The sequence below is a fragment of the Brienomyrus brachyistius genome, chromosome 17, assembly GCF_023856365.1.
Source record: "Brienomyrus brachyistius isolate T26 chromosome 17, BBRACH_0.4, whole genome shotgun sequence".
Taxonomy (NCBI): domain Eukaryota; kingdom Metazoa; phylum Chordata; class Actinopteri; order Osteoglossiformes; family Mormyridae; genus Brienomyrus; species Brienomyrus brachyistius.
Genome location: NC_064549.1, coordinates 13,868,807 through 13,990,702, shown reverse-complemented (window position 1 = coordinate 13,990,702; position 121,896 = coordinate 13,868,807). Strand labels below are relative to the sequence as shown.

Below are 121,896 nucleotides of genomic sequence, written 5' to 3'. Positions count from 1 at the left end.
GGTGTCCCCTGGGAGGGGAAGGGGGAATTATAATTTATGGGTTGTTTATGGTTTGTTTTTTTTATTCTCTTTTTTGTTTTTCTTTTCCTTTCAGCAGTGCCACGAAAGCTTGGGGAGGTTGCGCCGTCCCTCATTGGTAATTGAGGGGCGGGACTTGTTAGATTGGTTGGCGGAGGCGTGGACTTGATCGGGTTTTAAAGATGGCTACATCAGAGTGGACGGGAGCGCGGTCCGGGGACGGAAGGTAATCGCGGCGGTTGTTTTAAGGAGGCGTCGGTGGGGCGATGGGGGCTTTCCCAAGCGGACCGCGGACGTGAGTGAGCTGAGGTACCAGGCTACAAGTCACGGGTCCGCGGTATCGATAGAGGGATAGCGAGCGCGCAGCCATAGCGTCTGGGGAGGTAAGAGCAGTGGGAAGGCGACGCAGATGACGGTGGGGGGAGTGGCCTGGGATACCGTGCTTAGAACCCGGAAGTAAGGGAAGGTTCCTAACCGGTGGGGTGTAGGACGTATCCGTTCGGGTTATAGCCGGGACGGTGTGGTTCCGGGGTTGTTTTGGGCTTTGTTTCCCCCACAGGTCTAAGCTCGCCGCCGTGGGTCGGCTGGCTTGGGAGGCACCGGGTTGGTGCATATCGCAGCCAACGGATTGAGGCGGTGAGCGGCGTACGAGCTACCAGGCTAAGAGAAGGACAGTGGGAAGAGTTTCGGTTATCTCCCACGGGACCGAGAGAGCTCCAGGAGGAGGTGGACGCGGCCGGAGGGTAGCGGCATTGCTGAAAAGGGATAGTTAAGTTTTGTTTTGTTTTTTTTATTTTTTATTTTTTTTGTTGTTTTTGTGGGCCGGACGAGGGAAGTGCGCCGGCCCAGGACTGAGTCTTTAGTTTCTCTTTTTTTTTTTTTCGTTTCTTATTATTATTATTATTTATTATTATTATTATTACATTTTTGTTTGGGGGTTAGGTTTATGTAGGGGGGACCTTTGCAGGTCACCCTTCGGTTTTGTCCTCTCCTATGTTGATTGACCTCCTCTCCCCGCTGCATAAGTGTGCTGTATATAAGGGTGCTGTGTCACTGTGTGATTAGTTGTAGTGGATATTGGGGGGAGGTGTGAGTGCTGTGGGGTTGTTGTGGAGTGGTATTGGGGAAGGAGAAATAACACTTGTAGTGGTAGTGTGATTTACCTGTTGGTGGGAGGGAGGTGGTTGTTGCCTGGGAGTTTGGAGTATCTGTAACCGAGCCCCAAATAAATCTGTGCCAGCTCACCCAGTTGTTTGCCCCATTGTGTCATTGCCCCAGGAGATCCTAAAGGGTGTGTGGGTAGCATTGTGCTGTGTGAAAGGGTTAAGGGGAAGAATTAAAGACTCAGTACAAAAATAGTCATTAGGCAGTGGGGGTCCTACACCCTGGGCCACCACACCAGTCTTTAGAGTCCTTGTGGTTTCTCCTTTTTAAGCTTGGTTTCAGTAAAGGTCCAGTGGTGAAATTAATTAAATGAATAAAATATTATCTTTCCATTTTCCAAACTGCTTATCCTACTGGGTCGCAGGGGGTCCGGAGCCTATCCCGGAAGCAATGGGCACGAGGCAGGGAACAACCCAGGATGGGGGGCCAGCCCATCACAGGGCACACTCACACACCATTCACTCACACATGCACACCTATGGGCAATTTAGTAATTCTAATTAGCCTCAGTATGTCTTTGGACTGTGGGGGGAAACCAGAGTACCCGGAGGAAACCCCATAACGACAGTGTTCTCATTTATATGCTGTCATTTGTATACTGGTGCTCTAGCATCCAATACAGTAGATTAAGTTAATTACCAAAATACAGCTGAATGCATTTTTCCAGTCTTACTATTAATTTATCATATATGTATTGTTGTAGGTTTACCTCAGTCACAGATCTTTCACAAGCAGTTCTTTAACAAATGACAAATGAAATGGAAGTAAACATTGTTTATGATTAGATTCAAACACTAAATTAGTTTGCCTGTGTATTCTCCCATGTTCTCATCACGACCCGTTCTGTCCATCCCCTGGAATGATCAGCAGGGGGTCGTTGCTGGTCCACCAGAACCCTCATGTTTCTTCACAGCTGTGTCTTGTTTGTAACCCCAGATCCTAAAGTGATAAATGTCAGCACCTGAATCATATTAGTGATTGTATATGTGCTTCCCAGTCCTGTGTTCCTCAGTCCCATCAATTCTCCTGTTGCATGTGTCCTTCGCAGTCCTAGCCTTCCCATTTTGACCCCACATGGTCCTGTTTTGTTTAATAAAACTCATTTTGTTCTCCTGAGACCTGCCCTCAGGTGCTTAGGTTCTCACGACCTGACAGAGTTGTTCCAGCTTTTGGAACAGAAAGGCTTCTGCAGCTTCTGGAAGGGATTCTACTCTGAAAGTTTTACAGTGAGTGTGAGAGTTCTGACACGCACAATATATGCCTTCATTTATGCTGACTTCCATTTAACTCACATTTTAAGATAAATATCTTAAAACTCATGTCATCTGGGTCAGGTTTGGATGGCACAGCTGCCAGGGGGCCATGCACAGGTAATGTGGCCTCTCTTGGACCAAGTCAAGCCAAGTTGTTGGACATTTATAGCAGGCAGGTCCTTAGGAAACCCCTGGAACTGGAATCCTTTGCACATGATCCCCACAAACTCCATAACATCTTTTTGCTAGTACTTAACCCATCAACTCCTCCCGCTCCATCCTCCCTGACCACCAACTACTTCGCAAACTTCTTTGATGAGAAGATTGATCAAATTTTCAGTCAAAGAATGTCATTAAGGAACATGAAGGATGTCCCTTCCCCTTCACTAGCTTAATTCTCCAATCTAGCAGCAGAAGAGATTCTGCAAGTCATCTCGTCATGCAATCCTACCACCTGCCCTCTGGATTCAATCCTTTCCATATTGCTCTAGAAAATCTCTCAAGACTGTCTCCCCTTCATCACCATTATTATTAATAGCTCCAGAACATCTGGTCATGTACCAATGGCATTCAGGATTATTCCCATCCTGAAGAAACCCACACCGAATCCCTCAGACATCAGCAACTACCACCTGGTTTCGCTTCTGTCTTTTCTTTAAAAAATCCTTGAACACACAGTTTACAATCAGCTGTATCTCTATCTCTCTCAGAACAACCTCCATGATCCTAACCAATCCGGCTTCAAAGCGGCATATTCCACAGAATGGCTGTCACTGAGAAGCTACATGCTGCAGGAGCAGCCTAATTGTAAACTGTCCTCATCCTCTGTGACCTTTCAGCAGCATTGGTCCCGGTCAACCACAAGACTCTCTTGTTCACCCTTATGAGTCTTTGAATCTGTGGCTTAGCATGGCAATGATTTGTTTCCTACCTAGAAGGCCGGCCATATCAAATGACAGGGATCCACATTTACTCTATGCAGACTCTCCACTGGCATCCCGCAGGGCTCAGTTCTTGGTCCTCTTCTGTTCTCCCTCTACCTGTATATCAGGTGAGGTCATATCCTCACATGGGTTCTCTTATCACTGCTATACAGACGACACCCAACTTATCCTTTCTTGTCCTCCATCAGACACTCAAATCTCCCCTCGTGTCTCTGCATGTCTGGCAGACATCTCATCATGGATGGCTGCTCATCAGCTGAAACTCAACCCCAGCAAAACTGAACTGCTATTCATCCCAGCTGATCCATCCCCATAACCTTATGGACAACCATGGACAATTACCTGTCCTTTTTCTCTCACATTGCTAATCTCTCCCAATCATGTTGATTTCTCCTCTTCAACATCAGAAGGGTTTATGTATTTCTTTCCACCGGGCACTTGGGTACTTTTTCAATCTCTTGTCATCTTGAAGACTAGACTACTGTCACTCACTCCTAGCTGGTCTGCCTCATAGTGCCATTCATCCTCTGCAGTTGATCCAGAATGCAGTTGCCAGACTCGTTTTCAACCTTCCCAAATTCTCCAACAACACACCATTGTTATGTTCCCTCCACTGGCTTCCTGGTGCTGCCCCCATCACATTCAAAACAGTGATGTTTGCCTACAAAGCCAAAAATGGAACTAAAGAACTTATCTCACCCCGCACCGCATCACGCTCTTTCAGATCCTCCAGCACCGCTCGACTGATCCCCACCATCTCTCAAGGCGCAAGGAAGACATGCATCATGTCTCTTCTCTGTTTTGGCACTCATGCGGTTAAGTTCATTTCCCCTAGATGCTCAAACAGCTGAGTCATTGTGTGCCTTCAACAACTAAAAAGCTACTTATTTCGGACGTACTTGGATTAGGACTTCCAGGATTATACACTTTTAAAAAATTACTTGCCAACTGGGTTTTTAGAGTGATAGTATTCTTAGCTGGGTTCTGTTGAACCAGTATTAGAATGTATTTACAAAAAATATTTAAGTGCTTATGTAAGTCGCTCTGGGTAAGGGCGTCTGCCAAATGTTGCAAATGTAAAAGTAGGAGGGCTCTAGCTATATTGAATTGTTGTGATCATCCACTAAATACGGAGTTTGCATTGTCGCCCTCAGGTTGGTATTCCAGCGCCCCATGTCTGTAGGACTAAGAGACTATGGGTCTCCCTAATTCCCAGTACTATTTCTATGCACCATAGCAGATATCATTCTGGCTGGTATGGTTGTGGACACACCACCATGTATTCACATTCAGAATATTGTACGTAGGATGACGTTTTCTTTTCATACACTACTGTACTTTGTAATGGTAAATTTGCCCATTGTCTTTTAAAATATTTATTATATCTATCATACTTTTCTGTCTGTTGCATCTATTACACTGTGTTGTGCTGATGTTGAAAGCTGTCGTCCTTCTGCTCTGTTGGATGTGAAAAATGGCCACAAAATATTTTTCCTTTGGGCATGAAGCTAAACTTGAACCTTGAGATTTAAATTTTAAAAGCACATCAAGTTGTAAAAAGGGGAATTTTCGAAGATTGATATATAGGTCTGTTCATGTATTACATACACACACACACACACACACACACACATACACACACATCTGTTCTTATTGCAATGTGGGTAATATAATGACTTCTATTTCATTTCCTTTTTCACTTCTATAGTAAGATGGTTCATCTGGTGTTTTTTGATTGCAAACTCAAATTACAAATTTACAAATTACAGCTTAGTAGTACAGCATTAAGAGGAGGCTACAGACAAAACAGGAATGAGGAAACAGAGAGACGCGGTTAATGTGTAATGTGATCTGAGAGCCCGTTTGTATTGAAGTTCCTCTAGGGGCCTTTCTCAGTCTTTCACTACACTCTGCTTTCTGTGACTTTCATGCACTGAGAATAAGTACCAGGAAAGATACAAACTTTACAAACTTTAATGGAAAAAAGTAAACTGAAAACAAATTTAGTGAACCGATGTATATGCCCATGCAAGTGTTTCTGGGAGTCTAGAGAAAGGAGCTAAATAAATTCAATAAAGTTAAATAATGACTGTATGACTGTAGGTGTGTAACTGCAGTATGAAATGTAATACAGGCAGAGCCCAGGTTATGCACAAGGTACGTTCCCTTCAATAAGTCAGTCTTTAAGTCGAATTAATAGCTTAATCAATAAAATAATAATACAGTAACTAATAAAACAGTAATTATAGAAGTTTTACATACAGTACTGTACTGTATCTGGAGTTGATGAACTGTTGAAGCTGTACAATGTTTTCACGGGCTTCACAAAGTAGTGTGTTCATTTGTTACTATGAAGTGAATTTTGAATATGATAGGCTTTATGGCAGTCTGTTCGTTAGCACGAGTCAGATGTTCTTAAGCCTGTATATGATCCTTCAAAAAGAAGCTACACAAAGCCCCTTCTTCACAGAGTTTTAGATTTTGAGAGCAGATTTTGAATTCAGCAAAGCTACAATTTTACTCTAAGCCAGAGCTTCTGCTTTCTGCTCTGTCGTCTTCTGTCCAGTGGGCGTCGGCTTGATGAACGTGACCTGCCGCTCTCGCAAATGACGGAGCCCATCGAGTCGCACGGCGGGCTCGGGCATGGGGCCAGTCAGGCGGCTTCCAGGGGGCATAGATGCCCCGGTTATTACATTCTCTGCTGCCCTACCGCCAGAGGACAAGAAACTATTTCTAAAAGAGTGGGAGGTATATTTTTTGAGTTCGTGCGGGTGTGTCGGTCCTAAACAGGGCGTCGTCAGTGACCTGAGAGGCACAGCCCCAGGTGTGACGCTCTCCGTTTTGCCGTCCGTAAAGTGACACGTTAAAACTCTCTTTACACAGAAAAAGAACCCAATGTCCACAGTAAGAACAAAGCATTCATTGTCACGGGTGATAAATTTCACAAAGGCGAGAGAAGGAGAGACAAGAACACGTCCCTAGAAAATGGCTGCTTGTGTTGATCATCTCTGAAGAACCGACTGACTAATATTCACGTTCGGTTCAGAAAACAATTCTAAAAACATCTTCTACTGCCTTGTAACATTAGGATACAAAATATACTTTCTTAATAATCATGATATTGATTATTGCTCGATACGCTGCAATTTGCAATCTGTTGATTATTTCTAGAACAGAATTAATTGAAGGAAGTTCGTCTCTGTGCTGCTTTAATTTCACTCATCTCATATACTGCTGATACTTATCCTTCTGAATGTCCCTCACAGTCCACTGCATTTAAGTGATCCTCCCGGCCCTGGATCTTGCGGTGGTGGGCCTGGGGCTGTAGGTATCCCATCTGATCCTGCCGGACTGGCTGGTGGAGAGATCTGCCCCCACCTGAGAGGAACGTGACGCCGCTGTCGGACTCCGATCTCCACCGGACTCAGTGTCAGGCCAGTGCCGATTATGTCAGAGGTAAGCCATGGCACTGTGCACGCTGGAGGGGTGCCTGGACAGCTGGATGGCAGGATGTATGGGAGGCTGCATGGCCGGGTGGAACGAGGGCTGCAGGGAAGGCTGGCGGGAGAGATAGCTGTAGCTCATGGGGTGCGGCTGCAGGACCTGCGGCGGGTACATCAGGAGGGCGCCGCTGTGGGGGTACGTCCGCCCCTCGGGGGCTTCTTTGTCCCGGGAGATGCTGCAGCAGGTGAAGATACAGCCTCCGGCGAAGAGCAGGGCAGAGGAGACCCAGCCAATGTACAAGGCGTCCCCCAGCTCACGGCGCTGAGCGTTGATCAGCAGTGGGTTGTAGAAGTCCTGGATGATGACGTGGGCCGTCCAGGAGACAGGGATGAGGACGCACAGGCAGGCGGCCAGCATCATGCTGCCGGCGACTATTAGCACCACCCGCTTGGCGCTGGAGTTGCCCCTGATGCAGGAGGTGCAGCGCATGCCGGTGATGGCCAGCAAGATGCCGAGGCCTGCCAGCGCCACGGAGCAGCACATGAGTCCGCGGGCTGCCTGCAGATCGGGCGGCAGGTAGAGCAGCGAGTCGTACACCTTGCACTGCATCCGGATATTGGCCTGCCGGTAGCAGTTCATCCACAGGCCCTCCCAGCGCGTCTCCATGACGATGATGTTCTCCCCGATGAAGGCCGTCACCTTCCACATGGGCATCCCTGTGCTCGCTGACGCCCCGATCAGGCCCAGCAAGCTCAGCCCCATAGCCACCATCTCCAGCACCAGGTTGGCCATCTTCCCATGAGCTCAGCCCTGCTCTGAGCTATAACCTTCCCCTCATTTGCTTTTGCATCCCTGTGGAATAGGAACTGACGAGAGTCCTGAACAAGCCTCCGCCCCCCTGGCTGGCGAAGGCGGGGCCACCTACCTGTTGCTATGAAATAAAATCCCCCACAATCAGTTGTTTTTTTTTTTCTCTCTCGTCCTTCTGTTTGGGACCCAGGAGTGGCAGGAGGCTTTGGGATTTGTTTATTCATAGGTGTCCTGTTTCATCTTGTTAAATTGAGCTTTATGGAACAAAGGCAGACACAGAAGAGGGCTTCAGGCATGGAGAATATACCCACATTTAGTGATATATTATTTTTTCAGTAAGTAGATGCTCTAACCAGGGTGTGGAGTTTTTACACAGTATTTATGTTACATGTTTATTCAGGATAAGTGATGGCTTTTGTTTACAGTGGTTCATTCTACTCTATTTTCAGCCCAATGTCTTCGCTCCCCCCGCACACATTATGTTTGTGATCTTTTTGACATCTCACCAAATGTAACACTTGCTTGTTCAGAAGGTTCCAGCCCCTTCCAAAGTCACTCTGTTTTGCTGGCCCGGCTGACTGGACTTTCCCACTGTGATTTTTTTTAGAGAAACAGCATCATCTGCCTTCTGTGATTTTTAAATCCACAACCTGTTTGTCCCGAATGTGACCAGTCAACCCCAAAACCACGTGCCACTCGCGCTGGGTCATCGTGTCCTTGCTGTTTGCAAAATTTTCTTGAAGCGTGTCGGTGAATGAGCACACGGCAGGTGTCACGCGGGGAGGCCATGAGAGCAGGAGTGAAAAATGTATAAATTGCAATGGACGGGATTTCGGGCATCTGTAAAAAAAATATTACTATTTTGTTTTCCTTTGTTGTTTCAAAGACAGATGTAACAATGGAAGCTTCTGGGTTTGGCATGCAAAACTGGGGTCACCTACCTTAATTAGCATAAATATCTGAGGTAATTGTTAGGCTTCAAGGTATTTAACTAGTTACTTGCTACTAGTTACAGGTTTGTACATTTTAACCTCTATACCGCAAATGAAGTACGAATTAGCAGATAAAGGTTAAAATGCTCGATAATTTTTTGTCGTATCGGCACAAATGCATATAAAATACGTATGCATTTGTGCTGTTACAACAATCGATTGTCGCAAGTGTCGCTTTTAAAGGTGAATACATACTTGCGTACCAGTTACGTCAATCCCTGATGGGAAATACAGACGGAAGAAGGGATCCAACTCTGGAGCAATGTTGAACCATTTAGTTAGACATTTAACTGCAAACATGTTTCTCATAATACGCTGGATAAGATCAGTGCTTAGCCAATCCAGATGCTGCCAGGTCACTGCTGTTGGACCACAGCCTTCTCTGACAGCATTCCGTAAACATAAAGAGAAGCCCTTGGTCAAATTTCAGTAGGTTTATACAATTATATTATTGGATGACCAGACTTTTGTCACAGAAACCATGCTATTGGTTTCTGTTACCTAAAGCAGTGTACCTCTGTTTTTTTCAATTAATCAGCCCTGGGGGAAATTTGCATTGTGGCTGCGGTCTGGCCCGTTTTTCAGGTTCTTTAGCATATTTTCACTGACAGCGCCGGGAAAAAGAAAGCCTGTTTTCAAAGTAAAGAGCAGCCAGCAAAAAGTCCCACAACTCCTAGCTAAAAAAATTGCGTGATGGTATGTGGTGACAGAATACAGCCGGTACAACAACCAAGAAACCCGCGGAGTGCTGGAATTGTGATATACTAAACTGAAAAATGAAGAATTTAAATGGCCGGACTGAAACGTAGCATGAACAAGAGCAATGTGACTTGAAAAAATATACCAAAAACTTTTATTATCACAATTTTACAGCTGCTGTGAAGACGTCACAAACCATACAGCACAAAGAAAGACTCAACAACAACGCAGGCAAACCTGTATATATTTATCATCTACCTCACCCAGGCAAAAATGTTCAAACATACAGTATAGTTTGGCATTTATACTCTGATAAACTGCTTGTAAAAACAATGCAAGCATGCAAATTCTACTCTAAAGAGCAGTCAAGTAGACCAGGAGTATCATTTGATGTCTCTTGGGTATTACAGGCTTTAGTATTACATTTATTCTTTCTAATGAAGCCACAGGTCTATGGTTATAATATACATGAAATCATACTGGGCTCATTTATAAACAGGCTATTTGCCCAACTTCCCCTCATCTATGCAACTTTCGTGATTAATTAAGCAATTAACATATACAAAATAGTCACCATGTAACGCAGGTGTGCGTATTGCGATCGTTCTGACCTCGATACCAACACAGAGTCAATGAAGAGTTAAGCAAAAATTTAAAGCAGTTTTTCGTGGTCCGTTGCATTCCAGATTCTTTCTCCATCCTTCCCAGACCCGTGTATCTCCAGCACATGGATCCATGGATCCCCTTTGAAGGATCCCCAGCTTCAGATGTACTGATGAGCAGGGGCATAAATGACTGAACCAGGAGGGGGTATCGGGGAGTGGACAGCCTGGTAGGAATAAGCTGGCTGGTAGTTGTACGCAGGTTTGTAGGTGTACGCAGGCTGGTAGGTGTAGTCCGGCCTGTAGGTGTAGGCGTACGGTACCGAGCCGGCCTGGTACATTTTCTTCTGGTAGTCGTCTTGAGTGCGAGGAGCATGACGACACACCAGGATCATGCCGGCGGCGAAGAGTATACCGGAGGTGACCCAGCCGATGTAGAGTGCCTCCCCGAGCTCGCGGCGCTGAGCGTTGATCAGCAGAGGGTTGTAGAAGTCCTGGATGATGACATGACCAGTCCAAGAGACGGGGATGAGGGTGGAGATGCAAGCAGCCAGGAAGAGGCAGCCGCCCACTACAAGGATCAGATGCTTAAGTCGGGGGCTGTGCTCTACCAGCTTGGTGCCCTTCATGCCCACTGCTGAAATTATCACAGCGAAGCAGGTAAGAGCCACTGAGGTACACATGAGTCCGCGGGCCGCCTGCAGATCGGGCGGCAGGTAGAGCAGCGAGTCGTACACCTTGCACTGCATCCGGATGTTGGCCTGCCGGTAGCAGTTCATCCACAGGCCCTCCCAGCGCGTCTCCATGACGATGATGTTCTCCCCGATGAAGGCCGTCACCTTCCACATGGGAAGCCCTGTCACAGCTGACACGCCGATCAGACCGATGAAGCCGACGACTAGGGCCACTACTTCCAGGCAGATACTCTCCTTCTTCTCCGCCTTTTCCATCTTCTGCTTCTCAGCATACACTGTATCCATGTACACAGACGGCTCCATGTCTGTGCTTTCGGGCTGGGTGCTTGCTGGCTGGGACAGCAATGCCTACCTTCTCTTCAAGGGAGAATGTTGCAGAGTGAGGTCTGAAGGCTGAGAGGAATACTTTTCACACTGCAGGAAGTATGTGAAAAATTCATTCCCAACCGAACTGGTTCAGCTACTTTTTCTATCACCCAAAAGATCAACACAAGAAACCTAGCAATACTTAGTTTTCTCTGAGCAAATCAGCAAACTTGTTTAATCACCCATACACAGGAGTGTACCTAGGAATTGTGGGCCCTCTGACAAAATGTCACCTTGGTCCCCCCACCCAATTTTACATATAATAATATATATGCCAGGGTCCCTGTGAAGTGTTGGACCCCCTAAATCTGCCAGAGAATCCGTGACCCTCCAATGCCCCTGCCCATTCAACCGCTGGAGAACACATCTACTGTCTTCACACTTCTATAAGGTACTTGAAGTAACCCTTCAATGTAATTCTTCAAGGTGGCCGATCCCTCTTGTGTTTCAGATCTCGATTTGATCTCATGACGCGGAAACTACAGCATGAGCCCAACTGAGTCAAGGGACAAAACCGAAGGAATAGATCAATGAATAATACCTTCCTGTTTTGCTCTAGCTAACAAGAGCTATGCAGCACGTCTTCACTTTCAAGTATGTGTCACCGAACAGAAGCCTCCCGTTTGAGCCTTGAAAATGTGCATTGTTGTATGTCATATAGCTGTTCCATTTGGTCTGCATTAGCCTCGGTCCTACTGACCAAAACTTGTCCATGCGTAGTGATGCATTGGAGTGAAAGTTTTGGAATTCCTGTATATGTGATTGTGAACACCCATGAAAGTGGGTGTGTCAGCTGATTCATATATCCGTGTGGTAACAAAACCATGGACAGGGCAATGTCCTGTACTTTCATTTCACTTTCTCCATAGCTGAGAACAATAAAAAAAACTGCAGTGGTTAGCACTGTTGCCTCACACCTCTGGGTCCCAGGTTCGAGTCTCCGCCTGAGTCACATGTGTGTGGAGTTTGCATGTTCTTCCCATGTCGTCGTGGGGTTTTCTCCAGTTACTCCGGTTTCCCCCCACAATCCAAAAACATGCTGAGGCTAATTGGAGTTGCTAAATTGCCCGTAGGAATGCATGTGTGAGTGAATGGTGTGTGAGTGTGCCCTGCGATGGGCTGGCCCCCCATCCTGGGTTGTTCCCTGCCTCGTGTCCGTGGATGATCAATGCGACAAACACATAAACTTGTGTCATGTGCTTCACTCTTCACCAGATACGTACAACAGACATCGTCATTTTATTTAAAGCACTTATATAAAAAGCAGTTCACAATACAAAACGAGGGAAATTTAACAGATCTTATATCATAAAAAGTGTATAATTTCTTCTGAATTAGAAACAGAACGCAAATCATGCGAAGAACTAATAATACAATGTCAGCGTTGCTATACTTTTTTAAATGAACAATATACATTTAAATGAATACATCATCAGCCTATTTGCATCCAAGAGAGTCATGGCATTCTCAGGGTTCCGAATATATGAGACAAGTTAGTCCTCTCTCTCTATCCGGTCTTCTTCTGGGTTTGAGTCACAGGTCTTTCATACGTATTCGCTCCTACTGTGAACTCGGGATAACTTCTCGCTGGACTTGACTGCTGTGTAATCAGGCCTGGGTTTCTCCTCATCCTCCTCGGAGTGCTGGCAAGAGCACCAGATGAGAATGATTCCAGCCACCGCTAGCAGGCCGGCGGTTCCCCATCCAGTGTAGAGTGCCTCCCCCAGCTCGTGCTTCTGTGCTTCGACCAGCAGCGGGTTGTAGAAGTTCTGGATGATGGTGTTAGCCGTCCAGCAGATGGGGATTAACGTGGTAATGCCGGACAGAAGGAAGATGCAGCCGCCAACCAGGACGATGTGGTTCTTTCTCCGGGGATCTTCCTGGCAGCAGTTGGAACTCTGCATGCCACATCCTGACATGAGGACGGCGAAGAGAGCCAGGAAGATAGAGCAGCACATGAGTCCGCGGGCCGCCTGCATGTCCGGGGGCAGGATGAGCACCGAGTCGTACACCTTGCACTGCAAACGAAAGGTCGACTGCTTTTGGCAGTTCATCCACAGCCCTTCCCAGAGTGTCTCCATGACGATGATGTTGGCCCCGATGTAGGCCGTCACCTTCCAGTTGGGCAGCGCCGTGACGATAATAACTCCTACGAGTCCGAGTATGCCGGCGGCCAAACCCACGATCTCCAACTTGGTCCTCATGTCTGAACACTCGTCTGTCTGACAACCAGTAGCTTCAGAATTGAAACTGCACCGTCTTTTGAAGTGCCAGGTTTCTTGCAGTAGTATTATCTGATTCGCACAGGCGAGGAGGGGCTTGTGTCACTGCAGAAATGCAAGCAATGCAGCCACACTGGTTCACATGTGCTGCTTGACCTTGGACCCATTCACACAAGATCCCATCTCATGTATCCCTCCACTTTCCACCTTTTTTGATCATGCATTCCATGAAGCATTCAGATAAAATCTGATAAATAAATATAAATATACACTACAAAACATTTAAATGTAAATCTTTTCCCATTAACGGCTTTAACACACCTCTGACATCAATTGTCACAAAAACATTTCCTTGTTTTGAATCATCTGCAGTGGTCTGACAGCACAAGCTGGTAGACCCGCTAGTAGAGATGCGATAGACCTGTAGTGAGGTAGACTAGAAGCTATGTACGTAAATATCATGTGCAACATTTATTTAACCTGGCAGTGTGAGGATACAGTAAGTTTCACATGTATGTTAATGTGGATCTCTTCATGGAAGCTAAATTTGCAATAGTTCTGGTGTGAACCCAACTCATTGTCAACTTTATATGACAGAATTGTTAACTGCATGGAAATAGAGCTTCAGATAAATTTCATTTTAGTAGCAGTATTTCAGTGGTGAGCATGACAGCCGGGGGCGGCATGGTGGTGCAGTGATTAGCACTGTTGCCTCACACCTCTGGGACCCGCGTTCGAATCTCCGCCTGGGTCACACGTGTGTGGAGTTTGCATGTTCTCCCCGTGTCGTCGTGGGGTTTCCTCCGGGTACTCCGGTTTCCCCCCACAGTCCAAAAACATGCTGAGGCTAATTGGACTTGCTAAATTGCCCGTAGGAGTGCATGTGAGAGTGTGTGGTGTGTGAGTGTGCCCTGTGATGGGTTGGCCCCCCATCCTGGGTTGTTCCCAGCCTCGTGCCCATTGCTTCTGGGATAGGCTCCGGACCCCCCGCAACCCAGTAGGATAAGTGGTTTGGAAAATGGATGGATGGATGGATGGCATGACAGCCTTGCATCTCCAGGGCCGTGGGCTCGACTCCTGGTACAGGATAAGTGATGGAGAGTAGATGGACAGATGATGAGAATTCTGGGCTAAATGTTACAAGAAGAGTGATCATAACATTCATAGTATTAGCGGGAGGAGATGTCGTGCATTTTCTGATGTTATTGACGTGATAACAGAGTTGCCAGTTTCAGGCGAAAGGTCTCGTTTCTGCCTCACGTAACAGGCAAACGATGCAGGCGCACAACCTCAGGGGTGAGAAAAAGGCACCTGAAACTGGAGAACAAGTAGAACTGGCTGGGTCACCGTGGGCGACACCGTTTCACAGGTAAACAGACGTGTCCTGCTTCCGGCCTCTGCAGTATCAGCCCCAAGAAGGTGAAAAGCTTTAGGATCGGAGAGGGGTTGCCTTGGATTCAGAATGTTCCTATTTCTCTCTTTGAAATTCCACAAATATTAAAAGATGGAATGGTAGAAGGTTTATGCTTCTAATGTGTGTCATATATTCTAAATATTCTAAATAAGTAATCTGTGTGCATGTTTTATTCTATCCTTCAATGCAATTAATATGCGCAACCTGTACGTCTATATTAAAATCCCAGAAAAATAGAATGAATATATATATATATGTATGTATATGTGTGTGTGTGTGTGTGGCAAGGATACTGTTGGCTCTTGTATAAACTGAAGTTTTTATGAACACCAACTTGATTTTTTTGTGCCGTACGATTTAATTCTTCAGCCTTTTTTTCGTTACATATTGCATATCTACAGATTCTCACATTATTTATACACAGATGTCAGTTAACGTGATTATAAATTTGTCATTGATGATTATTGTATTTATCCAATTGAATAATTAATGGACAGACTCATTATTGCCTCTCATCCTTTCCTCATTACCCTCTGCTGTGAATCCAACGTTTAGTATCACACCCTTTGTTGATGTCATGCCATAATTGTTAGTTGTATATTGGCATAGTGTCTCCAACAGTAACAGAATGTGACAACTAAAGACAATCCTTGGTTACATGTCAATAAAGATTCTGACTGATCTATTATTGACCTGTTGAACCAAAAATTTTGCTCATATCCGTTTCAGGAGGTTTGTGTACCTGAGGGAACGGTGGCCTCCTTGTTACACAATTTCCGTCCTGTATTTCCTATTTTGTCGCTATTACTGTACAAGTCAAAACCCCCATTTAGTTTTAAGACATTATCTGATTCCAAGCCAGACTGTCACTGATGATGCCTGAAGCAACGTCAGCCGATGAAGAATGCGACCCGGCAACATCATGGGCTGTCAGGCCAGAAAGCACCTGATAGATAAACACAAGCTTAGCTATGTCTCCTTGGCCTGTATCTCAGTCAGAAGTCAACAAGAAAATCGCTGTTGACTTAATGCGCCTGAATGAGATTGAAAAAAAAAATACTTTGGAAAGCAAACACTGTGGTATCCATGAAGAGAACCACATGTTATCGTACTTTCTCAGTCTGGTTCCCAAGCAAGTCTACTGTGCTTTGTTTCTACTGGAGCTGAGCTCACCTTCGCATGGCCTCCGTTTTGTTTGCCACTATTTGATGATGGCAGTCACACCTGCTGGGTTAGCTTAGCGTTGCTGCTAACTGAGCCAAATCTTCTGCAGTGTGGTGTTCTGGCTGAAAAGTGTCAATGCACACCCTGGGGATACATGCATCGGTACAAACTGCTATGGGGTTTATTTTCAGGATAGTAGTATGCATTGGGCAAATATGGAAGTATTCCTGGACATGGCAGTCTCACACTAACCTTGTTTCTTCATTTGCTTTATACTACCTGTAACCAATAACAATTGTCCACTGCTTGTTCAAAAACACCTAACAGCTAAACGGTTAAAAAAAAACAGCTAAAGATGAAGCAAAATTATAAAGCAGTGCCACCTGGTGTTCGTTACAGGCTACTGCATATTACTGGTGAAGGTGTCTCTCCTTGATTGTTGCGTTTGATGTAAAATGTGAAATTTCTGAAAATACACTGAGATATGACGAGGAATCTTTTTGCATCTGAGGAAAACCTGATGTTTACATACAACAAATACAATAGGTTTCTGTTTTTGAGTCAATTATGGCATATTCAATGTTCCGAGAATGCAGTCTGCATCATAATTAGGAACAATGTAGTTTGTTTTTTCATATATAAAAAGCTTTATCAGAGATGTTTGCTTATGTTTACAGCAACATTCAAAAAAAGCTTATTTTACAATAAAAAGCACCCTAATTCATTTACAAGAATGGTATTTGCCTGATCATTTTGAATGCGGTGCATGTATAGTACAATAAATAATGCAGCAGCACAGATGGGCGGGACAAATCGAAATAAATATGAGTTTATAAAAAATTCCAAAATCCATATGTAGAAAACATGAGGAGGTTTAGAGTTGATTACCAAATTGTTTTATTAACAGTTACGGCAGGTATAATGTGACAGGTATAATGATACATGACACAGCAACAGACCTTGATATCCATCCATCCATCCATTTTCCAAACCGCTTATCCTACTGGGTCGCGGGGGGTCCGGAGCCTATCCCAGAAGCAATGGGCACGAGGCAGGGAACAACCCAGGATGGGGGGCCAGTCCATCACAGGGCACACTCACACACCATTCACTCACACATGCACACCGACGGGCAATTTAGCAACTCCAGTTAGCCTCAGCATGTCTTTGGACTGTGGGGGGAAACTGGAGTACCTGGAGGAAACCCCACGACGACATGGGGAGAACATGCAAACTCCGCACACATGTGACCCAGGCGGAGACTCGACCCCGGGTCCCAGAGGTGTGAGGCAACAGTGCTAACCACTGCACCACCATGTCGCCCCAATACCTTGAAATAATTTGTTTAAAAATAGTGCATTATAATCATGAATGATGCAAGAAAAATTGTGTTTCTGCTGTACCACCATACTCATGATGTTCGAATTGATGGCGATATTGATGTTTATAACCACGATACGATATTTTACTAATATATCGCCCAGGCCTAGTGGGAGTGGTCTTCCAAAATGCTAGATGCTTTGCAGGCATAGTGTTCATGAAAGATGTCCGTGACGCAGGGGAGAGAAGTCCTGATGATTATCTGCTGTAGGCCCTGTACCAGCTTCAGGGACTTGTGGTCTTGGACTTTGCGATTCCCAAACCAGAGGGTGATGCAGCTGATCTACCTATGGTGCCCCTCTAGAGTGTACTGAGGATGGGGGGATGGAAGTGGAGGTGATGATGTCCTTGTGCCATTGTGACTGGCTAGGGGAGTTGAAAATCCAGGTGAGGTTTTTTCTGCCAGGTGTACTCCAAGAAATCCGCTGCTCCAGATTCCTTGCACCTCAGATCCCTCAGTGGCCAATAGGGAGTGGACAGCCTGAAGTTAACAATCATCTCTTTAGTTTTGTGCACACTGAGAGACAGATTGTTGCCCTTGCACCAGTCTCAAGCTGCTCCATCACTAGACAGTATGCTGGTTTATCGTTGTTGCTAATAACATGAATCTGTCCAAAAAATTACCAGCTTTTCACACTGAAACCCCCCCCAGCAAAGCAACTGTTCCTCTTCGGGGTGATGTTGATTCCGGTAACTTGTTTAGGTCTTTCCAGCAACCTTTGGAGGTTCCCCACCTATACCATTTTTCTTCTGCTGGAAACTTCTAAAATGACCCAACTCTTGAGATCCTGTGTCCACTTCCTCCTGGTGAGACGGTCTTCATACCACAGGGTACCTACTGAAGCACCCATTCATAGCTTTTCTCTTCTCTACTTGTGGTTGTGCTCCAAAACAATACCCAAGGGCATTATGGTGGCTCAGCATGTTATTCAGTAGCATCACACCGCTAGGGTTGTGGGTTCAATGCCTACTCTTGGCAGTTGTGTGCTTCTTCACACTGTCCTGAAGTATGTGGTTAGATTCACTGGATTTGCCCAATGAGTGCTTGAACACTGATACAAGAATAATGCTTATATACACAAAAGTCTTTCAGTACACGATTTCTTAAACCTCCAAATGATTATTTTCCTACATAACTGGCAGAATGAAGCATGCCTTAGCAACCGCGCTCAGCTAAAGAACCCTGGATAGTTGCTTCTGCTATACCATGAGCCATTTTGACTAATTCCGTAGAATGAATTGTGAACTGTCGCAAATGAGAATTTCGGTTAATCAGCTGAAACACCTTTTTCTCACTGGGATGCTCTCAGTTGTGTAACTTGATGTCCTTCTGCCATCGTTTTGTCATACAATGGTGCATCACACTCTGCCTGCTCCCTCTCTCACCGTTCTGCTCCCACACCCCCGCGGTTGGTCGCCCAGGTTTTCTGCCCTCAGCAATGCCCTGATGTCAATATGAGTCACCGGTAAAAAGCTTAGCATTGGAAAAGAAAGTAAACACACAGTAGGAAACCAGTTTATTGGATATAATATCAAGACACAGTCATATGTACATAACAGAGTTTTAAAAAGTCTTGGTAACATGAGCTTTATTTTATTAACAAACTAACCTTCAGCTCCACTAATTCAGACACTTTTCATATCTTGATTGCACTTCACAATCTGAAGAATTTACCAAAATATACCGTGCATTTTTCTGAGCCAATACTACTGTTTAATTCATAAAATAATTAAAAAACAACATTGCTTTGCCTGTTAATATAGGCACCAGATACATATGATATTTATCAACTACAGTACAAGGATACTAAAGGATTCATTTGACTTGGGTGTAATATTACAGTAAGTGCATTTATTTTTTTTTATTATCGAAGAGCTCTTGAAGGCTAGCATCTATACTTCAGATTAACCTTTACACAAAGCGTGCACGTGGCCTGATGAACTGAAGAGCACTGCAAACCATACCTGGCATCAAATGAAAACTTTTAAAAGCAAATGAAGTCAAATGAAAGGCAGCGTGACAAAGAAATGGCAAAAACAATAAAACCTGCTTCTTATACTGCCAAAAAATTCAAGTAAAACAGGACAAGTAAAATTAACGATAAAAAAATAAAAGCCTTACCTTCCGAGAAGACAGAAATACTGTGATGTTTGTGCACAACTACAGAACATAAATGGAAATGTTCAACACCTTTTCCAGAAAGCAATACATATATAAATCGGTGCTTTTTGATTGAATTAATACAATAATAATAAAACAATATGACACAAAATTTCAGTTTATCCCGCTTTTCATTCAGGCTTCTCAAAGGTCGCCTCTTTGACCTCTTCCTGCCCCCCCCATGCAGTGGCCCAATTCTTTCAGCCCTTAAGTATGACGTGAACCGTCTGAGCCACGAGATCTTAAGGGAAATGCACTCCAGTTTCCCAGGCTTAAAATATAAAACTGGAAATGATTGGAAAGTAAGTTAGCTGCCTCAGGCTCATGTGCAAACCACGCCGGTGGTTAATACTTATCGCGTTCAAATCCTTTAGTTATTATTGCCATCAACGTCTCTCATCAGCATGGAGGCATGCGAACAAAGTTAAATTATGTGATTTATGTTGCTGTTATTGAAACAGGATTGGGTGGGGGTTTAAATTGTGCAAAGTTCTTTTATGGGTGTTTACTTATAGAATAAATACTTTTGGGAAGCAACATTAGCTGTGAATAGCGTTTTACGGTACAGGTCTCTGAAACGGCATGCCGACAATGTTGTTTTCCCACCAGTTTAGATATTTGTGAGTGACGCAATGGGATCCAGGTCTGTCTTGCATGTTTTCAGGTATTCACTCGTCCCTCTGAGTCATCTCGCCGCAGCCATATGACTTCCTCACTGGCTCTTCTATGCTGTGCTCCAGGGTCTTGCGTGCACTCGGGGGTCTTTTCTGGTTGGTCTGTCATGGGGTCTTTGAGTAGGCCCGGATCCCCAGCCTCATCCTCGTCCTCTCCCTCCTGCCAGGCAGCCTCCCCCAGGGACAGGGCTCTCAGAGGGGCCTCCAGGTCTGTCTCGGAGGAGGCTCCCCTCGCCAAAGTGTAGTACTCGTCCTCATCGCTCAGGATGTCCGTCTCCTTGACCTCCTCCTGCTCATAGCGGTCCAAGTCGAACTGCTCCTCCACCCAGCGGTCCGTGTCCCCGTGCACCAGCTCAGCAGGCCCATCGGGGGTCTCGGGTGTCCCCGGAGTGACCGGCTCCGTGGACGGATCGCTGTCGGGGCCCCCGTCGTACACCACATCCGTGTCGATGGTGAAGCGGTTACGCACCAGCTTTCGCCGGCCAAGTGTTCGAGTGGGAGCAGAGACTGCACAGGAGATGGACACAAAGCAAAACAAGCAGAATGCTACCAATCTCTTAAAACGACCAAAATTGCGCATAATTTCACTTCATTCCATTATCCGAACCTGTGACTCAGCTAATTGGACTACATTTTCCGACTTAAATCATATCCAAAATTCAATGTACTCCTACAATTAAATATTTTATGCACATTTTCAAGCCATATATAATAGAAATGTGCACAAGGATTAGTGCATATACAGATGTGCACACTATATAAACGCAATATGGGACAAGAACAAATAAGAAAAAGAAATGACTATGAAATGATTCATGGTAAGGGAGAGCGGACCCCATACCTGCCCGGTTCATGGCGGGTCGCGCCCCCTTCAGGGCACACAGACGCTTCCCCCCGAAAGGCACGTACTGCTGGCTGAGGGGGAGGCTCTCTGTCTTCAGCAGCTGCCTGCGCTGTTTGTCCCGCAGCACCGAGTGCACCATCTTCAGCAGATCCTTCTTGCTCTCCGGGGACCTGGGAAGGCACCATGTCACTCAGGACTGGTTTTTATTGGACACACAATAACAAATTACTGGGATTTCTCTGAATCACATCTATCAGCTTTAGCCATCTAACTATCAGTAGCATACCTGATGCTGGAGGCTCAATGTGAAATCTGATTCATTCATTTTGTATTCAAAGGGAATATGGTACTTTAATAATGCACCAGTAATTTCTCTATAACAGGGGTGCATACAGAGGTGGGGCCACAGGTACACTGGCCCCAGCTGAAAGCTAATTGGCCCTCTCCTATGTCACTCACTGACTCAAAACATATTATTGGTTGGCTCCTCTATATGAATTATGGCCCCTCTTATGCCCCCACCTTAACAAATCCTATAATCACCCCTGTCTTTAAACACACATAGCATGTAAGAACTGCAGGGAACTTTTGGGGACAGGTGATTCCCAACCGGCAGCAGAGCTGGAAAGTTCTCTCCGGTCTCCCTTCGGACTCGGACTTCACATGGACGATCTCACACACTGCCGTGCCCTCGCCGTCTGCGAGGAGACAATACCATAAGCATTACCTCAACTTAATGTGCAGAACTGGAATTCTATCAGTTCCGTTTGGGAAATGTTAAACTAACTAAATGTACCTTTACACTAAAAGTGAGGGAGACCTGTGGTCAAAACGCTGGCGTGCTATTTATTTCTGGATGATCACTGAGGGATATTATCTTCTATTTTATGATAACTGATGAGAAAATAGCATGCAACCCCATGACTACAAGCACAGGAACAGTGGGTGTCATACTTGCTAGGGACCGGATCTGAAGGACATCTGTGGGGATCATGTGACGATAACGGAAGTGGTCCTTCTCGTCTGGGGTGGAGCCTCGATGCGCCCCACCCTATTGAGGGAGGAGGAGACAGCCAATGCCGACATGTCAAAGCCACGCCTTCCCATAGTGCATTTGAAACCCCTTTCAGGTGTTATGGTACAGTATATATCACTGTGTAAGAGAATTGGCCAGATGATGACACATGGTAGAAAGAGGGCGGTGCTTTAATGGACCACCCGTTACCTACTGCCCCAGTTGTGGAACAAAACCAGCACTTTCATGATGGTTCCTGTTTGCTGAGGCCAGTGCCCTACTTTTGAGGAGCTGTGCTGTACTGCTGCACTACATGGATCTCTTTATGGGCTTAGTGCACATACAGTACGACACAAGAGGGCTAAACTTACGATTTTTTTCTTCGGCTTAGAGCAGTCCTTGTGTACAAACACAATGGCGGTTCTGAAGACTGAAAAGGGAGAGACAGAAAAAGAGACAAAGCTGTAGAGAACGGACCGAGGCCAAAGCGCGGGGTGACACCCCAGGCTGTTCAAAGTGATTTCTGAAGCTCTATGCCTCTTTAGTTTTCTGAGGTTGTGTTTTAAAGAAACATTCGCTTACAGATTAACTGACACGAGGGAGGTTGAGAAGCGTCTCCGGCTAAAACCAGCAGCGCCACCTCCACATTAAACACAGACACCCTTTAACAACACCATGCCAAGGCTGCGCAAACCCTAAGTAGCTAATTTAACATTAATGCTTGTCTTAGTGACAAAGCCTTGTGCATTAGCGGTACAGGAGCTGAGGTTTTACCAAGAGACCACGACATAAAAGGATAATAGAAGCAATTATATGCAGTGACCTCAAAGCAATGCAGCCTGTGAGTGATTTTTTATGCAAACACACCAAACGTGGCCAATTCTGGGTCTTTCTTCCACTTTCCAAGGGAAGCTGGAGGGTTAATCCAGGCCACGGTGGTATGGAGAAGCAAGTCACCCATGGACAGATCAGCCACCTGCAGAGGCACAAGGTGGCTTTAAGGGGCAGCAAGCACATGGAGGTCAGCATATTTGGGTACAGTTGCTATAGGGTCAGGCTTAGGGCCCAAAGAGTATATCGCCACCTGGAGGCAGAAGGGGGAACTGCACAGCTAGTGTGGTGTGTGTTCTCAATATTCAATGAGAGGCTCAACCACCCCAGAACACGAATAACTTCATGATAAAGTTGGAGTTGAGATGAAATATATGCAATAAAGATGCAGTCTTAGTGTCTGTACATGGGTGGAAGACGCAAGGAAAATGTAAGGAAAAGCCAATAAGCTTCTGTCAGCTGACACAACATGGTGGCCTCACCTCCTTCTTGTCAGCAGCCTGGTCAGTGATGAGCTGGTCGAACACGGCCCCGTACTCTTCATGGATCTTCTGCATCTCGTTTATGTGGCTGGCCACCTTGTTCATGGCTTTCATGGCCACTGCGAAAAAAGCAAATATCCACAAATTCATTCTCATTCACCACACCCCCTCCCCAACACCAATGTTACAAATCTAACATGGCAGGTGCAGGTGCCGTGGAGATGTATCCATAGCAACACACACATCTGCCATGTAGAGAGAATGTCGATTTTTTTTTCTCTCCATCAAATGGAAGAACAGCCAAGAACACATTCATATTCATCAGTACAAACAAACGTAAACAAACGTAAAGTGCGGGGCACAGCAGAGCACGGTGTTAAGAGAAGTCCAAACAAACAGAGAGGTTCTGCCCGCGCACACGTCCCCAAACATGCAGAGGTCCCACTACCCCACCATCCAGGTGGTAGTGCTCCTCGCTGTCCGGGTCAGTCAGGGAGTAGAGTTCCTTCAGAAGAAGTGGGTATTTGAGTACTCGCTGGATGGGTTTGATGAGATACGATTCCAGGGTGGATGAGTGCTGCTGCCTGGGGTTCCGGGCATCCAGAAAGGCCTTGAAGTTGGGGTCTGTCTTTGCTGGAGGGACACAGACAGCAAGATGGTCGTCTGGCATCTATCTATTACAAAACCGATTTCAACAGCACTGTGCTGAGCAATAGCTTGTGGGAGTTTTACTTGCACAAAAATGTGCAGAACAAAAAATGATTGATTCAGACAGTTAACAAATTAGATTGTAGAAGGTGGGTACAAGCAACTAGAGGAGGCGAACCAATTCATCTGATTGGTTCAGAGAGATAACCAGTCAGATTGTAGCAGAGGTGGGCCCAACCAATCATTTTTAATTCTGCCCTCAGACCATTTTGTGTAAGTAAAGCTCCTATTAACTGAGCAATCCCTCTGCTTAATACTGCCTAAACTACTCAAACTTTCAGATCAATTAATTTCTATTAACTTCCTGAACTGCAATATTCAGGGCAGATACTCTGTAGCAGGGAAACGATACACAAGTTACCTTTGACGAGGACCTTGGGGACCTTTGTGTGGCTGGCGCAGAAGGCGCTGTAGATCTTGAAGCGGTCCGCGTAGTACAGGAACGAGCCGCCAAGCGAGAAAAGCACTTTCTGTAAACAGAAGGGAAGATGCTCACCTGCAGCCAAGGGAATCCTAAACGGCGTCCTGTTAGCCAAACAATTAGGAGGAGCGTTTCAAAATCACCTCCCTTTCCAAAAAAGGACTTGCAAGTGTAGCCAACGCTCCAGATGTCCTTTCCATGTTAACACAGTCCAACTGTCCAAGGGGACTCATTAGGAAAGCCGATGTACCTTAAACTGGTCTACCCTCTCAAGCTTCTCCAGATCTGGGACCAGTCGTGTCCCATCTTCCAGGGTTTTGAGAAATTCTACTTGAAATTCCACCATCTCCACCAAGTTACCAAATAGCACGTCCAGCTGAAACGACATCAAGGGACTCGAAGTTCACCAGCCATTTTCTGCTTTACCTACTTCACTCCAAAATGACAGAAGACTCTCAAAGAGGCTGTTTCAGTGAACACTTTTTAACCCAGTGCTACATCAGGAACATGTCTCTTTGTATTGAATGGTGTTTATATCTTTTTTAAGCATTACATCATGTCATATCTTGCCCGCCATGCCCACCTGACCTTCCTATCTCCTCCCTAGCATGACCCTAACACGTCATGCCTGTTACTCGTCTGTCTTGTCTCTCGTCCCTACCCCTCAGGTTAATCACTCCCAGCTGCCTCTCATTAGCTCCCTTGTTAGTCCAGTATATACATGCTTCCCAGTCCTGTGCTCTCCAGTCCAGTCACTGATGTACCTTCCTGTTGCTTGTGTCCTTCCCAATTTCTAGTCCTCCCATTTCAGATCACTTACAATCCTGTTTGTTTACCACCCCTGTTCATTTAGTATAATAAAACCCTTTTCTGTTTTGCCAACGTGCCTGTCCTTGAGTCCTTTGTCCCTTAAGGCAGGACACACCATAGCTACAGTGCCACAAACCCTACACACTTGTTTACTCCCACCCAGCCAGTGCAATATGACACATCCAGCTGAAATAATACGCAAACTGATCGATACGTATACTCCTGACTGCTGCAGTCCATCCCAAAGGTTCAATAAAGGTGCCCTTTCCCAAATCTGGTCCACAATGTGAACTACTTCTCAGTCCTGCTCAGCTCTTAATAAGGTTTTAATAACTAAATGCAGCAGAAAAATTCAAACAACATGACAGGATGTACTACTTAAGGGCTTCCATCCGTCTTCCATGAGGATGTATCCAGGACAGGGTGACAGTGTGCCTGGGGTCCATCTCAGGAGGCCCAGTCAGGGACGCCCCAGAACAGGAAGCCCAGTCAGGGACGCCCCAGAACAGGAAGCCCAGTCAGGGATATCCTGAACAGCAAAACCAGCCTGGGATGCCGCGAACAGGAAGCCCAGCCAGGGACGCCACAAATAGGAAGCTAGCCCGAAAGGATGCAAACTCACAAACTACACCATACTTGTTCTAAAATATTTGTTATATTTCTATAAAAATGTCTCATCATGATAAAAAGTTCCCTTTGTTCATTCATTCGTAAACCTTAAATGAAGCAGTATTTACAAACTCATCAGACCTTTAATTTGTTAAACAAGCAATCATTGATGGAATAGAAAATCATTAATAACACACTACAGGAGATATTTAAAAGCACCTAGTCATTAATTCTGCTTTGTGATGGCCTGGGGTCCCATCCATGTCCTCTGTCTTGCATCCTGTACTCCCTGAGATGGAGTGCAGGCTCAGGGCTGCCCTGTCCTGGATAAGTGTTTATGGAAGATGGATGGACGAACAATAATTAATTCACTATTACAATTCCTGCTAACAGCCATCTGGCCCTGATGACTTAATAGCTCAGCTGGGCACCATGTTCTCCATGCTGTGGGGGAGGAAGATGCTGTCTTAAGTCTTGGGAGGGAGGGATGATGGTGATGTACCTCGTCTTGCGTCAGGAACTTCTCCTGCTGCAGTGGTGTCAGATACTTCTCAATAAGGCAGTTGAGGTCCTGGAAAAATAATCACGAATCATTATTATGGCAGACACTGCAACCTGCGCACCGGCTGTGGAACTGAACAGTTTTTTTTAAGCGGCTTCATACCTTCACCAACACTTCTTGTCAGTTTTCCCACTTATACAGCTGGACATTTCATTCATGCATTCGGCTGCCTCATTCAGCCGGTGACCTTCAGCCTGTGAGCCTGTGTCCTCCTACACTGTGCTACCTGTTCGGGTGGCAGCAGGCTGAAGCCGGCCGCCTCTATCTTTTGTATCTTTTCCTTACAATAGAATGCTGCTAATAATATCATCTGTGGAGCTGTAACAGAATCCTTGTGATGTTTCACTTATCGCTAAGCCTGGGAGACGGTGCGACAGATTTAGCACTCAACATAAGAAACACTGTTTAGATGATAAATAAAGTGTGCCATGTCCTTTAAGAGTGCTGTGTTTCTAGGTGTGATTTATTGCTGGGACACGCAAACGCGTCCGGATTGTAGAACTCAGAGGACGGAGGTTAGATATGACATTCCTGATAATTAGTCAAATAATGCAAACCAACACTTCGTAGAGAACCTTCATGTTCCACCAGGAACTCTGGAGGCCAGCTGACCTCCGTCACGTTCCGAAACCGGACAGCGACGAGCGATGTGGAGAGGTGGCAGCATCTCACGGGGACGCCCAGTACTCACTTTGACGTAGGTGCGCTCCGTCTCCACCAGCTCAGAGACGACCTTGCGAAGTTTATCGGCGTCGGACAGCTGGCGCGGGGTGGCCGTCGGCGGGAGGGGGGAATCCGGGCTGGGCGAGGACGAACCCTCCGAGGGATTCATGTCATGGAGGCTGCGGCAGAACGCCGCGACCTGCTCTGTGCTCTGCAGGGGAAGGGCAGAGGTGTGGAGAGAGGGAGTGAGAGAGAGAACAACAGGGTGAGAAAGAAAAGAGAGAGAGAGCGAGACCCCCAAAGCGAAGGTGAGCCCTGTCGCTCCTCGCTGCCTGCAGAGCTGGGACTGAAATCCAAAGTCGCCGGCTAAATGGGCACGAAAAGACGCGCTTACATAAGCCCGCTCCCCCGTCCGTCATGCTAGCAGGAGCCCTCGTCACTTTCGTCCGCTGCTCCTCACTGGAAGCTGGTGCCGGCTCCATCCTAACAGCCTGCTGCTGGGGATATCTATGCGATGGGATCCCTAACAGTCAGCTTCGCTTCAGCGTTCTATTTTCACCGCTTGTAATAACCACTTCCATCTGTTTCTCCTCCTCCCCCACTCTGCTTTATTTCTGTCCCTGCTCCTGGCTGGCTGGCTCGCCAGCCCCTGGGCCGCCCATCGATCCGTCTCCCGCACTCAAAAAATAAAGGATATTCTACTTGCAGGCGTGGATGTTAGAAGGATGAGAGACCAGCTCCACCGTTTAGTGGGGACCTGAACAGGTTCTGGTGTCTTGAGCTCTTTGAAGTAAAGCAAAGTGGCGTGTTTTCAAAAGGGGGGGGGGGGGGGGGGGGGGTAAAACACTTCCACACGAAGCCAGACAGCATGTAGCTAGACAGAATGTACTGGAGTTTCATTGCAGTTATTATGCAACTTTCTTCTTCTATTTGATTAAAACTTTCAGTTCACACTTATTGCTTTGCTATTCCTCATTTGGTGCTTAGACCCCAATTTTATATTATCAGTAATATGAACCAGTGAATGGCCTCATCATCTAAATTTGCCCCGCCCACCATGCCCATGAACCCACCCACCACACCCATGCCCCCATGACCAAACACAAATATTAGCAGTGGACCCACAATGCACAGGGTACATCGGGCCTAATTAGTGTGAGAGATACAAACTTGGGAACATCGAGGTACGTTTACTATGGCCACTTAGAGGTGATACATGGCACCCTTAAAGACTATAACATTCACCTACCAAAAAAGGTTAAAATCATTGTGCCAGGAGCGGACGCACACAGATCAGAAAGCTAGTTCCTACTAGTTTCTCCTGAGTGTGTCAGGCGTCATCTGGGATATAAATCATGATTTCCTCACCTGCAGAATGGACATGCAACCTCGCTATTACTCTTAAGATCATTGTTAAGAAGGCAGGCTGAAATCTCTCGGTGTGGTGAGTGACCCACCTGCCTCAGAATTTACTGAATTGACTGGAAACTCTACATTTATTTTGAGTTACCAAAAGAGTTCAGTTTTCTCCTGAAAATCAAGCTTCAAAATGAGTACCACTAAATATAATCGAAGACAAATAAAACAAAAAGACTGATGGAGTCATTTTTGCTCTTGCTTAAGATGTAAGGACAATAGTGTGACTGAGTATCTGAACACATATTTTGTTCCTTTTAAACACTGAACATGACACCCAAGACATACATTACAGCCTGAGGGTGATGCAAAGAAATGGGATCTACATGAAGAACACACTACAGGAAATTACAACATCTGCTATATGATTGGTCACTCCCTTTTCCTGTAGCACTCTTTATTTTTAATCTGTAGTTTACAGTCAAAACAACCCTGCTCTTTCAATTTTTTTATTCTGTACAGTGACGTGCATTTAATGTCCCCATAAACCAGGAAATATCACTTTGTTCCAGCTTGCGCCACTTCAAAGGTCAGAATAGCTGGTAAAGCTTTTTCTCCTTGAAACAAAACTCAGGCAGGCAGGACAGAAAAGAGGAGAATGAAACGTAGAAACTGCCTGGCAGATGTTTTCTCCAGGTGTCATTCAAAAAGAACTGAATACTGAATAATTAGCATTTTCTCACTCATTTTCCTATGAAATACTGTATGTGGAATATAGTCAATAGCATTTCTAGTGATTTCTGTGCAGAATTCACGAAGTATTAGACAAAGCATGAGTAAAACATAACTGGCAGTAAATTCAGAAATAAAATAAAAAATTCTGAAATTCAAAACTGCACTACAAATGCCAACCCACCAGCGTGACACGTGCAGGCAAAACCATGGTAATGAAGGGAAAACTCTACTTTCCCTCCAAAGACTGGAATATCAGTGGTGGATCGGTGGACTGGGTCCCACCCTCAGCACATGAGATTCGTGACCAAATTTCCATGTTGGGTTTGACTCTGCTGTCGCACTTACGGCCCGAAGAGCCATCAGGTATCAGTTAGCGCCAGATTACCTCCCACTGAGCTCCGTCTAACATGCATCTCGAGACTAACTTGGAACTCGGCCAGTTGAGACTGCCCGTATTTGCATGTCGGGACAAAGCTCCGTTCTCACGCCATAAATTACACTGTGAAACATGGTGCCTCCTCTGGGTGCAGCGGGAAAAAACAGTGCACGGTTCTGAAGGTGAGACAGCCTCCATGCCGGGAGCTGCCAAAGTGGGTCGACACGTGCAGAGATAATGTCCTTTCTCACTGGGCGGGGGGTTCCTACGACTACAGAGGGCAGAAGGGGGAAAGCTGGCAGGCCCCGCTGCACCATTTGATATGGAGCCGCATTAGATGCACAAATTCATCCGATACACATGGGCAAGCATATTAATTCCACGGGAGCAGCGTGTCAAATGCAGAAAGAAGCAGATGAAGTGCATGAGGATGATCACACTGAATAGCCCCGGCATAATCATATGAGGAACACAGAGAGGAGTGCATGAACATGAGGGTAATCACGTCAAAGGCACAGAGACCGGCATACAAAACATCAGAGAACATCTTTTTTTCCTCAGGGTTAATTACAACATAGAAAAACTGGGTTGAACATGTCACACATGCAAGGACCAGCAAGTCACATATATGGAGAAGAGTGCGTGGAATATGCAGTGATGATCACATCAAACACACATAAACATGTAGAAACATGAGGATGAGCACGTCAAACACGCAGAGATAAACATGTCAGAAACACGAACACACGAGTACAGTGTGCCAACGAATATGGACGGACAAGGAAATTAAAACATCTAGTGTAAGATGGAGGACAGATCAAGCACATGAGAAGGAGCACTAAAGATGACTAGAAATCCGTGTTCAAGGGGCTCAAAGATACGAATGAGGTGAGAGCAGAGGGTCAGATGTGTTTATATAAACCCAGAATAAGCACCAGAGACAGGTGCCTGTGGTACTGGGAAAGGCGTGAGCCCAGCATTGATCCAGTGTGCAGTTTTGTGTTAGAGGAGTGACCAACACACCTGCAGAGTCTCCCAAAGCTAATCAGCAGCCAAGCAAAGATGCGGGGAGGATACAGGAAACAGCAGTGGAGCTCATCAGCCCCAGCAGAGTCTTCAGCAGGCGTCCGAGAAGAAAATCATCAAGCAGGTTACATGTGATGAGAGTGAAGCAGCTGACAGCCAAAGTATGAAGGTGAGCTAAACCTTGGGAGAGGAATCCCAGGCAAACCTCCCACGGTCAACTGGCAAGGGGGGTCCAGGAATGTGAGGGAATCAATTCAGTGGCCCTCAGTTTAGACCGATTGGCAAAGTTACATGACACCCCATCCAGCTTCACTATTCCAATGTAGAATGTGACACGCGACACCTGGAGAAACACAGCAGAGTACATAACCCCTAACCCCCCCCCCTCCCCAACACACTGCTTTCTGCAGTACAGTAAGAAGACCTCAGAAATGCTTTACATTAACTGCCTTCATAATGCATTCCTTATGCAATCATAGAACATTCAGTGCACCGTCATATTGCATTCATGATAACAAACATTAAATTTGTATAATCATACAAGATTTCTTATTATTATTATATTAAGGTATGTGTTAGGATGTTAGTGTACTTATATGCTGCTTATGAACGTTATGGATGCATTATAAAGGTGCACTGAATGTTCCATGAATGCATAATTAAGGCAATAAGAAGGTGCCGTTAATGTAAAGTGGTACCGAAATCACTTTTAAAGACCTTTTAAAACATGGACAGGCAGGATAACGAAAGATCTGTTCCGCTTCTCCATAATGTGCCCCTATTCCCGATACACACACACACACACATACCAAGAGGCAGTGTTAGGTGCGTGAGGAGTTATGCAATCCTGCTCTGATCTCTGATGGAGAGCTTCCTGGCGGTTTTTCTACATGTGAGACACCTGCTGTTCTCCTCTCTGTGCGCAGATTCATTTTCTAAAAAAATGCTCCCGACAGACAGCAGAAGAGAGTCCAAACAATTGTGCACTGGAACCTGTGCAATGGTTCCATCACCAAGAGGTAAAAGTGATCAAATACATTCATTTATAATGTACTTACCACATCTAATGTTATTTGATCATTTAATCAATATAACAACTGTTTAATAAAGTAATAAAATACAAGAACATGAAAATCCTGGGTGAGGTTAAAAATTAATAGCTTGACAGTTTCAAAGGCTGCTATGCTACTAGCTTTTAGTTTCATTTAAAGTAATATCTATGCAGAACGGATCAAAAGTACAACACCCCCCAATTTCAAGTCTAATGTTCTCCATCCCAATTCCAGCCACACAAACAGAAAGAAATGTTTTGACGACACTTACAAGCGCCACAGTTCCTGAATCTCCTGTCACTGGGGGTCTCGATTCCAGCCCCACCCACCACCCCACAGCCCTCAAAACCTCGCACCCGACCTCCTGTATGTACAGGTCCCCTGTCCCCCCCCCTCCCCCCTCCCCCCCGACTGTACATCCTCTAGAGAGTCCAGGAGAGCGACAGCTTCCCCTAAGAAGCGGAGCTCAGGGTGCGAGACCAAAAGGGGGAGGGCCAGGTGGCCCCCAGAGGTCCCTGCCCCCACCTTGGGGATGCACGGCCGGGTGTCGGCGCCCTCACCAGGTGCAGCATGTCATAGATGGACTCTGATGAACGCTTGGCGTGGCGGCTCCTCCTCAGTGCCGCCATGACCGCGATCAGCCACGCACCCACTTCCTCTCACCCGCTACACCGCCACCGCGTCCCGCCACATCATTCCACTCAGGTCCTGCCTGAACAGCGGCTCCTGGTCCACGTTCTCCTTTACTCCGTTTCTCCCCAGAAGACCCTGTCTAAGGTTGTCTGCATCCGGCGGCACCGCAAACAGGGAGCGACGGATGGTCCCGCCACGAGGAGACGAGTGGAGGGCGAACGTGAGAGGGGAGGAGGCTGCCTCCTCTCCCCGACTGCCGGCGAGCAGGACTGGCTGGCGAGGCGCTCCGCAGTGCAATTTAAATGCAGCAGGTTGGCGGGGGGGGGGGTGGGGAGGGAGGGGGGGGCGGGCTGCAGAAGAGAGGAACATTAGGAGAATGGGATAGATGCTCTTGTGCAGGAGGAAATCAGGGTAAAGAGGCAGAAACAGGAGTAGGTGTTACATACGGGGGCAGCTGTGACATTTAAGCGGGTGGCTGTCCATCAGCACACACGCAGTTACCCCCCCCCGCACAGCCTCAGAAATGCCCTGCTACCCCACTGAAAATGCGTTACGAAGAAGCTGTGTCAGGATATTAGAATTACCCGAGCCATGGCTGAGAGATGAAGAATAACCCGCAGGCCCCCATAGAGCCTAGGGAGGGGGGACATGTCTTACCACAAACATTTAATTTGCTGGCCCCTAATGCCCTGCTCTACCAGACCAGAAAAAACACCCTCTAGTTATAAGCACCAAATTGCTCAAACAAATGAAATGTAGGTGTGATACAATGGGATAGTTATTATAACTACTTTGCTATAATTATTTCGTTTTCGTTACACAACAGATAATTAGGAATGATTTTCAGATAATTAGTCCTCTCTTCATTCTCTTAAAATCTTGTTCCTATTCATCAGGATGATTCAATATCAAAGGCTTAATTAGCAATTTTTTCTATCTACACTATAAACAAGGAGATGAAAGAAGACAGGCTGATTAGAGGGCACCTGTAAAGTATATTCACTAGACTGAGGACCTCCCGCACTCCTAGGAAGTTAACAGCATATAAAACACTTGGGAAAGGTTGTAAAAATGACGGCTCAACATTTTAGCGACTGGCTCTGAACGTCAAGCGGATGTGGTGGCGGGAGAAGTCTGGCTGGAGTGGCTTTACAGCACAAACAGAATGACTCACTGAAAAGAAACGGAAATACAAACATACAGTAACGGCGAGGGAAACGCACAAAAGAAGTCAGTGCTACTGACAATCACTGGCCAAAAATGCCAAGATAAACCTAAAGATCAAATCAATGGATCACAAACTGTGAAAAAACACAGGCTTACTGAGAGCAGATAGAGGGGAAAGAACTATCCATCCATGCATTTTCCAAACCGCTTATCACAGTGGGTCAACTCCAATTAGCCTCAGCATGTTTTTGGACTGTGGGGGGAAACCAGAGTAACCGGAGCAAACCCCACGCCGACATGGGGAGAACATGCAAACTCCACACACATGTAACCCAGGCGGAGACTCGAACCCGGGTCCCAGAGGTGTGAGGCAACAGTATTTGAATGGAAAAGGGGAACGGGCATAATGTGTGTCTGCAGCCATGCCGTCATTTTCACGAGCCGTCAAACCGAAGCTGCCACATGTACAAACCTCACATATTCACTCCTTAAACTCTTTAAGCTCATTCCTACCTTCTGCCATAACTCTACAACAGTATTTCCCAGCCTGGTCCTCGCGGGCCTCCGACTGTCCAGTTTTTTGCTTAACTGTGAACTATTTGGCAAGCAAATGGGAGGAAGTAAAAACATGGACCTTCTGGGGGGACCGGGTTGAGAATCACCACTCTACAAAAAGTCACCCTATGCGGGGTGGGGGGGGGGGGCAGGACCAAAATGGACCAGAACTAAAAATTGTTTAAATCAATCTAAATCACATTCAGCGTTCGATGTAAAATTAACCATCATGGGCATCCAAAGACAGGCCTCAAGCCAGTTTAAAATTCTGGGTTCTTGGTTCGGATTTTGTTGGCCTGCCTTCACAAGATGGATGCCAGGAACATAAGCTCCTTAAGACTGTATGTAACTATTTGGTTTGCTATTCAGCATTAATTAGAGTCATGGGATATTTTACAACACCCACACACAAACGTGCGCACATGTAGGGTATACCTATCCTTATGGGGACCGCTCATTCACTTCTATGGAAAAAATGCTAATGCTAACTATGACAACCTTAACCCCTAACCATAACCATAAGTAACCAAGCAAAATACAAGAGTTTTTGCATTTTTAGTTTTTTCATAGCAGTCACTGAGTTTTATAAAATAGAGTTTTCCTTGATGAGACCAGGAAACCGGTCCCCATAAGGGAAAAACAGATATTCATCACGTTATGGGGACATTGTGTCCCCATAAGGATAGGTATACCTGCTCTCTCTCACACACACAAACAAACATGCACACACACGCACCAGCCTTAGCTGCCAACATGGCAGACCATCCCAGCGATGACTGAGATAGGCAGGGACGGTATCGACCTGCCACAGCCTGGCTCCTGGCTCCGATCTCACTGAGTGTGTGAAACACCGAACTCACTCTGTTGATGAAGTCTGCTGGTTTATTCCTTAGGGTTCCTGACTTTGGCAACCTGGGATGGAAATTCATTATCAAAAGAGGAGCTGTGAGCATTTTCATAGCGGGTTTTTTTTTCCTGTGGAAATCTCTCAGACTCTTCCGGCTCTCAGGCTGATCAAACGTTGCGCAGAAGGTTCTGGCTCAGTGTCGGCCTCCTGGCGGTGTGACTCGAGTTAGAGGGACTGGACTCGAGGTCGGGATCGCGGGGGGCATGGCAGCTCTGTCCCTGCCAGGGACGACTCGACTCTAGAAAGCCCAACACACAGGGCACTGCGGGGGTCCCTCCCTCTGTCTCTCTCACCACTTCAGTCCTAAACACTGAGGAATCTGTCATCGGCCCGCTTGTGCTGACATTTGCTGTAGTGCAAAGTGTTCCTGCATTATTTATCACTTCAAAACTTTAAGAAAAAGATTCAAGGTGCCATATACTGGCCAAGCCGGCATTTCAGACTTGAAACTTCTTCGGTTGTAGCACAGTTAACACGCTTCACGCTAATAATAGAACTGGCCCTTCGAACGTTTCTAATCGTCTCAAGCAGCCCTGCAATTTAAAAGCGAGAATATTTAAATGAGCCGTCCGTCATCTCTCCATCTCCGGTCCATTTATCTTCAGCAGACTCACGAGCATCTAAATAAACATCCTTCCTTTGCCATCACTTCCATTAACATCAAACGCGCGCCACACTGACGTTCACAGCTGTCTGTCCACGAGATTCCTGCAGCCAGGACATCCCAGAATATATGACAAATAAAACTACCACACATTCCTCACAAAAAATAAGCCCATTTCCGAGTGCCTGGAACCGTGCTGCTTTCCCCCCTGACGGTCATTGAGAAATAGGTCACGGTCAAACTGGGGGGACTACAGACTCCTACAAGCATAAGCAGAACAGTGGGATAAATGATGCAAACTCAAGGATCCATGTTGGTGAGCTGGAAGAATGACCCAGAGGCAAAGTGGATGGAAGGTTATAGGTCCTTTAAAAAATAAAAAGCTGAAAGCGCAGGAAGCAAGGAGACAACACAGAGCTCCTTAACGAAGCTGCTCAATGCCGAAGCATCTTAACCAGGGAGATGCTCACAACTCAGCCTCCCTGGTCTCTGTGGGTAATAACTTTCTTGATAGTTTTGCTATGAACTGGCCAAACTGTTTTTTTTCCCCCAGCCTAATTAATCACTTTTAAATGTAGCTGTTAGATCGCGCTGCTGTATATGTGATAGTTATGAGCAAATGTCATGAGTTCATGTGTGTCCCTCAAGCAAAACAAATTAGTGCAAATTAGTTCAAAATTTAATTAAGGTAAATCAAGTATTGAACCCACTGCTATGGTTCTGGGAACTATAAAGCTAGAATTTGTATAATTAATGTGTTGAACATAATGAAGCTTAGAATGAAAGCCTTTATGAAGGATGGGAATAATTATTGAGTCAAAGGCAGTGAGGGTAAATCTAATGAGGATTCAAATATAGGAAAACCCCTCTGTAACGTGCAAAAGGACATCAGGAATGTCAAGATATGTCAAACCACGGCAAACATATTTAGCTTAACCAGTATAAGATGCTGAGATAAATGTCATTTTATTATTACCGGTCTTATTAATGGTTGGTTCCAATTATTTTGTTCAAGAAACACTCTGCTGCTTAAAAGCGGCTGACATTTTTTAAGTACTTCCTCTTTGTTATTTGCAGAATAGTTGAGAATTGGATTAGGTTTGATCGGCTCAGTGCTCTTCTCTTGACTTCAACCCCTTAACTACGGAGATGCAGCGAACCACAAACTCATCATTAGCATTTACCTTCAGACCTTCCACCAGATCGCTGAAGCTCTCAGAATCGCCATGGATACAATCACAAGGGCTCTCCAAATCCAAGGATACGCCATTGTCCAGGATGTCCTCTGCGAAAGGGGGTAGGGAGACAGACGGTACACAATACTCATGACTCATCAATACCTAAATATTTATTTCATGAAGTATAACAGGCAGTGACTTAGAAAAATGAAACGTGCAGGAACGCTAAACATGAAACTATGCTGCTTGACAAATTTCCAACAACCAATTTTTGTGGCAACGCAATTTTACTAAGAACCAAAAATAGTTAATATAGACCAGCTACAAAATATCCAGTCCTTACAACACTTCCAACATAATACATTACTACAGGTCCTCATTCAAAACATGCCTTTCCTTTCCAAGTTTATTGTATTTTCAACTGTAAAATTAAATGAACAAAATAAATAAAAATAAAATAATAAAGCAAGAGTCATAAAACCTTCCAAACTACTTCCTATTTCTCATCAAGTCCGCCTTGTAGTCTAGCTTCAGATGCCATTTATGTGAAAAACTATCCATTCATATTCTGTAGCTGCTTCTATTCAAAGTCACAGGGGGTCCAGAGCCTATCCTGGAGGCTACGGGCGCAATGCAGGGAACAACCCAGGATCTGGTTCTAACCCATCACAGGGTACACTCACACACCAATCACTCACACATGCAATTTGGTAATGCCAATTAACCTCAGCATGTTTTTAGAGTGTGGAGGGAAAGCACGAGTACCCAGAAATAAATCCTCACGACAACATGGGGAGGACATGCAAACCCCACACCCACGGAGGTATGGAGCAGACTCGAACCCTGTTCTCTATACTAACCACAGTGCCTCCCCCGAGACAGACTCTAAATCTTACTACTACGATTGTACTAACAGCCAGAGAGTTCCCGAAATGGTTCCAACCAAAGTCTATATTGAGGTTCCCAGATTCCACCCACCACTGAAAAATCACCTTGATCCTGGGAGAAGATGTCTGTGTGGAGGTCTTTCACTCCATCAGAATGCCGAGGGGGAAGGTAGCAGAGCTGGTTGCGATGCACCATGGGCAGCGTGCTGACGGTCAGAATGAGGGATGACTGGGAGAACACCGTCTTCATCTCTGAGAACGTCATACAGTTTGGCTCCTTGCCATTAATCTGCAGCACCTCATCACCAACTCTCAGTCCTGAAGAAGACAATGGATTTGAGGTGTGAATTTGAAACCATGCGAGCCCTCAAAGATTCTATTCTGGAACGATTTTTTGGCTGCTTCCACATGCAGTGTTATAGGTGCCCAGAGCTGTAGATTTGCACACATTTATTACGAGAGAAGTACTTTCACACTTCCTGTGCTAGTATCACTCCATATGCCAAATTGAGCTAAACGCTACTATTCTAAAAAACACAAAAATAAAACAAATGTATAGCTTGCCTTAAGGCCTTTTCTCACCTTTATTCTACAAAAAGTCTCCCAGGTTGCCACAGGAATTTATAATTACAGTGTTACTGGAGATTCAACAATCCAGCATAACTTGATCTTAAAGAGCCCATCTCACTAGCCCTGGCTTTGCTAAAGACCAGATGATTTTAATCCTAGAAACAACATGATTGGTCAGTTAAAACAGTAGAAACCTTTGGCAAAGGCTGAGCTTCCTGCCTTTATACTGGTGACGAAGAGCTTCTGCATGTCGTTCTCGTCTACCACGGAGACGGAAAATCCTGTTGGAACAGGAGAGTCATGGCGTGCATTAACAGTCAGTTGTCTGTTAGCGAGACTGCAAGAGAAACTCGGATAAACCCATTATCCCATCACCTTTTAACTGAAGATGCTGGCACATGCAGGACAATGACATTAACATTATGATACAAGTACACTGTTGTGCAATTTTGATTGTGTAGAATTTCAGTTTGTAGATGCAAAATTGCTCCTAAAATGTAAAACTTTTTGTGCAAACAAAAATACAAAATGGATACACGTAAATCTTACCGTAACCAATCATGTATGAGTTGCGGCGAAAAAATGATATCACTTTTGTGAGCCTCAAGCAGATCTGAACCTCCTTGTATAGCTACAAAAAAATGACATTGTTGAATATCATTAGCTAGTACAAGTGAGTATGCATTACCGGGGGGTGAATATTTTTAAGCATACGAATCATGTGCAATACAATTAAGCACAAATTAAGACTGCATTTTCTGACAGGAATATTTCACCCTACATGAAGAAACATTTTTTTTCTCCATGAATGTGGCTGATTCCAAACACCATATGACTCTGTCTACCTCTAGAAGATGTTCTTCAACTGCTTTGCAAAGTATAGAGACTCAAAAGAGCCAAGAATGGATGGGCATTCTCACTCACTAGGTCTTTCAGTTCCTCTTCAGGCTCGGGGACGTAGAATTGCACTTGCTCATTAATTAAAAACTTCAGTCTCAGGTAATGCTTGCTAGGGTCCAGTTGGTGAGCCTGTGGGAAATAAAGGTGGGAAATTAATTTGAAAATTAACTTTTTTTTCCATGTCAAACACTATTGAAAAAACAGTTTGATCTAACAAGATCAACAACCATTTGGTGCAGTATATTATACATGCAGGGAATGAAATGGTGTCCTGGTAACACAAAGGATTCTGAAATCCTGAAATCTGTAAATGCTACCTACAATTTCTTTCCAGTTTATTCCTGTTTTGAATCAATCTACTTTGCCATAATCAAAATATTACAGAACTGAAAGCCACATTACCAACACTTGTGCTGTAATATACAGGGTTTCCCAGGCTGATGCCCAGGGGCCTCTGCTAATAAAGGGCCTCAACTGACTTTGTTTAATGAAATCACAAGTGTTGGTATTTGCCACTGATTGAGTCAATTGTAATGCTTTTGGTTGTGGATTAGTTAACTGATCAGATTTATGCAATGGTTTCCGAATGTCAATTAATTGACTACACCCACATAAATGTGTCAATCAGAGTGTCTCTTTTATTTAATGAAAGTGCAAGTATGTCTAGTTCAAGAAGGTTCGAAAGTGGAACAGCCAAAAGAAAAGCACAGGAGCGAAAAGTAATTCAAGAATGCCAGTTGCACTGCATTTACTTCTGCGCCATTTGTTACACCACCGTAGAAAATAGCAGGGAGGTTCTGGCAACTCAAATGGTCCCTGGGGCCTGTAGCTGTGCTAATGAGCTTCTGATTACAGAAAGTCCATATTTATAACCAGATGAAAATTAATCTATGTTGTGCCTTGTTCACTATGTGACTAATGTAAATTTATGCAAGACACCACATTAGCAATCAATAAAGTAAAATATTTTAGAATATCACTATTCAAATTTAAATGCACAATAAAAATGAGAGTTATACTGTAAGGATAAAAAGTGATGAGTAGTTAAGAGCAAAAATAAAGGAAATATTGTTTTGCAATGACAGGCCTGGATTTTGCTTTGCAATGATATGCCTGGATTTTGTTTGACAATGACGAACCTGGATTTTGCTTTGCAATTATGTGCCTGGATTTTTCTTTGCAATGACGTGCCTCAATTTTGCTTTGCAATGACGTGCCTCGATTTTGCTCCATAATGCTGTGCCTGGATTTAGCTTTGCAATGACATGCCTCGATTTCACTCCATAATGTGGTGCCTGGATTTTGCTTTGCAATCATGTGCCTCAGTTTCACTTTGCGATGACACGCCTCAATTTTGCTTTATAATGATGTGCTGCGATGACAGTAATGACGAGGGTGCAGGGAAAAAGCACAATGAGTGAAGGGTAAGGAGAGAGACACAGATCCCAGGGGCAGGTATAGGGAGGCAATTACACATCAGTGCTAATGTGTCACTTTCTCCAGATAAATGCCTCATCTCCAATTAAAGCTTTCTGGAGCAGACCAATCAAAAGGCAGCTCCAGCTCCAACTGAGCTGCTGTATCGGAGACAATTAAGTAGCTAAAGTGACAGCTACCTAAGACTGATAATATCCCACAGATTCACGATTAATCACCATAAAAAAAGAAGAAGAAAACTGATCAGGCATTCGATCGCCATTACAGCAAGTTTCTTATTCTACCTTATGATTTTAAAAGTTAACGTAATTCATGCCACAGCAATCAATGACACTTGAGCATGATGAGAGAACCGCCACTGATTCGAACCCTGCCCGGGCAATCTCCGGAAAATCTCCGGCTGTGAAATCCATTATCCGGTGGCCCTTATCTGAAGCTTGCGACAATCGCCGCGTGATTGGGTGTCGCTGTCATTCATTCCGGCCCAGCAGGACACGGCCTCTGTTCAGCGAGACACTGCAGCTCTAAAACAAGATCTTTAACAAATCCCCATGATCCCCTTCTATAGTCAGAAATTCTGAATAGTGGGGAATAGAGCATTTTGATATGAAACCAGAGAGCACGCCCTTCATCACATTCATTCACAACCCCTTTCCATTCTCTTGAAGCCTTATGGGGTAAGCGGAGGGTTCTTGAAAATGGTATTTGATGACAGTGTTATTTATTTTAGTACTGGCTAAAATACAGAGATTATGCAGCTATACAATGACTTTTGTGTAGCTTAATATAAGGTACAGTCACTGATTTTTTTTAAATGCTACTAATAATATTGTTTGCATTTCGTTTACAGCTATATGTGAACGTATTGAATATAGCCACCAATCTGGATGAGTTAGGTCAGGTAGGAAGAAAAAATGAAGAAATGAGAGGGTCCCTGGTACAGAAGGAAGGAGGAGGACAGCCCTGTGTCACTGACAGCATAAAGCTCACTACATATGAGCTGAATGTTAGATGTAATCAGAATGTTACACGTACCGGAGAAAGAGGAAGGAACAACGAGGCGGGATATGTTCATTTTGTGAAGTAGTATTAGGCTATAGACAGAAAGTGATTTCATTGCTAGTTATGGGAAATTAGCCTATTTATGCTTGTAGTTGATGGCAGCATGAACCGAGAGATGAGCTCCTATATCATCGGATAGGTCAGTGAGAGATGCAGTTAAGTGGAAAGGAGGGGCGAACATTCACATCTGGACTAGAGGTACAAGTTTATTTTTCCCCTTTAGCTTATTAAGATGAAGAGTTTTACATTTATTTTTCTTTATTTTCCTACCACGTCCCCGATCGGGGAATAGGCCTATGACATCGATGTTCATTACTTTAAACCACTCACAGGTCAGCTGAATTCCCTGCCATTGCTGCCACAGTTGTACTTCTGTTGGTTTGTAGCAGACGGGAGAGCCTTTGCTTGCATCTCACATTGATGAGTCTTAGCCGACTAGCACCCTGTCCTGGTTTTCCCCTCCTCAGTCCTCTCTCAGTAGGTACTCATCACGGTGGACCTTGAGCACCCAAAAGCCTTGCAGTTTTGGAGATTTTGTTCCAGCCATCTAACCATAATGATTAGGCCCTTACCAAAGTTATTCAGATCTTTACCCCTGTCCGTTTCTTCTGCGTTCAACATGTCAACTACAAGTACTAAATGTCACCTTACTCTCTAATATATCCCAAACCTTGAGACGCACCATTTTTATGACATAGTCAACATTATGCACTTGTCGTAGGGGTTGTCATAATATTTCAGCTCTTCTGTGTGTGTGTGTGTGTGTGTGTGCGTGTGTGTGTGTGTGTGTGTGTCCACAATGTGATAAAAAAACCTGTTACGTTTTACCTTGCAGATGATCTCCAGGACGTCGAGCGTGGACTCCCCTGGCCGGATGACGGCGAGCACTGGCCGATCGTTGGGCAGACACACCCACGAAGGTATGAGGCTGCTGGAGACCCAAACATCTCCATCTGTGAGGCGCTTGGGAATGTCCTTCGGTGGTCCTTTGCTCTCCATCTTCTTTGAAAAAATAACTCTGTGAAAGTCTTTCGCCCACAGACTTCAAACACTTCACAACAGGGAACAGAAAGCACAGAGTGATGTGAGGAAATGTTCAGGCCACGTCTGGCGTCACACTCCCCTATCGTCTGGATCTCCTGTAATTCCAGTGATCACAGGACTTGCCAGTAAGGAGGGTTTTTAGCCTCAAATTACTAAAGGTTATGGTTTTCTTACATGCCTATTTGTTGCCAGGGTAGGAAGTGCACCTCTGGGTGCTTTGATGAATGACAAATGAGCTTCAGTGGCATCAAACATCAACCCAAATACCTTGCACTGGGGAGCTGGTGCTTCAGAGCACTGCAATCCCGGATCTTCGGCTTGCTAATTGACGGAGCAACAGTACAAGATGATGCTGACACATCCCACTCCACTAACCCACGGAGGTGTGTGAGCTTTCCCTGCTGTGTTCATTAGCACAATGGACTCTGAAAAAATTCAATCGCCAAATGGGAGAACCTCTAATTTCTCTGTGCAAGTTCAGCAATGTCACCTTACCTTCCCTACTGATTAATACTCTGCTGCCCATCAAACTTCGGTTGCACATGCTCTCTCCTGTTGTCTCCGACATCCACCCTTCCTCCCACACACATGCAGGCACGTACACACACACTCAAACCTCTCCTCTACCAGAAACAAAAGACACACATCCTTCTGCTGAAGATAATTGCGGTGCTAGAAGCCTCACTCAGCCTGCAGCACCTGTCTGTGCGTTCCTCACACTTCGCCGCAGCAGACGATAGGATCAGCATGCTGCTCCCACCTCCGCCACCTCCTCCCTCCCCCAGCTTCCCCCCCCCCTACCATCTGCCTCCCCGGGCCTGTATCTCAGACATACAGTGCCAAGACATCCATCATTTTGCATTGTGGCATGCATGGGTGTCTGGTTCCTTGCTGACCTGAAACTCATTATTTTGGTGACCAATGCGCTCCCCCCACCCAGTCACCCAATAAGTGGTGGACAGGGTGGCAAAATCGAATCCCTGCCCAAATACACGTGCTCATCCAGTCAGAAAATGCTAAACAGTCATACACCACAAGGTAGCAGCTTTCGCGACAGTTTGCCTTCCCAGACGCGATGCCTACATGGTAGCCACGTACCGCGCGTTCCTTGGCGGTGACTACTAGCGTGCCATCCGGGCACTCCTTTGCCAGCTCCCTGCCATCAGCAAACACCTGTAATTCAACAAGATCATACGTGAGAGGCGGTGTCAGTCAAACTGGTAAGAAATTACCATATAATTATTATATAATCTTTAGCTCAGTTCTGTCTAGGTTTTCATCCATCCGTTCATCTCCCAACTAGTTATCCAGTATAACATGATGAGAATCGTGCATCCTATCGAGGAAGCAAAAGGTACAAGGATGGTAGTCTACACAAACAAAATTTTTATTTTTAAATAATTTAGACAGCAGTGGCTCATTGTACACTTTCTTGATGAAGGTTGCAACACCTGGGATCCTCCAGATATTTGAACCTGGAACATTCTGGCTACCAAGGTGAAAAAGGTTATGAGGGTAACAGAATATCTATAATGGCCTGTGGGTCTGCCATTCCTGTCCATGTGTAACCACAGGAAGTAGGCTACTTGGCTGATACTCGGCCGGTCCCACATAAAGTAGGCTACTTGGCTTATACTCGGCCGGTCCCACATGAAGTAGGCTACCTGGCTGATACTCGGCTAGTCCCACATGAAGTAAGCTACCTGGCTGATACTCGGCCGGTCCCACATGAAGTAAGCTACCTGGCTGATACTCGGCCGGTCCTTTGTCTTCTTTTTTGACATGGTGTCCAGCCCCCAGAGCGAGGAGAACCTGCTCTTGTGCTTGCTTGAGGTCCTGGACATGATCTTTGTCTGTCGGCGCACCCCAGTCTCTGTGCGTGCTGCCACCTAGGGGACAGGAAGTGCATGGCATTGTCCCTTTACCATCTACTTATGCATGCAAAAGCTTGGGGTGAGTTTTCAAGCATTCAGGGTCACAAGATCGGAATGCAGATCTAGGAAGGCAGCCTATTAAAATGCAGCGTCATAGTTTAGACCAGGGCTGCTTGTTTCTGTTCCTGGCGATCTATCACCCTGCAGAGCGTAAGTGCAGCTCCAATTTAATACACCAGATACAGATAATCAGGCCCTTCAGTAGCATCTCAGTATTAGAGCCAGTTATGTTAATTAGGGTTGCACCTAAGCTTTGCAGGGTGGGAGATCTCCAAGAGCAGGAATGGGCTGCCCTGGTTTAGACTACAAAACATCCAGCCCCACTATATCCATCCATCTTCCACTTATCCAGTACGAGATTGCAGGGGTCCTGGAGCCAATCCCAAGAGGCACAGGGCACAGGCAAGGGAACATCCTTGATTGTATGCCAGTCCATTTCAGGGCGCACCCATTCAATCACCACGGGCTACTTAAAAACAACAGTCCACCTGACAGTATGTTTTCAAACTGTGGATACTGAAATAGCCTGGAAACCCACACAACACAGAAAGAATGTATCCAAACACACAGAACAGGGGCAAAATTCAACCCCCTCCCCTGCAGCTGTGAAGTATAAGTGCGACCTTCTAAGATATTGTGCCAATTCTCAGGGTATATTGGTTAAATTATCGAATATGTTCGACATGACTGTCGCTTTTTATATTTTTACATAAGGCTTTCAAAGGAACAGTCACTAATGTACAAATAACATCCATCATTCCGGAACAGGAGGTGTGTGTCGATATTAGGAAAATGTAAAGATGTCATGTTTGTTGCTCTTACAAAAATACATTTAATATTTGAGATTAAAAGACCAGAGCAAAGAGAGGAATATATTTAGTTTAAGGACCGCCTTCAAAGGGCGCTTCTTCCGAAGCCTTGAGATCTTGTTAGTCGTGGCACTGTGATAGCGGCCTATTCTGACGCCCACCTGTGCAATGGATTATGTGGGCGGCCGGGATCGAGAACCGGACCAGTTAGCCAGTTCTGCAATCTGCGTTAAAACAGCATCAGCTGTTTCCAGAGAGTTCTGTGTTCAATGTCAAATTCAGTGACCCCCCCCCCCACCCAGTGCTATGGACAATAAAACAACAAGCCCTTTGTTTTATTTTCAAGTGCCGTTGCTACCAAATTATGTCAGCTTTTAGCTAGATGCATGTGAGGAAAAGAAAATGGGTTCTCTAAAGTTAAAACATTTTGGGACCTAATTTTATTATCAGTGTTTCTTTCTATTGCATTATCACTCTGAGTTTTATAAATACAGAGCTGGTTGTGTGACTGTGTGTTGCTAAGGGCTATTAATAGCCAGTGGTGTTTTCAGCATTGCTTCTAGCTTCGCAGTTCCCACCGCATGCCAAACCTGTGTTAGCGCAAACCCTGAAACCATAATAACGGGATGCCAAATTAACAAAGTCCACAGGATAAAATTAGCTTGCTGCTATTGCTGAAGAACAGGATCTCTGTGATCCTGGCCCTGCTGATGCTGGTGTGGAATTTGCCAGTTCTCCTTGTATTCCTGTGGTTTTCTTATAGGTCCTCCTCTTTCCTCTCACAGGGTCCCTGGCATCTTCTGATCACCTGTTGTGTGTGTGTGTGTGGATTAAGTTTATATAGCATTGTGGGGACCAAATGCCCCCCATAATGTAATAAAACCTGTTTATTTATATTGTGGGGAGCACTTTTCAGGTCCCCACAAGGGTCTGTGAATGCAATCAAAAAAGGAAAAATGCCAAAAGTCTCATATTTTGTTTGGATACTTATGGTTATGGTCAGGGCTGGGTAGGGGTTAACGGTGTCGTGATTGGATTAGGGTTTTTCCCATAGAAATAAATGGACGGTCCCCATTTAGACAGGTACATGGGTATGAGTGTGTGTGTGCGTGTGTGTGTGTGTGTGTGTGTTCCATTCAGGCATCTGATCTAAGGTGTTTTGAGCTCTGTGCTCCCAGGAATAGGCTCCCTGCAACCCTTTACTGGGTAAGTGTCCATACAGTAGGTGAGTCATGTGACTCATGGCAGAGGATGCATTTCTTACAGAGAAACTCACCAGTGCATGGAAGGAGGAGACTGAAAAGACCCCCAGACGTCCCATGGCTATTTTAGTGGAGCGGGAGGCCGCCGCCAGGAGCCGCTTCGGATTGGGTGGCTCGCCGCCCTGCAGGCTGGCCAGGTAGCAGCGAAACCTGAATAGGTCCATGTGAAACTTCTCCAGATTCTGCTCCCACAGAAATATCTGGCCAGATACCAAAAAAAGATGAAAAAGGGAGCAGCGATGCAGAGGGAAACACTGGTGCTATTCGCTAGCAGAGATTTTTTCTGTTTTGAGTATACATCAAAGACGCTTAAGGGAGATGAGGCCAAGCAGGATATCATGGGGCTCATTAGCAAGGAAAAAAATGCTGTTTTTGTTATTGCGGTTTTAGGCCCCCGTGGTATTCAGTTTGACTCCTTCTCCACGTTAGCAGCACTGCCAGGCATTGAGCTTATGTGCCCCCCCACCACCACATCATCGGGTTCATAGCCTCTCCCACTCTTCCTGGCCATCTAGAGAGGAGAGGAACAATCCCTCCCATTCAACCGTCTTCTGTAAGGACTTTTTCAGCTCGGACGTGTTCCAGCCAATCACAGCAGCCCAACAAAGACACTACGTAACTCCTTGCCTAAAAGTCAGCTTTAGCAGGCAGCATTTCCATAAACCCACAATTATCTGTATACCCAGCCCCCACACCAAGCATAGGTGTTTCATGTTGCAAATCTTCATTACCAGGGTTTAGGAACCGGGGGTGATGAGTTACACCCTCCCCCCCCCCCCAGTATTTAATTTGGATTTATTCATGCTCCCAATAATCTGACTTTTGAATGTAAATTAAGTTGTGCCCCCTCCCCCAATCTCGAACCCTCTCCTACGCTCTTGCATTTCTGTCAAAGGATCTCCATTCATTCGTTGTGATGGGTGATTTTACCAAATAATCCCGCCCCTTTTTGTTCTGTGTTAAGCAGGACGACTTTACCTGCTCCAGGATGGTCTTTCTCTTCTTGTTGTCAGGGACGGTGGAGAGCTGCATGTCTGCCATCTTCTTCATCTTCTCGTCCATGTCGATCTTCTGCTCCAGCTTGCGGATCTCAAAGCGCAGCAGGCGCACGGTGTCATCCCAACGCTGCTGTCGGGCCAGCGCCGCCGCACAGGAAGAGTGGATGGCCGTGATCCAGTTCTCCAGCTCTGTCTGGCTCGACGTCTGTGAAGGACGGCAAAGTCTGTCTGGCTTCACCGGTACTGGCCGTTGGCCGCCATCAAGTAACAATGTTGACTTTAAATGCAGACATGTAACAACTGCTTAAGGAAAGACCCTACTATTTTACCCTTGACACAGTGCTTAAAATGAACTGCAAACATCAAGCTGTGACTGAAATTGCTGGTTTAGCAGCAAGAGCGCTGTTGAAATCAGAACCATTAATTTAAGCATAATAACGATAATAATTGATATTTTATCAATCCCTATGTGGAAATTCTCTTTATGCCTCCCCCCAGCTTGCTCTCTGTAGGTGAAAGGCAGCCACCTGTTGTGAGGTTAAAGGCTTTGCTCAAGAACCCATAGACATGACAAGGCTGGTTTGGAACCAGCAACCTTCCTATTAGCCCACTGAGCCCCACAATGCACAGCAGCAATGACAGGACTTCTTGCTTAGCTGGATAATTTGTTGCTTGTAAGGTACTCCAGTTCAAATAGACTTTATCAGGCTAAGGAAAAAAATCCTGTATCGATCATTCATTGTATCGATCAGTGGGTTAGGACCCTATGCTTATGAGTGTAAGGATGCTGGTTCATACAGTCCCAGTGTTTGTAGAGTTATTTTGTTGTTAAGGCCTGTAACTGCCAGTTGCGTCTGAGCCAACTTTTGCAAAAACATACATCTGCTAAATGCAATGTAATGCTCCACCTGCCACAAGGAGGTGCTCCCACATACTGTAATAGCAGTGACTCTGACTGTTGATATTGTGAATGCAACCTCACCTGGAAAAGGAAAGCGTCCCCCTGCGAGTTGCTCAGGCAAAACACGAAGTCCTTTTTGGGATGCTCTGGCACGGCCTGAACAATGCTGTTTTCCACAAACGCCGCGTGCTTCGGGATGCTGTCGTGGTCGATCACTGAGCGTCCATCCGTTTCATAGAAGAACAGGGTGCACCCTAAGGGGATTTATGAAGGGATGGGAGACTTCACATGTGGAACCTGTTTAAATCACATGAAATCTAATGTGCTTTGACGAACCCACAGAGAATCTCATGCTGTCATGTGACAGTTTGCCTGCATGTTCTGAATTCACCAATTTAACTCTAGTGGTCAGCTCCAAGAAGTGCAGGTCTCGATTATAGAGGAGCAAGCAGATTTACACTTACTCGTAACATTTACTTAGTACAGGGTGACCCTGTAACTCATCCAAGGAAGCACGGGAACAGCCTCACACACACACACACACACACACACACACACACACACACACACACACACACACACACCCCTACAATTTAGAGAAACCAATCCACTTTAACCTAATTCCCTTGGACGGTGTTTCAACACAATATACAGTTAAAGAAATAATCTCTCCCATGTGTTCTGGGTCTGCCCTGGGGTCTCCTCCCGGTTGGTCATGCCCAAAACACCTCTCCAGGGAGCCGTCCAGAAGGCATCTTAGATAGATGTTCGACCAACCTCAACTGGCTCCTTTCGAGGTGGAGGAACAGTGGCTCGACTTTGAGCCCCTCTCGAATGTCTGAGCTCCTCACCCTATCTCTAAGGCTGAGCCCAGCCACCCTGCTGAGGAAGCTCATTTTGACCGCTTGTATCTGCAATCTCATTCTTTTAGTCACTACCCAGAGCTCATGGCCAGAGGTGAGGGTAGGAATGTACAGTAGATCGACCAGTAAATTGAGAGCTTTGCCTTTTGGCTAGGCTTCCCCTTCACCAAAACAGAATGCTACAGTGCCTGCATTATTGCCAACACTGTGCTGATCCATCGCTGATCTCCCGCTCCTTTTCCCCCTCACTCGTGAACAAGACCCCAAGATACTTAAACTCCTCCGCTTGAGGCAGCAACTAATCCTCCACCAAGAAATGGCGATCCACCCTTTTTCGGTTGAGAACAATGGCCTCAGACTTGGAGATGCTGATCCTCATCCTGGCTGCCTCACACACAGCTACAAACCACCCTAGTGCATGCTGCAGGTCACAGCCCAATGACACCAACAAGACTACATCTTCTGCAAAAACAAAGGCCTTTGAACCGGACCCCCTCCGCCTCCTGGCCACGTCTAGAAATTCTGTCCATAAAAATTGTGAACAGAATCGGTGACAGTGGGCAGCCCTGGTGGAGTCCAACACCCACCGGGAATGAGTCTGACTTACTGCTGGAAATGCAAACCAAACTCTTGATCCGTTTTTGTAAAGGGACCTGATGGCCCTCAACAATAGACCCCATACTTCTGGATCACTCCCCACAGGACCCCCGCACCCCACCTTGAGGGACACGGTCTTATGCCTTTTCCAAGTTCACAAAACACACATAGACTGGTTGGGCAAACTCCCTTGAAACCTCCAGTATCCTTCTGAGGGGTTCGTCCTGGATTTGAGGTTCAACCAACGGATGGACCCTGTACCGCAGCATAGACCTTCCCAGGGAGACTGAGAAGTGTGATACCCCTAAAGTTGGAACACATCCTGAAGTCCCCTTTCTTAAAGATTGGTACCACCAGCGCAGTCTGTCAATCCAAAGGCACTGTCCCCAATGTCCACGCAATGTTGAAGAGGCATGTCAGCCAAGACAGCCCCACAACATTAAGAGCTTCCAAGAACTCAGGGTGAATCCCATCCACCCCCAGAGCCCTATTGCCTAGCAAGTCCTCCTCTCAGACTTCCAGCTCTACTTCCTCCATGGAAAGCACATCAGTGGGATTCAGAAGATCCTTGAAATATTCCTTCCACCGCTCAACTATATCCCCAGTTGAAGTGAACAGTTCTCCATCCCTGCTGTAAATAGCAGTGGTGAAGCCCAACTTTCCCCTCCTGAGTCACCTGACGCTTTGCAGAACCGACTGAAAGTCCTTCTCCATGGCCTCACCAAACTCCTCCCACACCTGAGTTTTTGCCTCAGCAGCTACCTGAGCCGCTTCCCGCTTGGCCTGCCAGTTCCTGTCCGCTGCTTCCGGAGTCCCACAAGCTAACCAAGCCCTGAAGGCCTCCTTCTTCAGCCTGACAGCTCCCTTTATGCCTGGTGTCTACCGCTGAGTTCAAGGATTGCTGCCGTGACTGACACCAACATCCTTATGGCGACAGCTCCATGCCACTGCCTCAGCAATGGAGTTCCATAGCTGGCCCATTCAGGCTCCATGTCCCCTGCCTCCATAAGGAGAGAAGGGAAGTTCTGCCAGAGATGCGAGTTGAAGATCTCCTGGAATGGGGCCTCCACCAGACTTTCCCAGCACACCCTCACTATGCATTTGGGTCTACCAGGTCTATCTACCATCTTCCCTCGCCATCGGATCCAACTCACCACCAGGTGGTGATCAGTAGACAGCTCAGCTCCTCTCTTCACCTGAGTGTGCAAAACATATTGACGCAGATCCTACAATTCGATTACAAAATCGATCATCAAACTGCTCTGGTGCCAGGTGCCCTTATAAACACCCTTATGTTGAAACATGGTGTCTGTTATGGACAAACTGTGATTAGCACAGAAATCCAATAACAGACCACCGCTCAGATTACCATCAAGCAGGCCGTTCCTCCCAATCACACCTTAAAGGTTTCGTTATCATTACCCACATGAACATTTAAGTCCCCCAGCAGAATATTGAGTAACATGGTCCTTTATCGTAATCAACATGGAAGTGTGTTTGAACTGCACTTAGTCTGGCCGCTCACCTAGGACCAGTTTGCCTAGGGAGACCCTCCCAGGTGCAATAGCCCCCGACAACATAGCTCCTAGGATCATGGAGGCACACAAGCCCCTCCACCATGATAAGGTGGAGATTCATGGAGAGGGGGTATTTTTTTCATGAACAATATTTCCAATGCAGATATCAACATGAAATTTAGGCCAGAACCCGATGATCAAGTCTTCTCCACTAACTATTAAACAACTTTCTGTTAGGGTGTTCAATGAATTTTTCCTGTATCATTTCATTTTATTGAAAATAAATATTGTTATGTAGTAGAATGTTATGATTTCTTTAGCTGTGGCATTTTACTGTGTTAATACCAATATCTGGTTTCGTATGAATACCTATACTGGAAATATGTTTAATGAAAAAAAAATGTGGACGTGTTGAATACTTATTTCCCTCACTGAGTACATCATAGTCAGAGCTGGGAATAAATCCATTACCCAATGGGTGCTGCAGGGTCCTCAGTCGACAGAACATTATTACTTGTTGTGGATTAAAGTGCAGAACATGGAACATGGATATATGCACACTTATCAGTTAGCAAGCATGTGCAGCAAATGCAGTGTGGACCAGAAGCCGTGTTAGACTTTTTCTCTGTCTGCATAGGCATAAATTATGGGGGGAAACCAGCTAATACTACCCCCCCCCCCCAATAATCATGTGTCCCCCTAAATGGGTGGAGACCTGAAACCCCTGATGTTAAAATCAAAGTTACGCCCTTGGCTGCCTGTCATTTTGATGGACAGGATCGTAAAAATTCTATATATATAGATTATGTATTTACACAGATGGGGTCATTTTTCAGCGGAGGCCATTAAAAACTTCTTAGAAAAAACTTCTGACATTTAGCTGCCTTGGACATTAGACATTTAGCTGCATTTCGCTACATGGCCATGGCAAAACCACGAGGTCATGCATGTGAGATCAAAGACAAGACTAGACTAGCTAATTAACGTGCTCAATCACCACCGACTGCACAGGGCTGTGAATTACTTAAAGCTACGGTACATCGCACTCAGTGTTCTAATCTGTCAAAATGACGGATGGCCTTCAGATTTTTCCATCATTGTTAAAAATATTCAGACAATGACGAAGGTATTCAGCTAAGCTAACCTTTCAGGGATACCCAATAGCGCCTCCATCTGCGTCGTCCGGCTGGTTCCACTTTCTTGTTCTTTTTGTGCACCAAAAAGTTCTTAACAGAGAGGGCTCCGGCCTTGCGCACCATGCTATGGGTGGAGCCAGGCGTTGGGTCTGACGGGCAGGCACAGGGGCCCCTGATGCCATCGCTCCTCTCATCGCTGGGACTCGATCCCACCTCCACTGGGCACTCCACTGCGTGGAAGGTGCTCCTCTCCAGCTGCAAATTCTCATACACTCCCTGGGTGGCAAACTTGCCTCCCCTGCTGAACAGGCTGCGTGCCGTAGCTGAGCACACGGATAAAGAAGCCGACATGGTTTTGTAGCGGCGCGACCGCCGCTCCGTGTCGGGCGGGACCCCGTCGATGCCGCTGTCGCCATACTCACTGCTGTCCCCCGCTGTTACATCCTGCATGTGAACGTGAAGGCAGGGGTTATAAGGAGGCCCAGGCAGGACCTGCTTAACTTTAGTCCTGCTTGGCTCTATAACTCGTACAGCCTTCCACAGTCTTCACACCCAAGTCATTTTGCCAAGTATTAATTCAGATACTAGCTAGTTTGAAGACATTCAAAATTGGTAATTGTATGAAATATGAAGTCCTGATTTTGAAGACACGTAAATCACATTAGCATTATAAGAAGCCAACAGCTATCTCAGAAAGCCTTATTTAACTCCCTTTGCTACTCTGCCGTTAAGCAGTTTGGGTTGGGGGGCGGGGGGTATTACACTGCAAATATGAAACAACTCCATATAACTGGGGTCTTATGACACAACCAGTTTGTATCCTAAGCACTGCTGAATTTTCCAATGCAAAGGCCCCCTTCCAATACATTTCTGAAAAAACTTGAACCTTGGGCGCAGTAACATACCTGGCATTTTCTGGAAGTTTCTCTGCATGTATTATTGGGTGATGCGGCTAAATATTATGGGAGAACAGTCATAAAAATGTATTGCCCACCTACCATGGGCACTTATCCAGTGCAGGGTCACAGTGAGGCTACATTGCAGTGGACACCAGCCCATCACAGAGTAAAAGCTCGCAATGGGCAATTTCGATTGTATGAGTAACTCATGCAAAATGTGGAGAGAACATGAAAATCCCACACACACATAGCCATACATAGCCAAGGGCAGGATCTGACCCCCCAGTGCTGTAGGTGGGAGGCTCTCACTCCCTCCACTAAGCCACCATACCACCCTTGTGCAAACATTTGAAAAACTAAAAATAAATTCCAATTTTTTTATACATCATTTAGTGGGTTTTGTGCACTGAGCTGTGCTGAATAGGTACAGGTGGCTTACCTGAGTGGTCAGCACTCTCCGACCCTGCAACCTCTCACATAGTGCCCCCTGGTGGCTCGGTAGTCCCTCTGACAGGCAGTGGGAATGCCGGCAAGGCAAGGTATAGGCGCCAAAAGTACTCCTGTCCTCCTCAAATGGTGATGAGGCCTCACTGCTTCCACCCTCTAAGGTGGTTTTTTCAGACCTTGGCCAGTGCTTGACGAAGTACCGAAGGAGTGTGCGAGACGGATTGCCCTGGGCATAGAACTCTTCCATGGAACTGGACCTGTTATTGATATCCAGCAGGTTGCCATAGTTCCCGTGACAGTCACCCTCCGCAATCTCCTCCGTACTGCTGAGATCGGAGATGGAGAAATCCAGGCTGTCATCCCGATGCATTTCTGCAGACCTGGACCGCTTCTTCCTGTGTCTGGCGCGTTTCCATGGCCCAACCCTTACCTTCTCGAGGAGGATAGAGCCCCTAGCATATGCCTTGCTGCCCCGTTTCCCTGGGAGTACCACCTGAGTCTTTTGTGGGTCCATGAGGTTCAAAGCCACGTGGTTATGGAACGACCTGGGCCTCAGGCTCATGGCCACGCGGTCTACCCAAATGGGGCTGCCAAAATCAGGCAGGGTGCCGGCCTCATTGAAGGGCTTCAGCCCATTGTCAGTCAGAGACTGGGGGATACTGGGCGTGCTACTGGATCGTGTGCTGGCTTCTGAGCTTCGGTGCTCCACCTTCCCTGAGGACACGTACTGCGAGCACCTTGTCAGCTTGCCAGTGACATGGAGGGACTGGGACATGTGCTTCCGGGACGAGTGGCACAAATATCCAGCACCATCTCTGTAAAATAGGCGGTCCCACCTCTGGCTCTCCATGTTCCCCATGGTGTTGCAGTCTGGAGGAGGAAGATGAATGCTGTGATAAGTGTAAAAGCATCCTCAGGCAGTTCGGTCCCCCAACCTGGTGGTGGCGCCATGCTTCATACCACAGCACCACAAATACCTCCAGAGACTCACACACAAACATCTTACTGGATTATGTAAGATTCCCAGCAGCCCTAGTTACACTCTCCATATTTTTTCAGAAGGCAGTTACCACATTCAGACTTCAGCAAATGAGGGATTTATGAGGCTACGTAATACATCAGGCCGCACTTTGAGTATCGCCGTGGAAACTGTGCTGAAAAAAAAAATGAAAGTGGGAGGAGCCCTGGTTTAACCTTCAAAGGTCATGGCTGCAGAATGCAATAAAATTAAAGAAAAACACAAAGCTTTCAAGAGCAGTAATAGGGCAGCAAAACTAACATGGATGACTCATTAAATAAGCGAGCCAGCTTGGGTTTTATACTGTCAGCAATTAACAATTATTTTTCAGTAGGAAAGAAAAATTATGTGTATTACATAGAGAAGCTGCTGAGAGAGGGCTTTTGTTGTTGTTTTTTTTTTTTTTTTAAAAGGATTTGTGATGATTTTCTATATTAAAGAGTCGCAGAGTGGTGGAAAGGCCACGTGTGGATACAGGACGTGAAATATTTATAAAATGAGTTGAACTCAAGCAGGTATACAGCAATGCTTAGGATTCAGGCAGATATGAAGCTGCAGGACAAACAGGGTGGCTGTTCGAAACATGGGGTTACAACAGTTTTGACTGACCCCCCCCCCCCACACACACACACACACACACACACATACACTCTTGCAAGATATTAAAGATAGCAAAATGATTTAAATATGACTTAAACATCAGTGAGAAGGTTTCCATCACATCTAACCTTTCTCTGCGCCTGTTTAGTGGGCAATCAGGCACCTGACTTCCTGCTGCTCATGCAGTACAAGGTCAGAGGTGGGGCAGACAGCATAGGGGCACAAAGCATGACCAACAAGCATGGTGGGGTGAACTAAATATACTTTTAACCACCATTAATCCCCATGACCTTGATGAGGATGAAGCAGTTGGATAGATGGACTACCATTAATATGCGTCTAATCAAGGTTTGCGGATGAAACCACACCTGAACTGGGGCACCTTACAGTCTCATGTTTGTAATAAGAGATCTGACTGTAACTCGCATAACATTTGCTACCTTATCTGAAGATGCAAGGGTCCTTCCAGAAATGGAATTTTTTTTTTTTGTCAAAGACTTCTCCACCATGTCATTTTTCCGCGACCACTCGATTATAAACATTCTATTTATAAGAAAAATAAAATCACGAGTTCCCAAACACAGTCCTTCCTCTATCTTGACAGGGTGTAGCGCTGGGACCACAGAACATAAACAGGGCTGGCAGTAAGCCGGATGTGCGCCATTTGTGACACTCGTAACTCCTTCCTGGTCGCATGTCTGGTCAAATTGAGAGCTGTGGGTTTTTCCCACTCTCCTGTTTTAACCACCTACTCCGGTTTCTGGGTCCTGCGGTCAGCGAGAGTGGGGGGGTCTCTTTTCGGCTCCTGTCGGAAGGCATGTGCCACCCGTCGCAATAGGGAAGAGGCGAGCAGGAACACGCCTGTATTCCGCTTCGTCTGGCAATTTGAAAATCGGTACCAGTCTCATCTGTATACAAGCGGTGGGAGTTCGTTAATGTTGTTTTTGTGTCTCGTGCTCTTTTGAGCCTTAGGAAAAGAAGGGTGGGGGGGGGGGAGAGGGGAGTGGAGAAGCTTGAGGTGGGAGGGGGCATAGCGGTCACAGCTGAGAGCTTAGAGGGTCTGGAGACCCACATCTCTCTTCTAGGGTTGTTGTTTCAACAGCGCTTCCCTGAAGCAGGCCCCCAGAGAGCAAGAGAGAGAACAGAAGTGTTTCTTTTGTTTGAATTATTCCTGAGCCCCAATCTCCCTGGGCTTTTATCTTTGGCTGCAGTACACAGCTGAGTGAGAAACAACCTTTCCGCTTTCGGGATACGTACCCATGTTCGCCGGGGCTTATGGCATGGAAGTTTATCTAATTTCTGTGCCTGTCGGCCTGCCCTTACCTTCCCTTCCCTCTCCTCCCCCTGTCCCGCTCAACCTGCTGAAACTGCCTCGGTTTCTGCAACTATTCAGTTTAAAACCTGGTCGCAGTTGTTGAATCCACGCTTTAAAATCAGACCATAGAATGTTACTGTGACTTTTGCTCTTCGTGTTTTTTCCCCTGTATTCATCTGGTGTTCCACACTAAATTCCATTTCTTCAGAATATAGATCAGCAATGGAGGGCTTGTAAGCTTTGACCGCTGGCTGCCCAGATTGCCCAGACATACGACCCACAATGCCAGAGAGCTCACTATGACGTCCTGGATGAGACTTGCACCCGAGCGGATGGTTGACAAGGCCCTGCGCATTAAGGAATGTAGGGCGTGGACTAGGCACAATTAAACTTTATCAGAATGTATCCCACAATGCACATGGATAAAGTGCTAAAGGATGTTGTGACCATCAGAGCAAACAAATGGCTCAAAGAGTCACTCTGTCACCTTGGCTTGGCAGCACTTTTTTAAAAGAGTAGGCTGAACAAACGATTAGTGGGCAAGCACTGCTACGCTGCATGCCAGAAAACATATATCATTTAATACCTTATCCTTTTAGTGAGCAGGCTTTTTATAGAGGACTTTTTCCCAGGACATGTCCTTCTTCAAGTTTATAAGAGCAGGGCCAGTCCTAAGAGTCAAACCTAAAACATTTTAGATACGAGTTCAGCCCCTTTGGACCCTCCTCTTGGCACAGTGCCAGCACCGGCCCCAAGATGTCAGACGTCTAAAGCCAAGCTACCGTCAGTTTGAACGTAGTGCAACTGCCGTTACCCACAATGCCCTGCGTGTGGCAAAATGCTGCAGTGAATGATTAAAACATGCTCCAAGAAAACATCTTCCTTGTCTCATGTGGATAGCCCATCCTGGAGCATTTCTCCCAGAGCCATACTGAGCACATCAGGTGGGGGGGGGGGGGGGGACACCACTAGCCCCCCCAACAAAAAGAAGCAGCTGTCTTACTCAGAGCTTTGAGATGGCTATGGCCAGTCCTTTCCCTCTGCTTCCTGCATGGTCATTAAAATATCAGAGCCTGGAGGAGAGGCGGTTTCTGCTTCAGGAGCCATAATCTTTTGAACATCCCTAGACAAAGGAAACGTTTGAGAGACAAAACGCAAAACAGCAATGGGTCAGAAGACGACATGACGAGACTTTAGCTCAGGGCCCCAAAAAGTGTGTCTGGGTGTTTTCACTACTGCTATGATTTTGGTTGTGTTGCTGAAGCAATTCACGTTAACTTCTTAAAGGTTACACAAATGCGCCGGTCATCTTACGTATCACATGACCTGCCAACACAGCAGTGACATGATGCACTTCATGATAAAGTGAAAGGTTCCATTTCAGTCTGCATTTTTTATCCCTTAACTCATATCCCAGTACATTGCATCAAATGTGCTGTACAAGTAGCCAGGTATTAGATCCACTACTCATGTAAATGACCTGCAAAACAGACGTACTGCATTATTTGTATCATACATTTTGCTTAGACTTCAAACAGATGGATACAGGTTCACATCCCTGGAAGGCAGTAGGTTTTGTAGCTTTGATTTATCAGAAAGTGCTTCATTAATTATCTAGCTGTATGAGAAAAGCAAAAAAACAAGAATAAAGGTAAATTTGACTCAAAAAATTTAGAAATAGTGTAACACAACGTTGGGAGCAGATTCCATCTTCACATAGTTCCCTAAGTGTCCTCAATAACGAAGAACCCGGGGGCTGATGTGTTTTCTTCCAAACGCACCAAGGCTCATCAGAAAGATCGCAGCGCAGCAGAGTCACGAGTCTGCACGTGCCTGGAACTCACACTCAGACACTCAGAAATGGGGCGGTGGGGGCCAGGACGAGATTTACAGACTTTTGATAGAAAGCAGTAACCGCCTGGAAATACATTCCAAGCTTGATACTGAGGTTTTTCAAGTCTGGGGGTGTGGGAGGGTATTGTTTCATGTTTTTTTCCCATACCAGTTGCCTAACAGGGGTGGGGGGTAGTGGCTCGATTGCCCAGGGCCCACTCTGATCCAGTCACGCTGCTTCCTTCACCAGATCTGTGCTGTGATTGGTCAGAGGGAAGACGAAAACCAGCAGCGCCAAAAATTCAAAAAGGAGGCCCTTAGAATACAGCGACAACTGCAATGAGGTGAGTGGGGACAGCGATGTGCCTCATGTCAGAGTATCTTCAAAAATGGAACTTGACTTCTTACCTCTTTCCTGCCATCTCACTGTCAAACATGTAAACATGTCACAAGATCTCATATTTTAGCAAGGATAAGAAGCGTGGGCTTTCAGAGAAGAATGTCGACGGTCGTATCTCTTTACTCACCGCAGAGAAAACAGAAAACAATGACAAGCACCATATTGGGCATCTCCGCTGATGTCAGAGAGCATAGTGCCAGCCCCTTACAGGACCGGGGAGATTAGATTCCTTGAGGTGTTGATGGAAGAACAGGGTGTCTCCCACTTGTCAGTACTTGTATAAATTGTAAATTAATTAGGGCCCTTTCTCCGCAGATCGCACAGGCATTCTGGTGGGCAAACCCTGCTTTCAGCCCAGCCGTTTTGTATGAGTTTAAATTCAAAATGTTCCGCTTCAAAATATCTGGAGCTCCATTCTCCATTTTTATGCTTTCTGTCTCGTTTATCGCGTGATCAACAACCGTGGAATTTCTTCCGCGGAACAGACTTGGCATTCCGGTAATAAAATAACAGATAGTGCTTACTTAGCCACATAGTTTTAGCACTTGTGATAATGATAATGACTTGTGAAAATGATAATGATCCAATGCTGGAATTATGTAAGGAAGGCTTTGCACAATAGCTGTACCTCTTTGGATCTGTGTTTATCGATTCTCGAGAGGTGTTTCTTTCGAGAGGAGAGGTTATCTTGCCAACTAAAACCTTACTCAATAACCCCGGAGTGGGGGGTGGGGGTTTGCAATGGAAACATTATCAGCTGCTGACCACGGTGCCCACGTGTGGAACACGATTGGCCGCATGGTGGTGGTGGGGGGAAATGCACCCAATTGCGTTCCTGACCTCTCTCTGACAGAAGGAGCGTGGTGGTCTGCTTACACCAAGCCCGCGGATGTAACCCTAACTACGCAGATAGCGTCCCCAGGGATGTGTAGCACAAATAGCGGGCTGGAACCGTCGGCTGGAGTAGTCATTAAGGATGAGGCAGCACATTTAAGACCCTGAAAGCTTAACCCCGCTAGGTAAGTGCTTCTAGTAAATATGTCCATTCAGCTGTTAATATGACTAATAATAGATTAATAGGCCTGGTTGTGATTGTAGCATGAGAGCTGCACTCGCAAGGGCGGGGGTCGCCATGGCACTGGGCCCACTTGACCTAAAGGATCCGCAAAGTCCGACAGGCACATGGTTACACCCTCTGTTCTGGCTGTAGAAGGAACCTCAGCATTGTAAGGTCAGAAATCATCCCACTCACCGCCTGACCAGGAGCAGCCATTTTTTTGCCAACAGCTCCTGCAGGAAAAATCTCCCGGTGTCACCCTTGTGTGAAATACTGAGCAGAGGCAGCAGTCCAGACGAAGCAGCTGGCCAGGGGGAGCCACACGGCAAAAAGGGCAGGACCTTCGGCCAGCTGCTGCATCTGAACTCTTTAAAACAATGAATAATAGGAAGGACGCCCCCCCCCCCCCACAGCACACCCTTGGACACAGTGGAGGCATGAAAATGTGGGGAACAGGGATTTAATGTGAGTGTTAGAGTACTTAATGGACGGGGGGGGGGGTTAACTGGCTGGACATGCAAGGCTTCTTTCTGAAAGACAAGGCACAGCAAGAATGTGAAGATTTCGCAAGGCAGGTTGTCAGGTCCATGAGTCCAAATCACCACGTGGCACCAACAGCCGTACCAGCACCCTCATTCCCCCGGACAGTGCAGATGGCCAGCAGTCATGGCCAGCTTTGGAAACAACCAGAACCTGCACTCATCATTAATAAGTCAGTCAAGCTGCACCAGCTCTCACCACCTGAGGCCTGACATCCACAAGCCTGATTAGAAGGTTCCTCTGCCTGTCTCACCGTTCTGTCCAAACTTAATTACAGACTGTATTACTGCTATGTTTATTACAGCCAAACATCCACACGTCCCCCCCCCACTCTCCCCCAGCCAAAAATTTGAACCTGAAGGTCCAAATCTTTCACTACCGAATGCCAAAGCTAATCTTCTTGGTAAGGCTGAAAATTTGCCCTTAATACGATGTTCTTTTAGTGTTTGTTTGTTGTGTGTCTGGGAAGGTCGCTGAGCGCAGGGTAAGTGGGAGATTAGGGTGACGATGCAGTGGAAATGCACACGACCATCGCATATTTAAGAGACTCGCAGCAGATGCCCCAAATACGCGGCTGGGAAGCACAAAGTGGAAGGTCCCTTCCGGGCCAGCAAACAGGAACATCAGGCAAAGTGATTCACAGCTGAGTGCACTGGCTGATCTTACGTAACATGCGGACTGTACCCACAATGCACTGGTCAGGAAGACGCCCACTATGACTACACGTACTTATAAACCATAATCTTTCTGACAGGAAAGCCCCTTCCCCAGACAAAAGCATGTCTCCTAATATGGCAAATGACCCACTTTGTCCTGAGATGGTTTATCGTCACCCGACGGACCATGAGAACCGCTTTTGTTTGAAAACCGAATTAATGTGGTCTACTAGTCTGCTAGGCTTGAGTCACATCTGAATTTATTGCTCTGATTCGACATGGCTGGTTGTGGTCAGCAGCTGTCTGGATGGTTTGGGACCGTGTCCCTGTAATGTTGGGTACTGTGTGTGTGTGTGTACCACAGCCAATCACAGCAAAGAGTATTAAAACAATGCCTTACAATTACCACTACAATTGCACAATTACGAAATGAATATGAGCAGGAAGGCTTCAGTAATGAGCTAACAAAGCTTGTGTCTATGGATACATGTTTCCATTCTGTAAAGCTTGTTTGAGCAAAATTACACCGTGCCATAGGTATAAAATATCAGCACTTGGACACAGAGTGAATGCCTGTGTCCTTCCAGAGCGCATTTCAATTTTAATGTTACCATAGAAGTAAAACTGCCCCCTCGTGGTTGCCAGAGTGTGGCTGTTGATCTCCATCCTATCAACCAGTGCAGCAGTAGGCCTAAAACACAGGTGATTGACCTGACCATCTGGCACACCAAGCGCACCATTTTAAAAATACCCCAATCATGTGATTTACCCATAATTCCACCTTTCTGTCACAGCCAAATTATTGTCAAATATATAAATGGGCTTTACTTACATTGGAATACAAACAACTGCCGGTCTCTATGGACTGCAGCAATTTACTCACTCATACACTGTCTGACAGCCCCCCCACCCCCTTCCCCGCCACCTCCTCAGATGTGCCTTTCCCTATTCATTAATCTCCTGAGGGAGACACGAAGGCCAGACTAAAGCTGGGCTTCCTCTCCTGAAGAGCTTCCTGATCACAGTGTTCAACAAAGGCCTCTAATTTCCCGGAACACAAACACAATGACAGCCTTCGCCACGGTCCCAGTCACTCTGCAGAGACACACGTTCAGCCATCTCAAAGACCTGTTTTTTCTCCCCCCTCCCTTGTCTGTGTGCCTCTTGTGGGAATTCCTGCCCTGAAAGCTGACTCATGACAGTCCAGACAAATGTCAGAATCCTTCCTGACAGAGGAATGGATTGGCTCATATTGTCCTTGGTCCTCACATAACAGGAATATAATTAGATGATGAGATTGTGACTGAACAGCAGTCAACAAAATGGTTAGTCCTACAACCCAGGGTTAACAAAGCAACCTGAACTTTGCAGACAGTCTGATCAAAAAAAAAGTCCAAATTCCTCCCATAAATGACTAAGAAAAGAATCAGAGCTTGGTGTCCCTCACTAATGCACAGACAGTGATATCTACTCTCTCATCCTTGACTTTATCTGGGATATACAGTACTGTGCAAAAGTCTTAGGCAGTCCAAAGAAATGTTTAAAGCTGTTTATCTGGGTAGCAAGTGTGCTTTGGCTTAGAACAAAAAACACAATTTAGAACATGTGTAAATTAAGAGTAACACAATAAAAACTAGCAATAATTTCTTCTGTTTTCTAAAAAGTTACTGATATCTAGTTGGATGGCTAGATGAACCCAGTCCCCAAACTTCTCCTCAGGGGCACCTCAGCTGTTCCATGATTTTGTTAAATAATTCATCAATTAAATAATTAAATATATTGGTTTAAAAAGTCAGTGATAGATTGACTAGCTGTATGAGGTGTGCTAGTGGCCAAGTCAAAAAATACATGGCTGCACTGGACGGTCGCTGCAAATACCAGGATGATTTTAGCAGAGGTTCTGAAAGGGCTAAGCTGACACACTTTGACAGGCATAATATCATAGTTTTACACCAACACGAGGATAATCTGAACATCATTTTCTTTGCCTGCCTAAGACTTTTGCACAGTACTTTGGGGGATCAAAACAGATGGGCTGGTCCCCCATCCTGGGTTGTTCCCTGCCTCGTGCCCATTGCTTCCGGGATAGGCTCCGGACCCCCCGCAACCCAGTAGGATAAGCGGTTTGGAAAATGGATGGATGGATGGATGTAATGTGTGCTTTCATATTCTCTTCTTGCAATTAAATACATGCTTTGCATGGGTATTTGTACAGTAAAAATTCATGAATTTGTGCGTGTCCTACAATACCCCCACACCACATACACACTTCTTACATTAATAATGAAGCAACTGTGCTTTTTGGTGCCAATATTTATTTTTAATTCAGTTTTTGCGTAGTCGGCAGAGATGAAAAACGCTTATGGGCCAGTGACTTGGGGGTGGGGGGAGGGGTTGGCTTAAATAAGTAAAATACACAAAACACACACCATAACTGTAAATCACAGACAGAACTGAAGGAAATTCGGATGTACCCCATCTGAGTAGCCCATTCCCCTGCTGTCACCGGCGGCTTCTGCTTTCTAAAAAAAAGTCGATTTCTCTCACATAAACACTGACACAGCAAGATGTGGCTGAGGGTGGGGGGATTTACCAGGTATCCATACTTATAAAGCGGACGCTATTATTGCTATACCTCAAGCCAATTCCTCCACCAGGGCGAGACAGATGTTGCCTGCAACAGCAGTTTCTTGATAATACACCCTGCTTCGTGGTGGCCCCAGCTGCACGGGATGCACTCCCACCCACAGATAATTATAAGATGAATTAGATTCGAAGCCGCAAACCAGCGTGTCTGGAGGAAGGCTGGAGCACCGCAAACGCTGATACAGCCGAAGGTGGTGCGCTGTAAGCACGGTACCAGAAAATTGGATTCGTCCCCAGGCTGCTTCAGACCTGCAGCTCCTTGCTGCGGGGCGGTTACGGTTAAGTCAGAGTTATTGTTTCAAACCGTTGACATATACTGTGTTGGTATCGCTTTTAGGGTTAAGTCCCGACACGCTGAGAAGCATCGGAAACGGTTGTTTACGAATGGCTGCAAAAATATTACTATAATTTAAGCAATATAACTATTATAGAATAATAAGACATGAATGAATTACATATTTCTTCTATCTGAGGAGCCCTTGTTGATTTTAATTAATACTCTCATTTTGAAATGATCTCGCTTTGATGAACATTTCTGTCTTAACCAAGAATCATCAGTTTGTCAATTCCGTTAATAAGTAAGGCAACCAGCTCCCAGCTCCAGTAACATATACTAAAATAAGGCAGCACATGAGTAATGACCGGCAAAAGTCGGAAACGGATCTGTTTATTTCGGATATTTTGTACACCCAGCAGCTTTGAGATTCGACACCCTGAACTTTTACACCCCATAATTCTAACACAATCTGGAAATTCCCACGCTTGGCTTCTCCTCCTTTGCCCCGAAGCCGCGTGTTTATCCTGCCCGCTGGCGTTGACCATGCTCTCCCTTTTATAAGCTCCCGCCACGCCATCACCACTTCACTGGCTCCTCTGACAATCTGCTTCGGATGCTTTATCAGTATCGCCAAATCCGCTCCACACACCGACAAAGGACAGTCACGCGTCTATATTTATGCAGTTTATTACCAAAACATGGACTTTATACACTCTAACCCAAAGTAAGCAAGCGCAATAATTAGATTTCTCATTCTATGACAAAGCAGAATCGCTTTTCGATAAACTTTTATGCAAGGAAACATAGCTTCTATAGTAAAAAATAAATAGAGAAGACACTTATTGTTAAACTTGGGGGGACACGGTAATTGTTTCCTACCGCTGCCATATACAGGTCATGCGTGATCTAGTTTTCTTAACACCTCCCTCGGGAGTGAATGTGCCATTTGCCACATGCAGAGTCACTCGCACACAGTGAGATGCACCGTGCAAATAACCGAAGACACACAAAGAACAGCCGAAGAAGCCTTACCGTATAACCAGCGCAGCAGTGCAATTACAACTTCTAGGACGCGCAAAGAAATTTGGGAATGACCGTCCGGGATATTTCGCTCATTAAGAAATTGGATTTGTATAGCCTATTTCCGACACCCACCCCCCCATCTCTCGATAACTCCTGTATGCAAGGATGATTCCAGGAGTATGGGGTGAGCCTGCTTATTTCTATCTCTCACTCTCCACTCACCCGCCCCCCCCGCCACCCCTGCTCTCCGTATCCACCTCTCCCAGACCGACAATGAACGGAGCTGCGGCAATGTCCGCTCCTTCCCTTTAAGTAGTGGGACCTCCCGGTTCAGTTGCCCAATCGCCACCTCGTGGGACACATCGACTCCAGACACAGATTGCACCCACAAAAGAAACACAAAGTCATTTATAACACCCACATACACAAACGAACCCGCATGCAGAAACCTCTGACGTCACATAGTCAGACCTGTGCGGGACACTAGCGCAACCACAAGCAGCGCGAGCGTTTACGTTTGTGAGGTGCGCTGTCAAAGGGACGCGAAGGGACGCGAACACACGCACGCATGCCGATTACGGAGGCGAGTCTTCGGAAAAATATTTTCTGTCCGCTACTTTTCTCCTTACTCTTCTTTTCGAGCTATTTAAGATCATTAGACGTCGTTTAATTTAATGCCCCCTTAACTATCAATTAGGCTCCAATATGTCTTTCATTTATAATGAGTTTGCAGTAAGTTTTAACTTTACCCGTCTATCTACCAACGATTTATAAGCGCAGTGTCGTGAGGAGTTTTTCTTTCTTTCTTTCTTTCTTTCTTTCTTTCTTTCTTATTCTGGTTTGTTCACACTCCATTCTACTTTGGTTGGCGTGAGTTGTGATCTCAGGTTAATGACATATATGCCAGTCATTTTTCAGAATTTGTACGTTTCGACATAAAAATTAAATCTTATATTGTACACCAGTGTTAACCAAACCAGTACTCGGGCACACTGGACAGATCCACATTTTTGTTTTATCCCAGTTCCCAAAACACCTGACCCAAGCAGTCAGGAGTTTTGAAAATCTTCCTGGTGTCTGGGAACTGGGATGAAACAAAAATGAATCCGACGTCTTCGACCCATTGTTAAGTAATCCGGATCAATTAATTGCTAAATTATTTTATCCTGAGTCACTTTTAACGCATGCAGACTGACGTACTTTACACGCCCTGGTTTTTTACGTGGTATAACAGCAATTCCCATCACAGGATTTTGAACTGGGGGCGGCATGGTGGTGCAGTGGTTAGCACTGTCGCCTCACACCTCTGGGACCCGGGTTCGAGTCTCCGCCTGGGTCACATGTGTGCGGAGTTTGCATGTTCTCCCCGTGTCGTCGTGGGGTTTCCTCCGGGTACTCCGGTTTCCCCGGTTTCCCCCCACAGTCCAAAAACATGCTGAGGCTAATTGGAGTTGCTGAATTGCCCGTAGGTGTGCATGTGTGTGTGAGTGTGCCCTGCGATGGGCTGGCCCCCCATCCTGGGTTGTTCCCTGCCTCGTGCCCATTGATTCCGGGATAGGCTCCGGACCCCCCGCGACCCAATAGGATAAGCGATTTGGAAAATGGATGGATGGATGGATGGATTTTGAACTTGCAACCACGTGTGCACATGCGCATTTTTAACCACTCCGTTATAACACCTCGACAGAATGAAGCTTTCGCGCGCATGCGTACAAGCAGGCGCAACCTGAGCTTTGACGCTGCACAGCTTTGTATCACTGTGTGCCTGTTCTTCAGTCGTCTTCTTATAGCGTAGTATGCTTTACTCTTCCATAGCAATAATGCTCTCAGTCGACTTCAATTGTGATGCCTCCCTCCACCCCCAAAAATTTAAATGTTTGCATGGAGACAGTATTATCGCAGTAGTTCACCCTATTTTTTGTAGCATTCCCCCTCAAAAAAATATTACTCAAAATGCATTTAGTGATTTCGATGCGTTGTCTTGTGGGCTGAGCCTCCTAATCTTAGAATCGTCCCTGATAACAACTAGGCTCCCTTCTTATGCCCCTTATCTCACGTGGATTGACTTCACAAAATACAAATCTGCCACCTGCTCTGGGCAGTCATTGCATTCATCAGTACCTGGGTGTGTTTTTGTGTGCAAGAACCCCCCCAGCAGTCAAGGGCACTTACCATTCATTATTCATGCTAAAGACAAGGTATGTCAAGTCAAGTGGAGGGGAAAGCTTTCATTTTATAAGAGCACGTGATCCAGGGCTAAAATAGAGTAATGCTTTCGCCGTCTTCTTCCATGGGTTCTGAATGCCCGTACGTAGCCAAGAAACATCTATATACTAAAGCTGAATTTTCATGAGTCATATCACTAAGAGTCTAGAAGATTACAGAAGACCACAAATGGAGAAAAAAATCTTGTGAGAAGTTTCTTTCCTTCTGGGAATGCCCAAAGTATACAAATCACCATCCAATACATTGCAATAAAATATATGTACATCCATATACACATCTTATCTTGCATTCTCAACAAGGGTCCTTGTACAGTCATTGTCATGCAAAAATGATCAAATATTTGATTTATAAAAATGATCAAAATGATTTATAAACATCTACCCCCCCCCAAAGTTTTCTTTTAAAGCACTGTAAACAAACACAGAAGAAATGCCAACCAGAGGTGGACCTATTCCCAAAAAAATAGAGGCCCCATGAAAACAGAATTTCCAGAATTTACATTTATGGATACAAGTTCTTTTAAATGATAGATGATTTTGAAAGTCACTCTTGTGAGCTTAGCTAATGATGGCAGAACTAGCATGAAAGTCTTTAATGCCCTAATATGTGTCATGCCCTGCTCCTGCAGATCCTCCTGTGCACCACGCCCCCCTCGCTACCTCATGTGGAATCCCCATGTCATCAGCTGCTTCCCGTTGGGTTTCATTAGTTAGTATTTAATTCCGCATTAGAGTATGTTTGCCGAATCTGGTCATTGACATCAGTCCTGCATGTTGCTCCATGATCCTGATTGTCTTCTTCCTTAATCCTACGCTCCTTGGACAACTTGGACTCCCGTTCCATGCCCCCCCCCCCATATATGACAGAATGACCGAACTCGGGAAACATACTCTGATGTGGACTTAAAACCACAGAACTAATGAAACACAATGAGGAACAGTAGACGATAAGAGGATTCCACACGAGGTAGCGAGGGGGTGTGGCACACAAGAGGATCGGCACAAGCAGGGCATGACACATATATATGTGCCTCTTCTGGAAAGGTGAATATAAAACTATATAGCTACTTAATATCAAACTAAGTAAGGGGAAATCAGATATCTCACTTTTTATTGTAAGCAAACACAATGAGAAGCACTTGCCTTTTGCCTGTTGTGACAATTGCAAAGTACTGTCATACTACTGGGCAAAGTCTGGCATTTCAGGCCGAAAATGCCATGTGTGTTAAGTTTAGAGTGGCCAGACTACACTGACATTCACTGAAATTGCAAGCCAATCAAAAGTGACAACTGAAATAAAACTAAAACAACCGGTCTGCGACCGGTTATTGCAAACGTTGGAGGCGTTTGACTAACCTATTATTGAAAAACATACAGCCTAGTTAAATGTTGACATGTACGTCTTTAAATTATTCTTGCGGTCAATGCCTTGCTTCTACAGCTGGCATGCCACGCTTTGATTAGCATATCGTCTCGTTTCTCTGTCGGCTCCCAAGAAATAGTTCAAATGGCCCCCTTAGGAGGCCCCTTTACCATGGCAGCCTTGGGCCCCCAGCGAAGTTACTTTGTCTCTGCTGGCAACGACGATATTTTGAATGCATAAAGGGTAATAGTCTGCAATCCTAAATAAAACAGAAAATGCCATAAAATAACAGAGATTCGTTTAGTCAAAGCAGTTATAATGTAAATGTATGCATGATATAGATCCATCCGTTTTCTGTACGCACTTACCAGCTAAACGTATATTGTTTAAACATCTACATTAGTATACACTTTTATAGCCTGCATCGAAATCTACAATGATTTAACGATTTTAACGTTAAGTGATGTGTTTTAATTGTAAGAGGAATTGTGCTGCTATCCTGTGAAAATGTTGCAAAGGTCTTCAGTAAATACGAACATCAAACGGCAAACGCTCACGTTGATGACATCGTCTGTACCAGGCGAGAGGCTCCTAGGGGGCTGAGCGCGAATCTGAATCTGCGTAAAGCTGAAACTGCACCCTTTTCCTGCTTGAGTGGCCGGTACAGGATGCAACAGGACGCCAGAACACAGCAAGTGGGTAAACAGACTCCGATCACATCCTTGGACTGGGGAAAAAGATTTCACAACAACATGCACCGTGACAACGAACAGTGAGGTTGTTAAGTGTACATTTTGTACTGTTCCTTAAAAAATGATAAAAGGGGGTCTGTTTAGTGGAGGAGCTTTTATGGGCCTCTGGTGAAAATATCCCTTTCAGCCAAGGACAAGACACAAGGAAACCTTTCAATAAGCCCTTTAAACATAACTTTAAAATACACAAATAAATGCCGCACAAATGCTAATATTGACTTTGAACCCTGGGAGTAAAACGTCACAGAAACTGAGCCCCAGTCTCCCATGTGAGGTAGGAATACCAACCACTATGTTAACTAGGATGACTAATAATGATAATGATAACCCTAACCATTATTATTATTATTTGGTATGCTTCATTGATCCCCGTGGGGAAATTCTCTTTTCACCCACCTCATCTTACTCTCCACGACACACAGACACACATTGTATGTAGGTGAGCTTGGCAGCGAAGGGCAGCCACCTGCAGGGGCGCCCGTGGAGCTGGGGGTTAAGGGCCTCGTTCAAGGGCCCACAGATGTGGCTATTCTGCCAAGACCAGACGCACGCCAGCAACCTCCTGATCACTGGCCCAGAGGCTTAGCCCACTGAGCTGCACACTGGACAAGTCATGCCTAACTAAACCAAATCCCACAGTCAAGAAGAATCAGTTTTAGGGATCGCATCAAATATGCCACAGTTTATTTATTTTACTCTATTTATGTGTGCAGTCTCATACGCTCCAATGTTCTTCCTTAGTCCCTGTGCTGATCACCTTGAACAATCGCTTCTTGCCCCCCTGAAAACAAATGCACAGCCACCTTATAATGAAATGAGCTGAAGAAGTGAGGTTTCTGAATGCTTAAATGTATTAATTTTACATATCTGGTTAGCTGACATTTTATCAAATACAATTTAAAAGGTTAATATCTTAGTCTGGTGTATTATCTTGGCCTTATGACTAGGCAATTACAAGTATAGAGCCTCAATCAGCGCAGAGAAAGTTTTAAAACAGACATATGTTTTATTCTAGAATCTATGAAATTGAAGTTTGGAACTGTGTGTGTTGTGGCCTGGCACAGGCGGGGAAAAGAAGGTGACGATCCACTTGTGGCTACAAGACACAACGGGGTTTTATTGGGGAAAGTGAACACACTGGGTAAACTACAAAACAAAAGGACCATGTGGGATCAAAAGCAAATGGGGAAGCAAGAACAACTACAAAAATATCAAAAAGGTAACAATGAGGGGCAAAGAGCAACAAAAGGAGAAGAACATGAAAACCCAAACAGAGCAGCAGCAACGCAGAGTAACTTGAACACAGTGACTCACTAAAGAAGTAAATACAAGCAGGAACTTAAATACACAGACTGAACCGGGTAACAATGAAACAGGAGAGAAATATGAAACAATTAACCAATTAGAGAGGGAGCAGGACAACAAGCAATGAGGGTGAACAATCATGAAGCACAAGGGAAAGAGGTGGATCTAATACACCTAATCATAGAACTAAGAGTTTAACAGGGAAACTAGGAAACAGAATCTAACATTTGGGCCAAAGGGGCTACAAGACAGAGGAGAGAACAGGACGGCCAGCAACACCTGCTGGCCAAACGGGAACAGGACACATAGGACAGGACCAGACAGGCACCGATCCTGACAGAGTGGCATCCAGGTACATAAACATATAGTGAAATAATAGGTTTGAACCGCTCGAAATTTGCTCCAGAACCCAGGTCGATGAAATTTACCAATCTACTGAGATGGCACCGCATAACATACTCGGATGTGTGATATTCTGCAGTTGGAACTGCCACGGGTGCTGGCAACAGCGGGACCAATGGTGCAGTGACAACACCTGCAAATTCCTCTTTGTCCAGCCACATTAGGTCCTTTTTTCAGTGAACTCATGAGCATCATCTCCAAGCTTCTCCTCATGAAGGTTATGGTGGCCGCATGCCAAGTAGGGCAGACCAGGCCTCTGTTTCCAAGGTCACAGACTGTAGCTCATCCCGGGGATATGTAATTCTTCTAGCAAGTCCCGCGTCTGCCCTGGGGTCAATGCCCTATCGGTCAAGCCCAGAATAACTTCCTTGGAACCCTGCCAGGCAGCATCCTAATAGGATGCTCCAATCACCTCAGCTGACTCCTCTAGATCAGAAGTAGCAGTGACTCTCATTTAAGGTTTTCTCCTAACTCAAAAAGACTGAACCCAGAAACCCTGTGGGTAAACCTCATTTCGGCCTCTTGTTCCTGTGAGTTTGCTCTTTCGGTTCCCACTGGCTTAGAAACAGAAGATAAGCGTGCCAACAATCTACATTTTTGTTTACACGACTCCAACAGACGTCATAATGCAACCAGCAGGCTAATGCACCGTGTTACACAGTCAGACCTTGAAATTACCGCTAAAAGCTCCAGCGGACATTGAAACTCCAAGGTGAACTGCGGCCCGCAGGCACAAGTATTTAAAGTTTTTGAAGGGTCACTGCACAAATGAATCCCTGCGGATGGAACACGCTAAACATGCGAGCAGGGATGATACCCTAGATCTACTATTATTTTTTTATTACCTTCCCTCGCTGTAACTGTAAATAATGTCACATGGTGACACACCTTATATCAACAAAGGAACACAAAAGATTGCAATTGCCTCACTTAATCTGAAAGGAGCCCAATTTAGTAGTTTTCATAATGCAAACAAGATTCATGGCAAAAAAATATTTTGCTGTAGGGGTTAAAAACACTAAATCTATGCTCCTTTTACTGCTGAAATTTAAACTTCCAGTACCAAACTGGCGGCCCATAGGTCAAGACGATGCACATTTTTGTAGTAGAATTTATTCAGAGACAGATATCTGATTTGTGACGATTATCCCATTTCATGATCATAACTGGCATTCCCTATACGGTTTGAATGTGTGGATAATATGTAATATTTTTAAAATGCTGTATGCCTAAAGCTAAACTAATTCTTAGCCAATTTAATACTTTATGAAAATAAACGGGATCGACAACGCATTCGCAAAGACACCTGAAATTAAAATTTTACGTACATTAACATATAAGCTGGTGAAAGAACGAACTACAGCCAAGGGTTATAATATGCTGGCCAGGGGCAGGTTTTTCAAGTAATTTTAGGATATGCTCGATGTAGGCACTAAACAAATCGAATTCAACGCTTCAGTAAAAAACAAAACGATGACAGTTTCTATGCAGTAAATTATGTGTTTTTGTGGTGTTTTCCAGAGGTGCGTATCCTGTAAAAATACGCAATCAAGTTATTCACAAGCGCTATTTTAGAAACACATTTTTTTGAGGTGTTATGCAATACGCATATTAAAAACGGTTGCCCAACGGGTAAGTACTACTCATAACTCCTTACCAGTATCAGGCGAGGTCAGTCTCTATTTCATGTGGTTCACTGCTGAATTTGAAAGCCATGCACTGCCCAACTGTTCAAGATTTTAGCTTGACTAACTTACTTATCACATTTTCCGTGGGTAATGCTATACCTATACCTTCTTAGTGTAAGGTGTAAATGGTGTTTTGTCAGCTTCGAGAAGAAGCCTATTAAATCCTAGCTAGAAGATAATAATAACCATGTATTTATGAAAATTAGAAAAAATCGTAAGATTAATTAGCTTACCTCGTTTTGTGAGCACCCCGTTGCAACTATATATTATATTATTAACGTCATACGAAATTTTACAGGGGTGCTGTTGCACCCTCTACTGGTCAGATGAAAAATATTAAGTTCAATAAAATGTAATCATACTGTAAAAGTCAATATCAATGTGTCATATTAATCTATTGTAAACGTACTTAATATTTTTCATGTGTAGCTCAGTTTGGCGAAGCCTGTAGTGAATGACTGGCTGGGTTTTCTCTCCTTCCCCATGCTGGGAGAAAAGCCTACAATCTATGATTGGCATGATTTGTTAATAATTTACAATTAAAACAAAAAGACAAAGGCAGACTTTTAACAATTTGACAAAAAGGCGCTCAGTATTTATTTTGTGGCATTCTTAATGACTACAACAGTTATCGTTTTCTGCTTAGGACTGTCTCAGTGAGCCCTGTGATGGGCTGGCCCCACATCCTGGGTTGTTCCCTGCCTCGTGCCCATTGCTTCCGGGATAGTCTCCGGACCCCCCGCGACCCAGTAGGATAAGCGGTTTGGAAAATGGATGGATGGATGGATGGATGGATGGACTGTCTCAGTGACTCGGAAAATGCGTCATTCTCAAAGATGTCCAGCAGGTGGAAGTATGATCCAACAGAAAGTACAGTAACAGAATATTTCATAATGACGGGAGGTTGTCATTTTCATTTAAATATATTAAGAAACAGTCGTTTTAGAGAGAAAAAAAAACACATTTCGGTTGCCTACCAATCATATAAGCCTAAAAAGAAAAGAAAATCTGATATACAGGAAATAAAGTTAAGACAGGTGCATTCTTTTCGAAAAGACGTGTTAATCTGAATAACGTGATTTTGTTAAATATGAATAAAGTAAATAAAAAAATAAAAACATTAGTGCTTGATTCTATCATTCTTTTCTTCTGCGGTTAAAAGGAGGCGGAGAGGGTGGGGGCAGTGCTTTGAATGGGCGGTGAGAACAGAATCATTTCTAGCTGCAGGTGATAGGATTAAATTACCATAAAGGTTCAGTGAAATATACAAGACATACGGACAGAGCGTCTTCGACCGACAGTTGTCTTTATCGGGTTTCTGGAAATATTGTTCTACTGTTTTACGTAAGTCGTGGAGGTGATTAAAACACTGAGTTTGAGGGTTAAAAGTACTATATGTATATAAGTATATATACTTTGAGTTGAGAGTAAGTGTGCAGAGTACTGCATTTTGCTGATAGCACTGGTAAGACTGGACGCCCGAGAGGTGAAGCACGCAGCTGCAAGTCACAGCAGGCGGACGGGGGATGCCTATCAGGACGGCAATGGACGGCCCCCGATATGTTGGCCCAGAAAAAACTGTCCCGGCGAATACTAATGCTTGCCCGGATAGCCAACGCAAGATGTACCATACGAAGATGGTTGGGAATTACTTTATTGGAAGAAAACTCGGAGAAGGCTCCTTTGCCAAAGTAAGGGAGGGTCTACACGCTGTCACAGGAGAAAAGGTAAACGCAGATTTTCTGCTGGTGTTTTTTTAACTGGAATAGCATAGCAGAAATAATAATCTTGCATACGATTTCTACACTGAGGAGTATAATCATTACACTTTCAGTTTGCAAAAACAAGTTGTGTACATTTGGTCACTTACATTTTATTATTTTAATGTTTCTTTTTCTTTTGTTTTGATAGTGAGCTAGGAATGGGTTTTATTTGACTGTATATCAGGGGAAAAGACTGAATAAACTGATGAAAAACTCCTGCAAAAGTAGTGTTAGTATACTCTATGTGTAACATCGTTGCACATTATAAAGTGCACATTATATCTAGAATATTTAACATTTTTGTAATATGTAAGCATTCATTGAAGTACGATAAGCTTTTGAGCCGAAAGAGTAAACATTAATATTATACTGGCTATTTTATCATGCGTGCAAAATCTATTATGCGGACAAAGAAAGAAATGGAGGGATGAAAAAAAAAAAGTTTTGCGGGTCAATCGTGAAGGACTGGTAACAGTTTTGGATATTGAGGGATGAGGACCCACATCCCCTCCTTCACACTGTTTAGCTAATAGAAGGCGAAGGCTGTAGTATCCTGTAATCTTTAATATAACGTTTAGGATCTCAGTATTCAGGTAAGGTACTCGACCTGATTTACTTAAGTAAGAATGCATCTTCTTGTATGGAGCGTATAAGAAGCAGGCATGGCAGTATGCTCATGATGTCTGTTGAGTAAACAATTATAATTTTATGATTTATCTCTGTACATTTTTTATTGTGATTAAAAAGCCTGATTTTTACGGCCAAATTCTCTCTCTCTCTCTCTCTCTCTCTCTCTCTCTCTCTCTCTCTCTCTCTCTCTCTCTCTCTCTCTCTCTCTCTCTCTCTCTCTCTCTCTCTCTCTCTCTCCTCTCTCTCTCTCTCTCTCTCTCTCTCTTGCTCGCTCTCTGTCTCCCTCAGGTGGCTATAAAGGTAATTGACAAAGCGAGGGCAAAGAAGGACTCATACCTGTTGAAGAACTTGCACCGGGAGGGCCTCATCCAGCAGATGATCCTTCACCCCAACATCGTCCAGCTGCTGGACATCCTGGAGACGGAGGCCAGCTGCTACCTGGTGATGGAGCTGTGCATGGGAGGGAACCTCCTGGAGAGACTCTTAGAGAGAGAACGCCTGGACGAAGCAGAGGTTCAGCGGTACATTCGGCAGCTGGTCATGGCTGTGGAGCACCTACACAGCTCAGGGGTGGTTCACAGGTAAGTGATCCACTGAGACCCCATCTCTGCACCGTTCACATGCTAACCAGTTAGCATTCTCCCCACTGGTTCCATATAACTTGTGGTCTTATACCCTCATTCTGGTACCTTACCTCCTCATGCTGGTACCCTCACCACAGTCCTGATGATATGAACGCAGCTGGCCGAACAACAACAGCATCCTTTCCCTTGTTTGCTTTTAATCCTCAACAAAGTCACCGATTAGTTCAAGGGGGCGTCCTTCGTAGGTTGGAATAACGAGTTATCTGAATTTAATTGTTGACAATTTGACACAATCCAGGTTTTCTTGTTAGATCGGTTGTCACAGCAACCAATCCATAAGCTGAAACCCGCTCAGAACAGATTTATTCAATGTAAACAAGGTGAGATCTCAAATTTCAATAGAGGTGTTCAACCGTAGCATGCGGAGAGCAACTGATCGCAATCGGCGTGTTCCAGAGAAATTTCTGAGTAAAACTTCATTGCATAATATTGTAGTACAAATACAAACAGTTTAATACCAGAGTCACATAAACAAGAAAAATGATGAAATAACACAACATAAGACACGCACTAAAGTTCATCAACAAAACATTCTTTGGATGAACTAGAAGTTGGACAAATAGAGGATTTTAACAGCCTTAGCAGTGTTATTCATGTATACATGTAGTTATTCATGTCAGATGAAAATGCAGGAAATAAAGGTTTCACACCATTGACTTTACATTTATACATATAGCTTTTAGCAAAGAGGAAGAGCGTTTCAAATTGAGCATATATTGTGCAGTTGGCAAGATCATTTAACGTATCCAGACAAATTGCTTTTTGAGAGTTACTGCTTCATTCGAGAGGGAAGAATATACATGGGTGGTATTCTGTCTCTGTACACTATGCGCCAAACTACTGTGGCGTCCTGCCCGCAGCTCTGAGAAAACGCGTTGCCCTTCTATGCCCCTTAAAATGGGGCAATGGGGCAATTTTGCTGGGTAGCCAACTCCTCAGCTGGGCTGAAGTCTGGAAGTCCCCAGGTTGTTCAGCATTCTTCCTATTTGCTTTAAAATAGAAAAAAATAATTGACCAGTAGTGAATACTATCCACCTTCAAGTTACAGGTGAGAATAGTTTTGTATTTTACTTTAATTTGTACCAAGGTCCTTAGTGTGCTGGTACTTGCTATGAATATGAAGGCCTGACTAATTCATACATGCAGTGAAAATGCAAAGGTTGCAATAGTGAACAATTAAAAAGGACACTTGTGCCTTTAATGTGTCAGCTAGTTTTTGTCACCCCCCCTCTTTTGTTTTGTCCTCATCTCCCTCCAGCAAAAGCTCTAGCGGTGCTTAGGGAGAAGAATTCCACCCTGGCATTCACCATTTCAGACAGCCTCTCACAGACTTGCTGATCATGCTCTTGAGTGTCGGTAAACATAGCCTAGTCAGAGTAGGCTGTGTCACAAACACTTAGTAGTAACTCAGTGCTGAAGTACAAATCATAAAGAAATATCGTAGCTACTTGAGATAAAAGATGTGTAATGATTCGTTAATGATAAACAAACATGAGGTCAGAATTTCACTTTTTCCTTTATTAGTTCCTTCAGTAGTAACTGCTTGGGATGAAACGTGCATTATGATTCATTAATGATGAACAAATATGTGTTATTCATGACTTGTTCCTTCAGCAGTCCAGAAAGACACGTATAGTAATATATAAATATATATAATTTATACAAATATAGTAACTTCATGAAATAAAACATGCGTCACGATTCATTAATTATGAATTAACATGTGATCAGTGTGTAACTAAGACTTTTACGTGCCTCATTTATCTTGCGTCTCAAAGCACAAACACCTCTAACAATTGCGCGACTCTAGAAGTTTGTATCAGAATGATCAACACTATTCAACACGATCTCATGAGAATGAGTGGACCTGAACACAACCCAAAAAATAAAAATTATTTCAGACCATTATCTTAATCTGGAAATGTTTAACTAACTATGAAAAAATGCATGTGAAATCTCCACTTCAACCGCAGTAGGCTCACACCGATTAATATTTCATTAATTCAGAAATAAGACACCTATCTCTTGAAACAGTTTGAATTGTATCGCATGTCAGTCCTTTAAGTGTTCAGCTAAATTCATGGTGTTTGTTGGTATCGTGCGGCACAGCTTTCATACAGGCCTGCATATGTCCTGTGGTTTGCCGTCTTCATTTGGCACGAAGCCACAGTATTTACAGACGTCACTCTGGCTGTACTTTTTAATCATTTAAACACAGGGCAGATAGCTCTGACGCTTCTGAACTAGTTATCTTAATAGCATACCATGTGTGAGTCTGCACTCAGCCCTAGGTGTGCACACTGGTAGCTTATGAGAGCAGGTGCAGGCTGTAGAATCGATACCATGATAAATGAGTATTGAAACTGTTTTATGCACAATAGAATTGATACTTTCGATACTATTGACAAGACTATCGGTATCCAGTGTGATAAATTAGAGCTGCACCTATACTCTGCAGGATGGTAGACCTCCATGAGCAGGAATGAACAGCCCTGAATTAGTTCGAAATATTAAGGTACAATTCAGAGATGGCAGGGAGTGCAGAATGAATAAGAAGCTATTTAACAGAAAATAGTTTGTAATAAATAGTTTGTATTAAAATATTTTGTACTCAATGGTTTGTACTCAATGGTTTGTACTAAAATAGTTTGTACTAAAATAGTTTGTACTAAAGCATACAGAAATGTTTCATTTTTCAGCCCAGCCTTGTATTTTTTATTGAAAATTTTTATTTTATTGTATTTTTATTTCTGTAGCGGCCAATTCACTAATATTTTTGTATGTAACAAATTAAAAGCCTCTTCACTGGCAATCTATGGGACTAGAGAAAATGCTTGTTAAATGACATGCTAAGTCACTGAGCCCGATGTAACATGAACATATTAAAGAGACTGGGGTACACTATACACCAGGGATGGGGAACCTGTTCCATGGAGGGCCAATGTGGGTGCGGGTTTTTGCGATGGCCTCTCGATGAGCCAATAACAGTGGGTCTCCAGGACTGGCATTGAAAACCACTGCTTTATTATTGGCTGATAGAGAGGCCATCCCAAAAACCCGAACTGGCCCTCCAAGGATCAGGTTCCCCCCTCCTGCTATACCCTGATAAGCCAGCAAACGTAACTTGGTTACTGAATGTCTTTGTCAAGCAAGAACCTGAGCCTCCCTGTGAGTTTGAAACTGATGTTGTCTTACAGGGACCTCAAGGTGGAGAACCTGCTTTTGGATGAAAACAACAACATTAAAGTCATAGGTAACTTTGAGATTAAATAATGTCAGTAAATTACTGTAAATAGCATGTTTATAGCACTATTCATTACTGCTGCACCTAATGAACTGCACTTGGAGTTTAGTAATGGATTAATTATTAATGGATTAATGAGAGTTAAATTATTATTTCAGCCAAGTGAAGTAAATGTGGGATTGTGTGGATTGAACACTGAGTTTTAGCATTTTAAATACAACGCATGAAATCTATAGTAAGGGGAAAAAATAACATTGGTAGAATTACAGGTTATATCGTGAGATATGTATGGGTGTGAAAAGAATAACGGAGCATGGAGTGAATGTCCTCATTTGTGTTTATGTTTGTGCCTTTGAATGCGAGTTATTAACACCTGAATAATAACGTGACACCGTGACCCTCCAAAGGACCCCACTCAGATTAGCTCTTGGTTCTGGTCCCGTTCAGATTTCGGTTTGAGCTCCTGCGCCAGAAGGCGGGGTACCGGTGATCTGCTGAGCACACAGTGCGGTAGCCCCGCCTACTGCGCCCCCGAGCTCATCTCCCAGAAGAAGTACGGACCCAAAGTGGACGTCTGGTCCATGTGAGTCCAACGCCTCCTTTCAGATTAACGCACCCGCTCATTATGTACATTTATTTTGGGAACAAAGAACATTCCCGGAAAATCACGATAAAAGGTATGATGGTGCAATAGCACAGGAGGGAGTGTGACGAACATGGAGAGGAATGAATTTCCTCTGAAGCTGTCTTGCTTAAGTGTTGCCTTGAGTTAAACGGAGAGGATTGTGCCTTTGTCTGCCTGTAAGCCGGCCTGCTTTCTGTGTCCAGAGGGGTTATCATGTACACTCTGCTCACCGGGGCCCTGCCTTTCACTATGGAGCCGTTCAACCTCCGTCAGCTCTGCCAGAAGATGGTGCAGAGACAGATGAACCCGCTGCCACAGAAGCTGTCGCCAGGTAGGCACCGGGCTGAGGGTCACCCTGTAAGACCTCTGTTCCCCTTTGTTACAGACCAGTAATTCCCAACCCATGGCATTTGGGTCGTGGCAAGTTCTGAAAGGATTGCAAGGCAGAGTTGTAAAATGTAAGCATTTTAAAACCCACAAGCTGCTATGCTGATCCACAATCAGTAAATGGGTCTTGGGTCTACAAATGTTTAGCGCAGAAATAGTGAACATTCAACCAGTTGAAAGCCAAAACCTCAGATGCTTAATTTAAAACTTACTGGCAGATCCACTCAGATTTTGGAGATAGGCATTGATTGGCATAACTGCAGAGTGCCCTCTGAGCTTGACCATGGCGTTAATTTAGACCTACGCTTGGTATAGGGTCGCGACTGAGCTGGCATGGTGAAAATTGGGTTGCGGTGAAAAAAAGTTTGAGAACCACTGTTACAGACAATGAGTTTCCATCATATTCCCATTAGAGGTCACACTGGACTGACTTGGAAAACCTTTTGTGATTTCTAAGACACACCAGTTGACTTTTGTTTATTTTCTTCCACAGAGTTTCCCACAGAATATTGAGTTCATCTGCGTACTTTGTAAATTTATGCTATTTTTTTTTTTTTTTTTACCTTAGAGCGAATGCCAGCAAATCTTACTTTTACTCAGAGACCTTTTCATTGAAGATTACTCACCCGTCTGCTGTATAGGCTTTCATTCTGGCGCCCACCCCCAAGAAGCACAGGGAGGGAGGGGGGGGACTCCTGGGCAATATGCCAGGCCGTTGCAGGGGATATTCATGCACACACTAATTACATGGCTTTGGACTGCGGGGGGAAATCTGAGCACCCAGAGGAAACCCACCTATCACGGGGAGGCCAAGCAAATTCCAGATACACAGCAGAGGCAGGATTTGCCCCCCCCCCCGGAGTTGCAACACTGCCATGCACCGAGTCACACCCTGAAATTAATAATGTTTAAAGAAATTGTCTGTTTTATGGTATCACACAACAAGGCATGAGACTGTATCTGCATGTCGCGTGATGCCCCGGGGGTGACATCTGGTCAGCGTGTGGGTGTGCCCTGCCTTTCTGCCCCGTAGGGTCTCAGGAGTCTTTGTGGACCAAACGGGTGTTGCTTCCCCAGGGGCCTGGGGTCATCCTTGGGTCTTTCCCAGCCTTTTTGTCTCCATAGCTAACAACACGTGGCTTCCTGGGTGAGAGTTTTGAACTAGATCCTAACACAGATACTGTATAACTACCTAAAGGCGACAGCAAAAGACTGGCACCATCCTAGACCAATGAACAGGCTTCAGGCGGCTGACATTCGCTATTCTCTTTAATTGCAAAAATTTGTTCTGGAACACACTAGCACAAGCAGAGGTGATGGTTGACATATTGCCCAATCAGAGAGCTGTTTTTCCAACTAGCTCCAACGGCGATTCAGCATGCTCAATCAGCCAATATGACATCTGTGGTGAGCATGTCCAGCCATGCCACATACCCACCCGACAGCCAATCAGTGTCCCTCATTGGCTCTCATTGATTTTCGGCTTGCCATTGCCAAAAATTGGCTTGGTGTGTTCTAGGCTTAAAGAAGTATGTTCTGTATGCATGTGATGTATTATCTATGTCACTTTGGAATACAGCAACTGCCAAGAATATAAATGTAAATGGCGCACAGAGGTTAGGTATTTGCCCTTCAAAGTCACGAGCCTGTGTGTCTGTGCCTGAATTTTCCCGTGACCATGGAAGCAAGAAAATATGTGGTTCCAATAAAAACTATTTCATACTGTGTTCTGCTTGTGGCAGGAGGTTTTAAAATTGAATTTCATAATTATTGTTCGTTTAAATCTCAACTTGTGGCTTCATTCCTAAGTATGAATGCTTGTGACATATATATATATATATATATAATTCTTCATTTTCAGGATACAGCACAAAAAAGGATTAATCAGTTGCAAAAATAACCTCACAAGGGGCCCCAATCCAATCGGGTTATTTAAATGCTGGGCTGTTTTTTTCTTCTGAAATCAGTGTATCGTGATTTATAGCCACGCCACAGGCAATATAGAAATGACTTAACTCTTAAACTGACTTTTGTCAGGAAGAGAAAGGCACAGTCACATTATGAAAATAACGAACTGCACCCAGAAGGCACATTCATTCTGTTTGACAGCAGTTACGACACACTTCATACGCTTCATCTTTTCATTAGGTCAAAAAAAGTTCCTGTGAGCTTAATCAGGTCTTACAAGCTGCATCGCTGATTTATGACGCTGTACTGGCTGTATGATAATGCTACACCAGTTTTTTTTTGTCTTTTCCTACAACATAAGAGATACCAGCATGCGAGTTGAGGCAACGTGGAAGTGTTGCAGTAATATTGTGGTTCTCCTCCCCAGATGCATAACGAAAGTGCCCCCGTGTCTCTTTTTCCCCCGAGGTGCCGCTGGCTTGCTTAGTAACCTTCTGGAACCTGACCCAGCCAGAAGGCCTAGCATCCGTCAAGTAATGGCTGATCCGTGGCTTTTGCCGGCCAACCCGAGGGCCAGGTCCCTTTACCTGAACAGGTACTGCATTTGCTGGAATTCTCTACATGAATACACAGACAATTAATAACGGCCTTTCAGTAAGGTTGCTTCAATATGGTGTAAAGCACCAGCATCCTCGAAAAAGAAAAAAGTGACAGTGAATCAGTGAGTGATTGGCTGAATCATTTGGAAGCTAGACTTAATCATAAGCAGAAGCTTGAGTACCACTGTGGAATTTAAGTAAACTTGCATCTCTACAAACAGTTGCATTGTAACATAAATGTAACACATAAGTAATTTACTAAAACTTGTTCAGTTTACGAGTTATTGTGACAGCTGAGTAGTGAGGGTAACATCTACATTCCAATGCACAGTAAATGCTCTTCTGTCAGAGCGCCTTTGGAGATTGACCACCATGTGCTTGAGCACATGACTGTGAAGATGGGCTTCCAGCATGAGGAGGTCCTGAGCGCTGTGCTGAAAAACAGGCCCTGCCACACGCTGGCCGTCTACTACCTGCTGGAACGGAAACGCAGGAGAGTACAGGGGCCACGCGAGGTGAGTAGGGGGTATGCGGAGTGCTACATCTGTCCCCATGGCGACAAGGCCTGACGGAACTGCCTTTGGATTTCCAGGAGAAGAAGCTCACGGGAAAGGAGACGAAAAGGCAAAGTGGGGAAGAAAACTGCAGAAGTGGACAGATGCCTTTGAGAAGGTGCTCAGCCAATTGCGGGAACCAGAGAGCAGGTGAGGAAGAAAGGGCGGCCATTTTGGATGGAAAAAGCTGGGGTTCTGAGGGGAGGATGAAGTGTAAAAGTGATGTCACCACGTTAATTGTTATAGATCTAGATATAGTTATAGAGTACCTGTGACTAGATCTCCAAGTCTGGGAAAAAGGATGCATAGCCACCCAAGAGGAACACATAGGAGAACTTATCAGATGCCTATATTCATCATAGACTGTAAAGTTGGGCCGTTTGTAATGTCTAAGAAAAATCTTTATCATGAATAACAGAAGTGGAGAGTTACTATTTAAAAGCAAGAAATGGAACATGACATATACTATCAGATAATTTATTAAATGTTCAGTATTGCTGCTATGTCTTCTGCATATAAGACATCTTGTCTTTGTGTCACCATGGTCCACCGAACAGTTTTATCGACTGCTCTGGAACACCTGAACAGCTATCCTGTGCGTCTCGACCCACCTCGGCCAATCAGGCGGCAGGAAACGTATCCCCCGACCAATGGGATTTCACTTCAGGGCCGACCCCAACAGCAGCCCATCCCTGCCAACGCCAAGACTCACTTCAGGACCCTGGGCATCAAGGCCGCATGGTGCAGGTTCATGCACAGCAGTCCACCACCCTGCCCGGTGCCCCCGGTCTTCCAGACCTACAGCCCGGGCTTGAAGACGGTGCCAGACTTCATTCCACCTAGTTGCCCCGTGGCTCAAAAACCATCGCAGAACTTGCCCCCGGCTAAGGCGCGCAGGTCAGAGCCAGAGGGTCCCAGATGGCGGGCCCGGCTGCCGTCCATCAGCCTGGGGCAGGCGCTGCGGCGGAGCATGTCGTTCCGACACGCCACTCCACCCGCGGAGGACACATTCTGCCGGAGGCGCATGACGCTGAGCCCTTCACATACGCTGCGCTGAGGCATGCTGGGAAAAGTGCCATGTAAGCGGCCCGCCAAAGATCCGGGGGCCGCTTACCAACCGGAGCGCCGTTTAAAACAGCTCTGCCTCTTTCCTTCACCTCTGCCTCTGATTTCCGAGGCCCTTTAATTCTGCGCCAGGGAACACAGCAGCACCCGCAGCTCGTCTCAAACCCGACAGCGGTAGGCGGCTTAGCGGGTTGGGAGGCTTCCTGCTGTGCGTCTGACTGTTAACGCCGGTCCCAAGTAACGCGGAAGCGTTGAAAGACTTTCCGTCTTTATCATCTACAGTGACAAGTCAAAAATGTAAACTTTTGAAACCAAAAAAAAAAAAGTGCACAGACTGTGATATTGTGATAATTCTCTGTGAAATGAGGTAAACGGTGACCAGGCTGCAGTATTTATGTATTGTATTTTAGTAGTTATGATGTGCAGAAATCTGAAATCGGTGCCATTAGTGAAAACCTTGCAACTTTTGCCCAAAAATGCAGTGAAACAGCAGAAACCCAGACGTTCCACAGGGCTACACTGCGATGTACCTTAAACTATGCATAAAACAGTCTGCATGACCCACCCCCAACTGCCGTTTGCTATCAGATGAGTCTCCGACTCCAGCTCCTAGAAGATGGAAAGACCAGTTTAACTGCACCATTATCTGAATGAGTCTCCCACTGTGATACAAAAATGCTAATTGCTGTTTATAAGCAGGATTCATGTTCAATAAAAATGTTTGATTGCGAAAAGTATTTACTCAGAACACCCTATGCTATAGATAAAGGGAAGTGTATAATAATGACCACGTGCAAAATGAGAAACGTCATTTCAGAAGGTTCCGGAAAATGGATTCCAGACAAATTCCAGAGTATTACCTTCGGTGTCTGTATTCATTCAGAATATATAAAAAGAGCATATTTTACACAAGCAACTGACACAATTTACAAATACACTTTAAATAACTCAAAAATAGGTAACAAAACATGACAAAGAAAGATAAAAAAATAATAATTGATAGAGAATTTAAAAGAAGTTCCATTATACGGTATAAACATCGTCTGAGCCGCCATCACAGCCCAGAAGCCGCTGCTGAGGAGATGCGGCGACACAGCGATGTGACGGGAGCCTGAGTCACGCTGCGCCTCCTCAGCCCCTGCTGCTGCAGCCCAGCCACCAGCTGCACGTGACACAGGAAGAGGCCCGGTGGGTCGGCGCCGGCCCACAGCTCCCGCACGTACAGCGAGAGCAGCAGGAGGCCAGCCTCTGCGGGGGGAAAACGCGATAAGCTCTGGGCCGCCTGACTTCCGATGAAAGCAGCGTGATTTGGCCATTCTGATCTCCGAATGAAGCATTAATACCGGTTGGAAAATATCTGTGCTGATGTTCGCGTGCCTCAAACCAGGGTTTCTCAACCCAGTCCTTGGGGACGGTCCACACCTAAACCAAAGAAGACCCGCCCAAATAGGCTAAAGCACTAAATACCGACAGCAGTACAGGCGTATTGGGAGCTGGGAGGGAGCAAAAATGTGGACTGTCTGGGGGGGTCCCCGAGGACTGGACTGAGAATCACAAGCAATGTGAGATCTAAGAAAGGTTCCTCACCTCTTCTGGAAGCATCATCTTCGTCTGTGGACAGACATGCCGAGAGCACGGTGCGATGCAGGTCTCCTTCGGGAACGCCCCGGACCTGAAGCAGTCGTACCATGACGTCAGTGAACAGCCCGAGGGTCTCCAGGCGGGCAGGGTCCTGGGAAGTGGGCGGCGGCTCACAGGCCCGGTGGTACAGCCTCAGGAAGTCCCACTTCACCGCTTCCTCCGCGAGCGCCGCAGCTACCGATGATTCGCACTGGAGCACGGAGGCCTGCACCCAGCACAGGAAGCGTGAAATGGCGTCAGGGTCCGCTGACCCGGCCACCAGCGACCTCAGCATCCACCGGAGGAGCAGCCGTGCCACATCAGCGGCGAGAACGGCGGCGTTGGGGTCTCCGTCCTCAGGGGGGAGCACAGACACGTGGACGAAGATGTCCCTGAGCAGGGGGTCGCAGTCCGAAAGGGCGGCTCTCTCCTGCTCGACCCCAGCCCCCTCTCCCTCCTCTTCCTCGGCAGTTTGCTCCACGCGGGGGCGACCCCTCTGCAGGTGACCTTTACTCCTCCCCCTTTCCTTCGCGATTCCTGCAGCACAGAGCACATTCCCGGGTATTTTTGTTAGTAAGGTTTAAAGGTACAGTGACCCCCCACCTATCGCGGAAGTTGTGTTCCAGACCCATCAGCGATAGGTGAAAGTCTGCGATATAGAAAGACCATATCATATATTTTTGTTATAGTTTGTTATAGCCTTAAAATACATGTGGATGTCAGCCTAAGGATATGAGTGACATAACAACAATCATAATATGCAATGTAGTGTGTGTGTGTGTGTGTGTGTGTGTGTGTGTGTGTGTGTGTGTGTATACACATACACATTGTAGAGAACTGTGATGTGTCAGGGAAAAATCTGGGATGTAGCGGGAGCCCGATAGTTGAACTGCGATATAGCGGCGGATCACTGTAATGATAAGTGAGCATGACCAACCCTCCACAAACTTTGATCCCTCCCAGCTCCCAACACAACTGAACAAACAAGAGCACCAAATACCTGGTACAGGTATATTAGGAGGGAACAAACATGTGGACCATCTGGGGGTCATCAATGATTTATTCCTCATTAATTAATAACTTATATGCAAACAGACTGAATAGACAAGACAAAAAAAAAAAACACAAACACTTGACGTGATCGATACTTCATACAGGGAGACCATGGGAACTCGGGACGACCCGGGAGCTTACCCAGCAGCTCCTTCACCTTGCAGCGCTCCAGCACCCCCTGCAGGTCAGAACGGAGCGGCGCATTGCGGGATAGCGAGGCCCAGCAGTGCAGCAGCACCAGGGCGGCAGTGCAGGGTAGTGGCTGCTCGTGCACGGTGACCCAGCCAGCGGCACGGCAGACGCCGAGGGCCCTCCCACGGTGCCTGAAGATGGAGGCCAGTGCCTCGAGGAAGCGGAACAGCTGTGGGGTCTTCACAGTGCCGCTGGGGGGGGGGAGAGAAAGGCATGAATTAATGGCAACGTGCAGGAACAGCACAGGAATGCTTGGGAATAATGAGCCGTAAGAATGTCTGTCAGAACAACAGGAGGGTGGGAGTGCTGGGGGTCAGGTGATCGCCACCGATTATCTGATGAAGCCAACTCGCTTACATCACTCTGAAGAACAGATCTGTATCGGTATGTGGGGTCCATTTACGGAATAGTTTGGATGCAGGACTACAAACCAACTGAAGAAATAATATAAAAATATTATTAGTTCTTTACTATTACATACCACTATGTTTTAGTTTTTGTAATTTGTGGTGATATTGGTGCATGTAGAGATTTACATACTGAAGCTAAGGAGTACCTGACTATATGGTTTGGTAATGTTTAAATGTTTGTGATGGGTAGGAGTTAAGTTTAACGTCATCACGCTTTTTATCAGATTTTTATTAGTTGGAGTTTAGTATGTTTGTTCAGCTTGGAACGGTGTGATATAATCTAAACCAGTGTTTAAACCCACAGGTGGTTCTCTCCCAATTAAGGAAGAAAAACTTTGGACTGTCTGCGGGTCCCAGAGGACCGAATTAATTCAGCTAAACTAAGCTAATTCTGAGCACTGCACTGCAGTCCTTGATACGCTAAATGGACAAAAGTACTGGGACACACCTCTTAATCACTAATTCAGGTGTTTCATTCAGACCCATTGCCACAGGTGTATAAAATCAAGCACCTAGTCATGCAGTCAGGTTTACACACACATTTGAAAGAATGGTTCGAACTCAAACTCAAGTGTGATGCTGTCATAATAAGTCAGTTTGTGAAATTTCTTCCATGCTAGATAATCCACAGCCAATTGTATATGGTATTATTGGTGTTAAGTGGAAGCATTTTGGAGAAACAGAAACTCAGCCATGAAGTGGCAGGCCATGTAAAGTAATGGGGTCACCAAGTGCTGAGGCACAGAGTGCATGAAGTCACCAGTGCTCTATTAACTCAATACCTGCAGAGATCCAACCTTCCTCTAGCGTTTACTGCAGCTTCATGGAATGGGCTTCCATGGCCGAGCAGCTGCATGCAAGCTTGACATGACCAAGCACAATGTCAAGCGTTGGATAGAGTGATGTAAAGCACACTGCTACTGGACTCTGGAGCAGTGGAACGGTATTCTGTGGAGGGACGAATCACGCTTCTCTGTCTGCCAGTTTGATGGACGAGTCTGGGTTTGGCAGATGCCAGGAGAACGTTACCTGCCTGACTGCATTGTGCCAACTGTAAAGTTTGGTGGAGGCTGTATTTGTATATAGACACTCCTAAATCTTGTGGACAGGCTTCCCAGAAGAGTATCAGCTGTGGTAGCTACAAGGAGGGAGACCAGCTCCATACTGATGTCTATGGATTTAGAATAATTGATACTTCATTGATCCCCGTGGGGAAATTGTCTTCTTACGCCTCCCTCAACTTGCTCTTTGTACAGTAAATTGACCGCGAAGGGCTGCCACCCATAGCAGTGCCCAGGGAGCTGGGGGTTAAGGGCCTTGCTCAAGGACCCGCAGATGTGCTGAGGTTGGGTTTGAACCGGCGACCTTCTGATTACAGGCACACAGGCTTAGCCCACTGAGCCTCAGTATGTATGCATAGAATGGGATGTCATAAAGGTTCCTGTAGTGCAATGGCCAGGTGTCCCAATACTTTTGCCCATAAAGTGTGTGTGTGAACTGGTGTGGGCGTGTTCCATCCCCCCCCCCCCCGGCCTGTTCGAGAACGTTAAAACCTTACTCTTATTACTTATCACCTCCAGGGTGCAGGTCTGGACCGCAATGAAACTGGAAATTCTTTCTTAGAACAAAGAACCTCCCTAAACCCACACCCTGATCTGATGTAATCAGTCTACACCAAACACCATACACCAAACACTGGCATATACCAGGGTAAGTGTGCATATTGTTAAGACCTGAGTGGGAGTCAGAGGCCTTACTGTAGGTGTCTGACTAGGGCCAGCATGACACACAGGAACTCGCCGATGAGCGGGAGGGGCAGGCACTTGGCCGGCTGACCGCCCTCAGGTACCGGGCTCTCCTTCTGCCCCAGGTTGGTGAACCAGAGCCTGTGGACCAGGTCAACTGCTGTACACAGCAGCCGGCCGTCCAGGCACCTGGAGACGGTGAACAATGACGGAAAATCTGTCAGATCAACTCAAAGGTCACCATCTTTTATGTATTAGGATAAGCTAAGGCCCGAACAGCCTCAATAAAAAATCATCTGGACATATAAAACCATAAAAGAGCGACAGGCTTACTGTTCAGGTGAAAATACCAAGTCGTCATCTTCCGGGGAATAAGACACTGATTGTTTTGCATACAGCCCTACCCACCTTGTCTCAACCAGCTGCAGAATCCACGTCAGAAGGCCGTGAATCTTGATGAGCTCATAGGCGGCTTTGGTTACATGGGCGGCTTTCTGGAGCACGTCCAGGATCAGAACCTGCGAGGGATCACGTCTGTATCAGTGTGGTCAGGGGTATCAGCAGTCACGCTTGGCATCGCCTGCAGGTCGACGCTCCTTTGGTCTGTTTCAGCGTTCATTTTCAGGGATTTACTTCCGGAAATGTTGACGTTTGCTTCTAGCAGTTGTGAAAGGTTTTTTAAGGGGTTAATTCAATAGAATAGCCATTTTCACACCACAGGAACTTTTTTCCGGAAACAGGAACTTTTTCAGGAACAAGGAGCTTCTGTCGCAGTCCTCCCCAGGATCTCGGCCCAACTGCAGTTCCATAAATGTATTTTTCTTTTGTCCCAACTATGTATTTTTTGTTTGACCGCAAACTAAGTGGGGCGTGGCTTATAGCAATAAACTTGCTGATTGGTTGACCACAAGCATCGGCACTAATTTGGAAGTAGGGGGAGAAGATAGAAGCAGTGAAGCAAAAATGGAGCAGATGGAATTACTGTTGTTCCTCAATTACATTTAATGCATCAAAGAATACCCTTTTGCTTTCATCTCCATATTTCTGGATCAGAAAATTAAATGGATAACCAATGTACTTTCGCCTAACATCGTCGGTGTCGGCAGTGAAACTTGCCAACAGTATTCAGATTCTTTGGAAAATGAAAGATTGATCTGCTGATTGACCTGATTTCATTATGGATTATAAACACGTCATATAAATAAAATATAAATAAAAGTCTGCGTCCTGTACTGATAGTGATCAATACTCCCAATAACTAACAAATAACTAACAAAACACAATTAATAATAACTAGTCATTAACATATAACAAAACATCCTCAATAGATTTGGGCTGGAGGTGTAGTTTCATATAACATTTTTATGTCAGGCACGCTTATTTAGCGTAAAGCTCACAGTTCCTGTGGGGAACAGGGTGACGCTGTGGTCAGACGGGTTCATACCCGGGTGGCATCGTCGCAGATCGGATTGGCACAGAAGCCCAGCAGCACCTGGAAGATGCCCTGCTGCTCGCAGACCTCATAGCAGTACCGGTCCTTCATGCCCTCGCGCAGCACGACGAGCAGCCACTCGCGCTCTGCCTTGTGCTGAAACACACACGCCGCAGACCGCCCCCTCAGTGTCACACCCCAAGTCCCAGCCAGAGTTCACAGCTTTACAGATGGAGCCTGGATTCAAAAGGGCTGCTTATCTGTCGACAAGATTACATGAGCTAGCGAGCAACAGCATTTAAATTGTTTCAAAAACACAATAAAAAAAACCTACTGTATGGTAAGGCAAAGTATTTTCAAAGCTTTCTACAGACATCATTTTAAGTTCAAAATAATTAGCTACACAGGTCTGTTTTTGGCCAGATGAATATAAACGCAATCTTAATCTTTACTAATAGTCAACTGGGCTAAAAAAATGTAGTCTGACAAGCGAATTTTTGTACTCACCCTTCGTCTAAATTACTTGCCTCTGGTGAGTGAGCGAGGTTTTAATCGCCAGCCCTGTATACGTGTCCAATCAGTTAAGGAGTTGTGGGATTTTCGAATTATGGAGATATACATTACGAAAAGATTGTAATGGTGGCAATTTGAGAAGTTAGGTGTCATCCTTGGGTAAAAACTGTGGTTTGGTTTCACTGAAGCCTCACAGTTGTAGGGTAGTGTGCTTGGTTCCCGCCCATCTTCCATGTGTGTGCATGCTCTCCCTATTGTCACATGGTTTACCTCTAGATACTTTGCTGTCCTCCAAATCAGAAAATCAGAGCTTTGTTGTGATTTGTCGTTCCGCCCGGTTGCGACTGGTACCATGCCAGGAACTTCCAAAGAAAAGCTACTGAATCAACAGGAATATGTTCTGGGAGAAAGCGAGTATATGTCACGTTACCTCCAAGTCAAAGCTGTAGAAAAACCTGAAGAATGCCGGAACCCTCTTCAAGTCCAGGTCTTGGTGGGCAAGCAGGAACCTGTTGATCACCAGGTACATGTGCTCCTCTGGAGAGAACGGGAATGAACGGTCACACACTCAACATCGAACCGCCCGCTCTCCCCTAACGTGCCACGTGGAGTTCGCCTCTCCACCCACCAGGTTTCAGCATCTGCTGCGCCACCTTGTCCACGTAGGTGGTGAGCAGGAAGGGGACTCGGAGGTTCTCCTGCCGGATGCCATTCCTCACGGTATCCATCAGGTACAGCAGCTGGGACGGAAATAACAGGACGATTAAGGCACATGTACGCATCGGTAAAAGCAAAATAACACACAGCATTTCATTAGCAAATATCTCTAGGAACTCCAGACACTCATCATAAGCATTTTATAACCAGTCATGACCAAGGCCTATAAATTTACCCATAATGCTCCATTACTGTTACCATGGCAGCTACGCACAGCCCCATCCCATGATGCCAGAGAGCCCGGCTTCTCCAGCGCCAGCAGCTCGCATCCTTACCTGCCTCTTCCCTGCGAAGCGCCCAGCCTCCAGGTGGTGGTAGAAGGAGCCCAGCACTTGGTAGGCGGCAGCCCGGACCTTGGCGTCGTAGCTGCTGAGCGCTGCTACCGTCACACCCAGGGCGTGGCTGGACACAAACTTGTGGCAGTTGACCACAGACTCTGGAAAGGGAGGGAGGAGGAGACTGAAATATTTTTCCAAGGTCTGCAACCTTCAGCCAGTTAATCCCAAACCCAATGAAATCCAGACCATGTCAAGGTGCATGTCCCACACGCTGGGAAATTCGGAGACCGCGATTCACTTAACCCCAGAAAAATGCTGAACACACACGGAGTCCCCAGCTACAAATCGAACATACAACCCAGTGCACATCACATCTCCAGGGGTAATGAGCCATTGTGCTGCCCTCAAATACGCACTTTAAGGATTCATTTTTATCAGAAACATTCATCAATCTAGATCCAGGACAATCAGAATTATATAACAGATACACAACAGATGACGTGACTCGAAACACAATTAAAAACATGAGCAGCTTTTGAGGATGAGGTGACTAATGTAGTGGGGGGGTTACCAGGCTTAAGCAGCATGCTGAAGAGGGGCAGCAGAAAGCAGGGGTCATAGAGCCTCCCCAGGTCGCCAGCACCCTCCTCCCGGTAAATCAGCTCCTTGGCCTCCTGCAGAGGGTATCAAACGGTGGGGCCACTTGTCAGCACGACTCACATGGACATGGGTCAGACTGAAGAATCTGAATGCTTAAGCAAAGCTTTGTCAGGTTTGGTCATCTACACTTTCTCAAGTGCTCTGTAAGGTCAAGTTTGGTGGACAAAGGCGGCAATGGATTTATCTGCAATTGGTCTCACAGGGTTCAGTGCAGGGAGAGATCCTGCCTTCCATACTGATTTGTGCAGCTATATCGCACAATCGGCAATCATAGTCAATACATTTCAAATACATCATCTTTAATTCATGAATACATTACATACCTTGAATGCAAAGGAAAGAGTATTAGACAGTGATGGATGGAGCGTAATAAACAGAAAGCCGATATCATCAGAGATGAATGACTCCGAGGGGAATTTAATTTGCGTCTCAAATAAATTCGCAGGTATCCTCCTTAGTGTTTTGGTTATTTTTAATGCTTGTTTCATAAAACCTGCAGTAACACAAGCCACTTTAATGCTGAAATAATTCAATGTCTCCTGTTCTATGCACGTCGTTTAAATCAGAGAAGATTTACTGAAGAGGAGATTTACTCAGCCAGACCCTTTTGGCTTTATAGCAGGGGGGTGGGGGGGCGAGAGGTGGCCTACTGAGGGAATGATGCGGCGGTTCAGGGGGTAATGTGCCACAGTGCTGAGCATCCTGTCTGGCTCCAGCAGGGCCAGGAGGTCCTCCCCGCTGGGCTGCTGCCACAGGGACGGCCCCAGGCTCTTACAGGCCTTGTGGTGCTCCACAGCTGCGGGGCCCCACAAGAGGAACCTGGGGGGGGGGGAGCATTACCATGGTGACAAACACAAAGCAATATCAAGATGGAACAAAGAAAGGCAGATCGAACAATAGTCTTGCCTTTTCCAAGTCATACATTGACAAATTGTATCATGAGTAAATTTCTAGATCACGCTACAAATACAAATAATCTTACTCATGAAGCCTTTTTCATTGAAAATTAAGAGAGCAGGTAGAAAGTGCACTTACTGAGACTGAGCCAGACTCACGCCGATCTTCTCATACTGCCGCAGCAGCAGCAAAATCCTCTGATCTGCACGAGCACGGGAATATGGGGGGGGGGGGCTTTAATGCCACTTCCAACCACACTGCCCCCCGGCTGCTGTGACCACCACATCCCGCCCGCCCTGCCGTTTTCACCTCACCTGTAGTACTCAGGGTTGCGCCGTAAGCTCCGAGCAGGACCACGAAGTGACTGCTGTGGCAGACGGAGGGACACTTCTGCACCACGGTGAGGAGGAGTGACACCAGCAACTCTGCAAGGCACACACCTCATTCTTACCCACCCCAAGGGGAAATCTCAAGCCTTTAAAAGCAATAAAATGCTAAGGAAAGGTAAAAACAGAAAAGTAAACAGATGCGTAATGTCAGATAAAGCAGGAGGTGGGAGAACGATCCCTTGGGGTGCCCCTCCAAGTGCCTGCCCCCCTACCTTTGGAGGACCCCTCGGGGTGCCCATCAGAGTGCCTGACCCTCTACCTTTCAACGGCCCTTAGGGGTGCCCTTCAGAATGCCTGATGCCCTATCTTTGGAGGACCCCTCAGGCTGCCCCTCAGAATGCCCGATTCCCTACCTTTGGAGGACCCCTCAGGGTGCCCATCAGAATGCCTGCCCCCCTACCTTTGGAGGACCCCTCGGGGTGCCCCTCAGAGTGCCTGCCCCCCTACCTTTCACCGAAGAGCCTCCTCCGGGCGCATGCTGCTCATCCAGCATCGATGGCAGGAAGAGAGAATGGCTGGTGATCATCATGTGCAGGGTGGGTAAGGCGAGCAGGTCAGCAGGGACATCGTCGGCTCCATAAACCAGACCCAGCAGGCTGTTCAGGGTCTCCAGGAAGGCTGAGCTCCTGTAGCGGTGTCTGGGAGGAGGTGTGGGTACTTAGTACCATACTGACAGTACAGCCAGGTGGCGCACTTGCAGACTTACGATACTCGGACAGTACTTACTTCAATCCAGCCTTGATGAAACTGTTCCAGTCAGGAAGAATTAGCTGCTCTGCTGAAGTCTGTTAGAAGTAAATGCATTAAGTATTCCTTAGTCGATTATTCTCAGCCAATTGTGACTAATTTAACTGTTTGTCAATACTCATTCCACTGCTACCCAAGGAAACTATATTAAATGTAACTCGTGGGTTTGGGGGATGGTACAAGGCTCTTGCGAGCGCACCAGCAGTTCTTGCACTCTGAGCAGCATGGCTGCCTCCTCTTCATCCTCCTCTCGCTCTTTGGCGCTCCTAAACGTCGCGATCAGCCACTGGAGGGCAGAGGAGAGCAGGGTCTTCCTCCAGGAGGCCAGCTGCTCCGGGGAGCCGGCCAGCATGTTGCTGATGGAGCTCACAAGCTTCCACCTGAGGATAAAAAAAGTGGAGGCAGTATTAATGACAAGGGCCACAGTGCATTATGGGATGCATGGAATGCAAAGAAGAGCGGAGAGATAAGACAACAGTGGCCTTTAACCGGCTTCTTTCGTAAATGTGCAACTGGTATGTACTGGTTCTGTTGTACTGGAAGGTTGTTTTCTTGACAGGAAAAACCGGAAAACACTGCGTGGCGAAAGTTGATCCGATCGTGGGAAGGGTTACCATGACAGTCTGCTTATCCATGAAATTTTCACTGGATATGCAATGCAGATGATAAGCAGTTGCAGACAGATGGATAAAGAAGAACCTGAAGTAATTAACCAGCCTGAGCTGTACTTGCCAAAGCAGACATTCGTGTTTATTCCTGTCGAGATCCTGACTGTTCTTTCTGAATCTACCATCAGATGAACATCAGGATGGGAAGAGGGTGGCCTGTTTTGCAGGGGTGAGGGTCTGGGACTCACCTTTCGCACCCGGCTGCCCGCTCCAGGACGCCAGGTAGGCGGTGGATGAGGTCAGCAAGCTCTGTCTCCTTCGTGGTCTGTCTAACGAGGTTACTGAGGGCCTCTGTGCAGGCAGGCAGGGAGTCACACGCTGCGTTGGAGAGCACAGATTCAACCAGGCCAGGAAGCAGGACCGCCTTCAGGGACTGGAGGACAGCCGTGTGCACTGTGCAGTGGAGGAAAGGCGCGGGAGAGAGGGGGCGGCGTAAGACACAGAGCACAAACACTGCGCACTACTCTTTCAATCTACATGCGCATAGCGGCCAGGAGGTGGCACAACCATTAAGGGATGCTTGGGTAAATAAGCAACAAAATAGTATGAAACATTATAGCATGGACTTTTCCATACTGTCAGTCCAGGAAAGGGCAGCCCACCTCCTTTGGGTCTGGTCGGCTCGTCAGAGCTCGCAGCAGTCAGGTACGTGTTGAGGAGGGGGAGGAAGCTCTCCACGGCCCCCGAGAGCCGCTCCAGGTTAGCGGGCTCCAGGCACCACAGCTCGAATCGGAGCCGGTGGGCAGCACAGCCGCGGAGCATGGCCGTTCCGATGGCAAGGCCCGCCGGGTCGCCCCAGTCCAGGCAGCGTAGCAGCAGGTCACCCGGGAGCAGAGCCGCTGCCTGAGGCTCCCTGCACAGCACCCCCTGCAGGAGGTCGGCAACACTGCCTCTGGGAGAGGATGCCAGCAGAAAGGCCAGGGCACGCAGGTGGGCCTGCGACAGGAGGGCAGCACAGTCACCAGCTCCTTCAGAAAGGATGCTCACGGCGGCCTGCCCGTAGGCACTTAGCTCCGCCCCCTCACCCTTACTGGCCAACAGTCTCTCCGGGGGGAGGAGCAGCAGGCTGGACAGCACCTCCTTCAGGCCTGCCGCCTCCATGTACCCGTAAAGCGCCAGAAGCCCTTTCAGCGGCCAGGAGGCCTGCAGAACCGACTTCCTGGCCTTGCGGTTCAGCTCCCTCAGCAGGGCCCCCCGGACCGCTTCCAGGTAGCCTGCCATCAGCTCCAGAGAACCCAGGTCCCTGAGAGTCGGGCCACAGCGCACCAGCAAAGCCAGAACCCCCTTGGTGAGCTGTTTGCAAACAAGTTTCACCCGGACCGCGTCCAGACTGTGAGCCGGCAAGGAACCCAACTCCAGAGCCAGGAACCAGGACTGAAGGGTAGGATGCTTCAAGATAGACTGCAGCACGCAGAGCAGCACCTAGACATCCAGGCAAGAGACTTATTACAGAAACAGAATTTATTATATACTGTACAGGAACACGAGCAGTATCAAGGATGCTCATTAGTCAGAAAATACTGTCTAATTTAAAATTATGTACATGCATGGGACAGTAAAAAGCAAATATTAAAATACATTTGTTTCAGACAAATTTCCTTAAGTGCAATATTCATAAAATTATGCTGAAATTATGCTCTGCCAACGAACATTACAGACACACACCTGGTTCTTGTCGACTCGCTGCCTTGCGGCCTCGTCCGTCTCCAGGAACAGGTCCGACTCCCCCACAGAGTCCATGGCCACCGCGTCCGGCGTGGCCTCTGTGTCTGCAGTGTCCGCAGTGGCCTCTGTGTCTGCAGTGTCCGCCGTGGCCTCTGTGTCTGCAGTGTCCGCCGTGGCCTCTGTGTCTGCAGTGTCCGCCGTGGCCTCTGTGTCTGCAGTGTCCGCCGTGGCCTCCATGGCCTGAAGTCTTTCCACCAGTGCCCCCAGCACCTTCAGTAGGCAGCCCAGCACTGCATCTTTGGACTTCTGCAAATCAAACGGTCCAATGACTCTTAAGACAGAGCTTCCCTCAGTGTGGCGGATTTCCCGATAACAACAGGCAGGTAAAAAACAAGAAATACAAGATATTATATTAGCGATTTAACGAGAACAAGCCTGTGTACGACTGGCATCTTTTTCTGTGGGGAAGAACTCTTAACAGTACGACAGAATTCTTACTTCCACCTGGTCACGGTGTCAAATAAACACAATAAATAACTTTCTGAAAAGACCACCACCAGACCATGTAACATATATATGTATAAGAGATATTTTGGGGAATGAAGTGTCAGACCAACCCATTCTAGTTTAACTTGGTAGGCAGTTTACTTCTATCAGGAGGGCCAAAGCCTCTGTACCATTTGAAGGGTGGGTATGGAGACCGCGAGGGTCACGGGTCCCAGCGTAATCTCATACCTCACTAAACGTCTCCACTGAGGTTTTCAGATAAAGCAGGATTTGCTTGGCAGCCACGGGGAATTCGGCCATCCCAAGACTCAAGAGCGCCTCCTTCAGGCTGTCGGCGAAAGAGTTCCTCAGCCAGGCATCGGGCCCATCACAGAAGGCCTTCTTCATCGCCTCCACGAAGGTGCCGTCGGGACCCCACTCATCAGGATGGGAGGCCGGCGCAGACTTAAACTGGGGCAAAATGGGAGCATTAAATGAAAACACAACATCGAAATCTCACAAGGGTGCAATCATCCAAAAAGAAGCATCGCAGACACCATGTTGCTGGTGAAGGAAATGTCTGCATCGACCTTTAAACCGGCAGTCGACGCAGGTGCTTGTGGTTGGAAGAAAAGCAGCAGAAACAACCCAGTAGTATAACCACCAAATGTTTATTGTTGAATTAATGCATCTACCTTCCATCACAAATCCAGCAGAGGGCGGTAGAGAGCTCAGAGCCTGCCTAGTTCAGGGACACCCTGGAAGGAGTCAGTTTATCACAGATTAAGGAAAATAAAATAAATCAGTACCAGCTTTTCTTTAGCCTGTGGAGGAAGCCAGCGACTGTAGTAGCTGTGGAAGTCGAGCACAGCAGGGTGAGGGCTTCCAGAAACCAGCTTGTCGTACTGCTGCAGGGCCAGGCAGAGTGGAAGGGGGTCTCTCTGGCAATGCAGCACGTCGGAGAGGACGGCAGCCAGGTACGCCAACACCACGCCTGAGGGAGGGGGGCCGTGAGGAAAAGGTCAGCCGATTCCCCACAGCATCTTAAGAGACTGTTAACTGATTCACTCACCTCTCTCCTCTGCAGAAGCAGGCGGGAGGCTGTTCCTGGTCTCCAGAGCAGCGGGCACCAGCGCGCTGAAGGGGAACGTCTGCAGGATGAGGTCATCAGTGAGGGACGGACCCAGCTGTTCCACCTCACCCTCAGGGCCCTCCAGCATCACGTCCATCATGTCCAAAGCGTCTGAAACGCGGCCCGGCACCAGTCACAGAAACGTCAGGTACACGTGGGGGGGCCGGCGGGTTGCTCGCTACGGGGCTGGCCGGGTGCGGGGGCTCACCGTCGATGTGCGAGATGGGGATGCTGGCAGCATCGCCTTCTTGGGCACCCAGGCTGGCCTGCAGGGAGGCCGCATCCTGAACCACGCTCGCCGCCTTGTCCGTGTAGCTGTACGGGCTGGAGGTGAGCCTCACCAGAACCTGGGAATCAGGAACAGCCAGGGGGCGCCGTGCATTTCAGACAGGAAACAGGCAATAAAACACTGGAAAACTGATCTGCGGGCTACAGGTTTCAAGGGGTCTGGAAGATTAGTAATCCCATGGAGTAAGACACACCCCCTCTTTGCCTTCTTCCCAGCATGGGGCTTTAATCTTTGTGAGGGAAACCTATCCCTTCCCCTGATTGGGCTGTTCAGTGACCAATCATCTTCTATCACTGTTTTTGAGGCTGACTGTGATGAAACCGGGACTACTGCCAACCTGCGTGGTGCTGATCACCCACACAAAAACAGACACAGGTGTATCTCAGTTATCATCAGCACTAATGATGATAATCGGGACTCACGGCCTCCAGGAAGCGGACGACGGCTTCCTGCTGCGTCCTGGGCAGCCGATCCAGATGGTCCAGCCAGAGCTCTAGCTCCCTCCAGGTATACTCAAACATGCCACTGTCCCTCAACACCTGGCAGACAGGAAGCAAACAGAGGAGAGTGAGCGCAGAAGCCCAGAAAGAAGTCATGCAGTTAGACCGTCAAACAAGGCCTTTAATGGTATTCATTATGTGAAAACATCCACTATTATAAAACCATGACGGGGTGAATGACAAACCTTCACGATCAGCAACCTGGTGGAGTCTTTTAAGGCACCGATGCTGCTGTCTACGAACATCTTGAGCAGCAGGTAGAACACGGATTTCTCACCAGCGGCCTTTCCAGCATCAGGAACATCCTGCAGGAGCGGAAGGAAGTAGAGATGGTGACAGAGATAGTTTTGGTGCCTTCCAAAGCCCCCCCATACTGTACTGCTAAAAGCACCAACTCACCTGGACTTGGAACCAGGAGAACTTGTTGGCCGGTAAGTCCAGAGCCAGCTGGAGGATCTGGTGCTGCAGAACCGGGGGAACTTTGACCTCCTTCTCTGACATGATGCCTGTGTTCAAGAGGGAACTTATGGCGCTTTTCCACTGTCAAAGAGAACCGAGCCGTACTCAAGCTGTACCACAAAGAAGCGTGATTGGACGGAGCTGGTTGCATCACCACCATCTGATTGGTCAAATTTCATGGAGATACTGGTGCTCTGCATTGATACGTATGGATTATATGAAGGAAAAAAAGGCCAAATTCTGTAATTTATTCATTATTAGTAGTATCGCACATCACAATATATTGATGCATTCCCGACAACTCAGAACTTGAAAATTTCCAGGCACTTACCTAAAAAAAAGATCTATAGAACAGCTGAACAGAATGGATTTGTAATGCTAATTTACGCAAGCGAATGATAATTCTGCTCGCATTCGATAGTGACATAACATGGTGTTTCTCACAGACTTGTTAGCAGAAATTAGCACATAGTAAATCATGATGTAAACCACGTGAACAGGAAATAAGCATCTCTTCAGTTTTACGTCACTGTTGCTCTCAAAAGCCAGACACACATTTACTACTGCGACCCTTCTGCAGTGGAGAACCAAACCATTTCGGAACCACACTGTAACTAATGCTTCTTCGTAGTGTGGCCCGGGTACAGCCTGGCTCCTGTATTCCAGTGGGAAAGCTCCATTAGATGATTCATGCCCTCTTGACCCAAAGGTTGACAAGTGGCAACCCCAGTGGTCTCACAAACCTTTCAAGAGCTTGCTGAAGTCAAAGGAGCTCTGGCTGATGAGGAAGGGGACCACCTTCTGGTACAGGCACAGGACGCGCAGGATGAGTGCCTTCAGAACCGTGGCCTCCGGGTCGTCGAAGCCTGGAGGATGCAGAACATGGGTTCAGGCCACCTAAGGTTTGGCGAAATGCCTACAGTACATCTCAGGAGTAACATACCGTGTTTGAGAAGCTCCAGAGCTGGCTCTTCCTTACTCTTATCTTGACTTCCGCTTTTCACCACATCTTCACCCTTCTCCTTCTTAGCCAAGGACTGCCAGTTAGAAATGATGCTGTTGACATCCGGTAAGACCTGGGGAGGAGTGAGGGGGTATCGTTCCAGCATCTTCAATACCTGGTGGCACCTAACCAGTGTCTAACCACTAGCTTCACCAAGTGAGCACTAGCTTTCCTAGAAGACATGGGTCTTCAAACCCCTTCCCAGAGGCTCAGGACTTGGAGCCCACCTCCCATTACCTTGCTCAAGGCCTCCCTATACTGCTGCACAAAGTCCTCCATCATGGCTGGCGTGTACAGTTCCGATCTTTGCCACACAGCTCGGTCAAGACAGTGCTCAATGTTCTTCTGGGCACGCCTCAAGATGAAGGACAACAGCGAGAGAGCCGTGTGCTTCACCACTGTGTTGGCCATCTATTTTGATGAAAATAGAGCGAGAAATTAGATCAAACTAGTTCTCAGGGGATGGTAAAGGATCTCCTTCACAATTTGACATTTCAGTGGTAATATGAAAACAGCTATGGGAACTGCAGAAGATGATAAACTGAAACTGAGCCATCAATGTTACCAATGACTACCAGTTAGCTGCTATAAAATGCTACATAAATAAACAAAAGCAATTTAGTAATGATTGACAGGTACTCAGCCCTGTTCCTGGACAGCTCCTTTGGCAGGTAAGCCAAGACAGGTGTGATGTAATGGCTTGGACTCACATTAAGGGCCTGGGTGAAGAAGGCCTTGTTGCAGACAGGCGGCAGTGACGTGACCATCACCATGGCGAGCAGACGGGGCAGCGGGACAAACTCACGGGTTCGGAAGGCCTGGGACACCTCTGGCTGGGCCTCATAGATCTGGGGACCGCCAACCAAACCAAGCACCATAGTTAATTTCCACATGAGATATCAGGACACTGTCAGCTGAGAGTCTCTGCCTGTATGTCTATAAAAACAATATATATGGAACACAAATATTTTTGTCTCTGTCCTCAACAGTTTTAGATTTGTAATCAAACAACTGAGAGTGTTAAAGTACACATACTCAGGTTTAATTAAAAGGTGTCACCATGTAGAAATTACATCATCGATACCATTCTGCTCTGAAGTGGGGGGGGTCTATGTTTAAAAAGTGATGGGCTGTCTATATGGCAAAACCAAAACGTATGAAAAGATCCTTTAATTAATAAATTATATAGTTAATTTATGCATTTCAACAACACCAATTTTTGTGTCGTTTGATCAGAAACGGTCTCAAGCAGAAGTAAATTAAAAACATACATATCTTTGTCCCAAACATTATAGATGGAATTGTATGCGTATAAAATCTGACACAAATCTGTACATACGGTTGCCATTATACACTCTGTTGACAGATTACCAGCTCCAAGAACCTGGGATAACAGTGGTTATGTTTGCTTCACCTTCTTTAGGAGAGTGACGTTCTCCTGCCAGGTGCTCCGGAGCCGAGGGGTATAAGAGTACTGGGTTTCCTTGAAGTACCTCGAGAGCAGGTCGGGGTTGTCCCTGAGAATGCTGACCACTAAGTCCCTCACCAGCTCATCCTCGGTGGCCTGCTTCAGTCCCACCAGGAACTGCAGAAGGACCACATTCCCCACCCTACAGAAGTAGACAGACGCATTCCAGATGCTGAGTGACGAAGAGCGGGCCGGCCGAGGAAGAGGAGGGGGACGACAGCCAAAGAGCCGGCTTACCTCCCTGCTGTCCCCAAGCTGGCGTCATAGAAGCTGATCCCATGTTTCCGAGAGCAGCAGAGGTCGATCAGGAATTTATGGACCAGCTCTCGCACCACCATCTTTCCATCCTCTTCGGGATTCTCACCCACCTATCAGATGCGGAATAAAGAGATCTATGTACAATCCACATATGATGGAGGCAAAGGTTAACTGTGAAACACGACCTAACTGCATACAGACCTTGCTGTCCTCCAGTCTTACATCTGCAATCCCATCCCATTTGTAGAGAGATGCGATCTGAGCCAGAACAGCAGGACTGAAGAAGCGGACTTTCTGTGTTTTGCTGATGGCTTTATTCCAAATGACCTGCAGACAGGATAAGAGAGAAATTACATTTCTTTTCTTTCAATTGAAATATATAATACTAAAAAAAATATATATATATATATATTTTTTTTTTACTCTGGTCTGTAGCGTAGATAAAATTAGGTTGATAATGGAGATCCTGTCTTCCTTCAGCCCAGTGCTTAAAATGTCAGTCAGAAAATCTAACAATTGGAAAGAAAACATCCATTTTCCACACATAATACTGCAACACCAACATGTTTATATTAGCACCACATACATACATTAAACAAAGCCCATTATTTACAAACCTTGCATCTCAAGAACATATCCGATGGTGGAGCCATCGCCTGATACCAGAAAAGACAGAGCAAACTGTATGTAGGCCATGCGAACATCGGGTTGTCCCTATGGAGATGACAAAATGGTTTAAGTTTTCTAAGAGCACAGCCAAAAAACAAAATTGACAACAAGCAGACAAGTATTCTAAACGTCCATGCTTGCAACTTCAGAAGCATCAGACAATTTGCCTTATTCGCCATTATACTGCTAGAGATTAAAACTAAGAGTACTGTCATTTTTGCTTGACACAGAGGGTGCAAGACGGTGTATCACTTTGAATGTCACCAGGCAAGCAGACCAACAGCCTTACCTTCTTATCGCGTCTGCGGGCCAGTTTAGATAAGCTCTTGTTAAAGTGAAAGTGGCTGAAAACCTCTCTGGTCAAGTCAGATCCCTGGGACACCATAGAGGACAGGAGGCCAAGACACTGGCGAACGAACCTGGTGGAAAAACAACAACCTGGGTTACCTACGTGTGCTTCCCCTGCCTGGACCACACAGTCAGGACAACACATGCAGACTGTTCACACCTATGGTTTTCAGAATTAAGTGACGACTGAAGTAGCTTCATGTGGTTGGTGACCATTTTCTTCACGACCGTGATTCCCACCACGCTGAAATGAGAAAGGTCGCTTGCGGTCCGCAGTAAGATCACTTCTAAGCTCTGGAAGATCAGCAACAACTGGAAGCACATGAAATTCCCAAGATCAGACACCGACATAGCATCAGAAGTAGCAAAACATCAGAATAACACGAGAAGTACAAAAAGCCAAGCAACTGTTTACACAAACCTAAGTCACGTGTTTCCATTGTCTTTTTACATAATCAGTCATAGGAAAAGCTTTCGCGCTCCTTTACCACATTTCCATACTTACTTCTCTCTCGTGATGTTTTTCTCCCTCGAGTAAACTGAAAATCTCAGCGCACTCCATGGATATCTTAATATAACCCTCAACAACATCGTAGAGGTCCGCACTTGGCAGTTTCTTCGCTACTGACACAAACTTTCCCAAACCTAAAGGGAAACATTGACAGCAAAACATACATACGTGTTCAGTCACACATCTACTACAGGGGGGAAATGTGGCTAATCAATGACCTACAGGCACAACAAAAAATACGCTACAACATAAAGCACATACAGCAAAGATCCATGGTATCTCACGGAAAAAAGGGGACAAGATTCTTGCAGCCAGTCAGTTAAAAAGAGAATGATTAATGTCACTCTATAATGCTGTCTATGAACTTATATTTTAAAAAGTTATTCACCTTTCAAAGCCTTGGTTGGATCTTTCAGCATGGATTTAAAAACAGTCCCATTAAACTCAGTATCATTATCATTCAGTGTCATCATTTTCATTTTCTTTTGCTGTGTTTCCGACTCTCCTGAATCTTTTTTAGCACGTTTCTTCTCCATTACGTTTATATTTAGTGGAGGGTGAGGCACAAGGTCTACCAACATACATAAACTCTCACACGTGTTTTGAAAACAGGAAGTTGTCCAATCAAATTTGATGCCGTGTAACTCCTACTACCTTACTTTTCGTTCCGGATTAGTTTATGACTTCGCGCTATGTGCAGCATCACGATTCTTATAAAAGTTACGAAGTGTTTATATATATTAAAAATTATTACACGCAATATATACACACAAACAGCTCATTTTATAAGGTATATGCCAAATTGCTGGATGTTTATGACCAGAAAGAACTCGACGACGGGAGTTGCTTTGTTCACATTGTCCAAAAAAAAGATTTCGAGTTAAATCTCCATTTAGCTTTAGAATGGTTTTAAAATACAAGATAGTGTTATGCTGGAAGAATGTAAACTCAAGACCGTCATTTATTTTCGGCTTTTCTAAAAGGACAAAAACAACGCATACTTTGCTCTGAATGATGTTTCCACCACGGACAAATCAGATTCTCCACCCTCACTATCGCTGACTGTTACCTCGAAATCATGTCGAATTACTGTTGTATTCCTTACGACGTTAGGGAAATGTGAAATACATGTGGAGTTAGCATGCGTTTTACAACAATTCGATCGTTTCAATGTAGACATTTCCTACAAATTACCACCAGGGGGCAGGATAGCTGTGAAGTCTACGATCGTGCAGAGGAAATAACAATCCGGGAGAGCGCTATATTGAAAGGAGTACCTTTTAGCATGCAAATGTGCAATTCTGATGGAAGAGTAGCCACACCATCCATCCATCCATCCATCCACCCATTTTCTGTAACCTCTTGTCCTGTTCAAAGTCGTGGGCGGTCTGGAGCCTATTCCAGAGTTTACAGGCAAAAGGCAGAGAACAACCCAGGATGGGGCACCAACCCATCACAGGGCACGCACACACTATTCACTGGCCATCATTCCAGTAGCCATACATAAATTGGAAAACTGTAGAAGGAGCAGGGGATGTATCACCCTCCCAGGAGTCACGGGGAGTGAGACGTACAAATGGAGAGTTCTGGTTTATCTACTTTTCTGTTATGTCTCACTTTATGTTTATATTTTTACACTGTTCAGGGTCAGAACAAATTTTGTTATATGTTTGTTCCACTGTTGGTAAAGTGAATGTGTGCATTGCTGGTTCGGCACGTAGGGTGTGGACCCGTTAAAGGGGTGTCACACTGCAGGAAATCCACAGGACTGGTGTGCTTGTTTTCCAGTGCACTGGCTCCTGTGACGTCAACTGGGATCTGCACCAAAGCAAAAAGAGCCTTGTGAGTCTGGTGGCTTGCGTCTGACTGGCGACTGAGCTTGACCGAAGATCCTCTTTTCACACCTAAAAATCCTACCTTCCTTTGTGAAAGATGGATGGGTGTGTGGGTGGATGGATGGATGGATGGATGGATGGATGGATGGATAGATAGATAGATAGATAGATAGATAGATAGATAGATAGATAGATAGATAGATAGATAGAAACATAGATAGATAGATAGAAATGAGAATTTATAGTACATAGTGTGGCATGGTGTTTAAGGACCTGGAGCTCCAGACTTGATGTAGCTCTTTGAATGGATTTGAAAAATTCCGTGAGTTATTCAAAATATGTCTGTGTGCACACATACACATAGTCACCACTTGGGGACCCAAAATAAAGAAAAACACTCAACTTAAAAGCCATAATTAAGTTTCTTTTTATCTTATTTTGGCCCCTATCTAACCACAGGAACACCGGACACATGTACTCTAAGCTCTATGGTCAGCCTAGCATCTCGCCATTGGGCTCCCTGCATCAATGGGGAGCTGTGGAACAAAAGGCGAAGGAGCTAGCTGAGACGAGAGGAGCAGGGGATGCAACTCGAGAGTTCACAATCCTCTCGACAGCCATGACACATGGAAAGCATTAGGGACCCTCCTCGGAGTCTCACAGTTCAGGCCTGGGCGGTAGGATTTACACAGGATGCTTTACGGACCTTAGGCTGCATTTCACAGGGGCTGTGTGGTGGCAAAGGTTCAGATGTTGCCTTCTTGACAAAAAAAAATTATCTTATACTGATTGTCCAGTTTCGAACATCTTTTCAGTAAAGAGAGCAGCACGCCCTCTGGTGGATATCCAGAAAGATAGCAAGAGCCATGTGTTGAATGAAGAGAATTCATGCTAATGCATTTAGAATGAGACAACTACAGGCAGTCCCTAATGATGGACATGATCCACTCCTTAGGACTGTCGTTAAGAGAAATTTGTAGGTAAGTCAGAACTATAATAATACAATATATGATAAAAATTTAAATTATGATAATAATACTGTCATAATAAAAGTGACTACATATAGTGCTGTGCTGTACTGTGCTGAACCTCGAGCTGATCAATTGCTGAAGCAGTGCGATGTTTTCTCAAGAGTAACAAAGTAACAAAGTAGTGTCTGCATTCCATATTACGAATCATTGTATTTAATCCAATTTTTTTACATAATAGTCTTCATGGTGGTCCATAAGTTGTACATAAGTTGGATGTTCTTAACTTGGGGGTGGCCTGTATGTCTAAGTTTTTTGGTAAAGAAAATGATGTTCGGTGGCAGATAACTATCTCTAGACAGCAGATTGTGGAGGCTTATGATGTAGCACTGATCAGATGTACTCTGGGGTGGTACTTTAACTTTCTCCATCCATCCATATGCTGTGCTTCTCTCTTCACTGTCTTTGCCACCGTCAGCACGCTTGCCGGCACTGGCCTAACACCCTCAGCATCTGTGTGAAATAGCTCCCTAGGCTGTTTCTGCCCTGGGGCAGGAGAGGGAGTGGGACTGTCTGGCCTTACCACTGTCACTCATTTTACCTCCAGTGATAAATTGGGGTAGAAATGACAGGATTTTCACTGGGATGGGTCCTAACCTTGGAATTTCCAACATTTTTCTCAACATATTTATTTGCCATGGGTTACCAAAAAGACACCCAGTCAGAAGACTGTATTTTTTTTAGGAGAAATAATTGTATCAATGATTAGGGTAACTGCTGAAAATGTGTAATGGATTAATGTAGATTTAATGGGTTGGTGCCAGTACTCATGTGAGATGTAACATTTGCAGCCTCTGGGTGACTTAACATCACATTGTCAAGCTCATTTTCAATCAAGATTGTTAAGTGGTCAATGGAAAATCTAGTCAAGTGTATTTATCTTCGGCTTTGGGCTGCCATGGAGACATCCACACTCTCCTGGGGCTAAACTGGGAGCCATTCAGCTGATCAATTTCTTGTTCCAAAAAGTTTGTCTGTGTCTCATTTTTCCCATCTGGGTGTGAAGATTTAAATTGCAGTTGGCTTTCAAGGACCGTCCTCCATGTGATTTTAAATCCCCATCATTGGTTCCATCTTGGATTTCGCCCCAGTTTTCTCATCTCTGGTGTCAGTAGGTTGCTTCTGATCTTTATTTCCCTTATAATGGTGATATAATCAAAGAAACACCCCCAGTTCATGGGGGGTGGGGGAATGCTTCTTCCCAGTCTCACAATAAGACCCCAAGAAAAGAATCTGGGAAAGGGAAGCTCTCTATTTCACGTGAAGCTTCAGAGAGGGAGGGTTTGCGCTTCCTTAGTAGCTGTTGGAGAAACCTTCAAAAGTTCATTAGTTGGAGCAAGATGTGACTGAAATGCCAAGTTCTTCCAGACGATTAAAACATTCATAAGATATCAATTCCGCCCAGAGACAGAAAAACTGAACCATAATTCTGTTTATGCTTTATATTTTCACACATAATATGCCATGACAGTTAATTCTTCTCAGATGGAAAAAGGTTAGGTGAAATATTTTTTCACTTGTGGCATGAATGACGAATAGGAACAAGCCCTTTAGTCATGTGACCAATTCTCCATCCTGTATTTCAGGGGTGTCAAACTTCAGTTCTAGAGGGTTTCCCCTCATTTAAAAGACCTGATTCACCTGCTTGTTTCCATACAGCTCTTGAGCTGAATATTTTGTGGAGAATCAGGGAAAGAACTAAGCTACACAATGCTCCGGCCCCCCTGGACTGGAGTTTGACATCCCTGCTCTATCTGATACCTAGATTTCCAACCTTCCCCATGCAAATCGCCAGCATTTGACGGGCACTTGGTGTGTGCGAGACTCCTGGCCTTCGAACAGAGAAAATAATTTACGGCTATGATTTCTTTGGGAAAAACGAAAATCATTCTATCAAAATCACTATTTCCTGTAGCAGAAATCACAGATATCGTGTTCATTAATGCCTTAGAATTTTTCTTAGGCGCTCACCAAGGTGTGTTCTGTTTTTTCCCCCAGGTTGGTTTTTGCTTGTGATTCTTTTTGCTCTGTTTACCTGTTGTCTTCCGGGCCCCCAATCATGGGTCCCCGGTTGCGTATCTTGTTCAGACAGCGTATGTTTCTGCTTTGCGGGTTGGTGGGACTTCCTGGACCAGCAATAAGCCACAAATTTCCCTCATAAAAAAAAAAAAAAATATTTAAAAAAAAATGCCAACCCACGCCGGACAGGCAATGAAAATCAAAGGCCGCCTACTCTCGGCAAACAGCCAGCCCCTCGGCTGATCTACAGCATCCAGACAGGCCGGGGCACAGTACTCTGTGGGTGTCTGGATCGGGATGTGGATTACTCTCGTGTAAGGTGCGGATGATCTTCCCCCAGGGAGCTGGCACTGGGGCCCCGGTTTGTGTGGGCTGTCTGGGCCACTCCCAGGCTTGGACTGCCTGCCTGTGGACGTGTGGCACACAGCCGCTGTCCATAGCGACAATGCCTGTGGTCCCGTGCGAGCAACGTTAAAGAAGAAGAACGCTTTGCGGTCTGCATGGGGCAAAAGCAGCACATTTCCACCCACGGGGGCCAACGACGTTCAGCGTGGGGCAAAGTCTTCTGCAGACCAGATTTGAGGGGAGGGGTTAGCTGACGCTGAACAGCAATTTTTGAAATACGTCCGCTAATTTCCAGTGACACATCACTGCCCTTGATCTTGAATGCAAAGTGGGATAAACTCTTTGGAAGGATGAGAGCGAGGCCTGCAGATCATTCTGGGATCAGAGGCGGTGAAGGAAGGCTTGTCATCTTCCGCACTCGCCCAAGGAGCATCTGGTGGGAGGCCTATTTCTGTCCTGCAGGATTCCCAGAGCCCAGGCTTGGCTCCCTCCACATATAATTTGCACCAGTCATGTTTGTATTTAGCTAACGCTCCGTTGAAGGGAGACCGCATCCTTATTCACCCGTAATTACAGTGATCGGATATCCCTGTGCATTCTCTAGTCAAAAGTTAAATCATTTACTCTGCATTTAGTCTAAAAACTCAAGGCAACCCAGGCACTAACCAAAGATTTTTTTATATATTTTCTTTTTAAATGCAGAAGCTGATGTGCTTCCATTCCTGTCATTCATTTCTATGTTTTTTTTGAAAAAATTGGTGAGGGGGCCAATCAGTAGGACTACTTTCATCCTGGGAGCTTTAAGCCCAGGACCAGCGCATTTTGTCTGTGTTCTGGCAGAACTTTAATAAGTGATGCCACAGTCCAAGTCTTATCATCCTGATAAATTTATTTCAGACATTTCAAGAAGATAATAAAAAATAAAAAGCATATTGAACTGTTCAACTAGCCTGACTTTTTCAGCCCCACAGTCTGACTTTATCAGCCCCACAGTCTGACTATTTCAGTCACACAGTCTGACTTTATCAGCCCCACAGTCTATTTCAGTCGCAGTCTGACTTTATCAGCCCCACAGTCTGACTATTTCAGTCGCACAGTCTGACTTTTTCAGCCCCACAGTCTGACTATTTCAGTCGCACAATCTGACTTTATCAGCCCCACAGTCTGACTATTTCAGTCGCACAGTCTGACTTTTTAAGCCGAACAGTCTGAGTTCTTCAACCCCGCAGTCTGACTTTTTCAGCCCTGCACTCTGACTATTTCAGCCCCACAATCTGACTTTTTCAGCCCCACAGTCTCACTTTTTAAGCCGCACAGTCTCACTTTTTCAGCCCACCATTCTAATATCCATAATTTGAAAAACTTCCAGTGAATAGCAATAGCAAACGACTAGTTGTGGCACCTCCACAACTGCCCACAAGGGGATACTTAATTTTTTATAAAAATCTGTGATCACAATCAAAAAACTAAAAATGTCAAACGTTTTGTATTTTGTTTGCTTACTTAGGAGTAAGGTTAGGGCTGGGTAGGGGTTAAGGTTGTCATTAGGGTTTTGCCCATAGAAATGAATGAACTGTCCCCACAAACCTGTGTGTGTGTGTGTGTGTGTGTGTGTGTATGGGTGTATGTATGTGAATGTGTGTGAGAAAACTCGCTGGTTAACATTCTGAAGCACTGCTACTGACCGGCACAGCAGCTAAGCAGCTAACTGGGAATTTTCCCACGTCTCCTGACTGGCCACTCTGGGACTGGTGTGGATGTCTCTATGGCAAGAAGAGCTGGGTTATGAGGGTCATTCGCTTCACCTGTACTGTACTCTCACATCCGACGTTATATAAGGTTGAGTTCTGGTTTTTCTTGTTCCGAAAAAGACACTGACCTGATTGCTGACCTGGCTCTACTGCTCTCCGCGGCCCCAGCACTCGCTGGTTTTCTCATGTGTTTCCCCTTGTGCAGACGCCAAAGCGGCTGTCCTTTATTTGCTTTCCTCCCTGCCGTTTTCATTACGTCCACTCCGTACCTCAATAATGTCCTTCCTCCATTGTTCCGTCCTGGGGTCATGCAGTTTTGCCTGCCTGGAGCAAGACTTACAGTGACATGAGTATTATTTCCATTTTATCTCCTGAGGCTGCTTTACACAGTCAAGTCATAGTTGTATTGTATGTAAATGTTGTGTTTACATCATTATTTTTCAGTTCTGCTGTGTACAGCACATAAAGCCAATGTACATCCATCCATCCATTTTCCAAACCGCTTATCCTACTGGGTCGCGGGGGGGTCCGGAGCCTATCCCGGAAGTAATTGGCACGAGGCAGGGAACAACCCTGGATGGGGGGCCAGCCACACACACACACTCACACACCATTCACTCTCACACCTACGGGCAATTTAGCAACTCCAATTAGCCTCAGCATGTTTTTGGACTGTGGGGGGAAACTGGAGGAAACCCCACAACGACATGGGAAGAACATGCAAACTCCGCACACATGTGACCCAGGCGGAGACTCGAACCCGGGTCCCAGAGGTGTGAGGCAACAGTGCTAACCACTGTGCCACCATGCCGCCCCGCCAATGTACATTTGAAATCAAAATTATTCAACACTCAGGAAACATTCAAGGAACACATATATAAGTGTTCCTTAGAACCTAGTTGATATTCCAAGTAGTTACAAGTAGGACACAAATTTAAATCTGCTCCACAAACATCTATGTATAAAATTATTCAACCCCCAAAGTCAATATTTTGTGGAGCATACATCACATTTATAACCTCCATTAGATGTTTCCCGTATATGCCCATAAGCTTCTGTTCAGAACCTCCATGAAATTTTGCTCTTCTTCTATGCCCAGGTAGGTCTGCCGCTGTACCACAAGTTTTAAACTTGCATATGGTGCTGCCAACCGTGTTTCTTGGAACTTGGAGTGTCTCGGAAAGCTTCTTGGAACCACAGCTTTTGCTGTGGAATGCGACTATTTCTTCACTCAGCTTTTGTGAATCATGTTTTTTTTTTGCTATTTTTGCAGCTCGACTTGAACACATGTAAGGGAGGGATTTATATGTGCATCACAGCTGTAGCAAATTAAGTGTCACATTATACATTTTCATTATTAATTTGAATAGGTCACTCAAATGGTAATGTACTCTTTAAAGAATCAATGTCTTCAGAATAGCTTTAACTTGTAAACAATTACAGTCTTGGGAGGGTTGAATAATTTTGATTGCAAATGTATTGCTCTCATGTAGGACAGGACGAAGGACACAGGAGCAAGTGTAAAGACAAAAAACAAAGAGTTTATTGGAAATGAATAAACAAAGACTAGAAAGAAATGGAGGAAGGCTGGATACAAGCAACCCAAGAGAATGACATCAGTGATGGATCTGGGATACACAGAATTAGGAATCACTTAAATGCAGGTATCCCCTGTTAACGCGTTAACGGCTATGGCCTAAAAAAAATTACAATAACAAATAAGATGTGTTTTAATGCCAGACATAGTGGCTGTTGTTTTTTAAAATGCCTGGGCAGGTGGTAGGTATAGAGCGGGCAGGCTGTAGGTAGCCTTGTCAGCCAACAAAGACTGTACAGCGCTGTCTAACATATAATGTTCCAGAACTGTAATGAACTCTAGTTAACTCTAGTTTACTTATTATTTGTTACCTGCAAAGTATCTAAACTACTTAGTACAGTAATTAAAGGCATCTTACACTATGGTAGTATAAACTTTCTAAGTGACTGTGGTAATATTTGATGAATGTCCAAATTGTTTAACATCTTGTTTTACAGACCGTAATGCAGACGTTAAATGGGGGGATACCTGTACAGGACTAAGGAGGGAGCAAATATGAGGCAGCTGGGAATGACTAACATGAGGGCAGGATCAAGAGGTAAGACGAACGATTAGCAGGCGTGGCTAGTTTGAGGTATGCCAGGGAGGAGACAGGAGGGTCAGGCAGGTATGGTGCACATGACAGTTGCTGTATCCCAGGCTCTGAATTGGGACACAGCTTATATTTCACTGCATAGAATTAGCAGAGCTGTCAGTAACTTCTTAGAACATTTCACGGTAACCAATCAGAAGTTGTTTCAACTGACATCACTTGATACCCATAGCATGCGGGTGGTGTTTCTGCAATCACTGGCTACAACTGGGTTGTTTTACTTTCTTACCACTACGCTACCTGCCCCCCCCATCTCCTTTTATAGAATACTCCTGCCTGCTCTTAGAAGTTTTAGAAGTTTGGAAGCCTGGGGGGTGACACAAGAGACAGACAACCCCAGCCGTAGAAGACGATGCATGGTGGGTTGTAGCAGAGCTGATGTTTGAGCTTGGCAAGTGTAAATACCATTGACAGCTGTCCCGAGAGCTGCTACAGGCTCCCTGCAGTGATTGTGAAAACATTTCGCTGGATAAAACAGTCCTGTTACTCTCATTTCCTCTGCCATGCCTGCCAGCTAAACACCAAGGGGCAGGTTCACTACGAGGTTTCCTCGCTCCCCCCACCTCCAGAACTCATACGGGGATACAGACATTCTCGGCTTAAATGGCTGAAATGGATATACTTCTGTCAATAAGCCTGTGAGTTCTTCAGGCGTGAGTTCCTTTCGATTTTCCCACATATCCTATCTGACATCTTGATGTCTGCCATCCACGCAGGTACAAAAGTGCTCTTGTAAAGCCCTTCTTGCCGTATTAAATCACCTGAGTATTTGTTTACAATTTAAAATGCAGATTGCATATTATTCATAGCCCAAATTCCATTAAAATATTTTCTTTAACAGAAAACACCACATGCCCCATCCCTAACACCCAAAAACGTGTCAAGTCTTAATTACTTCAATCATCATTCCCAGAATTCCCCTCAAGGACCAGGTTTTAGATCACCTTCAAAATTGTGTGTCTGTTATTTTGGTAGGGCCTCATGCATTTCTTAAACCTTGTCATTTTCACAAAAGACGTCTGGTGTCGCCTGGTTGCCCTAGCTGAAAATTGCCCATTGAATACCAGCAAACCCAAGGCCTCTGCCCATAATGGCTTGTGATTGTTCAGCGTATACAGTTTTTAAGGCAAGAAAGAACAGTGGCATCACGATAAGGAAAAGATTAGCAAGCCACTGAAAGATGATTTGTGCTGTGGTCTGGATTTGGAGAGCGCTTTGCATTTGTAGTTGAATTAACTCCAACTGGAATGTCTTGGCTTGCTGTTAATCTTAATCTTCCCATTTTCACGCATGAACGACGCCACGAGACTTCTGAGAAAATTTTCGGTCTGTCTCCAGACTTCCCCACAAGCACCCTATAGTGACCTTTGTCAGTCTGCTGTAGGCCTCACAGTGCACATGAGCTTCCAAATGACACCCCAGGTTCACAATCTCTTCCATCCTGACTCTGAATGTTGTCCTCCTTCCAGTCACTTGTTTCATTCTCTTATTCTTCTTTTTTGCGCCTATTGTGGGAGCCGCACGTTTTGTGAGGGAAGTTGCTACACTGCTCAGTGAGGTCATGTGCAAAGGGGTTTGGCTCTTTCTTTCAACAACCACCCCCCCCGTCCCCACCTTCCAGTTCTTCAGAGAAGTTTGTCTCTTTTTGGATCACGCTACACCAGTTGTTTATGGCGTGACTTAATGATTACGGTATTTTTCCAAAGCTGGTGAGTCACAGCGGTCGATTTGTGGCGTAGGGCCGCATCTTCATCAAGAGACAGATGCTATCCCACTTCAGCATAGTTGTCAAGCACATGTATACACTATTTTGCATTACTGTTCAATGTGAAACCAGAATGCTCCGGCTGTTTGGGTTTTTTTAAGGGTGAGTTTAGCTATTGTTGACATTTTGACTGTAGTTTAAGAATAAAAAAAAACGTTGATTGCATAAGCACGCAGGCGGCCTTAACTTGGTATTTGGTGGAAGCAGTTCCGTCAACAGTTATAGCTACTACGGCAAGTCGTTTTAACATCGAAAAAATAGGCAGGCTGGAAATTTTAGACATCTGTATTGTAATTCTTACTACTTCAAACTGGCACTTCAGATATCTCTAATTCAACTCTTACAACTACAAATGGACGTTTGAGACAACCATAATTCAGTTCTTACTAATAGGAATAATGTCACTTCTCCCATTCATTTGAATTATGGTTTTCATTTGAGAGGGCAAAAATTCCATTTTAGGTATCTCAAATGCAAATTCTATCTATCTGTAATTACATTTGTACCAGTAAAAATTCTCTTTTTAGATGTCTGCAGTAGAATTATTACTAGTCACAATGTTTGTTTTAGATAATCAAAATGCAAACCTGATTTACGGATGTCCCAAATGTTCATTTGTACAGGTAAGGACTTAGTTTGAGGTACTAGTAAGAATTACAAGGCAGATATCATTTTTAGTCATTAGTCATTTGACTAGGAAAGTCTGTTATAGATACCTTCAAATAGAGTTTTGGATATCTCAATTTTTCATTTCTTACAAGGAGAAGCAGAATTCTGGATATCTAAAAATACAATTACACATAGGAAAGGGGTGTGTTTGAATGTTCAATCGGCTTGCCGTACAGCTACAGGTCTTTATCAGTAAATTTATACCCTGTTTGCAGGCCATCCTGGTGCTGCCTTGCCTTGTTCTTCTTGGTAGGTATTGGCACGATCCCTCACATTTGTAAGGGGTCACTTACTGTATGTTGAGCTGTTTCAAAGTTTTTTGACTCCCAGCAGGCCATTTCGGGAAGTGAACTTCCTTATTCCTTGCTATTTATCCTGAAGAATGCCCGTTTACCTATGCCATTAAACATGACTCCCGAATTCCGTGTACTTTCGTGTATTTTCAGGTACTGCCTGAGCCATTTTATAGAGCTGTAGATTATAACCCTGACAGAGTGTGTTTCCCTCGCTATGGACCGCAGTAGGTCGATGTGCAATTTCAGATAAACACTGTGTACTTCACAGAGTTTCTGGAATCCAGTTGCCTCACCAGTCCGTACATCAGGGTTTCACATAGCCCCTCCTCTTAGCAGCAGTCCTACCAAAGAGACCTCCAAAATCCGGGTAAACACCGCCTAAGATCGTCTTGGTTCCACGCAGGGTTGATTTACCATCGCTTCACTGGGAAGTCTCGCTTGCGTGCCTCCTTTCCTGTTCCAGCAGAGGAACGAGGTCTGTCATGTGATGACAGAATGTGTTTCTAAGGACGGAACAACATACAGAAAAAAAACACAAGGGACTGCAGGACAAACAAACCCGTCTGGTTACATTGGAGTCGTCTAATGTTTCTCCTGACCGACGTCTGTATATGTGACCTGGAGGGGGCGCTCATGCTTATATGAAACATAAATCAGGGGGAGAGCGGAAAGCAAACATGCAGGATGAAAATAAACACTGCATCCCCCCACCACCACCACAAGGGCCCAAGGGCGCCTCGGTGTCACCTGGTTCACTCCTGGCTGAGCTACCCCTCCCCAGGTTCTGTACCTTCTTCATGGCTTATCAAGCAGACGTCCATCAGTAACAATGTGTAAACACGCCAGGACGTCCCACTACTAAATGGTCGCTGGTTCCACTCCATAAATATTTACATTTGTGGCACAATGTATCTGCAATGCTCTTCTACTGGTAGGTTAAACAAGGGAGAGGATCTGAAGTTTATTTGCTGAAGGTCTTTTAGGGGTGGACAGGGCAAACAGTAAGTGTGATTGACCGTGGAGAACTTTGGCATGATTTCCCCAACCACAGTGATCACGATTCTACATGAAGACAAACACCACCACAGCTTACAGAAAATCTTCCTTTTCATTCAGTTCAATACTATTCAGATCTTCTGGTCTTCAGTCAAAAATTTTATTATTGTTCTTACATTACAATTGTAGTTTTCCATTTGTGTAATAATTGCAGAAGTTGTGTTCAAATTTGGTCGCCATCAGGTGGCTCCGAAGATAATGTTACTAGGTGGAAGTGGGCAGACACGCTCCTGCAGGGTTGGGTTTTCGATGGCTGCTTATTTTAGTCGACTTTCCCTGAGGGTCCCCAGCCACTCGGTTCGTGCATTCATCTATTCCTCCTTAATTATTTGAGAGCTGCTTTAATATCTCCCTGCTGCCACAGTTATCTAAGAGCATGTCAGGAATTCTACCAAGAGCAGTTAAGAGGTATTAGAGTTAGAATATCCATCTGCCCTCAAACTCTCACATCATGATAACCCAAAGGTATCATCTCCTGCTTTTCTTTGACCTTTCCATTGAAACCCGGTAGGTAGCGCTATCTCACATATACCCCACATCCCGATGATCTTATCTATGATTTGGCATTGCTTGACTCTCACCCCTTTACCCTAATTAAATAACACTAATGCATTGTGTCTAGTACCCTGTCAGTCCCAATTCACAGAGACAAGCAGTGATTATTACTGTTACTCTATCTGCGGATTTTTACAAGTGCCTGGCTAACAATAGTAACCATAGAGACATTCTTATCTGTGACCAGTATAGCATCTTCCTGGAACTATAGAAGGATGAATAAATCTGTCCTTCCATGTGAAGCTCTGTTATCCGTAAGGAAAGGTAAGAAGATCCAGTGGGCAAATGATACCGAGATTTTGGTCTGTATCTGGATCTTTAGAACCTGAGTCCTTCCTGGACTGCACCACAAGATGTTTGCTAGCTTATGCGTACACCAAGGAAGCTAATGTTTGCTGCATGAACGTGCACACTGTCTCATCTGTGATTTTTTAAAATCTTTTCACCTATGGGAATTGCCCTGAGCCGACTGAAGGTTAAAAAAAAAACCTTCCTTAGACGTTTCGATGAACAGTAGCGAGACGCCTGGAGTTTCATAGGGCGTTTGGATACCCTTGAGTTAATTTGACTGATTGAGGTGCGTGTGCCAAACTGCCTCCTGGTCCCTGACCTTGGCCAGCTACGTGGCATCAGTAAGGCTGAGAAAAGCAGACAGGGCACAGCCCTTCCTTCTAGCTCTCCCTTCCTCTCAAACACAGAATAGACTTAATTGTTGTGCAGGCAAAAATTTGCAGTAGCAGATTATGATTATGACTCCTATGTGCCGTTCCTCAGCCTCGCACCTGGGGGCGCACTCTGCCTGCCCCAGTACACTGCTTCTCAGAACTAAGGGCTTTCCACAAGCTTGGACATATTTATCATTTCCTGTAAATATATCACAGAGTCACACCTCAGCTGTGCTGGTTGTCTTGTGCGTTTTGCGGAAAAGGATAACGGCATTCATTTTGGAACAGTCCAGCTGAATTTTTTTGAATCCTAGTCACACCCTGGTATGAAGAGATATAAAGACATAATGTTATTAGTGATGGATTTCAGTCTTCGACCACAGTGGTCAAAAGTATTCCAGACATACTTATGTTATGCATAAGATATATTTATACTTAATTATTTCCCTTAATGACTTAATCTTAACCTCTTCACTGTCATTGTGAGTAATTATGCACTGTGCATTTTGGCAAACATCTCGAAGAGCGTGATCTCTCATGCTGTGAAGACGATATGCTTTTGCTTCACATAAGTCAGTGACGATAACTGACAACAGGCCTTTAGAAGAGTCAGAATACTGAAAGATTTATGCAGTTCCTCGAATGATGCAATGCTCTGGACTTTGCCCTGGAGGCAACGGAGGAAATGTAACAAAAAAACTGGCCTTACAGGGCAGCTTGTTCCCTAATATCCAGTATGAAGCTAGTCCTCCATAGTGCACCTTAGCATATCAACCAGAGTGCCTTTAATCAGTTTACAATCTCTCAACACGCGACAAAAAGCAAAACAAGGAAAGGGTTCATTTACTATTGAGCATAAGGACCATGCAGTGGTGTTCTGAGGCAACCCCTTATCTTGGGCTGAAATCTCTGAAATTACGAAGCTACTGGAACAGCTAAAATACCACATCCCTCGGCGGGCTTCATTATCGCTATTTTCTACTTGCACCTCGATTTGCCTTAGCAGTGTGCCAGACTGACTGTGGGTCACAGAAAAAGATTATGTGTGTGTGTCACTTCGCTGAAATTTGTACAAGCAAAAATATCAGGGTGTTTGCCAGCCTTAATAGAATAATATGAACTTAGGACATCGATAAATAAACATAATAACTCTTGTGTTTCTGCATCATCCAATGTTCGTCCTTCAAAGGGCAATGATAATATTATTGAACATTGTTTTGATTTTGTCTCTGTTACCGGTATGTTTTCTATAGGCATGCAGAGTATACTATAGTTCCATCCATCCATTTTTTTCTTCAGGGTTCTGTTTATCCTGTTCAGTGTCGCAGGGGGTGCGGAGCCTATCCTGGAGGCTACGGGAGCAAGGCAGGGAACAACCCAGGATGGGGCACCAACCCATCACAGCCCATATACTGTACTTTACATTCTCAAAATAGTAATAGATCTTTCAGATTTTTTCATACTTAGAATGTGGGGAGGATTGTAATTATTTTCTTTTTGTCCCATATATGTAATGACACTAAAGGATAATCTCCATACTAGATAATGTATCAGAGTTACACAGAACAGAAATGACAATACAAGAGGTAACCAACGAGTGTTGTTATTTGGACTGTTACCATGGGCAGGAAAGAGTGTCAGTGGTAGCGCCCCCTAGAGAAAAGAGGAGATGAAGTTTGCCAGCCTTCAGCATGCTATGGGGCAGATCAAGACTGGTGGAAGGTGAAACAGTATGCATGAAGCATGTATGCACACACAAACAAACCCTTTCTTGCCATATACTGAAGGCATGGTGATGTCCTATATCTGGGTAATCACCGGTCAGAGTAACACAAGCAGTTTTCACATGGGTTACAGTGTGCACAGCAGGCAGGCTCTGAAGGACCTAGATGATAAATGAGAACCCATTCATATAAGTGAGCAAAGTGCACTTAAGCATGTTATTCGTTTTCTCTCACTTTGCAACATAAGTCTCCAGGTCGAGTCCATAAACCGGTTCATCTGGCAGCATGGACTCGCACGCATGGTTGACGTAGATACAGCACTTCTGAGGGTAAGTAAGTAGTAGATCCACGTTTTAGTCATGGGCAAGATTTATGGCAGTAAGTCGGCCCACTCTGTAATTAAGCTGCACCTTTTGCCCTAATTACTCTTCCGTGAGTGAGCGGGCCGTCTTGTAAACAACTGTTTCATTGCACTTATTTTTACATGAGGCATTCTAAGGTTCCGTTTCTTGCCATGTCGTTGCATAAACGATACTAAGCTTGATGATTTAATGCCAGTGTTACTGCAGCAGCGCCACCTGGAGGACGATGAAGGCAGTACATGGTCATAAAGGATCCTGGTCCCTTTACTTCCCATAGCATACAGCCAGAGAGCATTAGTTCTGATAAAAAAAAAAGAAAGAGAAGGAATCAGAGCAAGGTTGGCTGGGTGCAACCTGAGAGTGTGGAGTTGGTGGTGCGACCCGGAATTCCCAAAGATAGCTGTACCCCTGAGATGGTCCCCAGCTTGCTTTTAGAACAGGCTCCTCATGTGGGCCTGATTTGGGAGGTTAACCACTGTATTGTTTGTATACCCGGATTTGGATCATTGTTTACCAAAGGGCAAAACAAACCTACTTTTTTTTTTTTTTTTAATGGAACATTCTGGGGGAAAATGTGACTGTCGTTTGGAAAACTCGTGTCTCTGTGAAGTTTCTTGTGTTGGCTTTCGTTTGGCTCCTAAGCACCATCGTGATTATTGCACCAGAAAGAACCAGAGATCCTGTGAGAAGACAGACAATTATAGACCCTAATTCTGACGTGGAGGTTTTGACATTGAAAGGGAGTCATACTGAATAAACATGTGTATGTTTCTCAGTGTTTGAAAAACCTTGCAAAAAAAGAGGATTGTGCTTTCAGTCAGGCACCCTGATTCCCTTGATTTAAAAATGCACATTTCATTGGTGGAGTCAACCGTCAAGCAACATAACTTCATAACTGGGATATACAACAGTGACCGTCCACTATTACCGAACAGCTTAAAGCAACCTTTGACAAAAGGAAAATGTTTTGTCACAAGTGTCCCCTTGTTGCACTACCTGGTAGTTTTATGTTATTTTGAGCCTCTTGTTTAATTTAATTTAACTGAATTCATTTGTAAAATCTCAAAAAGTGATCCCGACTCCCGGCAGACGACGGTCTGAAGGTTTTTGCCGCCACGTTGATGCTGGACATCCATCAGATGGAGCGTGTCGGCCGTTATGAAAGGTCTCACTCGATCTGGAGCCAGGGCGCAGTCCCGTTCAGGCAAGC

General features: G+C 45.5%; 6 protein-coding genes and 1 long non-coding RNA gene across 17 annotated transcripts; 2 read left to right on the top strand and 5 right to left on the bottom strand.

Annotated features, from left to right (window-relative positions):
• Window positions 1-5,335: 5,335 nt before the first annotated feature.
• On the bottom strand, window positions 5,336-7,769 carry cldn8.1 (claudin 8.1). The gene has a single exon (XM_048981233.1). The coding sequence runs from the start codon at window positions 7,613-7,615 to the stop codon at window positions 6,830-6,832; it is 786 nt and encodes a 261-aa protein (XP_048837190.1). The 5' UTR covers window positions 7,616-7,769; the 3' UTR covers window positions 5,336-6,829.
• A 1,682-nt stretch (window positions 7,770-9,451) lies between these two features.
• On the bottom strand, window positions 9,452-11,030 carry LOC125711831 (claudin-4-like). Its single transcript, XM_048981232.1, has one exon. The coding sequence runs from the start codon at window positions 10,922-10,924 to the stop codon at window positions 10,088-10,090; it is 837 nt and encodes a 278-aa protein (XP_048837189.1). The 5' UTR covers window positions 10,925-11,030; the 3' UTR covers window positions 9,452-10,087.
• A 1,177-nt stretch (window positions 11,031-12,207) lies between these two features.
• On the bottom strand, window positions 12,208-13,266 carry LOC125711833 (claudin-4-like). The gene has a single exon (XM_048981234.1). It carries the CDS (start codon window positions 13,189-13,191, stop codon window positions 12,532-12,534), a length of 660 nt encoding a protein of 219 aa, XP_048837191.1. The 5' UTR covers window positions 13,192-13,266; the 3' UTR covers window positions 12,208-12,531.
• A 5,389-nt stretch (window positions 13,267-18,655) lies between these two features.
• LOC125711830 (rho guanine nucleotide exchange factor TIAM1-like) lies at window positions 18,656-65,446 on the bottom strand. 10 transcript variants are annotated; one of them, XM_048981219.1, is made up of 26 exons: window positions 65,174-65,438; window positions 53,792-54,669; window positions 52,462-52,897; window positions 48,422-48,594; window positions 47,420-47,644; window positions 46,456-46,641; window positions 44,179-44,325; window positions 43,535-43,609; window positions 42,221-42,394; window positions 38,918-39,022; window positions 38,543-38,624; window positions 38,188-38,274; window positions 37,529-37,741; window positions 36,543-36,643; window positions 26,976-27,158; window positions 26,225-26,293; window positions 24,554-24,679; window positions 24,244-24,352; window positions 23,628-23,807; window positions 23,175-23,293; window positions 22,729-22,837; window positions 22,233-22,291; window positions 21,801-21,897; window positions 21,457-21,544; window positions 20,844-21,016; window positions 18,656-20,509 (listed from the first exon to the last, which is right to left on the bottom strand). In XM_048981219.1, exons 2-26 carry the CDS (start codon window positions 54,656-54,658, stop codon window positions 19,989-19,991), a joined length of 4,704 nt encoding a protein of 1,567 aa, XP_048837176.1. In that variant the 5' UTR covers window positions 54,659-54,669; window positions 65,174-65,438; the 3' UTR covers window positions 18,656-19,988. The 10 variants fall into 10 exon arrangements, with proteins under 10 accessions (XP_048837176.1, XP_048837179.1, XP_048837178.1 ...); XM_048981222.1 differs by having other exon boundaries at window positions 42,221-42,391; window positions 65,174-65,437; XM_048981221.1 differs by lacking the exon at window positions 65,174-65,438 and adding an exon at window positions 57,736-57,753.
• An 8,704-nt stretch (window positions 65,447-74,150) lies between these two features.
• LOC125711842 (hormonally up-regulated neu tumor-associated kinase homolog A-like) lies at window positions 74,151-85,052 on the top strand. Of its 2 annotated transcripts, none has more exons than XM_048981245.1 (9): window positions 74,151-74,626; window positions 75,581-75,873; window positions 79,134-79,189; window positions 79,628-79,763; window positions 80,009-80,136; window positions 82,569-82,695; window positions 83,049-83,214; window positions 83,292-83,403; window positions 83,811-85,052. In XM_048981245.1, exons 1-9 carry the CDS (start codon window positions 74,426-74,428, stop codon window positions 84,308-84,310), a joined length of 1,719 nt encoding a protein of 572 aa, XP_048837202.1. In that variant the 5' UTR covers window positions 74,151-74,425; the 3' UTR covers window positions 84,311-85,052. The 2 variants fall into 2 exon arrangements, with proteins under 2 accessions (XP_048837202.1, XP_048837201.1); XM_048981244.1 differs by having other exon boundaries at window positions 83,031-83,214.
• Window positions 83,715-105,034, bottom strand: urb1 (URB1 ribosome biogenesis homolog). The gene is made up of 39 exons (XM_048981243.1): window positions 104,816-105,034; window positions 104,422-104,561; window positions 104,077-104,228; window positions 103,858-103,987; window positions 103,517-103,613; window positions 103,323-103,408; window positions 103,101-103,226; window positions 102,879-103,009; window positions 102,588-102,783; window positions 101,884-102,021; window positions 101,411-101,584; window positions 101,114-101,246; window positions 100,914-101,036; window positions 100,111-100,217; window positions 99,897-100,016; window positions 99,634-99,750; window positions 99,131-99,269; window positions 98,863-99,033; window positions 98,600-98,784; window positions 98,040-98,261; window positions 97,305-97,610; window positions 96,242-97,061; window positions 95,828-96,032; window positions 95,171-95,351; window positions 94,951-95,009; window positions 94,672-94,862; window positions 94,150-94,260; window positions 93,974-94,037; window positions 93,589-93,757; window positions 92,850-92,952; window positions 92,276-92,436; window positions 91,912-92,023; window positions 91,714-91,820; window positions 90,783-90,926; window positions 89,747-89,856; window positions 89,351-89,527; window positions 87,133-87,374; window positions 85,906-86,475; window positions 83,715-85,566 (listed from the first exon to the last, which is right to left on the bottom strand). Exons 1-39 carry the CDS (start codon window positions 105,006-105,008, stop codon window positions 85,373-85,375), a joined length of 6,906 nt encoding a protein of 2,301 aa, XP_048837200.1. The 5' UTR covers window positions 105,009-105,034; the 3' UTR covers window positions 83,715-85,372.
• On the top strand, window positions 89,177-89,873 carry LOC125711843 (uncharacterized). The gene is made up of 3 exons (XR_007383115.1): window positions 89,177-89,303; window positions 89,464-89,574; window positions 89,737-89,873. It is a non-coding gene; the product is annotated as an uncharacterized LOC125711843 (long non-coding RNA).
• Window positions 105,035-121,896: the final 16,862 nt, after the last annotated feature.

Bases quoted from the DNA above. Each gene is read 5' to 3' on its own strand.
- LOC125711831 (XM_048981232.1), bottom strand. From the start codon at position 10,924: ATGGAGCCGTCTGTGTACATGGATACAGTGTATGCTGAGAAGCAGAAG.
- LOC125711833 (XM_048981234.1), bottom strand. From the start codon at position 13,191: ATGAGGACCAAGTTGGAGATCGTGGGTTTGGCCGCCGGCATACTCGGA.
- cldn8.1 (XM_048981233.1), bottom strand. From the start codon at position 7,615: ATGGCCAACCTGGTGCTGGAGATGGTGGCTATGGGGCTGAGCTTGCTG.
- LOC125711830 (XM_048981219.1), bottom strand. From the start codon at position 54,658: ATGGGGAACATGGAGAGCCAGAGGTGGGACCGCCTATTTTACAGAGAT. The intron at 46,642-47,419 runs GTAAAGTCGTCC...GTATCTGGCCAG, and splicing joins GAAAGACCATCCTGGAGCAG to ATATTTCTGTGGGAGCAGAA. The intron at 24,353-24,553 runs GTACATCGGCTT...TTCTGTTTACAG, and splicing joins AGAGGGTAGACCAGTTTAAG to AAAGTGCTTTTCTCGCTTGG.
- LOC125711842 (XM_048981244.1), top strand. From the start codon at position 74,426: ATGCCTATCAGGACGGCAATGGACGGCCCCCGATATGTTGGCCCAGAA. The intron at 79,190-79,627 runs GTAACTTTGAGA...GGTCCCGTTCAG, and splicing joins CAACAACATTAAAGTCATAG to ATTTCGGTTTGAGCTCCTGC. The intron at 80,137-82,568 runs GTAGGCACCGGG...TTTTCCCCCGAG, and splicing joins GCCACAGAAGCTGTCGCCAG to GTGCCGCTGGCTTGCTTAGT.
- urb1 (XM_048981243.1), bottom strand. From the start codon at position 105,008: ATGTTGGTAGACCTTGTGCCTCACCCTCCACTAAATATAAACGTAATG. The intron at 103,227-103,322 runs GTAAAAAAAAAA...TCCTGTCTGCAG, and splicing joins TATCTACGCTACAGACCAGA to GTCATTTGGAATAAAGCCAT. The intron at 98,785-98,862 runs GTGAGTGAATCA...CCCCTCCCTCAG, and splicing joins TGCTTCTGCAGAGGAGAGAG to GCGTGGTGTTGGCGTACCTG.